The sequence below is a fragment of the Rhinolophus hipposideros genome (genome assembly GCF_964194185.1).
Source record: "Rhinolophus hipposideros genome assembly, chromosome: 18".
Taxonomy (NCBI): Eukaryota; Metazoa; Chordata; class Mammalia; order Chiroptera; family Rhinolophidae; genus Rhinolophus; species Rhinolophus hipposideros.
In genome coordinates this window covers 35309929-35454107 of record NC_138064.1, presented here as the reverse complement: position 1 = coordinate 35454107, position 144179 = coordinate 35309929, and the positions used below count along the sequence as shown (strand labels likewise).

The following is a 144179-nucleotide window of genomic DNA, read 5'->3' as shown; positions in this document are numbered from 1 at the left end:
AAAAAGAAGAGTTGATTCTGTAGTAGCAAGGGGTCCCATGGTGGAATCAAGTGATGCCCCCACTGAGTATTTCTTATGTCCAAGCATACCTGGAGAGCCAGCAGAAAGACCATATGAGAGAACCTCTATACAAAGATGCTGGTGGTCAGGATATATATGAGGTTGCTTTGGTACTAATAGCCTCCAGTGTAAAACTGAGCTGTAACAAGTTTACCCTGAACCTTCAGACAGGCTTCAAAATGAGGAAGGCATTAAATCCAATGAAGGAAGAAATCAAAGTTCCCAAGCTTGGCATGAACACAAAGACCAGAGTTAGAGATGAGAATGGGGTACAGAATTCTAGTTGTTCACCAAACTTTGCTGTCTTTCTTTTAAAATAAATTTTATTTTTTAAATAAATAGGTTTTATAAGTTATTTTTGCTTTCCCATATTCCACAGTAATAGACCTTAAGAGCTGGCCATTTCACTAGACACTACATTTCCTTGTCTGCCATGCCATATAAGTAAATTATCATCAATGGAATGTAAGAGGCAGTGATTGCAATTTCTGCCTCAATTCTTACAAGAAAAGAAGTTTCTTTAGATGTGTACTCTTTCCCTCTTCTGCAAGCTAGATAATGGATGTGCTTATGCCATGCTTCAATCATGATGCCAAGGACAGTGCCCTAGGAGACAACAGAGCAACAAGATGAAAGGAGCTTGGGTCCCTGAATGACTTCATGGAGCAGAATGACCCCACCAACTTGAAATGCTCACTGCAGGACTATTACATGAGCATGAAACTATTTTCCTTAAACACCCTATTTTGATCCTCTTTGTTATAGTAACTTAGCCAGTACTCTAATTGATATCAAGGGAAAACTGAATACATTATAGAATGGTTTTTGTAAACTATTACTCTGTTGAATCCCCCAATCTGGTGTAGCCTGGGGAAATTTTGGCTGCTTATATGAGGTCAGAGAAGCAGTGCAGTACAGTAGAAAGAGAGCGGCAGTCAAATAGACTTTGGCTGAAGTCCCCACTTGAACTCTAAAAACTACAATTGTGATCAAGTTACTTAAACTTTCTAAGCTTCAGTTCACCTATGCATATAAACAAAGGATAGTAACTATATGGCAGGGGTATTGAGAGAATTAAACATAGTCCCAGAAATGAGTGGGCATTTCATAAATGATAGTATCCTTCCTTTCATCCTTTCTTCTGTAAGTTCAAATCTAGGAATTGGTAAGCGTGGTTCTTTATGCCAAGGACTTTATGAGGAAGAGTCCATTACTAAAAATTTTAAATCCAGCTCTACCAGTCAGCCTTCTTGGACTATCTACTGAACCAGCTCCCCCTATCCAACACTCTCCAGTTCTCTATCCCCTACAATCCAAATCACCTAAGGCCTATAGTTGCTGTGACAATAGCAATCCTGGACCTACATGTTTCTGGAGGAACAAAAAGAAGGATACAGACTAAGAAAGGTTGTGGGGGATAGTCTTTTCCAAGATATGACCACTGCCTGATCCACGAGCGGGACCCAAAAGAAGGAGATTGCTTCCCCCACCTTCCCTTTGGAAACTGTCTAATCCTAAATGATGTTTGTTCTGACATAAACCAGTACTCCTCCCTTGCCTTCTGTGCTGATACCTGGAACAGGCCATTGTCCTGACCTGGTCAAATATGTAATCTTCCATATCTGGAAACATTCACGTAATAGAATCTGTGACTATCTCCACCCTCTTTATACTATTTAATTCTTTGCCACCTGAAAGCAGTGTGGGGATCCATTTGTCTTGCACCTGCTGAAGACACACTTCTAATGTAAGTTTCCCTTAATAAACTCTATTACTTACCAGACTGGAGTGGCCAGACTCTTCAGTCTTTCCCTGCCTTCTACTTATGGAGGTAGATTTTCAGTCTCAGGGCCTTCCTCTGGTTCTGTGGGTACAAAGAGAGGTGGGTAAGAGAACGTTCTCTATAAAACAAATAACCAAAGGATGTATACTCCCTGTTCAGGTACATGATGTCCAGACATTCATGGGTTCCATATTTATGTGCCCTTACAATTTTACTGAGATGTAGGGCTAAAATCACATTCCACAAACATTTACAATGAGATTGTTCTATCTATTTCTAAGTTACAAGAGATACAAAGATAAAAATGGCAAGATCTCTGCTCTATGAAAGTTCACAATTTAATGAGGGTAACAGAAACACATATAAAAATCTCCAATACAGGCAGACTCTCAAAAGTGCTATAATACCAAACAAGCTAGGATGTGGGCTAAGCTACTATAACAAAGAGGACCAAAACAGAGTGGTCTAAAGAAGAGAGTTTATTTTATTATCATGTATTGTTTGATACGGAAATGTGGGGAGAGGAGAAATTGCCTAGTTTAAGTAATATCATCAAAGTGGTGAAATCTGTCACCTTGGCCCCAATGCTTCTTTGTTTTCCTAAGGTACAACCCTTTTACGGCCTCCCAGTATATGCCTTCAAAATCCTGATATTTCACTCCCAATGCCAGAATATACTTTCATAAAAGTACTGACATACTCATTCATAGCAGGATGTAAATAACTGGTAAGACTTAATATGGTAACACTTCCAGGGCCTTTAGCCTTTTGATAGATCACAACAGATTTAAAGACAATAGAATATATTTTGTCATGTAATTTTGAGTATCATTAAGCAGTATTTGGGCAGAGATGGATCTGTGAACTTCAAAATAAACCATCTATTCTTAAAAAACCCCTAGAACAGATGTTGACTGTCAACTGTGTCGGTGAATGAGCAATAAAGGGTTTGGGTTGGGAAAAATATATGGAAGAATTTTTAAAACCTCTAATCTCAAGGGTAAACTTTCTGTCTACCCCCAACCACTTTCATACACAGACATTGGGGAGGAACTGACGACATACTTTGAGCATTATGCTACCGGTAGATCTCGAACTATTGAAAAGAATTTATCATATGAGGCTAATACAACCAGAACAGTAGGCCAGTAGAATTCTAACATGTCTGCACTAAAACAATCATTTTGACAAAATATTTCTCCATGAACTTTAAGTAATTTTTGCCTCATCTTAAGTCTGACCATTCTTACACAGGAAAAGATAGACTTGAAAATACTATTGATCATTATTGAATTACTGTGCCCTTAGGAGTTAGTTTGATTTCCAAAAGAGAAAAACTAAATACGGTTCTTGTCATCCTCTTACAATTTACTATCTATTGCTTATTGTGACTGCCTTTAATAGTATGATCATTTTAATTTTATCTCTCAAGCCATTGTCCTCCATTTACTTCCTTAATAGCAATCCCATCAAATTCTAAGATTAGGTTGCTCTTTGGTCAGGTAAAAGTACTCATGGATTCTAAATTATTACATTCTCCCCATGACATGTTAATGTGAAATGACTAGTTTAGTATTTGACCCCAAATACCATTAAACAACTGTTTTGTTAATATGCCCTCTTTCTATAGTTTATTACAAAATATTTTGAATAATCCAAATTTGTCTATAACTCACATTTGAATTCCTATTTTAAAATCCTCTAGCTCTTACAAGTCATACCCAAACTAGCAGTCTGCTTTTTAATATTTATAATAGGATAACATTGTTTTCCACAAGTCATACTTGTTTGTGTTATAGAGGTTGACTCAGAACATTTTCAGATGGTTTAGCTTTGTATTTCTCAAAAAAACAAAAACACAACAAACAAAACAAAAACCTTCTTTACCTCATACCCAAATCAAAGGTCACTTGTATGCAAAAATTGCATAAATTTCATCTGTAATATTAACTCATGAAAACTCAGTGAAAGTTCTTTAATACTATTTTTAATCCAATTTTGTGGTGTCTTTATAACATCGACAAACTAATTAGTAAACAACCTCACATTTTCAATCATTTTACTTTGAAACATAATATATTTATTCACCACAATAAAATATTGACCAAGAAAAAGCTTTCAGAAGAAGTGCAGAAATAAAATTGGTGTTCTAATTATAAAACAAAAATATTTTAAGCTTGATTTTAAATGTTTTAATTAGAAGGGGAAAAGCAGTTTTAAGTAGTTTGCTATAATTAGCCAATTTATATTAATATAACTTCCTTGCTCTCTTCATATGCAAAATAGATTTTGAAAAAGAAAATGTTCTAGCAAATCTTAAAGAATAAAAGCATATTTCTTTGTTTGACCATTTAAGACCGATGATCATTTTAAAAATGCAACAATGCTTAGACACATTTAACTATTTGCCTTAATTCTTTGTAGTCTGTGTTATGAACACACAGAGTGAGATTTTTTAAACGCTTTTTGAAATGATTATTTTATAGTTTCACTAGAAATAAAAGTGTAAGTTTCCATTTCTACCACAAGGCGTCAGTCAGTCCATTGTAATTTATTCTCCAAAGGATTTTAACATTACTCCATGGAAAGTCAATGACTACAAAAAAATACATGCTAAAACATGAACAGTCCCAGGAGCCCTAGCTCTGAATAAAGGACAATCACGGGAAATGAGGTTGAGCGTTTATTTTCGTTTGCTTTTACTAATAAGACTAGTTCTAAGAATGTTGTACACCAAATCCCCAGATGTTGCAACTCAGGTCTCCAACACCCTGAGGCTGGTTCCAACTCAGAGGAGTAAATTCCCTGTTCACATTGTCTCTTTATCCACAGCCCTCATATTTTAAAAACAACCTAAAACGTTTAGCGGCAGAAACTTTGGTTTAGGTGGGAGTGCTTGATTAAGTTAAGATATGGGCAGTTGGCTTTAATATCTGAGGCAAGGAAGGGAAGGAGTCAACGTGGGTTTTAAGAGCTTATTCAGGTAGATGGTAGATACTGTATGTGTGGTTTAGGGTATAAGGTTTGGACAATTTATAGGGGGAAGTCACTCTCAGAGACTCAGATTTGGATTCCTCAGCTGTAAATAACAGCCGCTTTACAAGTGAAGTTTAAAATGAGCTAGTTAAGCTTTAAAATAGTCCATCTGAACGTGTGATCTAAGAGTGTTTCAGCATCACTTGGGAACTTGTTGGAAACGCGGAATCCCAGGCTCCATTCCAGATCTACTGATTCTGGAAATTGAGGAGGGCCCAAAAGGGTGTTTTAATCAGCCCTACAGGTGATACACGTTCAAGTTTGAGAACCACTGCTCTAAAGAATTGCACAAAAGTTCATTACTTACGAGATTAAAGAAAGGCGAGGAGTCGGGGGTGGGGAGCGTAGCCGACCTCAGGCGGAGGGCATGCCTATTTGGTGGGGTGGGGGGGGGAACAGGAGCAACACAGGGGAAATCTTCAATTCGGGGACTGGAACCTGCGAGCACAGCCCACCCGAGGCAGGAGCGGTGCAGACGCCACGCACCCACAGGTGGCGCTAAACCAGCAATTGACAAGGAGGCGGAGTCTGCCGCGGGACTGCCTGCTCCGCGCTCCCTAGGCTCCCGCGCCGCGTGGGGTTGGCACTTCCAGGCGACTGCTGCGGCCGCGACTTACGGTCAGGTCACGCCGGGAAACAGGTGAGTCCCTTAAATTGTTCCTGTTCGCCGCTTGCTCCCCGCCTCCGGGTGTTCCTGCGAGTCCGGCGCCGGCTCCCAGCCTCGGGTGGGCTGTAAGTGGGTTGCCAGCCGGCGCGGGACCCGGGCGAGCGCCGCTCAATAAGCCCCTTCTGCGCGACTCCAGGGAGCGCTGCCTCGCAGCCCGGCCCTCCGCAGAGCACAGCGCTCCGTTGTGGCCGGTCCAGGGGCTGGGAGCCAGAGACTCACAAGGAGGCCTTTTCGCTGGGGGCTCAGGGGATACGATGGGTTATTAAGTTTGTCCTTAGATTGGGTTCTGATGGCAAGTGTGCCAACTTGGCAAAATCCCCACGAGTTTGCCTCGCATTGATGAATGACTGGTACATAGTACTTAAAATCGCGCAACTTGTCTTCAGGTTTCCTAGTAACAGGAAGTTTTCATTTTAAGCCAGTGGAACATTAGTCCTACTCTTTCAGGATCTGGGTTGGGGTTTAAGTTCCCTCCAAATAGTCAACCAAGGCTTTATTATTTGTATATATCATGAGTCAAATCCGTTGGAAGGGGTTTGTAGACTTAAAATTTAGAACACCTCCAAATTTCTTACTCTGTTCTTTTTGTAAAAAAGAACATCCTGACACATAATAAAAGGTCATTCATCTAGCACAGAATATTAAGCACAGGGAAGAAGCAATGCTTAAAAAAAAACAGCCCAGTGAAGAAAAACATTTCCCCTTCACATAGTTAAATGTGGGAACGCAAGTGTGCACTTGAAACTGTGGAAGATTTGGATATGCACTGCAACCCACAATGTATCCCAGACACTGAATTCCTTCATTTTCTAAACTCTTCAACATAAACATGAGTCAGTTGGTCTGTGTCAATATTTAGCAGGAACATCAGGTCAGCTGTCCTGGTACAACAAAATGTAACAGTCACATCAGAAATAGGCTTTGCTTTTTAATGGGAGTGAAAGAGAACTCTGGGTGAGATTTTGGAGTTCCTAATATCTAAACACGGTGCTGTTGCCTGTATTTTTTTCATGAGAAGATATTACTGTAGAATTTAAATTACATATTTGGTTCATGTCTGATGGAAACCAACATATTTTATTTGACTGACATTTTATTTTCTTGGTTTCTGGGCACAAAGTTGACTGCAGGCCACACAATCAACAAATTCTCTGGGTTGCCTGGGTTTTCCCTCCTGACCATGCAGACAAATGGCCGGGTACCTCTCCAGGCCCACTCTGGCTTTTCACCCCGATTCTGTACAAAGTGGCCCTCAATCAGCAAACACTGCCAACTTGCTAGATGCCCCAGGACCAGGTCTAGAAGAAATCCCTCACCCTTCCCATGCTACATCTGTCTATGAAACTTTGTCTTCCTTTAGGATTGCACTACTGTGCAGTTGGTTGTTGAAATGTCTGCCTTCTCTCCTAGACTTTGAGGTGTTTGAGAGCAGAGGCTCCTTCTCATTTAACTTTGTATCCCCACTGCCCTGGCATTGTTCTTCACAATACTATTAGTGAGGTAACATTGAGTAAGTTTAGATTTGTGTGTTAACATCCTTGGAATCTTGCAATTCACAGAGTTAAAACATCTGCTAAATAGTGTGAATTATTTCTTGTTTGATTACAGTCGATAAAATTTCTATTCCTAGACACATTCACCCCCAAAATTACCCTATAATGTTGGGTAAATCACCAAATGATTTGGAATACTTCTTAAGGAAAAATATCGTAAGTTCCTCCAGAGCAGGTCCAAAGTCTCATTTCTCTTTTTCTGCTCAGTGCCTATCATAGAGTTGAGTTCATAAATACTTGATGATTGGCATATGCTTTACTCAGAATATTTCAAATGCCAATGATATAAACCCAACTCAAACTAACTTAAGTGAAAAAGGGACTGTATTGGCTTGTGTAATTGAAAAAGTCAGGATCTGGTGTCAGGGAATCTAAATACTTAAAATATGCCACCCTGACTCTTTCATGTCTTTCCCTGTTTCTTGCTTGTGCTTCTGTGTGTAGGCTTTCTTCTGTTCTATTGAAGACATCTCCTTCCTTACAGCATATAAAAGAAAGCATGGCAGGCTTCTTTTATCCCACTTAAAATGTTCAAATCGTGTCCTCTTTATGTTCCACTTCCATATATAAACATCAGAGAAGGACTCTAATTGGGTCAACCAGGGTTGTATGCCATCTCTAAGCCAATCAATGTGACAGAGGGAATAGAGAACTGTGAGTAGCCAAGACTGAGTCATATGCCCACTTCTATGGCCAAAGGAGGGTATTTCTCCAAATGGAGGAACTGTTTTATAACATAAAAAAGTGGGGAAAGAATGTGGGCATACTAAAACAACAAATATCTCCAGCATGAATATGTGAAATTTAGAAATAGAGAATATATGGAAAATGATCTCAGAGCATTTCAACAAAAGCAAATATTAGCATTATGTAAAGATGACTCTTCTTTATTCCTTTGTGAAGATCAAACCTTTAAAAGTTGGAGAATGTTTTAAGTATTTTAAACTACTCCTGGAAAAAACTTTCCACTTAATGAAGTATTACAAGTGCTCTAAAATTCAGAAATACTTGGAATGTTTTCTCTCAAATTGTTGTATATCTAATCGCTTTTCTCATTGAATTTCATCAAATTGGTGTTAATAGTCCTCTGGAAGTAAATGTAGAACTAATAAAAACAATGAATAATATTGTGACATTATATGTTTCCCATCCCTAAAAAAAAAAAAAAAATGTTATACCAAGCCTGAATGAGGATCTGTGAAGGGTGTTAAGGAAAACATTCTTTTATTGGGTTTGACAAAATTGATTTCCACAGAGTTAACCTGGAAAGTGGGCATGTCAGTGATTGAACACAACTCCGTAACCCCACTGGAAATATAATAACAATTTATGTCTTACCAATAAAAACCAGCCTGTTACTCTGATAGGAAAATGACACTCTAAAAATACCACCTTACATTTGTGCCCTATCATGGTTCATCTTACCTAGAGTGTCTATTCTGTGCATTGTCTAAAACTCAGAATACATTTACCCATAAAATCATTAATTATTATTTCAAATTCCAGTGTCAACCTCAAAAGTCTATTAAGCACAACTTCCTGAGTTATAATCTTGTATCCGCTAACTTGCAACCTCCACTGATAACATTGTTACTCTCAGAAAAATACATTCCTAATTATATTTACCTTTGAGGGGAGTTGGCTTTCCTCTAAATGAGCACCTGGAGCTAAATTCCTCTAAAATAAAAGGCCATGTCCAGCCCTTTGAGTTCCATATAGACACCTAGGTCATACAATGTACCAATAGTTGGAAAAGAAAAGCTGTTATTATTGACACAAGGGCCCTGGTTTGAGATTCTTGCAGATTATAATGTTAGGTTAAATGTGTAAGTCAGTCACTATTTGTATTTTAATTATACTTTATCTGCCAGTCTAATCTTTATATAAGTAAATTTTTTCATATTGCCCTGTCAAACCTTGTTTATATCATAAATAGCATAGATGTGAGGATAATCATTTTTATTTTCATAGGTGGCTGAAGCCATACTTTTTATAGAATTAATGGAAAGTAGACTAAACATCACAAACCAAGAAGAACTTTGGAAAATGAAGCCTAGCAGAAATCTAGAAGAAGATGATTGCTTGGTAAAATAATAATTAATTAAAACCTAAAAACATAATTTAAATGCTGTTCTATATCTCCTAGTGTTGTAAAAGTGATTTTTGCCCTGATCTGTTGAAATCATCACTCTGATTGCTGTCACTGATACTGTGATGGGTGAAAGGCAAAATCATAAGGAGAGACATTGTACCTTGACTGAATGTCACAGACTTAGCTGAATAGCCTGAATTAAGTCCTTGAAAATCCTGGTTCTTGATTTATCTATAAAGTGAGAGAGTTGGACCTGATCATCTCCAAAGCCCTTCCCATTCTATCTAACATTCTATGCGTCTGTTTTAAGAACCGTCAATGCCCATATAACAGCAGTTTTATAAGCATTCATTTTTTTTTAATAGGCACCATGGCAACTAACCAAGAGATCATCGAGTTAATTGATGATTCACTGTTTAAGTGAACAAATTCAATTTTGGGATAAGAATCACTGGTCCCATTTTTGCCCCACCTCAAGATTAAATGTGTCTCACTATATTATTTAACTGAAAAAGTGATGGAAATTTTTGGTTTCAAACTATTTTCACCTTTCTAAATGATCTCAACTGCAATTGTAACAGAAATTATTTGTTGTATCTTAATAAGAACAATGATTAAGGTATTACAGGTACATACTCTATAAAACAGGTATGCATAAAATAAAATAATTTTTATTTTTTAAGTGAACTGTTTTACTTGCTGTTATATGATTGTTCACCCTTAACCAGAAAATTGACCTCAGTTGATTGTAGATTGTTTTAATACGAAGAAATGACTGACACTGTATCATGCTCTACTCCCTTCCAAATGGAATAATTGGGAAAAGCACTGGATGTAACAGTGATCTATTACTGAAAGTAAAAGTCAAATGATGAAAGATCATTTTTAAACACCAAAAATTATAGAGAACTATGTGAAGTAAGGTTACTCTGCATAAAATGAGGAGAGGAACAAGACAATCACCAACATGTCGAGCATTAAAATGTTATGATTCTACATATAGAGCTATAAGAAATATATATTGGATGAGAAAGTACATTTATTCATGAAGTAACACAATATGAAACATTGTGATTTAATGTCTCATTTTGCGGTTTTTTGGTTTTTGTTTTGTAATTTTGCTGCTATGTCAGTCAGCTGGAGAAATGACAAAATATTCAGTTCAACCTTCTTTTGAATTGTTGACTACTACCTAGAATTGCAACTGGGTAAAGAAATATAACTTTCTCAGGAAATAGATCACCCCTATGGGATTTAGCTACTTATATAACTTTTGTACTTCTATTGGACTGCCCATCAGTATTTACACAAATGAGATATTTTAGAAATATAAAATCAAAGTACAAGACTACATGACAGAAATTACTTATTTTTATCTAATAGTAACAACTAAATTATTCCTGATCCTTTGCACTTAATGAAGAGTTCACTCTTCACTTCTTTGCGGAGTGTTACCCAGTAGCCAATAAAAATATTGAAAAACAAACACAATTGTTTACATGTTTTACTGTTTTTACCAGATGACTGGAATTTCTTTTTAAGTTTTTCAGTTTTAGTTTCCCAGTTGCATTATTTCATCCTTTTATGCCTTCAAGATAGACTGATAATGGCCTGAGCTTTAGTGGAGTAGCTGAAGGCTGTGTTTCTTTTGTCTTAAAGAAAACTAAATGACAGAAATGAATGAACAACCACAGCGTAGCTAAGTGCACCTTTCATTAGTGCTACATAGACATGCCATCTCTTCAGCTAACCAGTACCCAAAAGCAAGGTTCTGACTGTCCTTTTTTACTGATAAGCACAATGAGCAACAAGTACTTAATTAAAGAAATCCCATTGTTTTCATTTTAAGGTGTTTATTTTCTTTCCTTTGTAGAATAAGGACTCAGGAGAGACCAGCATGTTGAAAAGACCTGGGGTTTTACATTGGCACCAAGCAACCCATTCCGATCCGTTTGATTGCCCCCAAGAGCTTCAGCACCAACAGGAACTCTTTCCAAAGTGGCGCTTGCCAATTAAAATTGCTGCTGTCGTATCATCTCTGACTTTTCTTTACACTTTTCTGAGGGAAGTAATTCACCCTTTTGTAACTTCCCATCAACAGTATTTTTATAGAATTCCAATCTTGGTCATCAACAAAGTCTTGCCAATGGTTTCCATCACTCTTTTGGCACTGGTTTATTTGCCAGGTGTGATAGCAGCAATTGTACAGCTTCGAAATGGAACCAAGTATAAGAAATTTCCACATTGGTTGGATAGGTGGATGTTAACAAGGAAGCAATTTGGGCTTCTCAGTTTCTTTTTTGCTGTACTGCATGCAATTTATAGTTTATCCTATCCAATGAGGAGATCCTACAGATACAAGTTGCTAAACTGGGCATATCAACAGGTAGGACTGACAATATCACTAAACTAAAAAAAAAAATCACCTGTCAGATTAACTCTTTGTCATTTTAATATCAATATCCCAAACCCCTGTGAAAACCCTGTGTTGAGAAAGTAATCTGCATTTTTAAAAAATTTTTATTATTACTCTTCATTGGGGCTTCGTTGTGTGGTTTTACATTGAGGAATTTATTTTAAGCTGAAAACAGTAAACTACAGCTTTAATAACATAAGTATTTTGTTCATGGTTAGGGCCATGTATCAATTTTTGACCACCCTCACAAGATTACTTTTTAATGTTAATTTTTCTTATTTTCTGCATATTTACCATATGTGCATGCACATTACAATTCTAACCATCAAATAAGTATTGTATAAATAAAACAGATTATATCAATGTTGCATTCAAGGAAAACAATAACTCCCATGTTATTTCTTTAGAGGAGTGCAAAAACAAAGTCATAATTTGGTGGAGTCCCTTAGTTATCAGACCCTTTATAGTAGCCAGAGTGAATGCAGAAGGAGGTTCATATGCAGGAAACAAGAGTTCTTCATGTTGTTTTCTTTCCTCTTTTCACCCACTGGTAGGTCCAACAGAATAGAGAAGATGCCTGGATTGAGCATGATGTTTGGAGAATGGAAATTTACGTGTCTCTGGGAATTGTCGCACTTGCAATACTGGCTCTGTTGGCTGTGACATCTATTCCATCTGTGAGCGACTCTTTGACATGGAGAGAATTTAATTATATTCAGGTAAATGAGATATAAAATAACTCTGTTCCCTCAGGTAAATCTTTTTGTGCTTATAATATCGTCAAATATATTATAGTTCTTATAACTATATTATAATAACTATATATAATATATAGATATTATAATTTTGTGCTTATAATATCATCAAATATATTGACTATACCTCATAAAAATTAACGAATGGTTTTCCAATAGCAAAGACTGTATACTTGTTCCAATTAATAATGTGCTCTCCTATCATTTTTCCTATTGCTGCTAAGTAAAAGTGTTTTCTAGATATAAATAAATGGCATTGCTCAAAGAAAAATATTTTTTCTAACGTTTGAGACTTGTTAGACAATTTGCTGTCCATCTAATAACTATAAATGTGATATTTTAGAAATTCAATATTCATGGTTTGTTAGTGCCCAAAAAATAAAAATATTTTTGCCCTGATTTTATTCATGTCTTAAATTACAGAGCTTTTTACTATCCATAAAAAAAAAATCACCTCTTCTTGAAATATGGTATTTTATCCTACAAAGGCATTCTAATACCTAATGTTAAAGGCTCCTTTTTTCAAATTACATTTTATGTAGCTTACTCACTTGAAGTTTCTCAATATTCTTGGAATTCAAAACTACTCAGATTTACTGAGGTTAATCTGTTAGTGGTAGATTGCATACTAAAAAGAGCTATGTACCAGAATTCCTAAGGGTATCTATGTTGGACAAGATTCAAGGGACTAAATTTAATTAAGTCATAAACACTGCCAAGATTTTTAAAATTACATAGCTTTAGCTTTTATCAGAATAAAAACTAAAGCTATAGAAATTCTCACAAAATCAGACATTTCCCACTATCCTTTGTACATGTTCATACCTATACTCCTACAGACACTTGATCCGGATATCTGATTAGGCTGAAAAGTATGTCTCCATTTGAATTATTCTATTGTGGCTTAGAGATGGTGCTGTATTTTCCAAGTGCAGTATTTGCTTATTTTGTAAGTTAAGCCTGATAGCCATTGGAGTTCTCTGTTCCTCATTAAATAACTTTCTTCTTATATTGCTCTGCCTGTTACACATGTCCTGAACACCACTTTTCAGATTTAAGTAGGAATTCAAGCACTGCATCTTGTCAACTGAGCCCATTCCACTATGTACATAACACCTAGCCCATCATAAATATACAGTACGTATTTGGTAAAATTACTCTTCAACCAGTCACATGTGTTCTTCAATTAATAACCTAGACATTTTTCATTTACCATCCAAGAATTGATGTACTTTGGAGATTTATATCTGAAAACATGAATTTAAATATTTGATGATGTTCATTGGGGCTTAAGAGTACTTACTGCTGAGTATTTGTGAGTTGGAATCGTTCTGGCAGGCTAATGACCATTTCCAGTAAAATGAATAGAAGTCAGAAGTTATCCAGAAGAGCTATTGTCAGGATGCCATGAAATTACTCAGATGAGCAACTGTTTGTAAGCATCTTTATCTGGATAATGCCGTGTATCCCAATGCAAGCTGAAATTTTTCTTCACATCTTCATACCTCTGTGTTTAGTTCAAACATTAAAATGATTGTTGGTATTTTTCTACTTTATCAGAATGTTTGTTTTTTAACATAGGCCAAGCTCATTCACTTTAGTATTCGTACACTAAAATCAGGGTCAATCACTTTCATTGCCATCACAATTAATAAAGGTCACTGAAGTTGAATTGATTTTTGCACTAATCTTCAGTCAACCCGCAAATATTTATTGAGCACCTAAAATGCACAAATCATTGTGTTCATTCTGTAAGGATCCTGTGAAAAATAAGACTGAGTTCCTTATTTTTAGATATCTCTTGATAGGCAGAATTAAGGCAAATGCACAAGAGACAAAGCACCATAAAATAAATGTCATAGAGAAATGAACAGTCTGGAGAAAGCTACTGATTAGCTGAGATTGAAAGGAGAATGGTTGTGAATTTTCTCAACTTAAATAGCCTGGAGACAAAGGCATTAACCAAAAGTAGGGGCGAGGGAGGGATATATAAAAAGAATGGAAAGACATGAGTGGACATAGTTGGAAAATGTAATAGGAAAGCAATTAGAGATGAATGAAAGAATTTCCAAGGAACAGAACAGATCTAGATGAGGTAGGATGGAATAAACTCATATTGAACCAATCTTCACCAAAATACTTGTGTTTTTTTTCTTTTGCAGAGCAAGCTAGGAATTGTTACCCTTCTACTGGGCACAATACATGCATTGATTTTTGCCTGGAATAAGTGGGTAGACATAAAACAATTTGTGTGGTGTACACCTCCAACTTTTATGATAGCTGTTTTCCTTCCGATTGCTGTCCTGATATGTAAAGCCATACTATTCCTGCCATGTTTGAGGAAGAAGATACTGAAGATTAGACATGGTTGGGAAGATGTCACCAAAATTAATAAAACTGAGATATCTTCCCAGTTGTAGAATTACTGTTTACAATGCTTTTGTTCAGTTTTCATATATTTTATGATAAACATTTCAAATTTGTACTTGTTTAATAAAATGATCACTGAGCATCTTAATGTATGTCTTTGTTTCTGAGTGATGAGTTTGAAATATGTGTATTTCCTTGCAGATTTTATTCAAAGCAAGAAACAAAATAATCTTTAGCACATTCTCTCTGTTCAGTAAAGCTGAATAATCACATCTGATTTGTCAGACAACCTAGCATTATAAATAATAAACAGCCTTGAAATACTAGTAGTTGCTCCTCATTAACAGATATCATGAGCCATGAAAAAAATATATGAATCTACCACACAAGTATGTCTGGTGTTTATGATTGTTGTTAAAGAACTTTCATTTTTCTGTAACTGGATGTTACTCAAGGAACACCTATCTCAAAAACATAGATTGTGTCTACACAAGTAAAGCAACAGGATAATATCAGATACACATCCAGGCAAAATAAAACTCAGACTTTCCAAGAGAAAAAGTCAATTTACTCATCTTCACCTGAATTATGTACAACTCAGTTAAATTTAATATATTGTCAAAAGCAGACCACAAACCAGTTCCCCAAAGAACAAACTATACATCTACTATCAGGACTCTTCTAACCCTACATCAGAGGTTTTTCATAATTAGCAAAACTAGAAACGTTTTATACGGGTAAATCATCTATTATGACTAAAAACAGTAGAGTGAATGCTAATGGTACAAATTAGGAAAAACAATTAGTATATTCATTGAGTGGAGTCCAGTTTTTTCTTTTTGGTTTTGTTATAAAGGATAATTATTCATTATTACATAGGGGCCAAGAAGCCTCTGGAATATAAATTAGAGTTCTGTGCACTATTGAGGTTCAGGCATACAGAGTCATGTCTGCAGGTAGTGAAGAAATGAGTTGAAATTAGCACAATTGGAAACAGAATAGACCACAGTGACCTTGAGAAATAATTCACCCTAAGACAAAAATGAATCTAGGGCTCTAGAAAACCAGATGCAGCAATGGGGCTGACTATGGGACTGATTAACTAAGCATGACACATATACCATGATCAACCAGCTCTAATATGCAGCAGTCAAATACCTGCATTGAAACGTGGCAAAGAGCCTCTCCAGTACTGAAACAGAGAGCTCAAGTTTCAACCTTCCTGGTACCAAGCTATCATAGAGGCTGCAGCTTGGGAACAGGGTTCCAGCCTGAAGTGATAAGAGAAAGCAAACTTACAAGGGTCTTAGAAGTAAAATGTAAAACATCTTCATTCGATTTGTAGTGACAGGCTGTTGAAAACAAAATCATTCATTCTTTGTATCCTTTCTGACTTTTGTACAATGCTTGGGGTAATATTTTTATAAGCAGAAGAAAACAAAAGTCTTAAATAGAACAAATATATTCTGGTATAAGTTTGGATTTTCTTTTACTCATTCAACCAACATTTATAGAGCACCTCCTGTGTACCAGGCCCAGTGCTAGACAAGATATAGCAAGATAAAAATGACCTAGTCCCTACTCACAGTCTCAGAGAAGACAATTTTCATCAATGGATTCTAGGCTTACTGATATCACTGAGAGAAAAAAGTTCAGTTTAGAGGAGAAAAATCAGGAAGATGTGAAGTTGATCCAGAAATAGAGAAACTATTTGAGCTGGGTGTTAAAGTATAAGTAGGAGTCTTTCAGAGAGAATGGGAAGACAGGTAGCATAATGAGCATCTTGGAGGTATAAAATTATGGGATGAAATGTGTTGGAAGTACTAAAGTCCTGGAATAGAGAATGGGAAGGAAATACCAGATTAGGTGGGGACACGGGCCAGATAGATTAATAAGATCATTCATTGTATGACATGAAACTAAATTTGGACTTTGTCCTTCAGGGAGTTGGGGAGCCCCTGAAAATACTTTAAACAAGACCTTAATATGATCTGGTTGGCATTTTAGAAAGATCTATCTATAAATTATCCAAGAGATGGATTTGATGGTAGTGGCCAAAGGGTAAAAGCAAGTTGGAAAGCTGGAACAATACCTAAGAAGATAATAGCAATATACCCAGACAGACAGTAAGTTCTTAAATGGAGGTCTTTACAGAGGGGGTGGATAAAAGAGTAGCGCTAATGAAATATGATAGAAGGCAGAATTTCCAGGAATTCATGATCATCAGAATACGAGGAGTGAAGGAAAGGAAGGCATTTAGGATGGGGCTTCTAGGATTCCATTACTTAGATGATTTGAAGAATGATGCCATTACAGAGGATTGGGGAATTCTACAGGAGAAGCAGATTTTTTAACCAATACAAAAACAGAGTGTGTGTTCTGTACATTGCATGCTGTTTACAATCATCAGTTGCTAAGGGATACAGTGTGTTTTTTAGTTTCAGCATACACAAATGTAACTCACTGTGAAAAACATACAGTTTGTGGCAGTGGGAAGAAAAAGGAAAGTATGTGTTTACAGAACTTCTGAGACAATTAACAGTTGTGGAGAACAGTCACACAGGGTCCCGCTGGAGCACGAAGAACAGCACCTAAAAAAGCTGCTGGCCAGGAATCCCATGCCTTCCTTCTCCAAACAAAGCTGCCTTTCCTGCTCAAAATGAAGCCTGCCTGGGGTTTATTTTCTTTATTTGCGCTATAGGGATCTTATAATCTTTGGTTTAAAACTGTTAAAATTATATTTTTTTAATATTTTAACGAGTTACATGTAATGTTTTTTTAAGACAATGAAAAGTCTATGACTCTATTGTCTATGCTGTACTCCAGATCCCGTGACTATATATATACATATGTATTAAATTATAGTGCTTATGAGATAGTTTTTCATAACAATTGTTGTATTGTCTTAGAAAGGAGCAAAAGACAAAACTTTGTTTCTATAAAAAAAAAAACTTATGCTTCTGATCTAATTTTCAGACCATAGGCCACATGTATGAGAACACCTACAAGAAATTATGGCCTATTGAGCATGAGATCTGTAAAATTAAACATACAAATTAATAACAAAAATATGTAATTTTCATTGGTAACATTAAGTCTGGAATTGTCTTCCAAGAAAATGAACAAGATGTAGTAGCTCCTTTCTCTAAAACTAGTCTTCAAAGTAAAAGTGTTTGTTAGAATTCCAGTATGGGTTTAATGTTAAGTTTTACTCAGTTAATTAGAAACTCTCTTTCTTCATGCCATTTTTTTCACTTATTTTCAAGAGGCCCTTTGAAGAAGTAATAAATTATTTGTTCTCTTATTTGTTGAATACAATCCTATGATTGAATAAATTAATAAATCACTGACTTGTGACCGTTACACAGGACCTGAGGCTAAAGTTCAGTACCTTCTTTTCAGCCAATTCTACTTCTTCAGTTGGTCAGACCTCACATTAATTGCTAGTGAGTACGTGACATTCCCAGAATTATTAATGGATGTCCATTTTAACTGTGCCAAGAACAAGTTGCCGGTTCATGCAGCTATGATCGAACTGACGAGATCACATGAGCTTGTTAATCCCTTGCCCAGAGGCATGGCCCCACTGAAACGAGTCTCATTCAGCAAAATGTCCGTATAAACAGCATTGAAGGGAGAGAAAAACGAAAAGGAACATAGATGCCAAAATTGTAATGAAGGTGACGAAGCTATTGATCTTCTTAGGACCCATAAGAAGGACTCTTGCACATCGACTGGACGAAGAAGTGACTGACGACAAGATCTGAGTCGGAGAACCACGAAACTAAGCTTGGGAGTTATGATGACCATTTGATAATGATTGACATGTGTCTCAACACATGACCTGGGAAATTATTTGAGACCTACCCTCATCTTGCAGTTGTTCTATCACCAAATATAAATATTAATGGATTTACACAGTGGAATTATACAGTGTAAGAGCTGGAAGAGTAAGCTCTATATTCATTGTTAAAATATGGCCTTTTTTTTTTACAGAAATAAGTGAAATTTATTTATTTATTTATTTATTTATTTATTTATTTATTTATTTAGATTTTATTGGGGAAAGGGAACAGGACTTTATTGGGGAACAGAGTGTACTTCCAGGACTTTTTTTTTCCAAGTCAAGTTGTTGTCCTTTCAATCTTAGTTGTGGAGGGCGCAGCTCAGCTCCAGGTCAAGTTGCTGTTACTACTTGCAGGGGGCACAGCCCACCATCCCTTGCAGGAGTCAAGGAATCGAACTGGCAACCTTGTGGTTGAGAGCCCACTGGCCCATGTGGGAATAGAACCGGCAGCCTTCAGAGTTAGGAGCACGGAGCTCCAATCGCCTGAGCCACTGGGCCGGCCAAAATATGGCCTTTTTGAGTGAAATCCCTAACAAAAGTCCAGCATATAATAGGTTAAGAGTTAAAGCAGGCTAGCGGGACCGGGAGCTGTGCCTTGTTGTTAGGTCTTCCATCCTGCTCACAAGCCCCTGTGACAAATTGCTTTCCATGTGCACAGTTTGAAAACCCCTCCTCATTTATACAGATGAGGAAACCGATCTTTATTTGCAAGGCACAGAAACCCACTCAAAGTTATTCATGGGGGAGATATTGATAACATAAAGTGGGACACTGAATAATATAGGTAAGGTGAATGACTTATCCTCCCAGGCCCTAGAGCTGGAATCTCACAAGACAGAATCTTAATGTGTCTACGTGTTCTATCTCTGCAGAAAGATGGAATGGTGCTGTGAAGTTCAAAGTGGGCTCTTCCCTATTTTCTCAAATTTGGCAACTAGGCCCATAGCTGAGATTCAAAATTGTTAACTAGTCCTCATTGTAATTTCAGAGAACAATCAGCTGCAGGGTCAGAGTTTGCTGAGAGCTGTTTTTCAACAGAACCAGCACTACAACCACTCATCCTCACCACTAATACCTATATAAGCGGACAAAGGGACGAATGAAGGTCTCCGTTAGTCTGGAAGTGTAGCATTTATGAAGAGAAACTACGCTCACGTCTTAGCTCACTTCACCTGAGCACAAATTCAACTCTTCACATACTCTACATCCTCACCGAAGAAGATGGACTTGGCTGGAAAAAACATACGTCCTCCACACCGACTAGCCTCACTTTAAATTGATGATTGCAAATGTTAAGTGAACATAACACTGACTAATCTTTGCATATTTTCATAATAAATTTGTTGTTCCTCTTATTAAAACTGCTATATTACATCTGCCCTCTGGGCAAACCAATAATAACCTCTCCTACACTCAACTGGTAAATTTTTCTTAAGAAACAAATGTAGTCGGAAGAGAACTATCTCCTCTTAGCAACAAATCTACCAATGTACATGCATCTGGTACCCTTATCCTCTGCTTACTGTAACAACAAAAAAGAAAATTGTCTCCATCTCTAAGATCAACTCTTCTGTTTCAGCACTGAATCCCATTCCTTTTCTACTCAAAGAGCTTTGCTCTTATATTGTGTACATCTTTCTTCTGTCATTAGTTTACCCCTCTCTGCTGTATTATGCCCATTAGTACACAAATATTTAAAAAATTAAATAGTTTGAACTAATGCCCCCTTCTAGTTATTGGCCCATTTCTCTGCAAACCTTTAAAACAAAGTTCCTCAAAAGATTTTCTTACTTTCATGTCAATTTATCTACTCAGCTTTCTTTTGGTTAGTATTTGCATGGCATGTATTTTACCATTCTATTACTTCCATCCTTTCTGTTTCCCTGTATTTTTAGATGTGTCTTTTGAGAGCAATACATAGTTGCTTTTTTAAAAAATTCCATTTGGCAATCTGTGCTTTTAATGACAGCATTTAGGCATATACATTAAATGTAATTATTGACATATTTGGACTTCATTCTACCATCTTACTCTTTGCTTCCTATTTTCTCACCAGTTCCATGTTTATTATTTCTTTATTATATTGCTTCTTTCAAATCGATTATGTACTATTCTAGTTTTCCTCTCTATAACAGTTACAGATGTTTCACTACTTTTAGAAGTTACTCTAGCAGTTACATCATCATTGACTGAGCAAAGTCTAATATTAATTGGTACTTTTACCTCCTCTTATACAATGTAAGAAACTTAGACCCTTGTAACTTCATTAACTTCCTCTTAACATTATTGTTGTGTATTTTAAAAGGCGAAAGAAAGATTTATACAATCTGAAAAGAAACCAGAGTATGTGTATTTTAATTCTATATATATTAGACCCAACAGGAATTATAACTACTGTTACCATGTTTCCCCAAAAATAAGACCTAGCTGGACAATCAGCTCTAATGCGTCTTTTGGAGCAAAAATTAATATAGTAAAATAAGACTGGGTCTATATAATATAATATAATACAATATTATACAATATAATACAGTATAATACAATATAATATAATACCAGGTCTTATATTAATATTTGCTCCAAAAGACGAATTAGAGCTGATTGTCCAGCTAGGTCTTATTTTTGGAGAAATATGGTATATACAATCATTTAGATTCATACACATTTACCTTTTTCATTACTCTTTATTTTTTCCTGCATCTCCTAGATTCTATCTGGTTTCATTTTCCCACTACCTGAAAAAAAAAAAAAATCTTTAGTTTCCGTTTGAGTGCATAATGCATGCCTGTTGGAAAAAAATGTTTTCACAACTTTTTGGTCTAAAAGTGTCTTTATTTCATCTTCATTATGGAAGGATATTTAGATGCTTAGTAATCTAGGTCAGTAGTTATTTTCTTTCAGAACTTTGTAAAAAGTTCCATTGTTTCTGTTGAAAACAGAGAAATCTCATTCTAACTCTTGTTTTTTGAGGTTCCTATGGTTACTTCATAATATTTTTTCTTTTTGTCTTCATTTTCAGTACTTTTGCTATAATTGGCAAAGTGTGGTTTTCCTTTTAGTTACCTTAGTTGGAGTTTTTAGTGCTTCTTGAATTTGTGTTTTAGTATTTATCAACCATTTTATCTCTTCTCTGCTTCTTCCAGGGCTCTAATTACTCATGGTAGATATTCTCACTGTATCTCCTCTTCTATAATCTTCTCTTTGTATTTTTCATTCCTTTTTTCCTATCTATACTTCCTCTGATAGTCACATTTATCTATACCCTAGTTTACTAATTCTCTCTTCAGCTGTGTCTAATCAGTTATTAAATCAATTCACTGAGTTTTTCATTTCAGTTATCAGGTAAATTCAGTTTTAGAATTTCAGTTTGGTTCATTTTCACAGCTTCCTATTTTCTGTCAAATTTTCTTTATCTTCTTGAGCAGAATAAGAATCTTAAAGACAAGTCCATTACCTGATGCTCTTATGAGTCTGTTTCTATCATCAGAGTTGTTTTTTTCCCTTGGTTTTTGCTCATGTTATTTTGTCTCCTAATATGACTCATTGTTTTATTGAATGGTAGACACTGTATATTAAGACACTGTAGACATAATTTGAAGCCTAAAATGATGTTATCTTACTCCTGCCAGGTATGTTATACCTGGCAGATGTTTTCTTGTAGCAGGTATAATAGGGGCCCTGGCAATGTGAGGTTTCCTTAATTAAATTTTATGAATTGAGTTTATTTGAAACTAGATTTCAGTCCATGCCAGATTGGAACTACATCTGGTTTACATTTATTTCTAAGAGTTAGTTTTTTGGGGATTCCAACTCTAAGACTGGTGGAGGATGATTACCTTGCTCACCCCCTAGATATACTCTGGATTACAAACTTTTCCTATTAATCTTTTGAGAGTGTTAAAAGTTCTGTTCAGTTTCTCAACATCTCAGTTACCTCTTCTCCCAAAGAAAAAGTAGAGCTCGGTTCTGGGATTACCTCTCTAGGTTTCTTTCGTCTTCCAAAACGTATTATTCTTCACTATTTTGTTAGTTGTCCAATATCTTTAGGCAGAGAAGTTTTATATTTAGTCTTGCTGTTCTAGTTGTTCTCAGGATTGAAACATATAACTTAGGCAAGCATTACCAGAAGTAGAAACCCCTAGAGAGAGTTGACTATGTTCACATCTCTATACCCTATTCTTCCACTTTCTCTCTTCTATTCTGAATAGTTTTACCCCTCACTATTCCACTGCATTCGCTCTTGTCAAGATCACCAACTGATCAAGTTTCAGTACTCATCTTACTTGCTCACCCAGTAACATTTGACAAGTTTGATTACTCTCTTTCTTGAAGTATTTTCTTCCTTGACTGCTAAGAAACCAAACTCTCCTGCATGCCTTCTCTATTTCTTTTGCTGGCTCCTCTTCCTTTCCCATCATCTCAGTGTCAGTAAGGTTAATTTCTTGGTCCCCTTCTCTTGTCTATCTACACCCATAATATAGGTGATCTCCTTGAGACTTATAGCCTTAAATATAAAACATCAGAAGTATGTTGATGTGTCCTAAATTTATATTTTACCTCTAGTGTTGACCTTTCACCTGATTTCTACTTTATTACATTTAACCACCTTCTTGATGACTTCATTTGAATGTCTAAAAAGCATCTCAAACATAAAATTCTCAAGGTAAAATCTTAATTTCTTTCCCATCTCCACCTAGTTGCTCAAGATACTCAGGAGTCATCTTTAATATTGTTCTATACCTCACACATCATATCCAATTTATCAGCAAATTCTACTGCCTCCACCACCAGAATATGTTCTGTATCCAACTGTGTCTCATCACTAATGTCATCTTGGGCCAAGACACCACAGTCCTTCTCTTAGAATTCTTGAAAACCCCCAGCTGGTCTCTCTGCTTCCACTCTCATCCTCATCCAAACACTCTGTGGGAAATACTCTCACTCCCACAGAGTATTTTCCACTCAGCCACCAATGTGATGCTTCAAAATGTAAATGATATCATATCTCTCCTCTGCACAAAAACCTCCAATGTCTTCCCATAAAGTTTAAAATAAAATGCAAACTCTGTGTCATGGGCTATAAATCTCTAAAACATCTGCACCCTGCTCACTTTTCTAAACTCAACTTCTGCTACTCTTTATTTCACTCAAACTACTCCCATCACATTGGTCTCCTTGCTTTTTCTCAAACACAAACTCATTCCCCCCTTAGGGCTTTCGTACTTGCTGTTTCCTCTGCCTGGATGTTCTACCTTTCTCACGATCAGCTTTTTTATGTCATATCTATATTGAGATGTGGTCTCTTCAGACTGACCTTCCCTGATCATCCTGCTAAAATAGTTCTCTTCCTGTACCACGCTCTCTTTTTCCTTGGCTTTATGTATGTAGTTCTTATTACTATCCAATACTTCATCCTGTATCAATATGCTTGTGTTTGTCTGGCTGTCTTGTTTCCCTACTCATGAGAACAGGGATTTGTTTCATGACAATATTCTCATGACCTAGAACAGAGCCTGACCTAGAAGTGCACTACATACTTATTGAATAAATGAACAAACAAACAAGTGAATAAGGAACACAGATATAGTATCAATAAGTGGTGGAGACAGTGGGGCTTAATTTAGATGAGTGGTTCTCAAAGTATGGCCCACAGAGCACTAGCGTCAGCATCACTTGGGAGTTCATTAAAAATGAAAATTCTGGGACCCCTATCCCAGACCTATTGAATCAGAGACTGGAGGTGAGGACAGCAATCAATGTGTTAGCAAGCCTTGTTAGAGATTCTGATGCATGACAATTTTAAGAACCACTCATGTCAGGGATAGGTCAAACCCGGCCCACTGCCTACTTTTTAAGTAAAGTTTTATTGAAACACTGCCACATCCATCCATTTACATATTGTCTGTGGCTGCTTTTGCACTAAAACAACAGTGTCGGATAGCTGCAACAGAGAACGTATAGCCCACAAAGCCTATAATATTTACTACCTGGTCCTCGCAGAAAAAACTTGATGACGCCTAGTTTAGATCAACACTTTATACCATATAATTATGGCAGAGTAACACACACATCTATTTTCTTCCCACCAAATGCCACTGAAACTAAAGAAAAGCTATCACTAAAGAAGGATCCATAACAGACTAAAACCCAAGAAAAGGTGGCATTGGTGGACCAGAAAACTTGAGGAATTTTCAGTACACAAAAAGTATTTGGGGCAGCAGGGGAAGCAGATGTGATTAGATCAACAGAGAAACAAGTAGGAGAAACTGCAACACAAGATCCAAATAAAAGCTGTTGTAAACGTTCTTAAGAAAACCCTGGATGAGTTTTATGCCAGAAGCTAACAAAACCAAATCAGTCCTGGAGAAATACTTGGATGAGTCATTAAAGGATCAGAAGATCTGGCCAGTAGCCTTTTCACCCAAAGATCTGAACAGCTGCCTGCTGATTTCAATTATAAACAAAGCTAAAAAATCTTTGGGAAAGGCTCCAGTGACAACTTAGGACACAAAGAAAAGGGCACCCTGACTCCAGCATTTGCCATCAGCATAAAATGTCATGTACAGGTCTCTAAAGTGAGAGTTCTAGAGTCGAAGACTCCCAGAACAGCTTCTGGGACTTGAGAAGTAAGACATTGTACGAAGTAAAGATAGGAAGCCCACTTTTAATCAGTGGACAAGCTACTTACTCACTGCGATAAGTTAAATTGTATCCCCAAAACAGTTACTTTGAAGTCCTAACCCCTGGTACCACGGAACGTGACCTTATTTGGAAATAGGTCATTGCTGATATAATTCGCTAAGATGGAGTATAGTGGGCCCTAATCCAATATGACCGGTGTCTTTATAAGAAGAGGAGAGAGACATAGAGAAGAAAACACCATGTGAAGACACAGACACACACAGACACCGAAGGAGGTTGACCAAGTGAAGCCAGAGGCAGAAGTGGGAGTTATGCTGCCATCAGCCAAACAATGTCTGGGACTACCAGAAGCTGGAAGAAGCAAAAAAAGAACCCTACCCTAAGGACTTCAGAGATTATGTGGCCTGGCCAACACCTTGATTTTGAACATTTCGCCTCCAGAACTGTGAGGGAATAAATTTCTGTTGTTCATAGCCACCCAGTTTGGCGTACTTTGCGAGTGCAGCCCTAGGAAACCAACACACCAACTCTCTGAATCACACATTCCACTGTGCTTCTCCTTTGTCACCAGGAAAACATGCATTCACAGATAAGTAAACAGGGATTCTCATTTGGTCGTGGAAATAGACCTCACCAACAATAAGAACAGACAAGTATCACCAAATGTTTGAGGAAAATTTACACCGTTAGAGAGGATCAAATGATTCAAATAACAAAACAACTAAAACCTACAGAAAATTGACGGAGGCAACAGAAGAAGACTTTAAAATAAGTATACTAATATATTTGGAGAGATTTGAGAAGATAGTATATTCGTTAGCAAAAATATGACTGCTATATAAAAAAAAGAAACAATTGGAGTTCTTGGGACTTAAATTATTACTGCCAAAATTTTTTAAAAACTATGCTGCATAAAGCAATATTGTATACTTATTAAGTTAGGGGAAAAGCATGCATAGAAGACAACAAAATATCTTTAGCATACCAGAATAAATGCAGATTTAAGAATCTTAAATAGAAACATCTTAAATATCAAACATCTCAAACAGAAATAGTGATGAGGAAAATTGGAAATGACAATCAGGGATGAAGTTTTAGAAAATAAATGAGCGAGACAAGACCCTAACATGGACAAATGATAGCATGCTATGAACTAAGATGTTATATTAATAATTAAGTCAATTCTTTACACTCAGGATTCAAAAAGAAAAAATTTTTAATATTCATTGAGGAATTGAGTTCCAGAATAGATACAGTTGAAGATTAACTTATAGAACCGAGAGACTGAAGTGAGGAATTCTCCCAGAATGCAGTACAAAAGAAACATTTGTAAAATGGAAATGTTAAAGAAAAGTTAAGAGACATGGAAAAGAGATCCAGATGATTTCAAATACCTCTCATGTAAGTTTCAGAGGGATGGAATGGAAGCAATAAAATGAGAGACTAAATAATAAAAGAAAATTTCCTGGAGCTAGAGAAAGACACTAGACTTCAGATCAAAGCTCTCCTTAAGATGAATTAGGGGTTGGGAGAGGACGGGAATCCACCCTTATACTATTTTGGTGAAATTTCAGGTCACCAAAGATAAGGAGAAAAATCCCAAAGCGTTCCATAGAGAAAAAAAAAAGACTACATACTTTAGAAAAAGGTATTTATTAATAGATTCCAAGTAATTGAGGAGAGAGTGGGTGGTTAAGCACATTCCTAAAATTTGGCTGTAGAAGAAAGCTAGGCAGTATATGGTAATGCTAGAAGGGATGTCATTAATAATGAGCTAAGGATACTAGAATTATCACTTTCCTCATACAGCTTCATGTTCTGACAGGAATGGGGCAATTATAACTCTGATCCCCGCTATAAATGAACTGGAGCCAATATGTTAATGTACCTTCGCTCAAGTTTTCATGTATAATCATTCTAACATTTAACACTCATAAGAAGCAGAATTTATAAGATCACATCCTAATGTCTACATATCCATAATCCAAAATAAAATTTTTGTAAACTCTAATTATGTAGCATAAATTTGTATCACAAATTCCTTACAAAGTCCCATTTTTACAGATGGCACTGAAGCCAAGAAAACTGCTCTGGAGTCACACACTTGTAGGTGGCAGAACGAGCTCATGGCTTTGCATTGTGTCATGCTAAGAGCTTAGCCCTAATCCTTCTACATTCTTGGTTTTGGTCTCTTTTGTGACAAAGGGTGTGTATTTGTGCCTTTCAAAGGGTTGGTGAAGAGTCTAGAGACACAAAACAGGGCAAATCTCCCTGTCCTTTGCAGAAATCCTCAGTCCTGCCTTAACAAGCTCACCAGTCAGAGGCAGTAAATCTGAAGTTGCTTCAGGTTACAAGAAGGGTCCACAGTGTAATGATGCTGGGAAAACAGTCACTAGAAAACCCCTGTCCGGGCATTGTTCAATGACTATTCATAAATCCTTTGTGGCACAATCCTTCCTTCCATTGAAAGGCATGAACTGTCTGACACCACCATTAGTCACCACCAGGACTTCCTGATGAATCTCGGTTCTGGGATACCTGGATCTTGTGAATAAAATTTACGCAATAACTCTAGCAACAGTTTCTCGTCCAAAGCAACTTCAGAGTAATCATTAAGATCTCATGGACTAGTCAGGATAGTGATTGATGTATGCTTTCATATTAAGAAATATCTGTTTCTTCCTTTAAAAATTTTGTTTTTTAATCTACCAAAAACATTTAATGTGAAATTTATTGACTATTATTTTAAAAACTTGAAATTCAAATACAAAATAGCCTATTAATGCCTAAGTTTTTAATACCTATTAGAGTTTCCTAAATCTACATTACATAGGCTATAGAATAACATATTGTCTTTATCTATACAAGACAAATCTAGTCTTTCTGAATTTTTAAGGTTAATTGTTTTACTATCAACCAGTTATTTACCCTCTTTTCTTATTTCTATTAGTCAATCGCAAACCACATTTCCCTCTTCATAACAGTCCTTTGAAAAATATTTTTGTTCTTTCCAGAGAATCAGAGAATCACTAACTAATTCTTAAGAGGTCAGTGAAAACCAGAATTATTTTAGGTTTTCATTACATTTGTGCAATATCACTAGTGGAAAAAGAATGCCTTTCCAGACCACTTACTGGAATGAAAATATGAGTGGGAAATACACCAAACCTGTATAGTTAAACATTCTCCTTGGCAACCAAATGCTTAATTTTCAACATATAATTTTAAACTAGGGCAATCTGATTTGCAACATGAAAAGTGGTATTTTATTATTAAATTACACTGGTATAGTGCACAAGTTATATCAAAAGAAATAGCAAAATATTTTTAAAACAATCTTGTACAATGAGTGCTCAGGAATCTATTCCCTTTTTTTTCTATAGAGAAAAGAACACTTTGTCTTCTGAGAACTAAGCTAAATTTGTTCCATAAAAACTGGTAAGATTTATTTCTCACTTCGAAGGGGATAAAGGAAGAAGAATGCACATTGTCTTGAAGAAAATCAAGAATACTGCCAAATCCTGACTCCCGCTTTGGCATTCTGCCTTTATCCTGAAAGATAATATCTTCTATATTATAACAGCTTATCGTAAGATGAACTATCAACAAAAGGAAGGAGGTTGGAGTTAGGGACAGAGGAAAAAACAGCATCATGAAAGGAAAATTATGAAACCAATTGACACGATACTCTCTTGGTTTGCATATACTTATGCAAACAGAATTAAAAAGTCAAATAACCCCCTTAGCCAGATGCAGTGTAGTTAGAAAGGGCTGACTGGGAATTCCCCTGTTGTCATCAAACAATTGGTGAGTGAATATTGCATCAGCTTGGTCTTCTTGACATTCTCAGATGATAAGAAAACCTTAATAAGTTAAGGCTATTATTTCCAGTGATAAAAATCTCTGCTGTGTGGTTTTAGAAAAATCACTAAAATTAAAAACGTTTTTGCTAATCCTTTCATACTTGCCAAAATAAATGTTTTCAAAGAAAGGCTCTAATTTTTCATTAAAATATTCAACTGGATGTGGGGAAAGTAAATAGCAAATCTCTAGGGCAGTCATCTACCAAATCATGCAAGCAGATGAGATTTTTCCAGACTGGAAAGAAAAAGTACTCAATGAATCTAAGATGTGGGGTGAAGGGAAAGGAGAAAGAGGCAGGAATCTGATGGACCTGTTTTCTTTACGTTGCCCCCACTTCCTTGTTTGCTGGGTTGCACAAATCCTATCGAATATCAAGATTTGGCTTCTTATAAATGAAACTTAATAAAGAAGGGTGTTAACTTTTTCAAGCCCATAAATGCCTTTTAAATGTTCATACAATTTTACAACAATTTGATGAAAAAGCATTAAAAAACATAACTTCTATAATTGTGTTATTAGAAATGTTTTTAACTATTACCAAAGAAATTTAGTGATGCTGGATAGAAAATACTTAGGATTTACTATTTAAGTTTATGAGCTAAAAGGAAATCTTAGCAACTGACTAGTCTAACTTTCTCATTCCACATTTCTGTTTTATTTTCTAAAAAAAAAAAATAAAAAAAAACAAAGAAACTAAAAAACCCAGCATTTTGTTTGCTTCAGGATTATGTTAAAGAAAAAGAGAAATGTTTTTCAGAAACAAAGACTAGATGATAACTTTTTTAAAAAGAACAGAAAATTAAGGAAAAATGAAATTTAAGTGTATAGCACACTATAGGAAAAATATATTTACAGGGCGTAAAATCATTTCTAATGAAAACAAAGACATGGAGTTTGACAATTTGCTAAGATATCTTTTGGTTTTCTGTTTTTCTGAGTATTTTGTGATATGGCCAGTATTACATAGCATAGAAGTAAAAGTTTTATATAGCATAGAAGTAAAAGTTTTACATAGCACAAGTAAAAGTGGAATTAAAGTAATTTGCAAAGTTGAGAGATGGGTGTGATCACAAGTTTCCTGATCCTGGTTCCAGCCTGTCTACTAAATTGGGTATGGTCCAACAAGATTATAATCCACCTGAGGTAACAAGTAAGAAACAAAAAGAAAACTGCTCACAGATCTATGGGAGGAGAAATTATGGTTATTGCCTCCATTTACTTTTAGTGTCCCTTCTTTCGAGTGTGAGTTTGTGTGTGCACACATAACAACTAGCAGAAATCAAATCACTTACTTGGAAGTGATTTGAAATGCTGTATTATTATAATAAACCCAGTCTCCAGCATCCTCAATAAAGAATCATACAGTGACAGAAAACTCACTTGTTTGGGAGACACTCTACTTCATTTCTGTAAGTACCAGCCATTGTTCCTAATACTGCTAACCATAGTCTCAACCTAAAAATAAATTCCTTATCTTTGCCGATTCATCTCCCTTAACAACAAAATCTCCCTTCCCAACATTGTTACATCTGTTAATGATATAACAGTTTGGTCATACCAAAAAATTGTCCTCACTTACATCTAAACATTCAATCAGTTACCAAGTCTTACTGATCCCATTTTGGAAACTTTAGCTTCAATCCCTACCTAGTTTCACATCATCATTTAAAAGATACCATCCATTCTGCTGTATACTACTTACTCATCATATAGACCAATCCTAATACAATATGAAAGGAGATTTTAAACAGGCATGAATATCAAGAGGGAACATAGAGGACCATTTTGGAGGCTGCCTACCATACAATGTGACAGAAGACATGACCACTGACAATATTAGGATCCTTGAAGAAGAGGGTATCTTTCCTGAGATCTATCAGGAGAAGTTCTAGAGATAACACTAATTGGTTTAGTTTAGATCATGGGCCCATGTATGAACCAATAATTATGACCAGACAAATAAATGCCTTGAGTTGAGCAGACTGTTTGCCTAGCTGTGACTTTTCAGGGGAAATCGTGCCATCTCTAGCTGAACCACTGAATCAGAAAGGAGAGAATGCTGAACAGAAAAATTACATATGTCCTCTGTTCTATCTCACACTTCAACTGTGTTATTAGTCTTCTAAATATCCTTATATTACCCCATCTCTTTGCTTTCCTTTCAAATGGCACATAGCTAACAGATTAATCTTCTTACAATTCAACTTGGCTCAAGATTTTTCTTTTATCGAAATCTTGCCCAAATAATGCCTCATTGCTTATGAAATAAGTACTTAATCCATTGACCTGGCATTCTCACTCTCTCACAATCTGACCCCAAACTCTTTTTCTAGTCTAATCTACAATTTAACACCTCTCCTCCCCAAATAGCTTTGACTCCATAACCTGGTTCACATTGTTTGCATTCTTTCATCGCCAAGAGTGCCTTTTTCTCTCTTCTTCCCTTATTCAAAGTCCACCCATTCTTCAAGTACAACTTACTTCTGTTGCCTTCCCAGCCGAAAGGAACTGTTCTCTCCTTCTCTTTCATAATATTTTTTTGTGTCATTCTTGACAAATATGATGTACTGCTTTATTCTATAATGAATTCATATTTCAATTAATAACACATATTATCTATCTGTATCTACCTATCCAGATTGCAAACTTCTTAAAGGTAAGGATTATGGCTTTTTATCCCAACTAAGGCTTAGTTTGCAATTAATAAAAATTGTTCATTTGACTTTTATTGTACACCTCTGGATAATTTATAGATATAAATGTCCTTAATCCAGTTTAGCAATTCTACTTTCTGATTGATTACACATGAAGGGAAATTGCCAAGTTTCCGTTGACTCTTTAGTCACTATACAATGACACTCATATATATTTTTTTAAATTTCTTCCACACAATAGCTTAAACCAAAGTTTTAAGCTACACCAGAGGAAGGGGTGTTCACTAATTAGAAAGGCAGTTCAGGTCTAAAAAGATGTGTACTTTCTACTACATATCTTCAGAAAATAAATTGTGACTTTCCAAAATTAATTGAATTACTGAAGCAAAACAACCTGGATAGTTTTGACCAACAGTTAAATACTACTACTACTCCAAGCTAGCTATTTACAGTGTTAGTTTTACCACACATTGCTTTATCACTTTTAAATGAGCCTGTTTGGACCAAAGTACAGTCAATGCAAATTGCTTCTAAGAATCCATTTCTGAAAGAATTTGGCTATTTATATCTTTGGCCAGAATTACTTGAGTTTTGGCTTGCAGTATCTATTTTGGTTTCCTTGTAGAAACATGTACTCATAGTAACGTGCCTGCGAAGATATCTTGCCAAAAGGAAACTTACATGACTTCATCATGAAAGGACCAGAGCTCACCCAGGTAGGCTTGGCATATACTCTAAATGAAATGAACCTACCCATCATTACATCCTTGCCAAGCATCTACTAAGACACTATTCTAGGTATTGTGGATAAACACTGTGGTAGGTATTGCAGATATACATAATCCAAAGGTTACTTAGAAAGATTAGCAATACAAAAAAGCATGCATGCTCTATATCAGTAATAAAGAGGACAAGAGAAAGGTTTTATAAATGAAATAAATTTAACCAGTGGGTCACGTAGTAGAGGTGGGTTCTTTAGTAGGATCCCACCAAGAAAGAGGACTGCAAATGACATATTCTAAGCCAATAGGATATAAAAAGAGAGCTTACACAGGGACATGGAAAGTAAAAGAAGCTATGTAAATTGGAACTGCAGTAGAAAAGTTTTAATAGTCTGTGTTTTATCCTATAGACAATGGAGATTTTTGGAAGTTTAAGAGTACCTGCAAAATAATATTTTAATATCAAAATGAGAAATAATTAAATCATTAAAATAATTTTTAAATAAAAATGTAGACAATTAAAAATGGCATCATTTTTAATAAAAATCACAGACAGGTTAGAAAGGAATCAACAAAGTTCAATGTCAGCATTTGAAGTAGGAAATATAGAATTCAAATATCATAGTGGTTGGACCATAAAAAGGAACAATATTATATAACTGAAATAACTCAGCACTTTCATTCACATTTAGTGTTTTTTTCTGATTATAAAACAATCCATATTCATTTTTTAGCAATATTTCTTAGAAATTTCAAATATGTAAAATATAACTGGAAACTTGGTAAGATTGAAAATTAGAAGTAAACATTTAAAAGCTGCTGTGATATTAAAGGGATATTAAAAATCTTTGCTCTAAAATTCAAACACTTTATTTTTAGTGAGGACTTCATTCAAAACCGACTTACAGATACTTTTGACATACTTATATCAAACTTTTAACTAGTTTATATCACTTTAGATGCAACAACTTAGAAGAGTGTTACTGCTAGGTGCTGGCATGTTAATAGCATCAGAAAGTTACAGCTCATGCTGAGGGTAAAGACAGAGAAGAAGAGGAAGAAGAAAAGAAGAAGGAGAAGGAGAAAGAGAAGGAGGAAGAGGAGAAAAAGAAAGAGAAAAAGAAGGAGAAAAAGGAGGAAAAGGAGAAGGAGAAGAAGGAAAAAGAGAAGGAAGAAAAGGAGGAGGAGGAGGAGGAGGAGAGATCCAAGATGGTGGAGTAGAAAACTGCTGTGCTTGCCTCTTCCTCTGAATACATCAAAATTACAAATAAACTATAGAACAATCAACCTGGAGAACCACCTGAAGTCTAGGTGAGCAAAAGTTTTATAACTAAGGATGTAAAGAAGAAGCCATGTGGAGACACACAGCAGCCCACAAGCTGTGGATGTGGTCAAAGCCCACAGCCAGTTAGCCTGAGGGTCAGTACCACCCACTGACATGCCAACAGCAATCAAGGATCAACTATAACAGAATAGCACACACAACCCACACAAGGGGCACTCCTGGAGCACCTGGCTCAGGCGAACAGGGAGACTGTGCTACTGGGCCCCATAGGACCACTACTACATAAGGCCACCAGGCACGACTGGGAGACATAGCAGCACTATCTAATACATAGGCAGCCAAATGTAGGGGAAAAATGAGAGGCAGCCAAAATGAGGAAAAAAAGAAATACATCCCAAATGAAAGAACAGAAGAAAACTCCAGAAAAAGAACTGAACAAAATGGAGGCAAGCAACCTACCAGAGACAGAGTTCAAAACAGTTGATTATAAGGATGCTCAAGGAACTGAGGAAGAATTTCAAGAAAGAGATAGCAAGCATACAAAAAGGCATAGAAACCATAAAAAATAACTAGTCAGAAGTGAAGAATACAATACTGAAATGAAGAATGCACTAGAGGGAGTCACCAGCAGACTAGATGAAGCACAGGATTGAATCAGCAATTTGGAAGACAAGGCAGGAAAAAACAATCAGAACAGTGAAGAAAAAAAGAATCCAAGAAAAATGAGGATAGTTTAAGAGACTTCTGGACAACATCAAGTATAACAACATTCACATCATAGGGGTACCAGAAGAAGAAGAGAAAAAGCAAGGGATAGAGAACCTATTTGAAGAAATAATGACTGAAAATTTTTCTAACCTGGCAAAGGAAATAGACATATAAGCCCAGGAAGTGCAGAGAGTCCCAAACAAGATGAACCCAAACAGGCCCACACCAAGACACATCATAATTACAATGCCAAAGGTTAAAAACAAAAAGAGAATTCTAAAGACAGCAAGAGAAAAGCAGTTAGTTACCTACAAGGGAGATCCCATGAAACTGTCAGCTGATTTCTCAACAGAAACTTTGTAGGCCAGAAAGGATTGGCAACAAATATTCAAAGTGACGGAAAGCAAGGATCTACAACCAAGACTATCTTACAACAAGGCTATCATTTAAAATCCAAGGATAGATAAAGAGCTTCCCAGACAAGAAGAAGCTAAAGGAGTTCACCACCAAACCAGAATTACAAGGAAGTTATAGAGATTTCTTTAAGATGAAAAAAAATTATCAAAAATATGAATAATAAAATGTCAATAACTACATATCTCTCAACAATAGTTTCACTGGAAATGGATTAAATGCTCTGATCAAAAACAGAGGGTGGCTGAGTAGACAAGAAAACAAAACCCGTACGTATGCTACCTACATGAAACTCACTACAGATTGAAAGACACACACAGACTGAAAGTCAAGGGATGGAAAAAGACATTGCATGAAAATGGAAATGGGAAAAAAATCTGAAGTAGCAATACTTATACCAGACATAATAGACTCAAACCAAAGACTATAACAAGAAACAAAGAAGGACCTAGTAATCCCACTACTGAGTATTTATCTGAAGATACCCAAAACACTACTCCAAGGGGATGTGTGCATCCGTACATTCATTGCAGCATTATTTACAATATCCAAGATGTGGAGGCAATCTGGGTGTCCATTGATGGATGAATGGACATAGAGGAGATGGTACATATATAGAGTGGAATATTACTTGGCCAAGGAAGGGAATGGGTTCTTGCCATATGAGGTGACATGGATGGACCTGGAGGGTATTGTGTGGAGTGGAGTATGTCAGGCAGAGAAAGACAAATGCAATGTAATTTCACTTATATGTGGACTCTAAAGAATAAAATAAACAAACAAACAAAACAGAAACCCACTCATAGATACAAAGAACATTTTGATGGTTGCCAGATGGGAGAAGTGTTGAGGGGGTGGATGAAAAAGGGGAAGGGATTAAGAAGTACAAATTGATAGTTACAAAACAGTCATGCGCATGTAAAGTAAAGCATAGGGAATACAGTCAATGATATGGTAAAAACTATCTGTAGTGCCCAGGGGGACACTATAGATGGGGGATCATTTCTTAAATGATGTATATGTCTAACCACTATGCTATTCACTTGAAATTAATATAAAATAATTTTGAATGTCATCTGTAGTAGACAATTTTTTTAAAAAGTGGAAAAGGTGAAGGGTAATAAGAGGTCCAAATTTCCAGGTATAAAACAAACAAATTTTGGAGATGTAATATACAGCATAAAGAATATAGTCAATAATATTGTTATAGCATAGTACGGTCTCAGATGGTTACTGGATTTATGGTGATCACTTCTTTAGGTATATAAATGTTGAACAGCTATGGTGTACACCTGAAAAAATGATATAATGTTGTATGTTAGCATATTTTTTAATAAAAATCTTGAAAAAAGGAAAGAAATAAAACATGGACCTTCTGAACTAAATGACATAATTCTGGAAATACGGCTTCAAAAATTAATGATGCTTATAAAATGGGTAAGTTTACTGCTGTAAAATAATCTAGGTATTAAGATAATAAGGCCCAGTATATAAATTGAATATTGGAAAGTATGGGAATTGCTTTATTATATAATTGCATAATAAAAATAAGAACAGGAAAAATGTCCTTGGCATTTATAAAATGGTCGACATTTTACTTTTTGCCTTGACAAAGATTCACTGCAAATTTTAAATAGGTAAAATCTTTGGTGATTTGCTTAAAGGTGGAAATACTTGATTGCTAACAATTAATGAACAGGAAAAGAATAAAGAGATTATATAGAATGCCTATAGATGGTATCTTTCTCAGTGTCTCTGTTTATTAAACAGCTTTATTTTCTCTTTATTAAAGTGTTCATTAAATACTTTTGCCCATTTATTGAAGCCTAAACTTTTGTTTCTCTTCTGAATTTGTGTGACCTATTTGAAATATTTAAGACATAAATACTTTGTTAAATTTAAAGCAAACATTTTCCTTTACTATGTTTTTAAAATACATACGGAACTTTACATTTTATTTAGTCAAAATATAAATCTTTATCTTTGGGATTGCTTCCATCTGCTCAAACTTAGAAAGTCCTTCCCCACTAGAAATCTGACAATTATTCATTTCTGCTTTTTCTAATTTTCTTTATCAGGTGACTTTTATGTTTTAACACATTGACCTAAATAGAACTTATTTTGATGTATTGTATGGAATTCAGTATTTAAAACACTTTGGGGCAGACAGGTGGCTCAGTAGGTTAGAATGCGAGCTCGGGCCAGCGGGGCTGCTGGTTCAATTTCCACATGGGCCAGTGAACTGCGCCCTCCGCAACTAGAATGAAGTCAATGAGCCGCCACTGGGCTCCCCCGGGTGGCCAGATGGCTCAGTTGGTTGGAGCGCCCCTGTCAACCACAAGGCTGCCAGTTTGACTCCCCCAAAGGATGGTGGGCTGTGCCCCCTGCAACTAACAACGGCAACTGGACCTGGAGCTGAGCTGTGCCCTCCACAACTAAGATTGAAAGGACAACATCTTGACTTGAAAAAAGCCCCGGAAGTACATACTGTTCCCCAATAAAGTCCCTTCCCCAATAAAATCTTTAAAAAAGTAAAATTAAATTAAATTAAATTAAATTAAAAAGCACTTTGTTAGTAATAAGCACTGTGATCAATTCCTATAACTTTTGTAAAAAATAAATGGCACTCTCTTTCAGAGATATTTGGATTTGGAGTCATAAAATGTTAACATTTTAAAGAACATTTTAATTTTACTTAATAGATTAAAGGCTCTGAGGATTTCTAAGTAAAGACATTTACTTAACCTATTTCCAATAAATTCCCAAATTTATTTTGAGCACTGAAGCTTTGTGAGCAATGCTTATTAAATGAACTAAGTTAAATATAATTTTAAAAAATAATAAAATAGAGATTAAAATAGACTCCTGTTTAATATCTTTTCCATTCCTAATCCTCTCTGATCCCTTTACAGTCATAAGGGTGAAACATTTATGTTTATTGAAATAGCAGTTGGGTTTTGTTTCTGAAAGCTGGTTTCATTTGTCGAGTATTAACAACAGGATTTGTAATGTTGGAGATGTGTTAATTTTTCACAGAAACTACATCTTAGACCAGGCATCAAACAGATGATGAAATGATATGAAATTATGAAATAGAGATTGATCAATTGCATATCTTCATTGGAGAAATGTGTATTCAAATCCTTTGACCATTTTATAATTAGGTTGTCTTTTTATTTTTTAGTTGTAAGAGTTCCCTTATTAAGGTTTGACAGGGTGATACTGGTAGGCACCAATGCAATGATAAGTGGGCTTTGAAATTACATAGTTGTACTGAGTTTTAAGGTAGTCATCCATAAAATCCATAATCAAATCTGTTTATACTGAAGATTTTAAGATAATTTTTAAATATACATTTTAAATGTTTGATAGTGAACTGATATCAGAAATATTTCCTTCACTTATTACCCCAAAGAGTAATTTGTTCAAAGAAGTTAAGGCAATTTTAGTTATAGTACAAGAATCAGAAAATGTATTTTCCTAAAGTTTAGGATTAAGAAAACTATTCTATACCAAATTTATGATATATATATATATATATGTACATATATATATATATATATGTATATATCCATTAAGAATTATACACATCTGGGCCATGGTAATATATGAAAATATGTTCATGAAAAAATGTTAACTACAAAATATTTGTTTCATACAGATGTATGTTCATATACTTTCATAGATTTATAAATGTTTCTGTTATTTTGTCCAGACAAAAATCTATAAAAATATATTTATTCTTATATATTAAAATACATGAGTGTATTTATAAGTATTTCTATACCATGTTTTCCTTCAGACAAAACTTATTTCAAACAGATTATATGTATATTTATAAATGTATTAAAATATATGAATGTATGTTGACAAATAAATGAGGTCATGTTAATGAAATTTTATGTTTATTGGATTCTTTGGTTTTAAAAAAGCAGTGTTTTACAAAAATGGTTCTATTTTATTAACATGCATTACTCACCAAGTTTCAGTGCTCAAAACAAATTTGGGGTTATTTGGAATAAGTTAAATAAATGTCTTTACTGTAGAAATTCTCAGAGCCTTTAATGTATTAATATGCATTGTGAATCTCTAAAAAATATCTCTAAAATAATCTCTATTATTTATCTCAAAGTCTATTTTCATATGACTTACACTTATTTTACTTGTGTACACAAATTTGTGTAAATCTTATTTGTGTTTGTTTCCTAGTATATCTTCCCAACCAAATGATACATTCTATCAGAATAGGTAAGTGTATCTGGGTTCTCCACCATTGTTCCTAATGCCCCAGGCGGAGCTCAATCAATATTTTATAGTGTATGAATTACTGGAGGAGAATCTGGAGGGACTAGTGCTTGAAGTTACATACTTTGGGAACTACCACTCTCAACTTATTCAATTGTAGAATAATTTCAAAGAAGAAATTGTGTTAACACCTCTAGGCCACAAGAGATCCATTTAATAAACTATTGCTGCACTTCAGTGGAATCAATTACTACTTCATGGAACTGAGGAGATTTCTCAGAGAGCACGTCATGACCTGGAAAAAACTTGCGAAATCATTTTTACACTCTGAAACTCCAAGCAAAAAAACAATAGTAAAAATTGAAGTTAGCATTAGACGAGCTGAAAGAAATTGTGCTTTGCATCAATACCAACAATTTTTTGGAACACATTTCATTACGAGATTTTCTACCAAGTATATTTTCTTATTTTAATAATTAAAGTATGATTAAGCAGATATTCTGTCTGGAAATTGCAAATTATTGACTCATTGATTTTCTTTTAGGATAAGTAATTTCACATATTACTACTATTTTATTTTTTTTGGATAGTCAGAGTCAATGTTAAGGCAACTTTTAAAAATATTTAAAATATGTGGTGTTCCTACATGTTTTATACATAATTTACAGTTCTAGGATAGTTAGAAAATGGTATACCTTGTAATAACCCTTTGTGAAATTTATAATATATAATACTATTATCTTTTTAAAACTACACATTTTCATTAACTGCTAAGATTCATGAATGCCCTCCAACTGTCCTTCAAAAGTGGTAGGTAAAAAATGCTAATTGCATTATTTGAGAATCATGTTAAAATGAAATAATAAAAATTGATATAAAAAACATTATTTCTTCCCCGTTACCACATGGGAAGAATTTTATCAGCTGCCAATGCTCCATACCCTAACACGCCACTAAAAGCTTAGCTTATGCCTAAACTTTAAACCTTAATAATATTTGGCGGTGGAGGAGGGACCACATGTCAAGTCAAACAAAGGATGTATTTCCAAAGCAGTATTTGCAAAGTCCATCCGTGTATGGACTTCAGAGGGGAAAGGGCAGTGTTCAATGATCGATCCAAGACCCCCTTCTCGGTTTTTCCCCTGGTTAATAAACCACCGGGAGAGATAACTTTTAAACTTAATTTGCTGAAATGGGAATTCACTAACGTATGCGAAAAATTCCGCGAATTTGAGAAATTTCAGTAAATTGATTTTATATCTGAGAATAAAGATATCTTGCTTCTTCTACTGACACTTTCTACACAAGAGATAAAAGATACCTATTTGGTAATCTGCAGGGAGAAATTTCACAGGATTCCTAGCCAAAGGTGCCCTTTCAGCTCAGAGATTCCCTGAACACTCAAGGCCACCGTGGCCCCAGCGACTTGAAGAGGTCTTCCCAGGAACACAGGTCCCCTAACTCCAGGCTTAACCCTCTTTTCCCCAACACCAAAGTTCGCGTGGCACCAGGTAGAGTGAAGGTCAAAGTCAACAGACCGATCTCCAATCTGCCCGTTTTGAGGGTCCCCCTATCCGAGTGAATTTGAAAATGTGGTTCGCGAAAGGACATTTCTAAACATTTTATTCCAAAAACAGTCCTGCCAAAAGATGGTTTGAGTGAGTGGAGGTGAGAGACAGATCACGTACAGGAGAAACAGCGCAGTTTCTTGGAGACTTGACAGGAACTGAGAGTGGGGAAAAGGGAATGGGGGTGGGGGTGGGGCTAATAAAAAGCAATCGAGAGAGGAAAGGCGACCACAGGCACAAAAGTAGTGAGTACAAAAGTGGGCTTGATTTTTCTAGAGCTGTTTCTAAAGCAATCCTCGGGGAGCCCTGCAGGCGGGCTCCGGCGAGGGGCAGGTACTCAGCTGCTCCCAGTTTTTTTTTTTGGGGGGGGGCGCTCAAAACTGGAAACCTGGAGCCGCGCAGGCGGGACTGCTGGCTGCTCTGCCCGCCCCCCGGGGCTCTCGGCGCCCTCCCGGACTCTTCCCCACGCCTCGCCCTCCCCCTACGAACTCCGCGACTCCTCCCCGCGCTGCACCGCGCTCCCGCCGCCCGCCTGGCCCTCCAGGCGGCGCGTCACCGCGAGGCCGGCCTCCGCGCGCCTCCCGCCCTCCGCCTCCTCTCCAGCTCTGCGCGACCCAGCCTGGGGAGGCGGAGGAGCAGCCGGAGCGCGACCGCCGCGGCAGCCACCCTGCATCCGCGGAGCCGAGGCGCAGTCCCTAGGCCCTGGAGCCCGGGCGGGCCCCTGGGGAGTTGACGCCGCTCCCGGGGGGCTGCCAGGCTGGCCTCTGCCCGGTGTGGAGGGCGCGGAGGTGAGTGGGTCAGAAAAGGACGCGAGACGAGGTGTCGCGGCGTAGTGGAGGGTCAAGATGCAGGCGGCGCCACGCGCTAGGCACGTATCCTCCTGGGATTCCGCGCCCTCTGAGCGCGTCCGCCCTGAGCTGGCGGGGTTCCCGCTCCCCTGGCACCTTGAGGTGGGGAGTGGGTGGGAACGGTGGGGATAGGTGTCTCTTCCACCGATTCCGTCCTCTCCTCCCCCCTACCCCCCACCCCCCGGTCTTCCTAGAGCTCCCAGATAGTCCTGAGATTGGGCCCCCTGGAGAGTAGAGGCCAGGAAGGACATCGTCCCAGGGAGGATGTGCCCCAGAAGGAAAGGTTATTTCCCTGGTCTACCAGCCACTTTTAGGCTTGGTGCAGCCTAAAAGTGCACCTGATTGAAGATCAGACAGCACTGGGACAGGGAAGTATTTCTAGTAGTCATTTTGTTTATTACCCAGTTATGTGACCGTGATGTGTTTGGGCCATTACGTGTGAGAAGTAATTGACCTCGTCTTTGAATGTCCTAAATTACCTTTGAATCCTGTCTTCAGCCTGAGCCAAAACTTGTTGAAAATTATGCCCTAAAAATCTTGCTCTTAAAATAGGGCAGAGAGATAAAGAGAATTTTTGTCGAGAGATTTCCATTTATTATCTTCCCCACTTTTTGGAGAAGAATTGGTGTCAGTTTTTACTCCTCAGGCAGTTCATTTTTTAGGTGGAAAAACTTATTACAGGCCATGGCTAATTATCTCTCACAACTATGGATGAAATTGGGAGAAATAGAATTTGAGCTCCCCCACCCTCATGGCTTTGATTTGATTATAGTCCAATTAACAGCCCCATTACTGGGCACCTTTTTAGTTCTCTTTCCAAACCACTTTCCCCATCCCACCCCATACACACTTTTTCCACCTTTATTATTTCTTCATTGTGTCGGTTGCCTCCGTTTTGTTTTGTTTTTTTCTCTAAGGCTACATATATTTTTTACTCTGTCTCTACTTCTGTTTTTTTCATAGCTTAAACGCTGTTTACAAAAGAAAAATACTCATCCTAGACATTTTGCAGAGCATTTAGAAAACAGTTTGCAGTTTCTTTCTCTTAGCTAGTCAGTCTTTTTTTTTTGGGGGGGGGGGAATGAAACCATATCAGTAATAGTCAACTGAGCTAATTGTGCAGAAATGAAAAGAAAAGCTGTATCGAAGTCACTTTTTATTGTACTGGTAACAGGGAAAATGTACTTGTAGTGAATGAGCATAATTACATTTTAATATTGAAAAATCACAGATGAAGGCAAACAAATATTTAAAGAAAGGATCATAAATGAGTTAGAAAGGTGAGAAAGAAAGCACACCAAAAGTTTGAAAGACTAAGACTGCAGGACATAATCGGGACTTGAGGAAATGCATTTATTCTGAGCTCAGTCAGTAACCATGACATTGACAGAACTGTGACATTGACATACCACTTATCCCCTTTGGGTCCATATGTCTTGATCAGCAGAAAGAGGGGTCTCACCTAGAGGCCTCTTAGATCTCTCTTGGTCCTGACATTTTTAGATGCATTCAACAACACAGAATATTTATTGCATTCTTATTTCCGACGTGGAGGCAGTGATGGACGAGACAAACCTGGTTCTGCCCTCAAGGAGCTTTTTGTCTGGTGGAAGAAATAGTAATGAGTAAAGAAACAATTACATAAGATAATTACAAAGGAAACTTAACAAGGCCTGAAAGGAAAACAGAACAAAACTGGGGTAAATCATTCTACTGATTCACTACGTGTGCAAAATTCCCAAGATGGGAAAGAGATTGGCCTTTTCTAAAGGGTGCTGTGGCTGGATCGTAGGGAGTAACAGTCGTATAGGATGAGACTGGAGAGTTGTGCAAGGGCTACCGAGTTCAATGAGGGCTTTGAGGGAGTCGAACTGGCAACCTTGGGGTTGAGGGCCCACATTCCAACTAACTGAGCCATCTGGCCACCGCCCCCCCCACTCCCTGGGAGCTCATTGACTTCATGCTGGTTGTGGAGGGCGCAGCTCGCTGGCCCATGTGGGAATCGAACCAGCAGCCCAGTTGCCCAGAGCTCTTCCTCTAACTAACTGAGTCACCCGACCGTCCCAGCCATTGAGTTTTAACGAGGGGAGAGACATCATCTGATTTGTGTTAGCTCATCTTTGAGATGATCTTAGCTGCTGTGTGGAGAATGATTTGAAAAGAGGCAAAGGAGACGGTAGAGGGAAAATGTTTGCAGAGTTTAGGTGAGAGATGATAGAGACTTGGATTAAGCTGGTGTCAGTGGAGAGGGATTTAAGAACTATTTTGGAGAACAGGAGTTGGTGTTGGATTTTATGCCAAGGGGAAGGGAAAGCAAGGACTAAAGAATGAATCCCAGATTTTTGACTTGAGCAGCTGGTGGGTAATGGTACCATTTACTGAGATGAGAAAACCTGGATGAATGGGAACAGGTCTGGGTGGAAAAAAAAAAAAAAAGTGTTCTGTTTTGAACCTGTTAAGTTTGAGATGTCTCTGAGGAGATCATAATTACCGCCCGTTGGGAAAAGAAAGGGGATGGTCTCCAGGATAGAAGTGGACACACTGTTTGATGGGTGAAGCTGGTGATCATGAATTTAAGGTGACACTAATGAGCTCAGTTGTCTGATTTTCTTTGGCAGCCTTCATCAACTTGGATACAGAAAATGGATACCCAGGTATCCTTTCTTTCAGGCCTAGAGTTTTGTCAAGTGGATGTGATAGAGAGCAAGAAAGCTGTTCTGGTTCGCTCAGACTGCTGGAATAGAATACCATAAACTGGGTGCCTTAAATCACAAACATTTCTTTCTCACAGTTCTGGAGGCTGGAAGTTAAACATCAAGGCACTGGCAGATTCGGTGTCTTAGGGGGGCCCACTTTCTGGTTCATAGACGGCCATCTTCTTGCTGTGTCCTCACATGGCAGAAGGGGGAGAGAGCTCTCCAAGACCTATTTTATAAAGCCACTAATCCCATTCATCAGGTTTCTACCCTCAATGACCTAATCTCCCAAAGTCCACAACTCCTAATACTTTCACATTGGGAGTAGTTCAACATATGAACTGGGAGCCAGGGATGGGGGGAGGTGAGGGGTGGGGACACAAACATTTAATCCACAAGAAGAGTCAATCTTTTTAAACAAGTGATGATAAATATAATACATACTATGGAATCCAGGATGGATAAAGCGAAACCAGTAGGAGATCAATGGAGAGTGAGAAAATAGTGAGTTCAATGAATCAGATTTCTTCTGTCTAGAATTATCAGTGTGAATAGTTGACTAAGATTATTAGAAGGCTAGGAGATAGTGTTTGGAGATATCAGAAAGTGAGTGACAGGTGGAGTGGAGGCAAAGATTCATGGACTTTGATGAGTAAGTGAAGGAAATAAGAGGCCGTGAGGTTGAACGGTTCATCCACTTGAATGGTGTAGTGCTGGAGAAGCATGACAACAGTTGGGGTAGTGAGGAAAACTAGATATGCATTGTGGGGCCCAAGTCACCAGTGATAAAGAATAAACTAAAAGTCAGTAGATGACAGCAGTGAGTATGGGAAAAGGGTATTATGAGGTGCCATGAACCTCCAAGGAACTGGGTGTTGGTAGGAAAGACAAAAAAAGTTTCCGATGTGGCCTTGCAAAGTCAAAACTCCACCTACCCCATCTCATGGCCATGGAGGATTACATTTTCTTGATAACATATGTAAATCAGCAGGTTTTGAATGTCATCAAGATCTCTGAGGATAGCCCATTCAGGGTTACTATCATCCATTAATTAATTCCCTAGATGTTTATATGTGAAATAAATTAGGTTCTATTTTTATAAATTTACATAGGATGGCAGCTGCCGTTCAGCCAGAGGAATGTCAAAAAAAAACCCTTCTAAGCTGAAAATCTTAGGAGGCTATATAGCTGAATGTAATAAAATTATCATATCTTGATAATATACTTCAAGTATTAAACGCATACAGCAAGTCAAATGTCCATTGAAGAAAACTGTGACCTTGATAGTTCGAGGAGCCCATGTGCTACTTAAATCACACTTTTTTTTTTATTAGTTTCAGGTGTACAAGACAAGGTAATACTTAGACATTCATCATTTATATCCCTCACACTGTGAACTCCCCTCCTCCCCTCATCCACTATCCCTCCGACCTCACACTGAACCATCACACTTAAATCACACTTTTAGATTGAGCTCATAAAGTTGAAGTGTCACAGTGTTAAATATAAGATAGTGATATTACCATTATCATATAACTTTAAGACTTGGAAACAAAAGAATTTTATTGAAAGGACTGCAGGAGTCAAGTACAACCTCTTTGTTTTCCATTTAACAAAGGAAATGCACTCAAAAAACAAGTTGATTTCAGAAGCCTCGGCCTGTCCTTTAATCTCAACACCACATAAACAAAACTTTCTATCAGTGCCATAGTCGTCTCAATTATTTCGTCTGTATGACCCATAAATAACATCAAATCAAAAAGTAGAGGGACTCTAGGACCTTGCTAATCAAAGTGTGGCCCATGGACCGTGACAACAGGCATCACCTGGGAGCTTGGGGGAAATGCAGAATCTTGAGCTTCACTCCATCCAAACCTAGAGATTCACAATGTGCATTTTAACAAGATTCCTTGGTGATGATATTCACACTGCAGCTTGATAGGCACTATTCTAGAACAAGTCAGCCCTCTTAGAAACTCTCATCTGCTCATGTCAGGAAAACCTATGCCTGGAGAACTGAGGAGAGGAGCCCTTTGTCAGACAGAAGAAAGAGAGATAAGCCCTGGAATATTCTGAATTTCGAATCTTATGGAAACAACAGGAAGAAAGTATGCTGTGTGTTGGGATGACACATTTTAAGGAATGACACTGCCCTTCCAGAAAACTAAGAGAGGAAATTGCAAAATAGTGAGTGGACCTTCTGATACACTTCCTGCCCGAGTGGGAAAGGGGAAAGGACTGCATGCAAATCCTTCAGCTTCCTGTGTTCAAGGGCAACTGTTATTCTCTCACTAGTGTTGTTTTTCATTATTACAAACAACACTGTAAACATGAGCATAACTGAGGATCAAAAAGCCACATCTGGAATCTCCAAATACCAAAATAAGCATTAGGTTGAATCCTGAATCTCTTAGTAGAGGTGTTTTCAATCTTGGCTGCATATTAAGACATCAGATGATCTCTGAAAAGAAATCTTGATGCCTAGGTTGAACCCCAGACCATTACATAAAAATCTGGGTGGTGGGGTGGTGATTAGGTATCAGTTGATTTTACAGTCCAGTGTGCAGTTGGAGTTGAAAACCACTGTTTTAGTAGTTGTTCCCCCTTGTGGGAAGAGGCAGCTCCAAGACTTCAATTCTGCCTCTCTGCTTAGCCAAATGGTGGGACCCTCTATTCTTCTCATAGCATCAAGCAGAGTCAGCAAACCTCGGGTCACACTCTGCTCTGTGTATGAAAGCCAGTGGGGCTTTCAGAACATTGAGGGAGGCAGAATTTTTTTTTTTTAAAGAAGCATTTACTCTTGTCCAATTTTATTAATATTTGCGTAATAACAGGTACTGCTGATGGAAATGTTCTAAAATTGGATTGTGGTGATGGTTGCTTAACTAAATTTACTGAAAATTATTAATTTATACACTTAAAGTGGGTAAATTTTATGATGTGTAAATTACACCTCGATAAAGCTTTTTTTAGTTGCTGTGTATACTTTAACATTCATGACTATCATACTGATTAGATAGCCAGGAAGCCAGTGCTTGTTTTGTATCCTTGGAGTGTCAGCACCTAGCCAAATGCCTGGTGGATGGGGCTCAACAAGATATTGAAGAGGCGAATGGTTAGGGGTGGATGGATGGATGGATGGATGGATGGATGGATGGATGGATGGATGGATGACTATCATTATGATCTGGGGCTGTGGGCTGATTTCTAAATTGATTTTAATCACCAGAGATCCCTAAAATTCATAGCACCCAGGGGGCATTGGTGCCATTTATAATCTGTTTTATGGTATTGCACTGAAATCAGGGAAATGGGTTTGCATAGAAGCTAGAATGTCAGGCCTTTCAGGGAAGATTATTTATTTATAAGTAAGTTATGCAACACAGGAAAAGTTATATTTGCTAACCAATAAACATAGGTATCCTTATCTCAAAGTAACAGTTGCAGCTAGGTTATCAGATGGGGAAATTATTTCAGCCATGCTATGACCCTCTACTGCTATGTCTTCCTTTTAGACATACCTGTTGGTCATCATGTTAACTTGCATTGTTATGAAAGCCCAGGTATGCACAAGGCACATGGCTACACTGGTGAGGTGGATGGAGGACGCATATAGCATTCTCCTCTGTCCGATACATAGAAGAAAAATGGGTGGGGAGCTATTGGGGGATTGTTGCTTTAATATATTGATGAGGATTCTAAAATTTTGTTATCTGAAGTCCTTCCTTGGGAAATGAATTTTTGAAATTGAATTTGTAAACTAACCTAAATTTAATCAGAAAGCTTTTTTTGTCGAAAATCTTTCTGACATGAATTAAATTCTTTCCTGCGCTAGTATTGTAAAGTAATAAATATATGATGTTTTATTTTGGTGACTTAAGGTCTAGAAATGTCATAAAATCATACCCATATGAACATATATATTGACTACATACTGAGCCTAGGAAATATCATAGAAATGACTGCTTATTTTAAATTTGTCTTATTAAAATTCTGGTTGCAGAGTCTGGGAGGCTTAGAGTTAGTGAAGCTTTAGCTATAAGGCTATTATATTTCTTTTCTGAACATTCTTTGGTTGGTTCTATAAAACATGAACACCAAAAGACACTCATATCTGAGTATGAACTATTAATAAATCATTTACAATTGCAATATAAACAGAATTTCAAAGAATAAATCTACATAGTTTTAATAAAATTACTATTTCATAATTTTTGGAAAAGGATTTCAAATGCGGAGGCGTACCAATTACCCAAGAGTTTCAGCTAAAGGAAAGAATTTAATCATTTAACTTAAGTGGATTTTAATATTCAAACAAACAGCGAATAGTAGTTGGACTGCATTACATTAGGGCAGTTATTCTCAAACTTTCACACACATCAAGATCACCTAAGGGTTCTTAAAATACGGATTGCTGGGCTCCATCCCAGGATTTCTGATTTAGGAGGTCTGGGCTAGGGCCTGAAAACTGACATGTCTAACGTGTTCCCAGGGGATGCTGCGGCTGTTGGTACAGGGACCACACCTGGATCACGGCCACTTCGGAAATCACAGTCTGATTTGTCAAATAGAATGGTAGCCTTGCTTCTGGAGTTTTCTAAAGGACTTAGAAACGTCTTCCAAAAAATAAAAACCTGAAGGAAAAAATATCCACCTCTTCCCTCAAAGAAATTCTGTATTGTCACAGGTATAAATTTGTTTATTTAAATACCAAGAGAAATTAGGTTATCTTTGTGCAACCCAGAGGTCATGACGTAAAAATCACCACTCACAGAAAATTAGATTGGGATATTTGATATTTCATCTCCAGAATGTATTCACCTGAGTATTCAGCAGACATCACCAGCTGTAGGGAGCTTTTCTGCCCTCTCTAGAAAGGAGCACTTCCATATAGAAAGCTTCCTAATGTCTGCTAAGTCTGTGCTCCTCAAGCTTATAGGTTTTACAGTAAAATAAAAAGGAGGGAGGGGATCTTTATAGGACTGCCAACTCAAACAACTATTATCACTGTCCTTTTATGAAGAAAGGACACTTGCACCCAAAAATGTAGGAAAGACATGTTCTCAGAGTGAAGGACAATCCTTTAAGTTGAATAGGTTTATGAAAAACTCTCTACTGTTTCAATGTACTTAATATTTTTTTTAAATTGAAGTATAATTGACTTACAATATTGTATTAGTTTTAGGTGTACAATTTCATGATTCAATATTGATATACATTATGAAACGATCACCACAATAAGTCTAGTTACCTTCTGTCACCATACAAAGTTATTGCAGTATTATCGACTTTTGATTCTCTATGCTGTTCATTACATCCCTATGGCTTATTTATTTTGTAATTGGAAGTTTTTTACACCTTAATCCCCTTCACCTTGTCCCTCTGGCAACCACCATTTGTTCTCTACATTCATCAGTCTGTTTCTGTTTTGTTTTTTAGATTCCCCATGTAAGTGAAATCATACAGTATTGTCTTTCTGTCTGACTTATTTCACTTAGCATAATACCCTCCATGTCCATCCATGTTGTTGCAGATGGCAAGATTTCATTCTTTTTTATGGCTGAGTAATTCCATTCTATATATGTACCACATCTTTTTTATCCATTCATCTATCGATGAACACTTAGGTTGTTTCCATATCTTGGCTATTGTAAATAATGTTATAATGAACATAGGAGTGCATACCCGTATGTCTTTTCGAGTTAATATTTTTGTTTTCTTCGGATAAATACCCAAAAGTGGAATAACTGCATCATACGGTAGTTCTGTTTTTACTTTTTTGAAGAACCTCCATACTATTTTCCATAGTGGCTGCACCAGTTTACATTCCCACCAACAGTGAACAAGGGATTCCTTTCCTCCACATCCTTGACAACACATGTATGTTGATTTATTGATGAGAGCCATTCTGACAGGAGTGAGGCGGTATCTTATTGTTGTTCTCCTGCATTTCCCTGGTGATTAATGATGTTGAACAATTTTTGCTATGCCTTTTGGCCATCTGTATGATTTCTTTGGGAAAATACCTATTTAGGTCATAGGCCCATTTTTTAATCAGATTTTTAAACATATTTAGTTGTTCCACATGCTTTTTCATTGCTGTAGACCAGTGATAACTTTATATTTTGAAACCAGTAAGCTAAGTTCAGTGAAAACCAAACTTAACTTTGAGTCCTTATAGTTTTAAGCCAGAATGAACCTGTAGTGCTCTATCATCAACCTGGCTTGAAAACGTTCTGTGTAATTCAGAGATTATTTTGTAGATACAATTTTATATATATGAATGACTTGAGGTAAGGGAACACCATGTGGTATTTATTCTCCCCGGTTTTCTAGAGTGTGCTCTAGAAAACATGATACAATCTAGTTCTTAATTATATGCTGATGTGAGGTTTTTTCTGCTTTCTATTCTAAGTACATCTTGTCTCTTCCTAACTAGAGTGTAAATTCCTTGAGTATAAGCACCATGCTTCTTTGTCCTTTATCTCTAACGTGCAAAGCACACACTGGCCTTGATAAATTCGTGCTGGGTCACAGCAGGGTATATCTGTCCTTAGATTATAGTTGCTTCATTCTTTGTCAGTGGAAATTTACAATGTAAGGTGTTTAGTATTCTTTTTTTAAAATACTAGGTAAACCTCCTTCAGGTATTGACATTATTCATTTGTATAACCTGTTTCTTTATGGATATCACAAGTGTTAACTTCAGCTCAGCTGTTAAGTGATCAAGTGATCCAAACAGTAGTTTAGCAAATTATAAATTGATTGATGAGCTTTTGCTCTGGTGTCTCAGCACCAGATAGTTAGCCATAGCTTGTGGGGATGGGTTACTCTTAGGTCTGTATATGGATAAGTTCCACAAGATACCAAAACATCTAAGCCCTTTCTTCTTCCCTCCCTCTATAAGCAAACACACCTTCAGGGGGTCAGCAGAGTTCCCAGAAGACAAATGAGTTGTTATCCAGGGTTTCCCAAGAGTTACCTAGCAACCATTCATGTTTTATTTTGCGCTATTAATAAATTTAGATCTTTGGTTGGTTTTTATCTAAAAATTGGAATTATTTCAATATTTTATCTGTTTTGTAGCTGGAATTCCTAAGCATATAGCTTTGGATTTACCTAAAATTTTCCTAAGCTGAGATTCATATGGTAACTACCCTGTTTCCCCGAAAATAAGACCTAGCTGGACAATAAGCTCTAATGCGTCTTTTGGAGCAAAAATTAATATAGGACCGGGTATTATATTATATTACATAAGACCCGGTCTTATAGTAAAATAAGACCGGGTCTTATATTAATTTTTGCTCCAAACGATGCATTAGAGCTGTTTGTCTGGCTAGGTCTTATTTTCAGGGGAAACACAGTATTTAAAGTTAGTATTGCTTTTAGAGAATATAGTTATGGCTGACATTTAGAGATGTAAACAGTTTTAAGATTCCCCGTATAATGTTTGAACTTCAGTTTTAGAATGAGCAGAGGTGGGAAGACTCACATTTGAATCCTGGTTGAGTCACTACAAACGGCATTGTCTTAAGCAAATTGCTAAATTTCCCCTGAGCCTGTTTTCCCGTCTTTAAGATGGGAATAAGATATATTCCACAGCCATTTGAGAATTAAATAAGATAATATTATATATGAAAGCATTGTGACCTGTGATGTAGCAACACGCGCATCGTAGTAGTACATGCTTTCAACAATACACAAATAAGCCATCAAATCCTTTAAAGGTGTTTTTTTTTTCCCTCTGTCTTATGGATGCTTTTACATTCCTTAAAACTATAATGAAGAGCCTCAATTATTAGGCCCACTTTTATTTGTAGCCACAGTCACAATGTTGAAGGGTTCAGTTAGAACCTGCCATTAGAAATATAATGTGAATAAGGCCCAAACTTGTTAGAACAGTCACCTATAAATATGTATACAATACATGGTGTAACGAGGGGCCCATAGGTGACGTTACTAGATCCCAATGTATTTTTGCCAGTTCACATTCTGATTTACTGAAGGGATTTGAACTTGCTTTGTAAAATAAGCAGATAACTGTTATTGTTTTGCTTTTGTTTCATTTTTAGTTTGAAAAGGCCTCACCATCATGATTTCTTAGATTTAAAGATTTTTTGCAATTCCTATTTTTTGGGAGATGCTGCAGTCTCTACTCAGAGGAACTTGAGACTGAGCTGCAGGACACTTGGGTTCCTGTGTGTGCGTGTAGTAACCCTTCCACCCTTAGAAAACATAAATTATTAGGGGTAAGCGATCAGTTCACCTTGAATTGTCGTCAAAGGAAATGAGCAATTTAATTGCTTCTGGTTACTTTAACTGCTCCTGAACCGCAAGATAGCCCACGATTTCTCCAAAAGGATGTTGATGGTTTGGTACTACCCTGGTGCCTCTGAACCCCTCCTGGCCTTCTGGGTACCTGGAACCAATCAAGGGAAAGCAGATAATTACCACCCATTCTATCTTGAAAAATGTGAAATGAAGCATGCGTAATAGATTCAAAAATAGTTTTCTCCTTCCCCAGGATCTGAGTCAGGCATTACAATCACTAGATAATGCTTAGGCTCAGTGACACGGCCAAAGAAGGCGAATATACTAATATAAGCGCAACTGTTACCCTTCTCCCTTCCCCCTCCCATACCGAAAGAAAAAGCGCTTTCTTAAATTCCTTACATGCACCCAGATGATACATGCCTTAGCTAGACTGCCTGGATTCTAATCCTGGCTCCCTCGCTTTCTCTCTTTTGACCTTGGACAAACTAATTAATCTTCAAAATGGACAGTATCAGCACCAATCTCACAGGGGGTTGTGGGGATTCAATCAGTTCATATAAAAAGCACAAACAAAGCTGGCACAAGAATGTGCTACCATGCGCATTAGGTAATATTTAATTGTCTTTCTTCAGATTAATTTACTGATTTTTTTTGGAGTCATTGAATATGATCCATTTCTAGGGTAAAAAAATGAATTTTCCTGGCTATGGCAGTTTCAACTTTCATTTAGTAAAATCCCTAAAAACATGTTTTTGAAACATTCTAACTGTTCCTGTAAAATCCATTAAATCCTCTGAAGTGTTCCACATCTGGTGTTAGTATAAAAGAAGTTGTGCAGCAGCGAGGGAATGGGAGAGTGTTTTTCATTCAGACCCGATAGTGACACAGATTCATGGCACTTAGACTGGTATTCTTGAGGAAGTTATTACGAACATTTCAGACATTAGTCACTTAAATAGAATTTGAAAGATTTTTCCAGAAAGAATAACTGCCTCATATTCTATTCCACCAATGAATAGGAGCAGAAGAAAAAGATTTCATAAGTATTGTGTCATTTAAGGCCGTAGAACACCTTACTAACACCCTTTTCCCAAGGGAAACTGTCTTTCTCAGTGACAAGTTATAGGATGTAGGGTGAATGATGGAAGCCAATGATATTTAATTTTATCCTTTGCTATATTTTGATGGCTATTTTTCTGGTGATATTAAGTGCCAGGGTTCATTTATTTTTAGTAGTTGATTTATCTTACTCTCATTTAATAATAAAGTCACGCGCTAGAGGATAGTTTGTAGACTCCACCCTCAGGTGACTCTAGATAGTTTGGATGTAAGCAGTTCTTTGTGGTTTTTCTCTTGTCCTGCATGCTATCCCGTCCTATCACAGTCGTTTTTATCTCTAGCAGCATTTCCAATTTGCTGCCTCTGATCTGCTGAGAACCTGGGTAATCAGACTTTTTAGAACTGTGTTTTTTTAAAAGTTCTCAGTGAAAACATCAGTTTCTTTGTTTTGTGCTCTAATGCCTTGCTGCTCAAAGAGGGGTCCGCAGAACAACAGTGTCACCTTATTAGAAATGCAGAATCTTGCGCCTCACTCCAGAACTACTGAATCAGAATCTACGTTTTAACAAGATTCTCGGTGATTCGTGTGCACATTAAAATATGAGAAGCCCCACTTTCACACATCAACTTTGTAACAGTTCATTTTTCTATTTCGAGATTCTGTTTTAGCTTACAGAGTGTGTCTGGCTGTGTTCTAGGTTACATAGCTTGTCAAAATATTTTACCTCTAGGGGTGGCCAGATGGCTTAGTTGGTTAGGGCGCAAGCTCTGAACAACATGGTTGCTGGTTTGATTCCCACGTGGGATGGTGGGCTGGGCTGAACTCCCTGCAATTAAGATTGAAAATGGCAACTGGACTTGGAGCTGAACTGTGCCCTCCACAACTAGATTGAAGGACAACGACTTGGAGCTGAGGGGTACTGGAGAAACACACTGTTCCCAATATTCACCAATAAAAAAATTTTTTTTTTTTTTAATTTTACCTCTAAAAACAAGGGACATTGTTGTAATGTCCCGAAGTGTATCAGTGTTTGAAAATAGGTAACAGATGAACCTTTTGTTTTCTCTTCCCTAGGATTTCCCTGGTGATCTTGGAAGAGTCCACATCATGGCATCCATCTCTATGTTGGGGAGCCCTAAGAGCCTTAGCGAAACTTTTTTGCCTAATGGCATAAATGGTATCAAAGATGCAAGGAAGGTCACTGTCGGTGTCATCGGGAGTGGGGATTTTGCCAAATCTCTGACCATTCGACTTATTAGATGTGGCTATCATGTGGTCATAGGAAGTCGAAATCCTAAGTTTGCTTCCGAATTTTTTCCTCATGTGGTGGATGTCACTCATCATGAAGACGCACTGACGAAAACAAATATAATTTTTATTGCTATACATAGAGAACACTACACCTCCCTCTGGGACCTGAGACATCTGCTGGTGGGTAAAGTCCTGATTGATGTGAGCAATAACATGAGGATAAACCAATACCCAGAGTCCAATGCTGAATATCTGGCTTCCTTATTCCCGGATTCCCTGATTGTCAAAGGATTTAATGTTGTCTCAGCTTGGGCACTTCAGTTAGGACCTAAGGATGCCAGCCGGCAGGTGTGTATTTTTAAACTTTATTCTTATTTATTTGGTATTTTGTATGTAAGTAAACAAATATTATACAGTTAAAAACCAAATTCTTACAAACACACATCCACAATGATTATCATTCTGAAAAGTATGTGTGAGCACTTGTAAGTTAAGGGCACTGTTTTCTATTCTCAAAATAATGTGGAAAGCTGAGAAAACAAGTTGGACTCTCCTGCCATAAGCAGCTAATTCAAGAAAAGGCCAGGTTGGCTGATGAATAATGGGACGCGGGCCACTGTGCCTCTCCTTGCTTCCTCAGTAATAGAAACAATAATAGAAGCAAATGTGTCTTTTTTCTTTCCCTCTTTCCCTCCCAACCTTTCTTCCCTGTTTTTCATCTTCCCTCTTCCTTTCTTGCAGCTATTTGTATTCTATCTCTTTATGAAATACTGTGTAGTCTGACCCTCAAAAAGAATGCTTTTGAAGTACCTTTTTATTTTACATAGATGATTCATAGAATTTAAAATAGTCCAGTTTGTTTTACCTTAAGTGTAGGTTTTAATCTGTGTGGGGAGGGTAGAGGCAGATCGGATTTCTTAGGTTCTCTTTTAGTTTAAAGATTCTGTTTAGTTCAACGTGAGAATAAAGCAGATGGGGAGCTCCATCAAAGGCTTTGTGAAATGAGAACTTTTATAGGTAAACATCCAGAATAGTGCACGTTAAAAATCTTTTAAAAGTGTGGTTATGCATTATAATTAAGCATGAGGATAAAATACTTTTGTTATTTTTATCCATAAAGAAAGTTGATTAGATGCCTTAGAAAACAAATTGAAGCATTGTATCATTGTATGTAGCATATCAGAATAATAATAACCATTCACTTTCATGTCATTAATTTGGAAGACTAGTAAAAGAATATGTACTTTCCAAATTTCCTAGAGGCTATTTCTGATTTTTTTTTTATTTCTTTTGCATATCCTCTAAAGTTTAGTGATGGATATAGACCAAATAAATTCTGGATAAATCTGAATTTAATCCTTTGCCTATATCTGTGATAATTTTAATTGTTTAATAACAACAACAAATTCGTGGAACAGTAATTAAATTCAAAGTGAGCTACAGAAATAGCTGCATTTGTATCCCATAGTCTTCACGTCCTTATTATGAATGTTTGGTTTCTCCTTTTAGGTTTATTATAAAATTTTATTTATTATTTATAGGGTTTTTCCCCAATGAATAAAAGAGTTTACTTCACCATTGTTACAACTATAATAAATTAATTTAGAACACTTTTCCTTATTTCTTTGGTATGTAGGTATTCTTCTCCACTCCATTTTAAAAGTTCATGAACATTTGTAAATAGTATAAACTTTGTCATTCTTCTGGCTAATAGTAGGTAAAATTAATAATCCAGAGAGCTTTACATTGTCAGCATAATGTAAATAGGTTTAGCATGCAAATATTTTCAGTGTGGTCTGTTCCAGAGCCCTTATATAAACATCTTTTGGGATATATTTAGGAATTTGTTTTCCTCAAATACCTCTCAAAGACTTTATAGCAATATTTTTCTAGCCCAAAGTGAGATGTCCTACTCATAAGTAATAGTGGCTTACTCCAGCAACGAATTTGGTGCTCAATAAATATTTGTTGAATTCTCAACTGCAGTACTATATCTAAGGTTTTGGTAGCTTGAAAGCCCACCCTCACCGCCACCTATCAGGTCATTAGAGTTCCTACAGAGCTAACACCTTAGTCTTAGAAAATGGCCGTTGATTTACTTTTTTAATTAACCAAGCCTTATAATACTATTCTGACCAATGAAATAATGTACTTGTACTTTCAGCGATATTTGGTAAATTGGTTTCCTAGCCAAAGATAAATTTTATAAATAGTACAGCATTATGACATCATTTAGAGGTTTTAATTGCAAATTCATTCATCCAGAGTCCATGCCCACCTTCTCTCCTGCTGAATATCCGTAAAGGGCAGTGCTTGCAATCACTCTACTAGGCAGAATCACTGCAGTCCCAGAACTAAATGCTGTTCGGGACAGCCTGGATGACCAGCCGCACCCTGTTCCCTGAGGGAGAGAGAGAGCTGGAGTGCGGAGAGGTACGGTCTGCAGCTCAGACTCCTCCGAGCCCCCCAGTGAAGGGAACACCTGAAATTGCAAGTACCACTGAACCAGAAACCTGTGGCCTAGAAACCTTTCTCTCCTCCTGCCTCCCTTCCACTGAGGACGTCCTGACCTCAGGTTCTAGTAGAGTCTTCTGCATTTTATTTTCATGTCATCACAGGTAGCAAGAGCTTCGTTTTCTATGCCACTATTTTAATCTATTAATAAATTACGTAATACATGCTTTATCTCTTTAACTTTTTGCGTCACTCAAGGTTGCCACAAGTGATGCTCCACAGATTAAGTGGAGTGTGGGATAATTACCATTTTATAAACAACAATAATAATGATGCGTCTTTTGTTTTTGCTACAGGTTTATATCTGCAGCAACAATATTCAAGCTCGACAACAGGTTGTTGAACTTGCCCGGCAGTTGAATTTCATTCCCGTTGACTTGGGATCATTGTCATCAGCCAGGGAGATCGAAAATTTACCCCTGCGACTGTTTACTCTCTGGAGAGGGCCAGTGGTAGTAGCCATAAGCCTGGCCATGTTTTTCTTCCTTTATTCCTTTGTCAGAGACGTGATACATCCCTATGCTAGAAACCAGCAGAGTGACTTTTACAAGATTCCTATTGAGATTGTGAATAAAACCCTGCCCATAGTTGCCATTACTTTGTTGTCCCTAGTATACCTGGCAGGTCTCCTGGCAGCTGCTTATCAACTGTATTACGGCACCAAGTATAGGAGATTTCCACCTTGGCTGGAGACATGGTTACAGTGCAGAAAACAGCTTGGATTACTCAGTTTTTTCTTCGCTTCGGTGCACGTTGCCTACAGCCTCTGCTTACCAATGAGAAGGTCAGAGAGATACTTGTTTCTCAACATGGCTTATCAGCAGGTATGGAACGTGCTTGTTATTTATCTGATGCTTAATGTAATTTGTAAAACATAAGATTAAAAACAATACAATTTTACATACCTCATAATAGAAATTTTGGTATATTTGGGCAGGGAAAGTATTTTTTAAACAATGTTTGGGCATAAGAATCATGTGGCTAATTCAAAATCATGTAGGTTTGCAAAACGTGCAACCATCCCTTTCTTTGCAGAATAAAAGTAGAGAAATAAAGTGTTGGGTTTTTTTTCTTAAATGTTACAATTGCAATGATTGCATTCAGTACTGAACATGTCACTATTTTAATGTTTTGTAAATGGCTGTGTTCCACAAAAATGTTAAGGCAATTCTTAGTAAATGTATACAATACAATTAGAACCAATGAAAATATAAAACAGAATAAGAAGTCAAGATGAGAAGACGTACACTTTTTTTGTTATCAGAAAGCAGTAAAGATACTAGTTCCTCAAGTGAAGGGTTTCTAGCACTTAGCTCAAGAAAATCTCAAGGAAAGCTTCATGAAAGGAGCTTGATGATGGAGTAGGCTACGATTTCCTCAATAATTCCAATTCAGCAAATGTGACTTGAATGTTGTCATTGAAGCTCTTTGATGTAGCATTTTTTTTTTTTATGAAAGCCGAGGACATTGCACCAAAACAAATGTGAAAAGGCTTTTTTCTTTTTATAAGGAACTAAGGCATCATGGTCCAAGCATATAGCATCTAGTACTTATGCCTGTTTCCACAATTTCAACCTAAAATAATCTGACAAGAAAAAAATGAACACATTAATGTTTTTAAGCCATTCTTTCCCCAAAAATACCACTTCTCTTAACTGAATGCTAAGGCTTTGCTATCTGCTCGACCAGCTTTCGCCCCCCTTCAAGTCATTTGCTCAGAAATTACCTCCTCAATGAGGTCTGCATTGGACACCATTTTGCATTCTGCTACCTACTTCCTACTCTACCCTGGTACTCCCAGGCCCTCCTGCATACTCTGCTCTTTCTCTTTTGTCAATAGCAATCTACCACCTTCTAACATCCTTTATGTTTTCCTTGTTTATTATAGTTACTGTTGTCTGCCTTCTCTCATCAGAATGTAATGTTGAACAAACTCAAAAAGAGTCTGGAGACTTTGCTAGAAATAGATGACAGAGATTGATTCAAGGGCCTTGGAGTCTGCAAACTGGGAACACAGCTAGACAAAAAGCCAGAAGTGTTCCAAGGAAGAAAGAAAAGTTCAAAGTTCTTACAGTAAAAAGTACAATCTTGAGAATAATCAGTCCTGCGTTCTTAGTCCTAGGATTAATCCAGGAAGGTTATTAGTCAGATGTCAGGCAGTCAGGATGCTGGATACCAGGTGGACTGGAAGATGGGTGCCAGGAAGTCTGGTCAGGGCCCAGGGGTCTCCATAATGGGTATCAGGCAGATGTATACATGAGTCCTTCAGAGGGTAACAAGGTGGCCTGGATAAGTGAAGCCTTCAGGGGATAATTAGAGGGTTACCTGGAGGTCCCGTTGTATATCCAGACGTTGACACAGCGCTGGAAAGTTCAAAGAAGTTTTAAGTTCCCAGGCTAGTTAGAACAAGAATGGAGTCTTTCCTCATGCCTCAACCTTCATAATGTTAACAACTTTGGCGGCTTGGTTAAAATGACTCCATTTTATACATTCCCTATTTTCATTCTTTCCTCAGTAAGTTTAAGAGAGGAAGGATCTTTGTCCATTTTGTTCACTGATATATGCCTAATGCCTAGAACTGTGCCTGGCACATAGTAGACACTTAGAAAACATTTTTGTGGAATGAAGGAATGAACTGGGAGGGCAGGTAGATCCAGGTTGTAACTTCTGGGTATACCGAGGTATGGTTGTATAAACATCACACAAGATAGGAAGAGCCTTTTTCCACAGAGGAACTCTCTGGCTTTTTTCCGCATGTTGGTATAATTGCTCCAGGGACCTAATGGCTAAGAACTAGCTTATCTTTGTTTTAACTTCAGGTATGTTTGGTTAACTGGAACTGGACAAAGTTAAGCTGGTGTGAAATTAGAATCTGTTTAGCATGAATACTTATTTAAATCAAAGCTTTAGCCCAAGAGTCTAACCCTTGGTCGACACTCTGATTATATTATGTACATCTGAAAGTAGTCCTTATGCAGAATACCTCCTGTCCAGCATTAATCAAGCCTGACTTGATTATACATGAATTATCAGTGTGAAGGAACGATACTTGGTAAAGTACTGTATAGGAATGAGGCAGTTGGACAGTTGGAAAAGCATATTAAATAATGAGACAATTCAAGTGGATAAATATTTGCACTCAGTAGGGCTTTATCCTCAGGGAAACCTCAGGTTTCTGGGGAAAAGAAGGTAAGAAGAAAGAGAGGAAGATACAGAAGTAGTTTAGAAATTCCCTTCCTAGATGCTAAGTTGAATGAAGGCCAGAATGCACCCAAAATATTCAACAAAGTTTAAACCAACTTGTAAAAGTACCTCAAAATTAAGTCTAACTGCCAGTACTTTTTTTGTGTCACCCTGGAACCAACTACTCTTCATTTCATGGTCTTAGGACTCCAGAGTCTCTGTAACCGTGATCTATTACAAATGTGATGACAGGTCTACCCACTTTTCTCGTATGTAGGCAAGGAAGGAGAGAATCTTAGTCCTCTTTTTAATTCTCCCTTCTCTTTCCCCCACACCTGAAACAATGCCATCCAGTAGTAGGTTCTCCGTAACTGTTTGTTAAATTGAATTAACACAACTTAAATATGTCCATGTGTGGTGTATTCTTCTGCCAAGCGTGAACTCTGTGCTGAATTACTTAATGTTCTACCAAATAAAAGAAATTTGCATTTGCTCTGTTAGGTTCATGCAAATATTGAAAACTCTTGGAATGAAGAAGAAGTTTGGAGAATTGAAATGTATATCTCCTTCGGCATAATGAGCCTTGGCTTACTTTCCCTACTGGCTGTGACGTCCATCCCTTCAGTGAGCAATGCTTTAAACTGGAGGGAATTCAGTTTCATTCAGGTATGTGGGATTTGGTTTGGTGAAGGAGTGGGCTGCATAGAGGTTAAGTGTGAAGGTTTTCATTTTAAATGTGCTTCTTATTAAAAGGAGTGCCTTTGGGGGGGTGCATTTATGTATCTAGCTTGGAGAACACATATCCTTGGAGGCTAGCTTAGGACCATTCTGGTTTAATAAGTGAAAGACCAGTATAGGATTCTACTGGAAGGCTTTGATAGCATTGCCTGCCTTCCTTGCTATGGGGAAACGTTATTTTTAAAAGAAAAAAAATGAAAGTGGGGATAAGTGAGTTTAGATCAAGGTTAATGCCAAAAGTCACTGTATTATTAGCCAAATGAATGAAGAATTATTTTGTAGTTTGAGTCATCTTTATCTGTCCAGAAAAACTCATTAATTTGAATTCAAGTGGAGAGAAGGTCATTCTGAATATTTTAAAAGAAAGAACACAAGCAGTGGAAAACTAGGTAACTAGATTAATGGACTATGACAAGCAACCAGCCTTATGAATCTTGTTAGCATATAAGTTATATACATATGTGTATACTTGTCTATAAAAGGGTTTCAAAACACCATTGTTCTTTAATAAGTTAAATATTCACCACCAGTAATCATTATTTAATAAATTTGCACATGTAAAAAATATACAACTCAAACTTAGACCCTATCTATATTATCACAAAATCAGTATTAGTTGTACCCAAGTGGTTTACAGCACAATGTGCGAACAGTTGTTTTTGGTGGCACACCAAATTTGGGAGGTTTTGTCGGTATGCTTGAGCTTTTTGTTTTTAAGTCATCTAAAAATCTCATTCAGATTAAGGGTAGATCCCTTGTTGAAATTCATTTTTCCTTTTTGAAGGAAAGAAAACATGAATACTTTCCCAACTACTAGTTTGATCACATCTGAAAAGAAATAGAAGGCCCTCTGATAAAAGTGATAGATGGTGCAAATTATCATTATAAATTTAGATGAGTATTTGCAAGCAACAATTTTCTGCTAGAGATTTGATCTATTCCCAGTGAGGTTAGACGTTATATCATTATATGGATGTAATACGACATTTTATGTAAAAGACCTTTTCTCAAAGTAAGCAATCGAACATAATAACTTAGGGAACCCAGAGTGCTGACCTATCAGATTGTGACCTATAATTGCTTAACTGAAGTGCTCTTGATAACCTCATTTAATATAATGAATAAAGCCACATGTTTGAAATATTTATATTACATATTAATATATAAGATTTTATATATATATCTTCAACTAGTATGTAAGTGTGTATGTATACATTTAAGAGAATGTTCCTCAGCATTTAATTTTACTATATTTATGTATGTATACATATATATGTATGTACATATGTATATACACACACACTTTTTTTTAGTATGCACAGCTGGCAGAAATGTAGATAACCTTTATAAAGAAGCTTAGCAGTTTTTATTAACACACTTAAGGAAAAGCCAGATGTTTCAATCAGCAATCTCACAATTAGAAATCAGTTCTAAGGAAATAAAATAAAATGTAGAAAAGAGTTAAAGTGACATTATGTATAGTGGAGGAAAACTGGAAACAGAGTAAATGATCAACAAAAAAGAACAGTTAAATAAATTGTAGCACATCCAGTCAATGGACTATTACACAGCATTAAAGTCATGTTTTCACATTTAATGACACGAAGGGAAAAGTTCTTGATATACTATGTGTCAATTAAATAATTAGAATATTAAACAATATGCAGTATGGCCTAATTTGTGTAAAACAAAGTGTGCATATAAATATATAAATATATATATACATGTGAAAATATTTAAATTGTTTAATTCAGTAGAGAACAAAGAGTAGTTCGGTAAGTTAAGATAAAATCATTTTATCAAAACATAAGCATGGTATAACTCGATGGGTTAATTTATGAGTTTGAATAATTTGTTTCTTATTCTTTCTTTTTCCTTCCTCTCCTGCCCCAAGTCTACCCTTGGCTATGTCGCTCTGCTCATAAGCACTTTCCATGTTTTAATTTATGGATGGAAACGAGCTTTTGAAGAAGAGTATTACAGGTTTTATACACCACCAAACTTCGTTCTTGCTCTTGTTTTGCCCTCAATTGTAATTCTGGGTAAGAGCATTTTACTTCTGCCATGCATAAGCCGAAAGCTAAAGAGAATTAAAAAAGGCTGGGAAAAGAGCCAATTTCTAGAAGAAGGTGTTGGAGGAGCAGTTCCGCACCTCTCACCAGAGAGGGTTACAGTGATGTGATGGATGGGAAGTGGTGCTTGCTGACGCCATATCAAGGTCTTACTCATGCCATTAGCTTTGACCTCCGCTGTGTTCAGTTGCCAGTGCATTGTAAGATTGCTGTGGGCTGAACCCTGTTCACTGTGATCTCAGCCAAATTACTGGTAGCGTTTTCTTCCACTTATTTTTCACAAATGTCCTATTTTGCCAATATGAGTTTTTGTAGTTAACTTATTGTTGAAATTTAGATATGGTTGGTTTTGTTTTGCACAACTGTAATACTATTGTTATTTTAACAAATTACATTCCACAATCAGGCAAAAATATTTATAGTTAATAATGTAGATACAGTATGATGTTGAGAAAATTTTGCAAACCAGGAGAATTTTAAGTGTTAATATAATTCAATAGATAACATTTTTTTTTCCGAAGCTTAAGTAAGGTTTTTCATTGTTATCCAGCATAAGAAACAGAAATGCATAATTGTACATTAGTTTTAAGAAGGGACACATGACATTAGCATCTAGCTAACTGTGCATGGTAACGTTCCTATATTTTTCTCCTAAGATAGGATTTGAAGAATGTTAATTAATTGTAAAAACCAATGTGATTATGTGAACAAACACAAATTAAAAAGACAAACTGAACCCGACATTGTATTTAAAATGCGTGGAGACAGGAAATACATACTGATAATGTGTACCTCATGAAAGATTTCCTTCGTTCTCTTATTACAGAGCAGTCCCATTTGCACATTAATATATTGTCAATATATTGTCAAGGAGAAGCCAGTAACACCTGGCCTCTGACATTGATTTTTCTGATACAGTACCAATCCCGGGAATCTCATAATGGTTTCTGGTCAGAGGGAAAGTGTTACATTTACACACAGGTAGTTGTTTGTCAACTGATCTTTATTGTTGCACCTTAGCCAGTCACCACTCTCTATGGTATGGGATTTTATAGAAGTTCATTGAGGGAGTATAACATGCCAGGTACTGTTCTCAACGCTTTACTTATATTATCCCATTTAATACTTAAAACAACTCCGTGACGGAGGTAGCAATTATCCTCCTTTTACATGTGAGAAAAACTGAAGGATAGAAAAGTTAGGTAATTTGCCCAAGCTCATGGAGTTCCTAAGTGGCAGAGCCAGCATTCAAGTCCGGGCAGTCACATTTCAGAGGCTGTGGTTTTAACCACTAGTCTGTATGGCCCCTGCCCCATCCCCCGCATTACATTCAGGATGCCAATCTAGAAGCTTCCTCTTTTGTATAAAGGCATTGACATTCTTTAGAGTGAGTTGTGGGTACCAAAAGATGTATGAAAATATTACAATCATATATTTATTATTCCTTGTGGGATAATCCACACTTATCCTGGGGGAGAGGGGATCTTACGTGGGACATGACCCTGGAGACCCCCCAGGCACGGCTCTCTGTGCAGTAAGGGACTCCAGCAGAGAGAGGACCATAGCGGTTTTAATGAATGGCTGAGGTCCTGCAGAATCTTAAAAAGTCCCTGTAGAGTTGGTCATCAACTTTTCTCTTCTTGAGAAGTCCTTATGCGTGCTCAACCATTCATTAGGGAGCAATTTGCAAGCAGGATGGATATTAGAGTAAGTGGTTCATTATAAATCCACTCTAGAGATATAATCACACAAAGTATTCATAAAATGTGTCAGTGCTGACATTCCACATTAAAATTGCATTTTATTCAAACTTTGGTTAGAATGCCCTACATTTTTTTTTCCATTTGCTCTTTTCTTGTTAAAATAAAATTTTTTAAAAAATGCAGATAAGATACAGTGATACGCATTCCTCTTCCTGAAATTATAACAATTCTAAACTTTATCACAATACCATTGAGGTATACTGAATCCAGCTGCCAAAAGAACAAGGACTTTTTCTTAATGGAGGCTACGTTTCCCACCAATGGCTCTCACTACCTTGGTGTTATGTCACTTTGGTAAGTCACACATGATTCTCTGCAGTTCTTTTCTTGGTGGATTTTAATATCTGCTATTTTTTAATTGCTCTAGCTCTCCATTTTCTTTAATTATATTCTTCCCCTCTTGATAATCACTTAGTTTTTAGTAGAAATTCAGTTGAGTGATAACTTTTAAAGGTAAACACCTATAAACTATTGTAGTGGACTAGTGAAATCAACAGCATATTTTCAATACTTTCTTATTCCTTAAGTTTCACTGTCTTAAGACCATAGATTCACCATTTAATGTAAAAATACAATGAAATATTTCTAAGTTAGATCACTATTGAAGTATGTTGTTTCAGGTATGTATAAAATAGCCAATAAGTAAAATTATCGCTATGACAGATAAATGGGGCCTTTGAAAATACGAGAAAAGTGTTATGAAAATGTATATAAGGTGTAACTGTTGTTTCAAATGATATCTCCTTTTCTCCTTTACACAGATGAAATTAATTTTGAAGTTTTAGAATAAATATAATATATTCATTATAATTCTAAATGTTTGTCTTTCTAAAAAATGCAAAAATATTGACTTTTAATTGCTTTATTTATTTGAGTTTTAATTGCTTTACTTTACTATTTCCTACCTCATTATTTTTCTTCATCACTTTTATTCATAATCATTTTCTTTTAAGTCATTACTCTGGCCTCAGAAGTAGAATTGAATTGTTTTTGCTAGATGTGAGAAAGTGGAGGGGATTTTAAAGTAACATGGATTTGTTTCCTAATCTGTATTTTGAGAAGTGCCCCTGGGAATATTATAAGAATGTAGAAAATATACCCAGTCTTAAACCTATGCAAAAAAAAAAAAAGTAATTTTTTTCCTGAGAAGAAAATAATCGTGGATTGAATCATGCTACTTAGCTTTTTTGTGTGCAGATTTCTTGTCTCCTTTATTAATAATTTTTAAAATCATGTTTAAATATAAATGTATTCATGCTAACATATATTTTTCAAAGCATGTATGGAAATTTAGCCAAGATTGCCTACATTTAGAGATTTTTATTTAAATTCTAAAATATTTTAAAGTATGAATAAATTATATTTATAAGTATTTATCGGAGATGATTATTTTGTACTACATAAAGGATTGGCTAATGAACTCCAGTGTTAAACTACCTGATTATTTTCTCATAAATTGGCATAATCCTGACTTGATTAAGTAATTTTACTTTCAAAATTAATTTGGTAATAGTAACATGAGGTACATTCATAGTCAAATTATGAAAATTATTTGTGTAAAAGGGCTTCAAGAATATATCATATTCAATTTTTGTGTTGTTTATCTCTTATGTAATATGTTTCTTTTAAATTGCTTTTTACCATTAAACTATTTCATAATAAATTCTATATGGAGTTCCCCCCAAAAATGTGAAATTGTTTGTGAAATTAAGGTTTCTTAGGTGATATTTTAAATAAAGTACCATAAATGTAATTCATTATTTTTTGATGAAGAACCTGTATCAGTCTATAAAATCTGTTTTGAAATCAGTATTTACTCAGCCTAAAATGTTGTGTGGAACTTATTTTGTAAATTCACGACTTAAAGCAGTGTTATACATCGTAAAACATACACCTGTCCGGTTTTAAGATTAGTATTTGTGATGTGTCATCAAGAAAAGGAGATGTATTATCTGCAATTGTTCATCTGACAGTAAGTCACTAAAATAAATTCCGGTATGTATTCAGTATGTGTAATTGCTCAAAATGGAATTGTAATCATTTTGGTGGAAACACAGTCTGTTCTTACCTTTCAATAGTGGATTTTACAGGAATGAATAGGTTCTTCAATTTTTTTAATGCAAAGAAATTATAAAGTGGTCATATTCAGAAATCATCTCCATATGATACCAAAAACTTTTAGTTCAGCCTAACACGTGTACAGACTGAGATCTTCAGCTTTCCAAATCATTGGAGCTCCATCGTGAAGTCATCCAAAATTAGGGCAGACTATATGGATACATCCAGCGGCCAGATAGGCTAAATTCAATCACCAAACCAGGTGCTTTTGTCTGATTTCCAAAATGCCAACTTCTAGGAAGTATTCTCTAAAAATTTTCTTTAATGGTCTTTCATAGCTTTTTAGATATCCAACCTGAACAGGGACTGTTCTTTGAAAGCTGCTGCCCATCCAATTCCTCAGTTGCCCTTGCAGTTAGGTGTTCCCATGTGACTGAGTGTTGGCCAGTGAGATGTAGGGGGAACAAATGAGTGACTCCTGGAAGTCTCTTCAAAGGAAAGCAGCATGTGTTCTTTGTCTTATTCTTCCATCTTGCTGCTCAAGTATGGATATGACAGGAGCCCTAAGGATCAAGGCCACACCCAAGGAAAGCATGTCAGAGACTAAAAAGATCTTGACTCCTTCACTACTTGGACTGCCTTTTCCTGTATTTAAGCCATTGTAAATTTGGGTTTCTTTATGTGAAGTCAAAAATCAATCCATTCTGGCCTTTAGTTGTTGTTGTTGTTTTGTTTTTTGTTGTCACGATACCGTTTAACATTGTTTGAATGAAGTAGACTGCAATAATTCTTACCTTTAAACGTTTTTAAAGGATATTCTGCAATTCACATTAGAATTAATTTTCCATTGTTAATTTATCATATTCATTTTCTTGCCTTGATCGTTGATTAGATATTTTGTATCTGCTTAGAAAATACTGTCTTCTTTATAACTGTGTAATAAATATTTGTGAAAACTCTGTAATAGCCAAAATATCGCTATCAAATTACTTGCCATGTTTTTATATCATTCTCATAGATCTGCCTTATAAACACGTAAATAAAAATACCATTTAATGTGTTTTACCTTCTTTTTGAAATGTTGTATACAAGCGGATTTTTCTTCCTTACTGAATAATAATTCCAATATTTAATGGAGGCTATCTAATATTTTTCTGTTTCTTTTTAGAAGCATCCAAAAAGCAATATACATAATAGTTTTGGGGCTTGGGTTGGGGAGGAGTTTAGTTTGTTTGTTTTTGCCAAAGTAGTTATTTAGAAAAATATCCAATTCTCATGGAGTTGGTATTCTTAAAATTATTTCATTTCACTAGCATTCATTAAGTTTCTTTAACGGAGAACTCAACACAATATTCCAGCTATATTCTGTAAGCTTCCTGATAGCAGGAACTCTTTCTAATTCACTACTATACTCTCAGAGCCTACTGCAGTATGGTCGGACAGATACTAACAAGATATTATAATGAATGTTAATTCATTTTTATAGCAAATTATGTTATCTCCCACATCCATTTGACCACGCCTGCCATCCTCCTGCCCACACCCCTCCCCATCACTGCCTCCGTCTCCACCTTGCCTCATGGCCAATAACCTGGAGCCGCCCTGGAGTCACTGCTGCACTGCCACCACCACTACCCCTGCCACACTGCTGTATTGAGGAGGAGAACTAACCTTGATGCCTATGCAGTATCTGGCTTCCCCGGACGCTGCCTGGTAATGCATGGGTGTTAATGTCCTTAGAGTAGAGTTGCCAGGTAAAATACAGGACAAACACCCAGTTAAATTTGAATTGCAGATGAGTAACTTTTTAGTGTAATTCCGTTACTAATATTGCATAGGATTGGCTATTTATTTATTTATTTATTTATTTATTTATGTATTTATGTATTTGCTAAATGTGGCAACCCTACTTAAGTGGGGAACTTTGACCAAAGAGATGCAGCAGAGGTGGATAAATTCTGCCTTTCCCCCAGATGGGCTGTTCCAAAGCGCAAGAATTCAGTGCAATAAGGCTTCCATGAAAATATTCTAAAAGACAGAGGAATTCACTGCACTTATTCCAGTGCAATAGCCAGCTCAGTGACACCTATGTTTGTGCTTCCTCCTCCACTGCCTGCCTCACTTTCATCTTTTTCTAACTTCTGCTTCCTGGAGATGATGCCCCCCTCCCTCCATTAAAGTGGCAGCAGGTGAGTGTTTGTTGTTGTTTGTTTGTGGCAGTCTTCAGGGAACCTAGGCTAGCACAGTAGTTTGGGTAGTGGATTCTTCAAATGGAAAATGAAACGTGAAATAAATGACGATTTTGACAAAATCCAGATTGGTTGGGAGCCCTGGAAGTGAATACATCTCCCAGGGACAGATTCACATTGATCAAATGTACAGATAGATTCTTAAATCAGAATAATAATGTATCACTACTGTGAGAAATATCAATATTCTGTAGGCAAGAATATCAGTATTGCCTTGACTAAGCATATTCTATGCTTGAATCTGTTCTAAGAATTCAAATTATAACTCAAGGGATGTTGGAATCTGTTATGGGCTGAATTGTATCCCCCTAAAATTCACAGGTTGACCCCCAGTATCTCTCTGACTGACTATATTTGGAGATAGGCCTTAATTACCTCTTTAAGGTAATTAAGGTAAAATGAGGCCATATGGGTCATGGGTAAAATGAGGTCATAATCCAATATGGCTGGCATTCTTATAAGAAAAGGAGATTAAGATATAGAGGGAAGACAAAAGGAGACGAGAGGCATCTACAAGCCAAGGAGAAAAGCTTCAGAATGAAGCCAATCTTGGACACCTTGATCTTGGATTTGTAACCTCCAGGCTGTGAGGAAATAAAATACCACCCAGTCTGTGGTATTTGTTCTGGCAGCACCAGCAAACTAATACAGGGTCCGGGGAATTAGAACCAGTCAAATTAGTTATAGAACTGGAATAATTAATGTCATTGGAAAAAACTTGTCTGGTTAATCCTGCTCCACAATAAAGACAGTTCTATCCTGGAGGTACTTCACTATAACCTCCCAACATGTAAACACAGTAAATCGTTATTAGTTCTAAAAGCTTGAGAACATTTTCATTTCACGGAACTATTCCCATGTCATGGAACTGAAGCTCTGGTTAGGTAAAAAGACACTCTTTATAAATTCATTTTATTTATTACCATTTATTTAGTTTATCCACTAAACATGAGTACCTCCTCCAGCTTCCTGATTAAAAATCACTTGCATTTTGGATTAGTAGTACACTTTGTATTAGAATGGTTGACTTCAGGGATGGCTGTTATTTTGCTTTGTTTTCAGTTCCATGTAGTTATTACTCCCAAATTTGCATTAGTGATTCTCTCAGAAAGAAGTAATTTTGTTCCTTTTTTAGGCGTTGTTTCTGTAACAATCAACCTGAAATAATTTTTAAAACACTAAGGTAGATTAAAGTCCAGCTTTATATGTATTTCTTCTGTTACATAATTCCCCTAAAGCTAACCTACTAAGACTATACTTTAATAACATTTCGTAAGTTCTGTAAAAATTCTGTTTAAAATTAATTACTCTGACTCAGAAAGGAATAACCTTTGCTTGAACATTTAGAATCTCGGCATGAGTTTAGAGACTACCAAATTTGTATGTAATCTAAAATACTTATTAGAAATGTTCCTAATTCATGGTAATGAATAATTATAATTTTACTAAACATTGCTAATTAGGCAAGTGTGTAAAGTATCAGGAAAAAAATCAGAAGGACAATATTTCTTAATATTACATTTATTTATGTTAAAAACATTTAATTTTGTTACTTTAAAAATTTTAAAAACTTAGTTAATCTTTAAGTTTACAGCTGCTTTTTTAAAAGAAATTGCAATTTGTAACTTAACAACTTAAGTTAGCAATTTGTAACTTAATGATAAATTCTGCAGACTTGCTATCAGATTGAAGCATTTTTGTTTTCTATGTATAATTCATTTCTCATGCATTACTATGAATTTAACTTTTTGTTGAAATAATTTACCATTTCAATAGTTGCTCATTTTCCCCTTATATCTTCCTATGATTGAGTCTCATAAAAATGTGTCCTGTGCTCTTAACTTACAGCCTTCAAAAAATCTATATTAAGAAGGATACATGATTAATGTTTAAACCTAAATCCTACCTATTTTAAACAGGAAAAAAGTCAAGGGTTTTTAAGTGCTAGAAAGGGGGAGTTCACGGGAGTTTTGCTAATTAAGCATTGGAAATTGGTACTCTGGATATAGGGCGGAATTAATGGATAAGTCTGTATACACATTGGTTAAAATAAAATAAAAATCCTATTGTTCATTCAGGAAGGTGTCTTCAGTAAAGTCAAGTGAGGAGAGTCTGACTTTCCAGTCACTGAGGTTTATGAAACCTTATCAGCTTCAACCTGTTGTGCTGAAACACAATAGTCAGTTCATATCTCCTAGGCAAACTGTTTTAAGTGGAAAATTTTCCTTTGCAATCCCTCCTATTTGGTTTTCCTCATCTTGAGATGCCAGGATACGCAGAAAAGATGATCAAATCATCCAGTTGTCAGCTCTCCACCACCATCTTGGTTTCGGGTGCCAGACTCACAGGATTCCATTGTCTTTATCCAAGGGGTTTCAGTTTCGTTTTGATGAGGTGTACTCACAATTATGGTATGTGCAACAGCAATTAAGGTCATGTTAATAATACACTTGACATACTCTTTGCTCTCTCCCTGGGTCATTGTAACCTGAGACCTACTGAACCCAACGCTAGGTGTAAGGCCTGAGAGGCCATCTAGAAATACCAATGGATAACTGTAAATAAAAAAGAAAAAGAAAAAAGAATGCTGCAGCCCAAGCAAGGGAGTTTCAAGAAGGGAAGAGTAGTCAACAGCGTAAAATACTACAGACAAGTACAGCAAGGATAAGGACAGGAAAGCGTCTGCAGGCTGCCCTGGGTCAGAGCAGTTTCAGAGGACTGAGAATGAGGAAAGTGGAAGAATGAATTGAAGTTAGGAAATAGAGACTGGAAATGCTCCAGTGCTCTTTCAAAGAAGCTTGGTTTCTTTGGCTATGATTTACATTAAATGCTGCCAGGCCATATCTAGTTTTTCCATTTCTTTTCATTTGAAGAACCAAGACTGGTGTCATTCAGTGTTTGGACTGGTTACAGAATCTTAGAAATCACTGATCAACTTGCTTATTCTACAAACAAGGAGAGAAACCCTGAGAAGCGAAGTGAAATTTATTTTCATGGAGGTTGTTATGTGTAATTTTTTAGTCTATAAATTTTATAGAAGATATAAGAACTCACATTTAAATCTTGAATTTCTGGAGGTTAAAACAAAGATGAAAAAGTTAAACCTTTAGGTTAAACCTAAAGGATTCTTAAATAAGGATTCTTAAATAACTTTTCACAGCCATGGTGTTTGGAGTGATTGAGTTATACTGATGATTATCACGAACAGCTTTCCATTCAAGTCTTCACCCTTCTTGTATTATGACTCAGGACACAGTGAATAGATAACACAACGATAATAAAGATAATGATAAACTTGACCATTTATATAGGTTGCTTATTATGTGTCAAGCACCACCGTACAAAAGTATCATCTTATTGGATCCTCTCACGGCAATCCTATTTCACAGATGACAAAAGGGGGGACGGGGAGAGGGCTTCCAGGGCTTAACTTGCTTTAGATTCAAGGATTTGATTCCACAGCCTTCTAACATTGTGTAAAATGCCTTGTTTGTTTACTTAACCAGTAGGGCCACTCAAGTACAGAAGAGGTAGTAGACTGGGAAATGCAGATGGCAGTGGTCACTTCTCTGGGGTGTGACTGCTCCGCTTCCAACACTATCCGTCGGTCATCCATCACTCAAACATGCTACAAACCTCACCCCTCCACCCACTCACGTCCGTTTTAAGAAGGCCCCGCACAACCTACCGAAACAGACATACATGGCGCTGAGGTCACATTGCCCTGGTCACGTACCGAGGTCTTCCCTCGCCTCCTAAGCGGCGGAAGCCGACCCGGCCACCCCACGCGTGGAGCTGCAGATGAGTGTTGGGGGTAGTTTGCATCCCGGGGCATCCAGAGGAGGCGGCGCTTTCGCCGCCTGCGGCCCCGCCCCTAGCAACGGCCTGGCTTGTGTTAGCAACCGGCGGGCAGGCGGCGGCGGATCGCAGCGCGTGGGCTGCGGCGGCGCGCCGAGAGTGGGGTCCGGGTGGCCGAGGCCACGGCAGGACCTCCGGGGCCTTTCTTTGACTCTCGCGGCTCCCAGGGGGGCCTTCCCTTTTCCGTGGCAGAGCTTCTCGGGGTCGCGCAGCTGCGGACACTGTAGGACCCAGGACCCCCAGCCCTCACTCGGCCGCCGCAGTCATGTCTGCACAGGAGGCGACCGCCCCGGCCCAGGACCCTGGCGGCAGGCCTAAGTCCAGCAGCCCGCGACAAATCCCGGTGGTCAGGGTGGTGACGGAGGACGAGGACGCTCAGGTAGGGGCAGGTGGATGTGCTTTGGAGGGTGTGGAGGGCGGGGGTAGGTTGAGATCAGGCCAGGGGCCGCAAGGGCCGAAATGGCCCGCGTGGAAACACCCGGAGCCCGCGGGCCCGGGGTCTCAGCCCAACGCCGATCCCTCCGAGGCCTGCGCCGCCTGCAGGCAGCGCCGCCTGTCGTCAGCCCACCTGTCTGGGGATTTGGGCCGCGAGTCCTCCCAGAGCGTCCTACCAAACCTACGCCGCTGGCGGGGCTTTTGCTGCTCGTCTCCGAAAAGCGTGACTACGCGGGGCCTGGGGACGGAGACGCTCTTCGCGCAAACAGGACTTGGACCCCTTTATTTGCACTGTGCTTTTGTATGTTAGATCCCTTTTGTCAAGGGATGTTCTCGACAGAGGCAGAAATCTGTCGGGTGTTGAAATTGGCTTTTCAAACCTGGACCGGGAGGGAAGGGGAAAATGCTGTGAAGATGAGAAATTAAGGATCGTCTTTTTTTTTTATATGACATCCGAAGCTGATTGTGGAGAGGGTCAGAGAGAACTGGCAGAGAAGAGAGTTGGTTTCTTGTGTTGTGCTCGTATTTGGTTTTCAGTTTACTTTTGTTATGAATACAAAATTGATTCTTTCGAGTTGGTCTGTGGAAAAAATTTCCCTTCGGAACCCTCGCTTGGATTTCCATTTGTGGCGGGGTGTTTAGAAGCTCCAAGTCGTTTGTTTCATGTTAGGGTCCCATGGCTCCTCCTTTGAGAGCCACGATCAAGCCCTAAAACGTGAATTCTATGGAGGAATCCAGCCCTGCCTCCTCGCACTAATGGCGTGGGGCCGCTATGGGAATTCCCGTGGAGACTTCACAAGTCTCAGGCTGCGTCAGGAACCCTGTCTTCTGGGTCCACGTCCTGGAACCTTGGACAGTTCCTTGGGAGTGGCTAGTTAGTTGGCTGGGGACCTCTTCTACAGCGGGAAGAGGGTTGAGCTCTCTGAGGATGGTCAGACACTTACAGTATCTGCGGAGCAACAGCACTTTTGCTTGAGGAGAAGCAGGGGGAATTGACCTAAACAGTTTTGTGGAAATATTCCAGCCCGGGTTGGGAGAAGAAGAGCTTTGAGGAACAGCAGCCCTCCACTCACAAGGCTGGCTGCAAAGGTCGCAAGACTTCCGCTGTTCTCCCAGGAACCGGGCAAATCTGGGAAGCAGGTGAATTTTGTATCTTATGGCTCTCATTCATTCTTCCTTTACTTGGTGCAAAAAAAAAAAAAAAGGTAGGCGTGGCAAGGGTATGCCAAGATGGGTGAGGCAAGCAAGCATGGGTTTAAAAAAAAAAAAAAAGAAACAGAAAAAAGACGAAATACTTTTAATAGGCCATGGCCAAAATGGTCCACAACATACCAAGTAAAGCAAAAGAAGTATACCTGTTTATATGTGCATTTTCTTCTTTCCCTTTTTCCTTTCATGCTTTTTTTCCTTTTCTTTCATTGCCACCTCTCCTTCCATGACCTAGGATTCTCTCCCAGGAAGAAATCAATTTGTATTCATTAAAGTTCCTACCTTGTTAATAATGACAAGAGAAAAATTCTGAGATATCCTGCATTCAATCCCATCAGGCCTGGGTAGTGAGAGAAAAAGGCAAGAGTAGTTAACCAGTTAGTAACTGAGGGCCAATTAACAAAAAAAAAAAAAATGTGTATTGGAGCTATGAATCCACCTCTGGGTGTCTTATTAGCTGACCGCTGGACCCACCGCTTCCTGCATATGCTCATGAACTTTCACAATTGTTGCTACCAATCAAATGTAGTAAATATTTCATAGAGATTGTGCACTTCTTATAGAACTGCCCCTACTTCATTCTTTCCCTGCTCCCCTTATCTGTACCCAATGTAAATTCTTTCAAAACAAGTTACATTTTTCTTCCACAAAACATAATGTCTAAAAGCTCTCCTCAACTCCAGGATGGTGGACAGGTTTGTCTTTCCTACCTAGCCCTGCTGCTGCTGGTTTAAATAGCATACCCCAGGACCTGGTCCTTCGTTTTCTTTTTTTTTTTTTTCTTTTTTTTTTTTTGGCTAGCTTATGGCTCAATAAATCCTTTCTTTTAGAAAGACTTTAAGTTGTGAAAGATTTTTTGTTTGTTTATCTACTTCAGGAGTATTGATATTTTATAAAGTATTAAAGAAAAAGGCAGTATCTACTAAAAGAAATGTAATAGAATAAAAACTTTAGAGCCGGGAGAAAGGATCACAGCCTTGCTGGGTTTTATTTGTTATTGATTTTACAAATGAGGACCTTGAGGCCTTGAGAAGTTAACTTAGCCTTATTCAGTTTCATTACTCAGAGCAGGGTCTAGTCCTCCTTGCTATCATTAAAATGGTAACTTTTAAAACCCCTACTGCCTCAAGCCAGTAGAGGAAAGACTGGTGGAACCCTAAATGTTTTCAGTCCTTTCAAACCATTCCACATTTGCAATCTCTTCCTCTGCCTACACTTGAGACACAGTATATATCCTAGCCACTAAAAGTGAGTGTGGATTCTACCTCAATTCTTTAAGCCAGCTCCATCATAGGTTTGAAACCACAAACTGTTTACCTTCATCTATCTTCTATGTATGTTAATGTTGTTCCTGTCATTCTAAAGACTCAGAAACCCTTTAGAGCAGTGCTTCTCAAATTGTAATGTGCATTTGTAGCACCTGAGGATTTTATTAAAATGCAGTTTCCAATTTTGTAGGTCTGTGGTAGAACCCTGGACTCTGCTTTTCTAACAGGATTCCAAGTGATGCCACTGTGACTGGATAGAGGACCCCACTTCCCACTCTGAGTAGCAATGCTAGTGTATTATGGCTACAGCGTGGTGTGAAGAGTGTTACAGAGTTTCACAACAACTAACTCCTGGAAAGTTGCAGGAGGTATTTTAATACGATTCAGATTATAAAACAAAATAAGCAATAACAATAAAAAAAAATTCCAGCTCTCCCCTCACCAGGTCAGATGAGTTGGTAAAAAACCAAGGGGTACCAAATGGGGCTCTACGAGAACTACTTGCTGTCCTTTCTTGTCACCACAGTGTCTCAGTCAGTCCCGGATTAATCTTTCCTCCTCCTAGTCAGGCCTTTGGTTTGCTCCTTTTCCTTTTCCCAATCTATTTTCCATAAATACCACGTTGTCATCTTCCTTTCTCCCTGAGTCCCACCCCTCTTTCTTTCGGGATTCCGCAGAATCTCCTTATTGCTTACTTCACCTAATACGTATGTATAATTACACTGGCCAAATCATTTAACCTGTCTAGTCCAGTTCCCTTTTCTATTATCAAACAAAAAAAACCATTCAGGGCCGAGAGCTTTTCTAAAAGAAAGGGCTTATTGAACCATATGCTCGCGAGCAAAGGACCAGGTCCTGGGGCAGGAAATGTAAACCACCGCTCATGACGGCAGGGAGTCCACCATCCCGGAGTGGATGGACTATTTTGTACATCGAGTAGGGCGGTGAAAGACGTAAGTTGTGTTGAAAGAATTTACATTGATAAAGGGGGTGGGAGAAGGTGAAGCAGGGCTAGTTCTGGGATAGGTGCATAGTCCGTAAGGGAGAAGTGTTTATTCCTTTGGATTGGTTGTGGGTAACAGTCCGGGAAGTTCATGAGCAAGCAAAGTAAGCAAGAAGGGAGGCCCCTGGTGGTCAGTGGCACCAGATTGTTCTCTTTACATAATCATGGAAACAGCCACCCGGAAGTTAGTTCAGAGTCCCAGCATCCATCCAGAAATGTAAGCAGTCTTGTTGGTTTTGCCCTGCAGTTGTTAGCTAATTAACATCTCTTTTCCTTCCACACTCTGGCCTGCTGCAATTAATTTAGGACATCGCAGACTTTTCTCCTCGTCACTGTAAAACCAGCCTGTCCTAGATGAGTGTTCTCCAAACCTGAGTGACCATCACACTCATCTCAGCTTTTTAAAAACACTGTACAGTACATACTACAGATCTACTGAATGGAGATGGAGCCTGGGACTCTTGAAAAACTCACTGAAGTGATTTTTAGCCTCAGAACCACTGTACAAATGATATCCAAGGTCTCTGCCATCCCTAAAATGCCTCAGCCCCACTTCTGTGTTCTGTTTTCAAGGTTTTCCAGTGCATAATCTGTACATTATCTGTTATGTATTCTGGGCCTAGTGCCAGCTTCATGAAGACAGAAATTTGTCTGTTGTTTTTAATGCAGTTCCCCCCATTTCCCCCACTATTCCTACCAGCAGCATCCAGCACAATACTTGGTACACAGAAGGTAAAGGAGTCCCTTTCCCTCTCTTCTGAATTTAAATCTTACCCCCTTCAAGTCCTGCCTCTGTAGCATACAGTACTCTCCCAATAGGAAGCACTCCCATTTATTTTCATCCTCACAGATCTTCTCTCATAAATGGGTATAGTCCTAGGTCTGAGTCACACAATTTTTCACCCAGTTATCACTTGTTTTATGTTGGTCACTGTTTCATTTATCTAAGTTTTGTCTCTCTCACTAGAATCAGGGTTCCTTAAGTGTAATATACTTTAATACTTACTAGTCATTCTCTCCTGGACTCTGAGCTCGGAGTGGAAATTTAAGTCCTCATAGTAGCTTGCAAAGCCTTCTGTGTTCCAGTCACACTGGCCTCCTAGCCTCTCCTCATCCATGCCAGGTGTACACCTGCCTTTGCACTTTGCCTTTGCACTTGCTGGGCCCGTTGTCTGAATGTTTTCCTCTTGCTATTCATGGCTTGTTGCCTTAGCTCCTTCGAGACTTGCTGAAATGTTACCCTCTCTGTGAGTCCTTTGCTGACTCGACCATCCTAACACTTTTCCTTTTCTCCAGATCATTACCATCTTGTGGTATGCTAGATAATTTACTGATTTTATCTCTCTCAAAGCATATGAATTCTTTCTGACAGCAGATTTTATGTGTTTTATTCAATATCATATCTTTAGTACCTAAAACAATGTCTAACACACTGTAAGCTCTTAATAAATATTTGCAGGAAAAAATATGGAATTGTGATTAGTTCATTTGCATAGGCATCATGGCTGAGCTTCCTTGCCCAAATTTGCCCTCCCTCTGAGAGCCTCCACAATCTGCTAGTTGATGTCATATCCCGCCACTGTCTGTAATATTGCCATGGACTGTGTCCTTAAAATTGTCTACCCCTGTTTTGGAGAAATTGCTAGAAATAACCTTTGTGGTCAATTGAGGAGTCAGGCAGAGAACTAAAATGCAAAGAACCGACATTCGTGCATCAGGCAGACCTGCTAGCCCATTTACTAGTTATGTGACTTTAACAAGTTAGGTCTCAGGGCCCCATTTTCATCAACAGATATAATAATGATACCTTTATATGGCAGATTTGAGGATTAGCTAAGATCTAAAGTGCCAGGCACATAAAAGGACCATAGTAAATGTTACCGTAGTTCCTTTCCCTATAACAAAATATCAAATGAGTAAGATTTCTCCCCTTTGAAAGCTCCCTTGGTAAAGTGGGAAAATAAGTTCATGCTATAACTTGAACTTGGAGGTATAATTTACTTCATAGCAGTTTATTAAACTTTTGATCTTAAAAAGGTTTTGTTAAATATTTTTACAATTTCTCTATCAACATCTTATGATAATAACAGCAATTATTTTGATATTTATATGTGTATGTTTTCTTTTGCTTTTACACTCTGCTTGTGTGATTTCATTACCCAAACTTTACCAGATATTTATCCTATGATTTAGACATCTCTGCCTCAAATTTAACTCATCGCCAACCTCAACACAAGCCTCTTCCTCCAGAATTCCCTGCCTCAGCCAGTGATGATGCCACCACTTGTATAATTCCTCCAGCCCAGGAGTCATCTTCACCTTTCTCTTCTCTTTCCCACCAAATCAAATCACTCATTAGGTGATTTGATTCTACCTCCTAGATGGTTTTCATTCCATCCGCTGTTGTCTAGCCCAGTTACCACTACCTTAATATCGGGGCCTCAAATTGCAGACTGCTCTCCTACCTCCAGTTCAGTCTCTACTCAGGAGACAAAATTATCTTTCTATTGTTACATTCCTCTGGCTAAAACCTGTGGCGATAAACGAAGACCACCCTAAATAGGAACCAACAGGCTATTTATTCAGAACTTGCTATAAAATGAGCGTTAGCCAGCATTACTTGCATTTGACAGAGACTCCAGGGCAGGCAGGCAGAGCTTTCCAGTGAAAAAAGCGAAGGAGTCTGGTGTGCTTTGGTTGGATGTGGTTGCCATGGGGAAGCTGGAGGTGAGCTAGCTAGGAACAGGGCATCCTGTGTCACGCATTTGGGAAGTATATTTGGCTTTTTCTGGGTCCCAAGTGGCAAATGGGGCAAAATTAGGGAGTCTGGCAATCGTTGACCTAGTCCTAATGTTTCTGAACCAACTGCTGCAGAAGATGTGGTTTGACTCTCTAGGTTGGTTGCTGCAGAGGTTGTAGGCTAGAGTTCTAGTGCCATATATAGTCTGGCTATTGTCTGTTTATATATCCAGTCTCTCAAACCATCCAATAGCTTATGAAGAACCTCAGCATAGCATACAAAGCCTTCTGAAAAATGGAGTTAATAATGGCACCTACATTATAGAATTTAATTAGTAGGTATGTGTAAAACAATTCCAACTGCACCTAGAAATAGACATTGTCTAGTAAGTTGTAGCTATCACCATCATTGTTATTATCAGTATTGTTATTCGTGATTTGACCTCTACTTGCCCTCAGCAGCAGCATCTGTAGCCACAATCCCCTGCACTCTCCTCTCCCAACATACCCGGTCACTCACAGATCCTCCAGATGCTATGTTTTCTCTGGCCACCAGGCCTTCACACGTGCTACTCCCTCTGCCTCCATATCTCAAACCTTCAGTTCATCTCACAAATCCTACTCACTCTCGCTTCTGGCTGCAGATTACTTCTTCTGGAAGCTGTTCCAGATTCCCTCCCCTGCTCCCCATGCCATTCTGTGTCCTTCCACCTCTTAGCATTCATGGAGCATTTTGTAGTGTGTCATCCGTATTACCTGCATCCCATGCTAGACTGACAGCTATTTGAGGTCAGGGCAAGATGTTTCCCACACCTAGCACAGTTTGTAAAACACAGAAGCTGTGTTATAAATATCTGTGAAAAGAGGTAAGGGCTAAGGGAGAGAAAAATCTTTAAAATATAATATATGCCAAGCAAGTAATATACAAAGTAACATGAAGAGATAATACAAGATAAATCTAACAGGAATCTATGCTTTAATCTTTACTACTCTCTGTTTCTTATAAGAGTTATGCCTGCTCATTGGGGGAGAAAAATCTGATAATACATATAGATATTAAAAAGAAAATCCTGCACTGACTCTTCATATCCTTTCCAACCCTCAAAGCCAATATGGCATAAAATCAGAAAATAAAAACTCACTATATGTATTTCTTCAAGAACACAGGAAGAAAAAAGAAAGAACTACTAAGATAGTGGCTGATGGCACTATTAAATACCCAAATCTTAAAAGGCAAAATTCTATTTACAATTTTTTTGGTCACAATAAATTTAATAATGTAAACAATTTAACAGTAAAATATAATAACTTTTAATGGTAACCATAGTATCAGATATAGTTAAATATTTACTACATCCTTTTTGATTGTTAATTTTTAAAGTAAAAATCATTTTGAATAAATAAACTCATTCCAGTACATGTTTTGCAAAGTCAAAGTTAAAATGCTTAACTGAAAATTGTTTTTGCAAGTCTTTTTAAGGTCAGAATACACGAGTTTGTAATTGTGAAAGGGAAGGAAATTCTAGATTTAACAGTCAATGGAATAATGACTATGTAAAAATAGGGAAATGTATGTATCATAGATTTAAAGATCAAAAAATACAATGGTGTTAACGCTAAGTGAAATTATATAAAGCATTTATACATGTAAATAGAACCAGAAAATAATACATAAAAATATATAAAACTAGAAAATAATATGTAAAAATATAAATAGGTGTATTTAGATGATAGGAATAAGTAGGATTTTTCTCCCTTTTATAGCATCATTACATCATCTTTCCAAACAGTTATTTTAAAGTAGAAGTAAGCACGAAAGCAGGCCCCCAAGGAGGAAGGAAGGAAACAAAGGAGATTAGGATAGCTTAACTCATATAATAGGAGAAAGCAATTTTGATATAACATTTGAATTAAAAAGAAAATGCCGTGCAACAAAGCATTAATCCCCAAGATAAATATAGCCAGAAACGCATTTAGAATTTAAAGATTTCTGTATCACCATAAATACTTAAACTTTGGATGATAGTACCACCTATTTCCTTCCCCACCATGCCAGGTGCAGTGTTTGGTGCTGCGGGTGCCAGAAAACAAAAGCCTTTGCCCTCAAGTGAACTTTGAGGCAGGGTGTGGTGGGGAATAAACACGCACATAAACCATTTTAGAACAATGTGATGCGAGTTGCGATGGATATGCACTTAGGGTGCTATGGAGCATGGAGGGGGGACATTTGTTCTGTCCTTTTTCATCCCTTGGGGAGATGACTCCTGAGCTATATCTTGAAGGACTGACCTGTGGGGGTTAACCAAGGAGAAGAATAGAATTGTAACAACATAAATGGAAATAAAGGAGGGAATGAGAGGCATTTGGTGGAGATTCATTGAATGATTCAGACGAGTTACGTTCAGATTTGAGTTTTATTACTCTGACCGTAGGATAGAAGACGACACTGCAAGGCACAAGAGTAGAGCCAGGGGGAACAGCAGGAAATCTTTGCAACTGAGTGAGAGATGAGAACTGAATGGGCTCAAAAAACACTAAAGATATAAAATCTGTAGAACTTGGAGTTTCCTGTTTGCTAATATGGATGACTGTAAGAGTGCTGGTACCAACTGAAAGAGGGGATACCTAATTCAGGAAGGCAATTTCCTACCTGTAGTTTAGCTGCTAGTTTTATGTGTATCTGCATAGGCAAATTCAGTGTAGTGTGTATACGCGTGAGATATAGAATATAATGAGATAAGTTTATTTTCCAAACCATGGAACTGCTGTTGTTATTCCAGATGTTCTCTTGGGCCTTTTGGGACTAGTGAAATTTAAAGACATTAGGATTATAAGATAATACTAGAATTTAAGAAGTTTTTTTTAACTCCAAAATTTATTTACACCTGTAACGTCTCATCTGCTTTTTATTCTCCCCCATCTTTTTTGTCATAATATTTTTAAAGTTACCAAGGGATGATATAAAAATAGTGTGTTTGATGTGATTTCTTGATTCTCATAATATAGAATACTAAGAGTTGTTTGTTTTTTAGGGTTCTTTAAAGCCCATGGACCTAAATCGTGTCATCAGACTCCTTGAAGAGACTGATAAAGTAAGCTTTGAGAGAAAATTTCTCTGCTCTATCACTTATAAACCGTGATTTCCCTGAAAGGTAACATGTATTTCCCCAAATATAAATCTCATTTCTCTCCTGTTGTTGAAAATATTTCAAATAGTATATGTCTTATATTCAAGGACTGTTTAAATTTAGTATGAATGTATTTAACCTGGTAGGGAGGCTGGAGGAGGAGAACAGATTAGGTTTCGTGGGGTGGATAAACCGATTGTGGAAGTAAAAAGAAGAAATCATAAGAGCAGAAAAAGACTCATCTAGCTTCTGTATTTGCTTGTTACCAAGTAGGATGTGGGGAACAAGGTAGAAAAAAATGTTTCATGATGTACTACTTAAATTTTTATGATATGGAATCAAAATATATATATATACACACTCATACATATTCAGAGGTAATTTATTTTGAGAAAAATCTTAGAATGTAATGGAAATAAAATTATTTTAGATACAAACCTCAAAATTGAGATTTCAGGCATTGGGAAAAGGTTAACAAATGCATATGCATACCTGCTCACACACCACACTCTCCTGACATTACCCAAGAATTGACTGAATGACTAAAAGCCAGCATATACTATAAAATTACTACAGGAGGAAGATGGCATATTTTTATTAAGTGGAAAATGGGCTGACCGTGGTAGAGCTAATCAGAATAGAACAATGTCCTGTGATTAGTAAGCACAAAAATTTAGTCATTGTTTTAACATTTTTCAGTCTCTACATTTTTACACAGAAAGAAGAAAAACCAATAAAAATAATGACTCTATAGGAATAATTTACCTTTTACTGACTATGTTTGTTGTGAAAGTTATTTTTTGTTGTGAATATATCTGCATTTTTTAAAAAAGAAAACCCAACTACGTATAACTCCTACTAGTTGTTAAATAAGGATAGGCAAAAAAAGAAAAAATAAGTGTGTGGGGGGATGAAAGTATAGAAAAAGTCACACACAGCTTCTTACAGGCAATTTAAGATTAAAAAGACAGACGTGATTCAGTCATGAAAACACATCACTGTAGAGGTTAATCTTGTTTTAATTGGCTGAAGATGTTTGGCTTATGCCTGTACTCTGGGCATATTTTAAAGGTTAAAATACAATTTCTGGAATCAGATTGCCAAATGTGACTCCTGATACCACCACTTGTTATCTGTGATTTTAGACAGATTAGTGTTTCAGCTTGAGTTTCCTATTCTGGAAAAGAAGAATAATAGTACCTTCCTAATATGGCTGTTTTGAAGATTGATAGGTGTGTATAGTGCCTAAATGGTACATGGCATAGAAAAATACTCAACATACTTTGGGTATTCTTAACATTATTTCTGGAAACAAATACTGCTCTTATATTAACCTAGTTTTAATTCTCAATTTCTTAATCAAAATTAAATGGTAGCTTATTCTTACCTTCACTGTTTCAGGAAACGTTTTATAAACCTTACACTATAACACAGTAATTTAAGCATTTCTTAATAATTTTGATGTGCCTACTTTCTTTTTATAGTAGAAATTTTAAAATCTCAACAGTTTTAATAGCACCAAAGAACTAAAATAGATCATTTATTTTAGGGTGACTTAGAAGACAAACAACTTAAATCTGTCAAGAAACTGATGCAATATTACCAGAATGGACTTGTATCCTTTTTATCTACATACATATATATATATATATACAAATTATGAAATTTGTTTATGTCCCAATTGGGTTTTTTGAATAGATGAAATAAAAGGTGCTTTTACCGGAAGATCTAGAGATGGTACATTTTGTTTTCATACTAGTTTTAAATGAAATAAAATCTTAACCTATTTAAACCTTAAAAACAAGAAAATGAACCTGAGTAATGTTAATAAAGTAATGCAGAAAAGTAAGATAGGTTTGGATTGCTCATTCCAAACCAGTTAATGTTTCATGTTGGGTGGGTGGGGATGAAGGATATAATTGAGCCATTAAGTTAATTTTTTTCAATGTGTTATTACTCATAGCCAATAAGTTATTGATCAGCTGAATCTGTGGCATAGTAGTTGGTAGTCAAATTCTAAACAGTAGGAGAAGTTAAGAGAGGAGAAAAAAATATTTTAAATAACAGTTTACTAAGACAAAAAGTGAATAATGTTCCTTAAAAAAATATGGTTCTAAGTTTTCCTCTTTAGACTTCAAAATTATTATAATTAAAATAATGTCAACCCCATTTAACAAAATGGTAATTCTATAGACTTTCTTGGCAGATGTGCTATAAAGAATATGTTAATAAAAAGATTAATCTTAATTTTCTTTCTTAACTAAAAATATTAAAGCCCCTAAGGGATTTAGCACAGATATTTAAAATTCTGAATCTGTGTGCAGGAAAAATTGAGCACCAACCCCATTTTATAGAATCTGTATATAATATCCTAAAAGTATGTAGGTAAGTTGTTTTTCTTTAACTTTATTTTACATTGGCTTGCAGTATTTTTAATGTTTTATTTTGTATTGCAAAGATATTATGCATTATGGTGTAGCAAAATGGTACAGCACTCAACAAAACACTTGATCACTTGATTCTAGCAGTTGGTGTTGTGAAGGTCATAAATTTTGTAGTCTGGGATTGTAGCCACGAGAGATTAAACTGTAAGTATATTAAAATGTGTTCTCATAATAAGTTGCTGTCACGTGAACGACAAATGTGAGATGAAACCAAGAAATTGTCATATTTTTAGAGAATCCTTGATATAGCCTTATTACTTTCAGGCCAGTTTCTTTCTCTATCTTTAGAAAATTTAACTTAAAGATATATTAGGGTCTGTGTCATGTTTTATTTGATTTTCCAAATATGAATATGAATTAAGAATGTCAAATTATTTTTGATATATATGTTTTAATGTTAATTCAAGGTCAGAATTTAAAAAGTAGTATGTCCCACCCTCTGTACTATTGTTTCTCCAACCGTTTGGGGGAACTAGGAATATCTTTTGCTTCCTTGCTGCCACATAGTGGCTAATCAAGATATATATTAATAATCTGTTTTTAGTTTTCAGTATAATATAGTAGAAGAAATTTCTTAAAGCAGGAATAAACTTTTCTGACAATTTAACCTAATAAACCTTTCTACCAATTTAGCTTTTTAATTAGTGTTTTTCTTTTAATAGGTAAATATTAGCAAGACTGTAAGTTTTAACTCTGCCATCTAGATTTAGCAGCAATAATATTTAAAATTTTGTAACTACTTTAATTTTTTTGACATCTGAACAAAATAGTCAAAAATAATTTATTGAATGCCTTTACCATGCCTTACTTTTTTATAGTGACCATGAAAAATAAAGAAATTATTGTTCAGGTGCTTTCAAGGAAATTTAATGTACTAATTGGAAGTTGTTGTTATTATACTGATGTGAGATTATGTATGTTAAAGCATTTTCAAATTTGAGGCTGTGCAAGTCGTAGGACCCCAGGTTCATAAGCATTGCTATGAACATCAATGCTCCCACAGAGCTCCACCAAAAACTGGTTCTGTTTGAAAGCTGTGATTAAATGTTTCACTGCAGAATATGACAGATCTTTTCAATACTCTTCACTTTCCTTTGTATTTCATAATTATTCATATTATTATATTTCTTTTTTTTTTCTACTCTCTTAATTTCTGTTTTCGTCTTGCGTTTCTCCAGACTTCACCTTCACTTGATTCTCTTTTCAAGACATTTTTGGGAGATAAAAGCATTGAAAATTTAAAAAAAGAATAAAGCCTTACTTTTTTGGCCTTTGACTAGTATGCTTTTCTCACTGCATCAGAAATAAAATGCCTTTTTTTCGGTAACCTTTTTTGGTAGAAAATTCTTCTGATGCTTTATCGTTTAGGTTGTTTAGTAGAAAACAAAAAAGTTTAAGGACAAATAGAACTAGTTTTAGAGTTCTTCAGATTAGAGGTTTAACAATGCGCTGAATAACAAGTGATAAGTTATTTGTTTCAAATGATAAATCCTAACAACACTAGAAACAAACCTCTGTAGCATTTATAAAATTGTCCTTTTCATAGCTTGCCCTTGAAATATCTTAAATATATATATACATATATACATCCACAAGTGAGATAGTTCTAAATGCCATTTTTCAACCACTTGGTTAATTTTTCTTGAAAAACATTAATTAAAAGTCCTATAATAGGATATACTTTTAAATAAGTAATACAAGAGGTTCAAATTTTGAACTCAAGAAATACCAAAATAGTTTATGTTTTGTATTTAAGAAATAACTTTTATCTCTCCTTTGACATTTAAACTAATGACCTAGGTTCGAGTGCCTTGTCTTTTATGATTTATAAATAAAGTATTTTCAAATCACTTTGGTTATAGTGGCTGTGAAATGCAATTATAATACAATTAATGTTTGTTAACTTGGATTCTTTAGTGTATATCTGTATAACAAAAAGTATATCTGTTATTTTTGTGGACAGTAACTGATCCAGTTAATAAGGAAATGTCACTGACCTTTAAGAACAAATAGACCATTGAACTATTAACTAGAGTTTCAAAAACTTCAGAAAAAGGCCTTGAACAGCTTTTAAATTATGGTAAACCTAGATCTGTGATTTGTATCAGATTATCTAATGTTGTACTAATTTTGGTAAAAGTTAGCTATAATCCCTTATTATTTTGCCCTCAGAGAGAAAGAGAATCAATTTTTAAGTTTTTTATTTATGCTGTATTCCAAGATGGCCTTCTTAACCCTTGCCTTTTATGTCCTTCTCTCTTCATTTTTATTCACTTTATTTTCTTTTTGGTCAGTTAAAGACACAAAAATTTTTTTGCTAGTTACCAATTCCTAGGGCTAAAGTATAGCATATTATTCTCATTTTATTCGTTAGAAAGGATATTTCCCCCTACTTTGCAAATGATGCTTCAATTAAGGACTTCATTAAACATAACTCATACATTCTTCATTCTTATCGAAGCTTGCCGTTTTTGAAAAAAAAGGTATCGGATGAAATAACATATGCTGAAGATACTGCTAACTCAATCGCACTTCTGGGTAAGTTACGATTTCCTTAAGATAGAGGAGTAACAAGCACTACCGACAAGAAAGAAATATCTCTTTCACTAAGTTTCATTAGGAGTTCACTAGGAGTCCTCCAAATCTAGGCTCTTTTCTTGTTTTCTGGCTGGGAATTAATCATAGTGTGCTTGGTGATAATTTCTGTATTGTTTTCCACTCGGGTGTTTCGTGATACCAACACGATTCTGTGTTTCTTAAGTATAAAGACTGGCAGATACTTTCGTATGCTTATTTGTCTTGATGTTATTCAGTTTGTGTTATTTAGACGTATTTGACCCTTTCAGTAATCACAAAATGTTTTCAACTTTGAACTCTAATAATTGCCAGAATCATTGAGAACCGGTGTTCAATAAATACATCTAAAATTTAAAATAAAATCATAAAATGGCAGAACATTAAGAACTTTAGCATAATATACAGAAAGATGAACGTGCCTATGTTTTGTATTCAAAAATATGAGGAAACAAAAAACAGCAGGTGTTTGTATTTCAGTTATTGCTTAATTTTCTAGAGAAAGAAAATAATAATTTTCTAGAGAATGAGATCATACACTAGTGCCTTGAATCTGCCCTTGAGACAAGACGGCATGTTCCCAAAACAATCCTACATTAAATTTCTACTTATTAATTTGGTTTTTCGTTCATATATGAGAAATAAAAGATACACAATTGGCCTGACAAATAAAAAATAAGTATTTACGGAATACTTATGTTCCCAGCATTATATACCATACTGAAAGATGTTAGAGACTCACCTGGAATAAGTAAAAAACACTCTTCATTTTTAACATAGACACTAATGCTTTTATATCTAAATAAGTTTCTCAACAGTTCTAAACTATAGATTCTTTGGGGAAAATTTGTGGCCTACAGTAGGTAAAGGTGTCGAGGAAATTAGAATAAATATGGGGAGTTAGGCAAGGTGACCTTAAGAAGCAGGCAGGCTAAAATAAAGGACTTTCAAAATATTTCAAAAACGAATGGGACACCGAATTCTGTGAATCTCTGTCATCGGTGGAAATTTACAAAGGGAAGCCAACCCAAAAGAGGACATGGTAGTATTGACAGATTAAAAGCGTAGGTTTGGTTGGTAACATTTTAAAAATTCCTCTGTTGCTCCTGTTATTTTAAAATGTTGCGTCTGAGAGTGTTGGCAGACATTTGTATGATAAATACACAGCCTGCTTCTTCCTGTGTCAGTCTGCTCTTTGCCAAATGACTGCCTGCCTACAGAACATGTTACTGTCTCACTTGAGGCCGGTGTGAACGCTCAGTTTCAAATGAACTCCCTTCGCTGATTACTGACTGCAAATACTGCTGCTCTGTCCCTAATTTTTTCATTGCTGGAAACATGAGCTTAAACTAAAATAACCTATAGGTAGTACACAGACTATTTATTCTTTATTAATAACTTCCAATTTCTACTAGGTACTAATAAATTATATTACTTATTTTTCTAAATGATAGATATTTCTGACTCCAGAGCAGGATTCCAGAAATGTGTGAGTGAAGAAGTTGGCACTCTGCTCTGATTATAAAACAGGACACTGAGAACTAAAAGGCTGGAGAAGCAGATGAGAAACCTTACGATTTCCTATAAACTTGAATGTTTGGTTAGTTTTGTTGGAAAAGTTTAGTTGTTACTGTTGCTTAAATTTTTTCAAAACATGATTTTTCAACTTCAGAGGAATGCCCCCAAAAATTAAAATTGAGAAAATAACCTTGAACCTGCCCTTTTTTGTAGTGGTGTCTTTTGCAGATAGATTCTTCTCAAATAAGGATGAGGCTTTCCTATGTGCTCCCTCCTCTGTCCACCTTCATCCACGTTCACTGCTCACCCCCAGAGATGAATGTTGTGTAAGCCCTAATGCAAAACTTGAGTCTTCAGGGAATACCTGATTCCTCCCTTTTCCCTCTGAGAATCCAACCAGATCTGAGTCAATCCTAAAGGTAACACTACTGACTCCACTTGTCCTCGGTCACCCAGAGGGAATGGATTAGTTCTAGAATTTCACGGATCATTTTCAGATTCCTTTGAGGATCATACTTGTAGCACTTCACCAGAGCAAAAGCAATCCAGTTGGAAATATTGCCTGAAGCCAGTTCAGAAGTCGTTGAGAAATGACTGAAAAGGAACCCTCTCTATCCTCCATCCCCACCCAGAGAACTTGAACATAAAAATATTACCTGTAGGATAAAAACTGCCAAGAAATGCACTGTTTTCCAGTTCATCAGCAAAATGAAGAGCAGAGCTCACTTGGACCTTCTCCAAGCAAAGGATGCTTTATTACAGGCAACAAATTACATTCTCTGGTTAGGAAGGAAAATGCTGCCCACCCACATCTCGCCAAAATAGTAATAATAGCTTATTATTAATTGCCAGACGCTGTTCTCTGTCCTTTTCTCATAGTAACTCATTTAATCCTTATAGCAATCTTAAATGCAGTAACTTGTTATACTTGCTTTATAGACGAGGTAACTAAGACACAAGTTTATGCAGATAGTAAGTGACAGAGCCAGGATTTAATATTAGACAGTCTGGTTCTAGCATGTATACTTTTAATCACTATTCTTTTCTAACACTTTATGCTTAAATTTGCAAATAAATTTCTGACAGTGTTATTAAATAGTATTCCTTTGTCTTTCTGGCAGGTGACTTAATGAAAATACCAAGTTCTGAACTGAGGATACAAATTTGTAAGTGTATTGTTGACTTTTACCATGCAGAACCACCAAAGAAGCATATTACAGGTGAAGATTTTAATGGTCTTTCAGTAATAACTTAAGTCTTTATAAAACAGTCTATTCTGTCTTATTTGTCTTTGAACTTGGGAAGACAGAGTGGGATCATAAATGCAACATAACAAAAGCAGGTTTTTTGATGATTTTCTTTTTTGTAGTTTCAAGTTCTTTGGTCATTTTTAGACAAAAAATTTTACATGTTTTAATTTTAGATTTGTATGACTTTTTATTCTCATGCTAAATATTTATGATTTAATTTTAAAGTCATGCCCAAGTTAGTTTAATTATAATTATCATTAGTTAATGTTATTTCATAGTGTTGATAATATTATTTATTATTTTCTAACATTTTATAATTATTTATAATATCTGTACCACCCAATTAAATGTTACATTCCTAATAATAACAACATTCTCTATCATATTTTGGAATCAGTTCTGCATGATACAGCTAAGGCATCTTAATATATAATGATAAAAATGAATCACACTGAAATGGGTGACAAGGCAGAGGGCACTTGTACTGTGAAGGATATAAAGTCATTTAGGACATACTTCCTACCGTCATAGTTTCTATAATTTATAATCTAAGAAGAGAGAGACAACATAAATAATATTTTTAAGTTATATGTTCCTTAACATAGATGGTAATAAAACACTGTGGTAGAAAAGAAAAATTACTTATGCATTAGGGAAAAATAGGGAGACATCTGAAGTAAAGAAAATCAGTGAGACTATTAAATGTCAAACTTAAACTATCGATGAGTTATACGGGTGGAAGTGTTGGTAGATAGGAGACATTAGATACTAATAGCAGAGGCTGGTGATGCAGGTTTGGAATTCCTCCAAACAGATGAAAATTGAGGCCATCAGAATGGTTGAGTTTACCAGAAAAGCCAAGGGATCAAGAGGGACATAGAAAGTGCCCATATTGAGGTTTGGGAAAAAATGATCCAAAGAAATTGGCAGTGAAGGGAGAGTCTAAGAGGAGAAAGAAAACCTAAAGATTGCAATGTCTTGTGTGCCATGAATGAAATGTTTGATGAAGGAAGACGTGATCTCAACAGCAAATACTGCAGAGGCCTCTATAATTGCAGAATGAAAAGGCCAAGTTAATGTGGTATCTGGAAAGTTGTGGTTAACCTTTGGCAGATTATTGCCATAAAATGGTGAGGGCAGATGCAGGATTGAAGAATGAGAGGATTGTGGGAGTGGAGGCAGTGGGAACAAGGGAATAGAGGCAGTAAATGCAGACTTGTATTTTAAAATCAAATGGTGAAGAAAAAGAAGAAAGATGGAGAACAGTTCAACTGGTAGCAAGATCAAAGAAAGATATTTAGGTTTTGTTTTTAATTTTTTTTTAGAATAGGGAAAAAATGATGTGTGTAAGTAGAGGAAAGAGAAGCTAATAAGTGGGAAATGGGAGGGTGAAATTCCCAAAGAATGCATGACAAGATGGAATTAAGAGTGCAAGCTTAGGGTTAACCTTGGTAAGCTACAGGCACCCTTCTTTAAGACAGAAAGAGAGACAAATATGTATGAGATATGACAGAGGAGTGAAGGGGCAGAGAAGTGAGCTTGACCTGAATTGTATCAGTCTCTCACAAACTATCACACAGTTGGTTTCAGATGGGTGTGGCTGGACATCTGGGACCTCAGCTGAAAAGTCCTCAGTAGAGCAATTGTAAGAGACATAGCCCTGGAGATAGGAATCAAGTCCATAAGACTTAATATTACTCTATCCTTCCACAGAAATGTAAACTCAACAGGAAAAGATACAGTAAATTTAAGTAGGCATTTTGGGCCATCCCTATGATAGACTATAATGCAAACAAAAATCATGTTTTGGGGAAATGTTTTACAGAATGGGAAAAAGCTTACAATAAAATGTTTAGTGACTCCAGTAGAGTGTAAAACTCTGCATGTATGTAGTGTCTTGTTAAAGTTCTATGCATACATTAAAATATCAGTAAGAAATACACAAAAATGTTAATATTGTTATATCTGGATGATGAAATTACAGGCAATTTTCGTTTTCCTCCTTATACTTTTTAAATGCCTAAAGTGAGTAGCTGGAGCATACCATAGAGAACCCATCACAGGAAGGGATAGGGCCTTATCCAGAGCCAGAGCTCAGATTCAGAAAGATAAGACAAACTGACTGACATCCCAGAACTATGACAATGTTAAATAATCTAGTTAGTCTCAAAAGTCAAGAAGTCAGGGAGTCATATAATAGGTGAGATCACTGAAAGAAAATGGCTGCATCTTAGGTGAGCAAGTACCCTCTGATGTTCATTTAATCTCTCTTGTTAAATGTCGTTGGATAGGTGCCTTTCAACTGTATCAAAAGGAGAGATCGTGTTTCTCATAAAAGCTAGGAGAGATGGAAATTCTTATAAGACATGTCACCAAGAATCAAACGTCCCTAAAATGCCTTGATATTCACTAGCATTTGTCAGAACAGCACTACATTTTTACCTCTTAACTTCATTCCAACATCACATTCCCTTGGAAGCACTGAAGTAACCTGTAGATTTGAATAGTGAAAACATTCAGTATTTGTAATCGTGCCATTTTCCTTTATGGAAAGGCATAGCTACTGACAAATAAGAAACATTGTTCCTTTTTAGAATTTAAGATGTGCCCCCAAATTTGTAGACCTATTTCAAATGCTACACCAGGGAATCAGCAAACTATACACCCCAGGCCAAAATCAGCCCGCTGTCAATAAAGTTGTATTGGAACACAGCCATGCCCATTTATTTTTATATTGTTTACACCTGCTTTCATGCTATGGTCACAGAGCTGAGTATGTGAAATGGAAACCTTATCACCTGCTAGATCTAAAATACTACCTGGCCTTTTATAGAAAAAGATCCCTGTGCCAAACCATTCAAAAATGTCATGCACTGGTAAAAAGTTTCGTTGCTGTTGTTTAATAATAAATTGCTCATTCCTTTGTTGTAATGTACATGACTTACTGTGTGAGATAACTATACATATGTATCAACTAATTGTTGTTAGGTTACCAGCCGGCCAGCTCATCCTATAAGATTCAAATGGCTGAAGTCGGAGGATTGGCAACAAGTATGGTCCAGTCACTGGCCTGGCTTGAAAATCAACTTGTTGAGAAACTTTGGGTACTTAAAGCTCTACAACATCTCTCCACTTCTGGTTAGTATATTCTTAACTTGGAATACTTTATTCTCAGCTACGTTTGTTTCTATCTAATGATGTCAAGACTGTGCAACATGACACATAATTTTTCAATTTATTTGCAGAAGTGAACTGTACTTTAATGATGAAAGCACAAGCAGCCAGTGGCCTCTGTGCTCACCTCACTGATCCAGATCCCTCTGGACAGCTTCTGTTTCGTTCATCAGAAATACTTTGGAACCTATTGGAAAAATCTTCCAAACAAGAAATCATACAACAGCTTAGTAGCTTGGAATGTGTGCTGTAAGTGTATGTGATTAGATAGGAATATTTTTTAACCTTGAAGTGATCATCAGTGATATAACTAACAGGTTTGTTTGAATTCGTGTGCAGTTAGGCTTTTGATTCATGTAATGGCTCAGTTTCAGGACATCTTTTTGGTGCCATGGAATAAAGGCATCTGCAAAACAACAAGCCATTTTTTCATAGGTGGAAGGCTTTTAAAGTAGCTTGTTAACAAGGCTAAAGTATGTTTTTGAATATGTGTAAAGTAAAATTAGACATTTCGAAGAACGATTTCCTTTGTTCCTTCAGTAAATCAATTTTTTGAATACTTATTGTCTTCTAGGTACTGCAACAAACATTAGAAATAACATGAGTCAGGCTTTAGTTACTTTTTCATTTACTCATCAAGGAATTCTTATCTGCTCAAGTTCAGTACCCGACCATAGAAAGACAATTGAAAACAATACAGATATGATCTTTGCTCTCATGAAACTTGCATTACGGTAGGAGAGATGGACAAGTAAGTAGGCAACAAAAAGGGAGCGTACTAAAGGTCACAAAAGAGACTATCGCAAGGCGTTACATGTTTTCCAGAAGAAGGTGAATCAGTACATTTTTGCTTGCAAGTGACTGAACACCTAACGCAACTGATTTAAGCCATAGAGGAAATTTATGGGCCAATGTAACTACCTTGTTAAGAATAAAACTGGTTTCATGTATTCAAGGCTCAGCAAATATCAGGACTGGGCCCTTTTCATCCTTCCTTACTGTCTTCTACTGTGTTGGTTTTCTTCACAAGGTCCACATGGTGAGACCTAGGAAGTCTGAGTTCACAACCTCACAACCCCAAATCAAGCAGAGAAAACTTGCTCTTCTGCAAGTGCAAAGAAAATTCTTCAAATGGAGTCCCCGTTGCCCCTGGGCATTCTGCTGTTGGCCATATGCCCATTCCAGAGTGGATTACTTGTGACAGAAAGAAGGACGGCTCTGGCAAAAAGGAAGGGAAGGCAGTTCACAAGACCAAAAGTGGGAAAAGAGTGAAGCCTGCGTAAAAATAAGGGTGCTGTTATCACAAGGACAAGTGGGTCCTAGGAAGTACAGCGGCATTGTACAGGGAAACTGACCCAGACTTGGAGAGTTAACAAATGCTTCCTGATGAACCCTAATCTGGCACCTGAATGATAAGTAGGAACTGGCAACACAGAAGAGTTTTGCATGTGGACAGCATCCTAGACGGGGGAACAGAAGTGAAAACAGAATTCAGCAAAATCAAAAAACTGTAAGAATTTCACTGTGGTGCGAGCAGAGAGTACAGGGTAGAATAGTGAGAGATGAAGCTAACAATGTCAGCAGGAACTGTAAGTACCATGAAAGGCCTGATAAGCCTTGGTAAGATAGTAGGACTTTATCCTAAGAAAGAACAACAAAAAGCCTTTAAGTAGTTTTAGAAAGGAAAATGATGTGATCAAGTCTTTATTTTAGAGCATTTTGACCATCATGCATGGATTGGGCCAATGGCTTCTTACTACCTGGACAGTCTCACGACAGTGAGTTAGAGGCAGATTTGGAAATACAGGAAAGATGAGAAATACTTTGAAATGAATAGTATAATATAAAATGGAAAATTTTGTTGACAGATACCTAAGTAGTGTCCTATAAAAAAATGTGGTTCTAAAAATACGGTTTTCCTTTCTAGGGCTTTGAAGGAAGTATTTAAAAATCTGTTTATGAGAGGCTTTAGTCATTACGATCGTCAGCTTAGAAATGATATATTAGTGATCACTACAATTATAGCTCAAAACCCTGAAGCACCCATGATTGTAAGTATGTAAATGAGTAAATGGTATTAATTTTAATTGGGGGAGTGGTAAGAGTGGGGGGAGGGAGAACGAGACTGTGTTGTAATATGTACTTTGTTGTAACATTCAGTTATGTTGTAATGTCATGATGGTCAACCGGTCTCCTCACCCTGCCAATTCTTCTTTCCATCTCCTTTGGAAACTTGAGGCCCTCCTCATAGTTTATGATTTACCCACATACTTACCATTTATGATGCATTTCTTTCCTTCCTGATGACATGAGTTTCTATCTGATGATCATTTCTCTTTCACCTGACGTACTTCCTTTACCATTTCTTGTGATGCAGATAGGCTGGCTGCTGGTAACAGATTCCCCTCGTTCCTTTTATCTGAAAAGATCTTTAATTCATTTTAATTCTTAGAAACCTGTGTTCACAGAATATAGAATTCTAGGTTGCAGTTTTTCTCTTTTAGCACTTTAAAGATATTGCTCCACTGTCCTTTGGCCTCCATTGTTTCTGATAAGAAGTATTTGTTGTTTCAAATTGTTCTCCTGTGTAAAATGTATCATTTTGTTTTCTGACGGTTTTCAAAGATTTTTCACTCTGTTTTGGGTTTTTAGCAGTTTTACTATGATGTTCCAAGACGTGATTTTCTTTGTATTTGTCCTGCTTGAAGTTCCTAGAACTTCCTGAATATGTAAATTTAGGTCTTTTACTAAATTTGGAGAATTTTTAGTCACATTCTTCAAGTATGTTTTTTCAGCCCGATTCTCTCCTTTTGGAACTCCGATTACATGTGTGTTCAACTTTCTGATATTGTCTCACAAGTTTGTGAGGCTCTATTCACTTTTTTCAATCTTTTCTCTCTCTGTTCTTCAGATTGGATAATTTGTGTTGGTCGATATATTTAAATTCACTGACTTTTCTCCTGTCATCTTCATTTGCTATTAATCCCATCTAATACATTTTTATTTCAGATGTTATATTTTTTAGTTTTAGAATTTCCTTTTGGAAATAGTTTTTTTATAGTTTCTATTTCTCTGCTGAGAGTCTCTGTCTTTCCATTCCTTATGAGCATCTTGACGGTGAATTCTGGTGTATTCCTCTGAAAAGTATTTATTTTTTTCATATCAATAGGCATGTAGCTTGGCTAGCCTCATCCCTATGGTGGATGGCAGCTCAAATCTCGGTTCGATTCTTTTAGCCTTACGTGGGATGCTTGACTATTCCTTTCCCTACTGTGGTTCAGGCATCAGCCAGAGACTTGGGAAGTTTATACACAGAAATTGAGGTTCCCTTTCTCTGGCCCCCCTCCTTTATGGGATTTCTCCCTTCATTTTCCAGTAGCGGTGGTTGCCCCATGATTGCCTCTGTCCTCTGGTTCCTCAAGCCACTAAGATTACAGGTTTACCCTGAGTTTTAGCATCCCCATGGGGTGCAGGCTAGAGCCTGGCCTCACTCTAAAAGCCATTTTAAGAAAAAAGGAAACTCATGCGGTGCCATTTCCCTCCTCAAAGGCCTGACTCCCCTCCAGTACCTGCTTGGTTTTGGTCGCAGACAGGTGTTTTTATATTTTGTTCAGAATTTGTCATTGTTACCTGCAGGAAGATTTCTATAATAATAGGAGCACTGCGCCATATCAGAAGCTTAGCTACCCCATATTTTAGAATGTAAAAATCATTGAATGATTGACATCCCAAAGTAGGGATCTTTGGCAATAATATTCACACGTAAGCCACATACTTTCTAAGTTGCACTTAAAGGAAATTTGGCAGTGAAGGCCACAACCCCATGTTAATGGACGCCGAGTGATCCTAACATAAGAGAACACTCAGGAAGCATACGAGGTCTGACAATTAAGTGTGCAAACTTGTTGCAATGATGTTGCTAACCTTTTTTGATATCAGAGGGATTATTCATTATGACTTTGTACCAACTGTACAAACAGTTAACCAAGTTCACTATATGGAAGTGAAAAAGTTAGACGAAAACAACCTGAACTTTTCACCAACAAATCATGGCTCTTGCATCACGACAATGCACCAGCTCACACAGCACTGTCTGTGAGGGAATTTTTAGCCAGTAAACAAATCACTGTATTGGAACACCCTCCCTACTCACTTGATCTGGCCCCCAATGACTTCTTTCTTTACACAAAGATAAAGCAAGTATTGAAAGAAAGACATTTTGATGACTTTCAGGACAGCAAGGGTAATACGACGACAGCTCTGATAGCCATTCCAGAAAGAGTTCCAAAATTGCTCTGAAGGGTGGCTTAGGTGCTGGCATCGGTGCATAGCTTCCCAAGGGGAGTACTTTGAAGTGACCGTAGTGACATTCAGCAGAGAAGTACCATGTTTTCCCGAAAATAAGACCTAACCAGAAAATAAGCCCTAGCATGATTTTTCAGGATGACATCCCCTGAACATAAGCCCTAATGTGTCTTTTGGAGCAAAAATTAATATAAGACCCAGTCTTATTTTCAGGGAAACATGGTATGTAGTGCTTTTTCTAGGATGAGTTCAGGAACTTAACTGTCATTCCTCATCCTGTGCAAATGGGGAAACAATCCTAGTAGCTTCCTTGTCAAGGCTGCAATGTGTAGGTGGACCTGTAAGTTTCTCTGGAAGCCCTGGTAGGTCAGTAAGTTCTCATTGGCATCCTTGCAAACATTCAAGTGAATACCATGAATGTGTCAAAGAAATAACATCCTCATTTGAAAAAAAAACACGCAAAAAACGTTTTGATCCTAAAGTAGAAGGTATATAAAGCTGCAAGCTCAAAAGCCCAGAGTTTGCCCCTATCAGCTCTCCCTAATGTACAAAGTCCAATTAGGACACCTCTGTCAGGAATGAGTTCTGTCATGCTGAAATATTTGCAGTTCTGGTCATTCTTCAGGGCTTTTCATATTAAGTAGGAACTGTTTCGTCATTGCTTGACCAAACCGTTGACATCCTGAGAGTGGTTGGGGTTGGGGTGGGGAGCGTGGTTGTTTAAGAAGAAAAGCTGTTGAAAATAACTATTTTCTTCCCTTATTTGTTGTTTGAAGGTATAAATAATGAATTACATACATAACTTGTACTCAATACAGTTTGCATTCTTAACCAAATTTTAAACAGCATCTTGTTCTTGAATAATGTAAAATATTTCTTAGAACCTACACAAATAAGTTTAATATTTAATAAATTACAAATTTATCTGGCTCTATGCTTTTATTTTCTTGCTTTTATCCCTTCCTATTATTAGTGCTTTGTTAATCAAAGAAATGACAAGGGAAATCTGATAGTCATATATTAGGTAAATATGGGCATCTGTAACTTAATTTCCATTAATTAATTTATCCTTCTGTTTGTTTTGTGTGTGTATATTAGGAATGTGGCTTTACCAGGGATTTGATACTATTTGCAACCTTTAATGAAGGTAAAATCATAAAATTTTCAACCTATAATTATCTCGATGAGTCTTAATACATCATATTAGCTTTTATTTCACTCTTTCTTTTTTTTTTTGTCCCCTTACAGTTAAAAGTCAAAATCCTTTGGTAAAAGGTCTTAAGCTTTCTAATTCCTATGAAGATTTTGAGTTGAAGAAGTTGCTATTCAATATAATTGTGATCTTATGTAAAGATTTACCTACTGTACAGGTAAAGAGTAATCAAAACAAAAATTAAAATCAATTCACTTTGTAGTATAACTTGTTAAAAGTCATGACTGTAAATCATTTACCATAGAAAGTAACAAACTCTCGTTGACCAGAATTTTACCGTTTTCAAAATTTCCTTTGCTTATCTGTAAACAGTGAACTTACCTAAATTTAAACCATAAACCAAAGAAAAGCAGGAGAATCCATGAGATTTATTTACATATTTAAATCTTCTCAGTAACAGAACATAAAATGAAAGAAGATCCATATAGGCCCATCCCGCCAGTCTATCTCTGACCATAGAATCAAGTGTTGATTCTGCTGGAGGAATAAATGCTAACCTCTGTGCCGCCAATCTCAAACCCTTATGAACCTGCTTTTTCTCCATTTATCTTAATACTTTATATCCTATATAACAGCATGATGCAATTTGAAAAACAGTAGACCAAAATTTCACTTCTGTCTTATCACCTACTAGCTCTGTGGCCTTGGCAAAATTACCTAAACTTTCTGAGGCGCAGTTCTTCCTAACGTAAAAGGAGGGTTGTAATACTTCTGCCCTGCTCACAGGGCTATTGTGAGATTCAGATGCAGGCTTTGTAAACTATAAAGTGATAGAAAAAATGTCCTACTAACAGTTTCATTAGTTTAGTTATTTGCTGCATTCAGTGAAATTTCGTTTTAGTCCTAAAACACTTTCAGGCTCCAAGGGGTTACCATGAAAAATAACTGGGAATTCATTTAATCAATATTATTAATGATAACATAAAGGTGGCATAACATAGTGGTTAAGGCTTTAGTTAGGGTAGGCTGGTTAGTTTCTCTAAATCCCAGGTAGCTCAACTTCAAAATGGGTATAATACCTACTTCATGGAATTATTATGAGAATTAAAAGAGCTCAGAATTTTCTTGGTAATGCCACTTTGAGGAATCTATAATTTAAAAATGCTCAGAAAAAGAAAAATTGCCTTTACAGTTATAACTATTATTTATATCAAAAATAAATACTCTATACAACCTCAATGTATTTTCTGGAATGCCAAATAGAAAATATTCAGTAAAATACTGGTTTCTTGTTATAGTAGAATATTATATAACTATTAACATGACACACATAAAGATAATAAATAACTTTTACCCTATAGTTTACCAGTTTAAATTGAAACAGAATTAAATGGCACAAACACTATGGTAAGCTTCTTAAAGCTTCCACTGCAAGCAGTGGAATCAACTAATTGTTTTGTGTTAAATATATTAGTGGCCCGGTCATAGTAGTGGTAATGAACACATGTACTGTTATTTGCAGTTTACAGAGTTTTTCAAAAATGTTATCCACTTCCTATTTACCGTAATGCTAGAACTACTTGTCATTCTTGTTTTCTCAGTCTTAAATCTTGTGTTCTTTTCATGTGGACTAGTAGAAACCCGAGAAAAAAATCATAGATATTATTGTGAATAAGTCTTTATAAAATAATGCCAAATAAAAAGAAAATTGAATAGAATTTAGCACATAGTGTGTTACTATCTTGTGAACCACAAGTATGCATCAATCAGCATTGGCTACAGTATTAATAACTGATTGTCACATAATAGCTATGAATTCTTTGTTTTATTTTTATTGAAATCATGAATTTAATATAATTTTAAAATTCTAGGCATGTAGTTAAATATGACTTGTGCTCTTACTGGCATTCATTGGACAGAATATTTGTATGAATTCTGTTGTGTGTGCTTAAAAATTAGCCATAGTCATTACTTCAGACAAAATTGATTTTTATAGTACACATTTGAGTCTGTGAAATGTTTCCTTTAAAAAAAAAAAAAGGAGAGAAAAGAGAAATACCAGCAGTTTATTTGCCCCAAATTTTCTATTCCTGTGGTTTTATGATAAGGAGGAATTAAACTACATCTATAAGCAGCATAGATTAAAAAAATTTAATGCTTACTTTATATTATTTATTGTCAGCTACAGAGTACATATCACAGAAAAGGGGGATCATAGCCAAGTGTTGTTATTATTAAGTTGTTTTTATCTTTTTTGGGTGTTCAACATAGGTTGGGATCTTTATGAAGGAAATATTTTGAAATGATCAATAAAATATCAAATTGAAAATGTTTTATCTTATTTTCTTAGATTTTTAACAAAATACTGCTTGCCCTTTCTCATAGCTACTAATTGATGGCAAAGTTGTTTTGGCTTTGTTTACCTACATTAAAAAGCCTGAGAAACACAAAATAATTGAATGGTCCACAGCACAGTATGAAGAATTACAACTGCATGCAATTGCCACTTTGTCATCAGTGGCTCCTTTATTAATAGAAGAGTATATGTTGTGCCAGGGAAATGCTCGAATCCTGGCATTTCTAAAATGGTGTGAGAGCGAAGGTGAGTGGTCTTTCAAGATTCCTGTCAAAATTCTAATCTAATATATGGGGAAGGAGATTTGACTTTGGGTGGTGAGCACACAATGCAATATGTATAGATGATGTATTGTAGAATTATACACTTGAAATCTATATAATTTTATTAACCAATGTCATCCCAATAAATTTAATAAAAAATTCAAACTACATATTTTAATTGAATTTTCAATATATGCATAGAAAAAGATTTAAAAAATTAAAACAAAGAAAAACATAAATCTGTCTTCCTGTGATTTTGATGTCATTTACATATTTTAAGAAAAAAAAGATCTGAGATTTCATTTAAAATCAGACAGTAAATGTCATAACTATAGCTGAGGCACACCTCTCAGTAAAAAGAAAAAAATGATACATACAATCTGCCATAAGGTTTTGTATAATTAGGCCTATCCAACAATTATACTAAGCCCTGGCAATATTTTAATTATTCATTCAACAAATATTTGTTGAATGTGCCATAGGTACCAGATACTGGTTTAGCAGCTAAAGATACATTTATGTTCAAAATAAATAAAATCTACCTTCATGGAGCTTAAAATCCATATCTCACGTCAGAAGTAATGATGCCACATGTAGTCTACCAAATTAGCAGAGTCCCAATTTGTTGAATATTTTATTTCAATTCTCATAATTCTTAGAAAAGAAATAAGAAATACATCTTTTTTAAAAAAAACAAAGAAGATATTGCATTCTTTTCTGATAGTATTTTGCTCTAGAAATAATTTTATATTGTGCATTTTCATTCGACCAGGAATATCACTCATGTATCCATGAAAGAGAAAAAAATGATAGCTTATTTTTTTTATGCTCTAATTTCTAATATGCTGAGTTACTAAATTTAGTCTTGTTAAATTACTACACACTAAATAAAGCAATTCTTCTATCCTTTATATCATTCATGTTTACAGAAGATTGTATCATTATCGTACTATTTATGTTTACCGAAGACTGTAAGCAAAAGACAAAAGGCTGCCTAATAAGAGGAAGACTGATAGCTAACAGTTATTGAGTACCTACTATGTGGTAGGTCTTAACCACCTTATAAGTATTAACTCATTTAGTCCACACAACAGATCAAGGAGTTATAGGTACTATTATCAGGGATAGTTATAGGTACTATTATTATCAGATGGGTAGAAATCAATAAGAGAAATTAAAAAACTTGGTCCCTGCCACACAATAAGTGGCAGAGCCAGGATTTAATGCAGGCAGTCTAGCTCCCGGACCCACATTTTTAACCAATACACAATACTCAGACAGTATTTTGAACTTTTTTTTTTTTAAGCTTTAAACATAGAGCTACTTCTAAAACAACCTTATAAAGAAAATAGGAGGACTTGCCTTGCTATTTTTCAAGACCTACTACCATGAAGCTATAGTAATTAAAACTGTGTGGTACGAGGCCAGGAATAGACCAATGAAATGGAAATATGGGAGTCTGGCCTTATCAGAGATGACATTGCCAGTCAACGAGGGAAGGATGGTGCTGGGGCAGTTGGCCCTCCAGGGGAAAAAATAAAATTAAATCCTTTCACCTTGTTAAAAAAAAAATCAATTACAAAATGAATTAAAGCCTTAAATATGGAAAGTTAAATTGTAAAATTATTAGAAGAAAACATGGGAAAATATTTTTATGATAACAGTGTAAGAAAAGATCTTTAAAAATCAGAAGAGCTTAAACTATAAGCTATACAGGAGAAGATTGATGCATTTAACTACTGTAAAACAGAAATGTCTCTATGACGAAATCTGAATAAAATGTAAATCTACAAATTGAGAGAAGATATTTACTACCCGTGACTGATAAAGGATTAGAATCCAGGTTCATAACTCCTACATATCAAAAAGGAAATAACTCTGTAGAGAAGTAAACAGAGAGACTGACAAGTGACAGAGAAAAATCTCAGTTTTCCAAAAGGCTAATAGATTTTCAACCGCACTGGTAATCAGAAATGCAAATTAAGATAACAATGAACTACCATTTCACATTAACAGATTGGGAAGACTCTATTAGTCTTACGCATTATATCCATATAACCACTTTGGGAAACAATTTGGCAACTTCAGTAAAATTCAATATGGGTATAACCTATACGATTCACATGGCAAAACTCTTTTCAGTGGGAATGAGAAGACATAAACCAGAATGTTCATTGTAGCAGTTTGTACTAGTGAATGGAAAAACTCTGATTTATTTCTAAGACGAATGCCAGAAACAATTAAAATGAACAATCTAGATCTCCTGTTGACAATGTGAATGATTTGGAAAACAATGTTGAGTAACAGAAGCAAGTTACAAAAGATACATACAATATGATGCATTTGCAGAATACTTAAAAGCATGTTTCCTATTCTGGAAATAAAAGGAGGAAGGGGAAGGAATAATATTTCTCTAAAAAAAAACTTATAGATAAACATAAGATGTCTGACATATATTCAGTTTTATCATTTGAAATGTTTTAAATTTCTTGATGAAAGTAAATTATTACTGTTTCTTTACAGATTCCTTCTTTATTCACGGTAACAGTTTTCATGGTACAGGCGGCCGGGGCAACAAGCTGGCCCATATGCGTTACACCTTAAGGCTCCTGAGAGCCATGGTCTCCCTTGAGGACGAGAATGTAAACACAGACCTTTGTGAAAGGAGAACAATTCAGCAACTGATAGGTAAACATAGCATGTCTGGTACTGACGAAAGTAAACTATTTATAAGTTAGAAGTTTTGTTTGAAATGTTTTCTACAAATTTATTTTGTTTTTATAGCTGAGACACTCCTAAATGCTTTCTTGATTTTTGGTTCATATTGTTGCTAGAAATCAGTTTCTTTATTCAGGTACTATTTCTTTAGGGCTATTTTTATCTTTTTTTTTTTTAATGGGTTATTGTTTGTTTCATTCTTCTAATAATAAGATCACCACTTTCTGGCCAAGCCTTTTGGAGTCATTTTAAAAGAGGATATGTGGGGACAAAGCCCCAAAAAACAGTTTCCAGGCTCTCGGCCTCACATAGAAAGGTGCTGGCTCGGGTAGTAAATGGCCATCAACTGTGACCGGATGGTCGTCAGCTGTGGCTGGTTGGCCATCAGCTGTAGACATTAAGCCATTGGTCACTGATATTACTGCCGCGGCTACGGAGGGGAGCCGAGGAGAGTGAAGGAGGAGACTGAAGGAGAGTAAGGAGAGTCGAGGAGAGTTGGTCGGTTGGCAGCAAAGCGGACAGCAGGTCGCACGTCGTGTAAACCCAGCCTCCAGTGAGACCATAGTGGTATGACTCCCCTACCTATGGCTCCGTGGGTGTTCCTTTTTGGCCTCACCATGTCCTGCGTTCTTATGTGGGGAGCGGGAGCAGAGACCCCGCAGGCCGCCCCGCCGGACGCCCTGCACGACAGGATAATATTACATTTATCAGTGCATCTGATATACCAGAACACCGATACACTGGTGCATACAGAAATGTACACTGGAGCTTCTTTTCTAATATGAAATATCAGGATATCCTTGATTTTCAACTTAGAATCAACTATGCTAAGTTGCTGTATCCCCCTCACATCACATGTGAGGTCAGTGTAAAATTCAGGAACCCTACACAAAAGATTTTTACCTTTTGTTAAGTAAAAAATAAATAGTCCTCCAGCCCTAACCTTTTCTGACTTTGAAAAGTAAGAGCTATTTCAGTCATATTCATATTCAGTGTTTGCCTCATGAGTAAGTGACATAATTTGCTGGATGTCAATTAATTACAAATGCCTCCTCAGAAACTCGTCTGCCTATTAAATTGAAGTGCCTACTCTTTTCTCATTAGTGGAATGGAGTGGCGCTCTCTAATAATAATACTAGTAAGCAAAATAAGGATATCGAAAAGGGAGCTAGGCAGAAATATTCACTTCCTTGATGAGTTTGCTTAGGCTGACCAAACCTGGAAGTAGATTTTCTCACTTCTGTGCACATTCCATGGTACAGAATCAGTCCTAAGACCCTTAGCTTATCTGGATGGAGTCAGGAAATACAGTTCCCATACGTCCGAGAAGTCTTAACCTTACCTGGGTGGGAAGTGGGGCAGGGAAATGGGAAAACAAATAGCAAGGGTTCTTTTCTTAGGACCTTCTCCCTTAAACTTGAAGGAAACTGATCTTTATCATATGAGTTCTTATTGAATCTAACAGAGGGCTCCGCAGTAGGAATGTGCTTCTCGTGCGGGGCGTCCTGCGAGGTCTCTGCTCCCGCTCCCCACATAAGAACCATGTTCCATCAGTAAAGCACCTAACGAGTCACCGAATAAACACCATAGAAACGAAAAGATTTGGGAAGTTTTCAAGGTGAGGCAATCTGAACAGGAACCTTTACTGAGTAGGAGTGTAAGGCTACTCTCAAGAGGGGGGATAAAGGGACAGCCTGGACAGAGACATGGTGCTAAAATATACACGATGATGTGTTCAGAGCTAGCTTAAGTGGAGTCAGAGTTTCATGAAGACAGATAGTATGAGATAAGGTAAATTATCTGTCCAGTTAGGGGCCAACCCAGAAAGAGTTTTGAGTAGCAGATAATAGTTTTAACTCCATTGTCTTTAGGTATGGAGAACCACTCGTAGTTTTGATCAGGGAAGTTAGGTGTATAATGCTATTTTAGAAAAAGGAATCTGGAAAAAATATATCGGATGATTTAGAATAGAACAAAGAGAAGGTAAAGGGAGGGAGTTAATTAAAGGATAGTGAATTATAAAGAAACTAATTCAATGTTAACATAACATGGGAAAGTGATGTGCCTGTACCCAGGTAGAAAGGAGAATGAGATCATCTAGAAAGGAGAAGCAGACATGTGGGCAGCCAGCTGGGTTTCCTATAAGGTGTTCCTGATAAAGGCACGGAGGTCCCTCCGTCCATGGCCTGCCCCTGCACTGGGTCTCTAGCATGCTCAGCTGGCCTCCCTGGGTCTGATCCCCCACCTGTATTTCATCCTCACAGAACCAATAATCATCCCTTCAGGGCCACCCGTGGTGATAGCCTTTGATTTCCACGGTCCTTCTATTTTGGAAAATAGCTCCACACCTGCTAATGCCAGTGACCTCTTTAACAAAGGAAAATGACTTTTGTTCTTCATTTAAAGCCTAAAGGAAAATTCCTTTATGAGGCAAAATTTTATTGTAAATATCATTCCATCAGTGTAAGTGGCTGTTTTCATGTCTTTTTAAATTTTGATTAGAAGCAAGGGACAGATTTTAAAGGACATGGGAATACTGCTACCTAAAATTGTTGAGGACACTTTCATATAGACATAAGGAGAGGATGCAGAAAGAAGTCACAATAACAGAAAACATACCTATGGAGGTCTTCCACCTTGGATCAAAATTGACCCAATTAGCCATGAGGAGAAGAGATGAGGCAAGCTATGATCAGGCATTGTGGTCATATATTTACAAAGGCACTCATTTCTGCCTCATGAAGTTACATATTTTTAAACGGTTTTGTTTACTGAGGAAAGTACCAGGTTGTTAGGGCCTCTTAATGACACAACGTTAATTCTGTAGTAGAACTTCTGCATAGATGGGGCTACTGATTTATTGAGAGCTCAAAGAATCCATCTATCATCATCTGTCTGCAGCTTCTAGGCAACTATGCAATGAAAATAGACCCTTTTAAAATTGTTTCTCTAGCTGAAGTTTTTTAAGAAAGGATTTCAAAACAGTAATTGATCAAAATAAAAATATAGTATCTAATAAATTTACATTTTTTAAATTTTTTTATACCAGGAATCTTTAAAAATACAATAAGCAAGTCTAATGACAAGGAAGAGGCCATTGTTTTGGAAATTCAATCTGATATATTACTTATTTCATCTGGTCTTTGTGAACATAATATTCCTAGGAAGGTATGTATGCCTGTGAATCAAAGTTTTGTTTAGAGCTTTCAATCACCTAACACTTCGAACATTTTCTTAGTACTTGTCCATAAATGTTGATGTTCTTTAATCCTGTGAATATTTAATTTAATATTATTTTATAATTAGAGTATAATTACATAAAGTATATAGATCTTAAATAGGTTTTGGTGAATATATACACTCATTTCACCAATACCCCAATTAAAATATAGAATATTGTTAACTCTCTATAAAATGCTTTCATGCCCCTTACTAACCATTTCCCCACTCGCCTCCAGGAAACTACTGTTCTGATTTTTATCCCCACAAATTAGTTTTGACTATTTAACTTTATATTAGCTGAATCATAGTAGTTACTCTTTCATATCTGGTTCCTGTCATCTAGCATCATATTTCTGAAGCATGTCTATATTGTTGCATATATCAGTAGTTTATTCCTTTTTATTGGTAAATAGTATTTCATGTGAATATACCAAAATTTGCTTCTCCATTGCCCTATTAATAAACATTTGGGACTATTATGTATAAAGCATCAGTGAACATTGTTGTACTAGTCCTTTTGTGGACATAATGCTTTCATGTCTCTTGGGTAAATACCTAGAAATTGGTGGATCATAAAGTAGGTGTATGTGTTTGAGAAATGGGCAAACAGTTCTCCCAAGTGAGCTGTACCATTATGAATGCTGTTTTGGGTTTGAATTTGGTTCATACCTAAAACTAAAAGTTAAAAAAAAAAGAGCTAATTCCCTTTGATCTTTCTTAACTCCATAGCAAACTCTGAGTCTCAGAAATTGATAACTTAAATAGCAAGAGACAGAATTGGAAAGGTAAAACTAACAAATTATGAAAGTTTCAATAGAGGGTATTTAGGGAAAGTTAACAGGAACAATAAATGCATACTTAGCTCCAAGCTTTGCTGCAACTTCTCAAGCTTATAGTCTACCACTCTGCCTGTGCTCTTCTGGAAAAATACGGTCTTGCTTACTGGGAACCAGAACTGAACAACAAGGCAATGAGAAAGGTAATTAGCAAGGGACAAATATTAACTGGTAATAACTTCACATAAATTACTAAACTTTTAACTACCATTTCTATATTTATTTCTATTTGGAGAGCATTAGAATATCCTCCATGATAGAATTTTAACCTCGTAAATGAATTGTTTTTATCTAGTATTCATCTGACATGATGATTAACTACCGTGGAATGGTTTGTTTTTCTAAGAGAGAGAAAGGGAAGAACAAAACATATAAAGTTACACTAAGCTGGTCTATTGATTGATCCTTTCTCTTAAAATAATTAGCTTTACAATAGTTTGTCTTAAATTTCTGAGAACAAATGAATACAAGTTTGGGGGGAAATATTGTATTAAAAGGATTATTTTCCTACTACTGTTGTACTTTTCTGGTAGAAAAAGTTTTAGGGAACAGGATGAAATGGGAAAGAAAATGATTATTTATTTCTAGAAATAATTTTAAATAAATCTCTTAGGAAATTTTTGGAACTGAAGGCGTGGATATAATTCTTCATGTAATGAAAACAGACCCCAAGAAGTTTCAGAGTGGATTAGGCTATAATGTACTTCTTTTTAGTACATTGGACAGCATTTGGTGAGTATTACTGTACCCCACTTAGATAGAATCACAGTATGAGGAAATTACCTCTAGAGCTATGTATGCCAATTGTCTTCCCTCAAAATCACAGCAGGAAGAAAACTCTCTCGATATCTTTTTCTTTTCAATAGTCCAGAAATGATACTTACAAATGTCTTTTGAAACGTAATCTTGTCCATCACTCAAATATAGAAATCATTCTTGTATCTAAACTTCAATTCTTGTTTTTGTGATTTGAACCCATTCCATTTTGACCTGGTCTGAGAAAACACTAGCATCTATTATTACTCATACAGTATTCTTTTTATACTTGCAGACTGTTGAATTTCTTATTCATCTTTTCTTCAAGGAGTTGAAATCCAATATTGGTTAGGAAATGCCTAACCAATATTGTTTCCCAAACTTTATAGCATTCCTAAGGGCAAAAAATACTGCTTTAATATTAATTTATGAAATTTTGTCTTGGAGAAAACTACTTGTTTCATGTATCATTCACACTTAATACATTTCTTTAGTTCTAGTTGGGTGAAAGTCACATTGCAACACATTTGTTAAAAAACTGCTGATCACTACAGATCACATGGACCTAACAGATATGCACAGAACATTCCACCCAATAACAGCATACATATTCTTTTCAAGTGCTGTGATACTGTGATTTATAAGAAATATAGGGGGGTGCCAAAAAATGTATACACATTTTAAGTGATGTTATCTATGTATTACTTTTTGAAGTTGAATTGAATTACAGTAGCAATGTGTAGTATGACATTCATTCAAAAGATGAATGAAATGAAATCAAATGAATGCTAGTGTCACCATGCGACAGGCAGGACACACAAAGAAAATGATAGAAGCACAGTTGCATTCGAAGAGCAGAAGACCACCAAGACATGAGAGCTTATCTCAATGAGAATTTGCCAGGACAATGGATAAGACAAAGAGGTGGGGTTGAGTTACCCTCACATTCTCCTGACTCAACACCCCTTGATTTCTACCGACGGGGGACCTTAAAGGATGTGGTATACTGTAGAAAACCGGCTACACTGGCCGTACTTGGGGAAGAAATTGAAATAGCATGCACAGCAATACAAGTGGACACTTTGGTCAACATTGCTCAAGCAATAATTCGCTGTAATAAGAAGTATCTGGATATTGATAGTAACCATTTGAGCACCTCTTATAATTGCAGAAGTCAAACATGACTTGTTACATATTTTGTTATCAGTATATATTATTACAATTTTAACACAGTTTTTTCCTTTCTTAAAATGTGTATACATTTTTTGGCGCCCTCTGTATATTTGGCCCATTCCTAGTACAGAGTTCCTAAAACTCTTGTAATTTCCTAGTCAATAAGAACAATCAGAACATCTTTTTTTATATTTCGTCTTTTATTCTCAGTCCCTATAATAGCTCCAGAGTAATAAATATTAGTGTCTTTTGTTATTCATAATAAGTCCCTTTCAACCACATCTGAGTTTATGTTAATACAGTGATTTTTGGAAAGCCCTTAAATAACTACAGAATAGGGGGCTGGTTGCCAAGGGAACCAACCAGATGATTGATTAGAGAGTTAAAACTTCACCCCTACCCTCAACCTCCAGGGAGGTGAGAGAGACCAAACATTGAGTTTCGTCATCAACAGCTAATGAGTTAATCAATCATGCCTATATAATGAAGTCTCCATAAAAATCCTAAACTATGAAATTGGGAGAGCTTCCAGGTTGATGAACACATGGAGGTTCTGGGAGAGGGCATGGGCGTTCCATGCCCCTTCTCCCATATTTTGCATCTCTTCCATCTGGCTGTTCCCAGGTTGTATGCTTTTATAACAAACCAGTAATTTAATAAATACTGTTTTTCTTCATTCAGTGAACCTCTCTAACAAATTTTTCATCCCGAGGAGGGGTAGAACATCTGATTAATAGCTGGTTGGTCCAAAGCTCAGATGACAACTTAGACTGGTGTCTAAGATGGGGACAGGGAGGCAGTGCAGTCTTGTGGGACGGAGTCGTCAACCTGTTAGATCTGTTTCTAATTCCAGGTAGACAGTATCGGAATTGAATTCAATTGTAGGACACACAGTTAGTCTGCAAAGAATTGGAGAATTGGTGTAGGGTAAAAAAACAATACGTTTGGTGGCCAAAAGTGAAGTATTGAGAGGAGACAGATTTTCTTCTTTTTTTACAAGCACATATGCAATATTCTCAAGATAGATCACATGCAAAGTCACAAAACAAGTCTTAAATTTAAGAAGACAGAGATCATTCGGAATGTCTTTTCTGACCACAATGGAATAAAATTAGAAACCAATAACAAAAGGAAATCAGGAAAACTCATCAATGAATGGAAACTAAAAAACAAACTCTTGAAACAACCACTGGGTCAAAGACAAAAACAAAAGAGAAATTAAAAAATTTCTCAAGACAAACTAAAATGAAAACGCAACATACCGAAACTTATGTAATACAGCAAAAGCAATACTAAAAGAGAAGCTTACATTGATAAATGCCTACAATAAAAAAAGAAGACTCAAACAACCTAACTTTACTCCTCAAGGAACTAGAAAACAAAGAACAAACCAAGCCCAAATTAGGAGAAGAAAGGAAATAATAAAGATTATAGAGCAGGCAAACGAAATAGATAATAGAAAAAAACATAATAAAACTAAGAGTTGTATTTTTAAAAAGATAACAAAATTGACAGACCTTTAGCTAGACTCAGAAAAAAAGGGAGAAGACTCAAATAAAATAATAAATGAAAGAGAAGACTTCATAACAAATACCACAAAAAAGGTGACTAAGGATAGTATTATAAATAACTACATGCCAACAAATTGGACAATAATAGAAGAAATGGATAAAGTCCTAGAAACAGACAACCTACCAAGACTAAATCAAGAAGGAATCGAAAGCCTAAATAGACCAAGGAGATTAAATTAGCAATCAAAACCTCCCAACAAAAAAAGTCCAGGACCAGATAGCTTTACAGGTAAATTTTACCAAATATGTAAATAATACTAATCCTTCTTAAACTTCCAAATTCATTTCATGAGAAACAGCATCACTGTTATACTAAAGCCAGGCAAAGACACCATACGCAAAGAAAACTACAGACCCTGATGAACATGGATGCAAAAATTCTTTAGAAAATATTAGCAAACTAAATTCAGTATCACATTAAAAGGACCACACACCATGACCAAGTGGGTTTTATCCCTGGGATCCAAGAATGGTTCCATCTATGCAAGTCAGTCAGTGTGCTTGAATGAAATAAATATCACATCATCATCTCAATAGATGCAGAAAAAGCATTAGAAAAAAATCAGCATTCTTTTATGATAAAAACTCTCAACAAAATTAGGTAGAGAAGGAATTTACTTTGACAAGTAAAGGCCATATATGAAAACCCTACAGCTAACATCACACTCAGTGATGAAAAGCTAAAAGCTTTTCCTGTAAGATCAGAAACAAAGCAGGGCTGCCCACACTCACCCTTTTTATTCAGCATATTATAAGTCCTAGCATAAAAAACATCCAAATCAGAAGGAAGAAGTAAAATTATCTGTTTGCAGAAGACATGATCTTATATGTAGAAAATCCTAAACACTCTTCCAAAAATGCTGTGAGAACTAATAAATGAACTCCTTAAAGTTGCTGGTTACAAAATCAACATGCAAAAATCAGTTGCATTTTCACACATTAATAATGAACTATCTGTAAAAGAAATTAAGAAAACAATCACATTTGCAACGACACCAAAAAGAATAAAATACTTAGGAATAAAAACATAGCCAAAAAGGTAAAAGACTTACACACTGAAAACTATAAAACACTGATGAAAGGAAAAAAGCAGACACAAATAAATGGAAAAACTTCCTGTATTCATGGATTGGAAAAATTAATATTGTTTAAATTTCCATACTACCCAAAGTTATCAATGGCTTCAATGCAGTCCCTATTAAACTCCTCAGCTATTTTTTATAGAAATAGAAAATACAATCCTAAAATTCATATGGAACCACTAATCTTCAGAGAAATGCAAATCAAAACTACAACATGCTATCACTTCACACCTGGTGGGATGATTATTATCAGAAAAAGACAAGATACAAGTGTTGGCGAGGTTGTGGTGAGAAGGGAACCCTTGTACACTTGGTGGGAATGGAAAATGGTGCAGCCACTATGGAAAACCAATTTGGAGGTTCCTCAAAGAATTAAAAATAGAACTACCATATGACCAGAAGTCTCACTACTGGGTATTTACCCCAAATGATTGAAATCAGGATCTTGAAGTATTAGCTGCACTATGTTCATAGCAGCATTCTTCACAATAGCCAAGATATGGAAACAACCCAAATGTCCATCAGCAGATGAATGGATAAAGAAAATGTAATGTCTATATATGCAATGGAATATTACTCAGACTTCAAAAAGAAGGAAATACTACCATTTGAAATAACACATGGACCTGGAAGACATTATGCTAAGTAAAACAAGTCATTCACAGAAGGGTATCCCTTTTACATGATTTATCTAAAATAGTCAAAATTATAGAAGTAGACAATGGTATGTAGATAGTAAAGTGATAGGGTGAGGTGGTATGAAGAGTTGTTCAATGGGTATAATGTTACAATTGTTAGTAAATTCCAGAGATTTGTTAGACAACATAGTGCTTGTGGAACAGTACAACAGTGCTTATAGTTGACAGTAAGGTATTGTGTACTTAACAATTTGTTAAGTGGGTGAATCTCATGTTAAGTGTTCTTACTATAAAAACAAACAAAAAAACACCAAGGACACAGGGAAACTTTTAGAGGTGTTATTTTTATTACCTGGATTGTGGTGATAGTAACATAAGTATATACATATGTCCAAACTCACCTAATTGTCTATATTAATTAAAATATGCAGATTTTTGTGTTCCAATTATATCTAAATAAGTTGAGAGTGTGGAAACTCTGATGAATGCTACTTCCCATAAGATCAAGTAACTAGTTTTACCCATTGCAAATTCACTATATCGAGAGCTGGAATACTCTGCTCTCATACAGATGGGTACACATACATAGGCAATGGGGCTAATCAATTATCTAATTTGTTTGTTCGTTCATTTGTTTTTTACTGTAGAGACAAGAAGGATATAGTGATAACATGAAAACCTGATCTTAAGTTTCAATAACCATTTCTTATTGACCAAAGCACTGCATTAAGCATAGTAAAAAATCCAGAGCTGAGTATTATTAGTACTACCCTTCCTATCTACCAATATATTGAGATTCAGAGGTTACTGCAGAAAATATCTTGAGGTTTTGTTCCTTCTTTATTTAACACATCACAGTTATACTAAAATTAAAATTAATAGATGATGGTTTTATTTATCTGTGTCTTTTATTATAATACAACTTCAAATCCTTTTGGATAAGAGATAAGGTAGAAATAACAAATAAGTAATAAGTTCAGTGTTTAATTGGTTATACCAGGCATTTGTTCTTTTTCCTCTTCTCAGGAACTTAAACTGAGGTAAGTTCTAGTATCTAGTTTATGTTGATATAATAAAACAAGTTAGGAAGTATTCTTTCTTTTATAGTCTATAGAAAGAGTGTGTGTAAGATCATTGTTATATCTTTCTTAAATAATTAGTGGAATTCATCAATTAAGTTGTCTGTGCCTAATTTACTTTGTAGAAAGATTCTGAAATAATAGATTTTATTTCTTTAATATATATACATGTCTGTTAAGATTTTCTGTTTCTTCTTGTGTAGGTTCTGATAAAATGCATTTTTCTAAGAATTTATTTATCTTGCCTAAATTTTCAAATTTACTGTCATGTAGCTGTTTGTAATATCTTCTGAGTATCTTCAATGTCTTTAGGATACAAAGTGGTGCCTTTTTTTTTTTTCTTTCCTGGTATTAGTCATTGAGTCTTTCTCTATTTTTTTCCTTGATGGGGATGGGTTTCACCAGGAATTCATATTATTGGTTTTTCCAAAGAATCAATTTTTGTGCTTTGGTGATCCTATTTTTTTTTTTTTATATTTCATTACTGTCTATGTTCTTTTTCTTTGATTCAATTTTACCTTTTCTGTTTTTTGAGATGGATGACAGGATCATAGGTTTCAACCTTTCTTCTGCTCTAATAGATCCATCTAAAGCTGTAAATCCTCCACTAATCATGGTTTTAGCTTCAACCCACAAGTTTCAATATGTTCTATTTTTATTATCATTAAGTTCAAATTATTTTCAAATTTTCATTGTGATTTTCTTTTTGACCTTTGAGAGATTTAGAGGTATATTGTTTAATTTCTGAACAAATGAGAGTGTTCTATTTTTTCTTTTATTGTAATTGTTATGAATGAAAGAGGTAAAAGGCAGCCCATGATACGCATCAGAGAGTATTACTTCAAAAGTGGGAACAAAATAAGCACCATTCATACCCAGAGGTGGTAAAACCTGGGACCACGTGAGTGGTAGGAGCCAAGCTCATGGCCGTTATGCACCTCACCCCACCCAACACTACTACACACAACCATCACAAACCAGGCAGCAGAAACAAGTATCTTTTTTTTTCAAGAGGAAGCGATGTTAAATAAGTACCAAAATTATTACTGAACCATAGATAAATAAGTAATAATCACGTTAAATAGGAAAGGGACACAAGAAATTGATCCCAGCAGGCTTACAATGCCTGGAGAAATAGAGGAGATCAGCCTCTGTTACTATTTTCCACCACTACCACCACCAGCAACTTCAATCCCTCCCTCCTTGTGAGCTGCACAGGCCTAAGCAGCAGGCGTTTCAGCAAATAATCTCAACAGCAAAGATAAGAAGTAATTAAAAATCATCAAATGTTTGAGACACATACCAACACTGAGATAAACCTTGAAGAAACAGTTACTAGAGTAACCAGGGGAGACCTTTAAGAATAATTAATGTCATGAAAGCAAAGGAGAATATTGCATCTACAAAAAAGAATTAGGCGGTTATAAAAAAAATTAACTGATATTGGTTTGAAATAGTTGAACTTAAACTACACTGGCAAAGTCTCCTTAAAGTTCAATTTTTTAAGTAAAAAAAAATTACTTGATTTAAGGGAATGAAAAATTCTTTGAAAAAAATTTTGATAGGAATAAACTCACAAATTGAGTTTAACAACAAATCTTTAAATGCATAACTTCATTTTTATTTAAGGTGCTGCATTTTGGGATGTTATCCCTTGGAGGATTACTTTCTTGAAAAAGAAGGCATTTTTCTCCTTTTGGATTTATTGGCAGTAAGTATGATTATAATGACTGTAAAACAAAAAATAAATGTCTATATTAACCCTTTCCAAACGGAGTACCACAGAACATTATTCTGTGATAAAAATGTACCCTCAAATCATTCAAATGTTTGTTTTTATCAAAATCCCTATAGGAGATTTGTAATATGCATTGGCATATTAAAAGTTCTGAAAATTCCTCCAGTGAAGAAACCAGTTTATATAGGTCAGTGTTCCCAAACACATGACAGTAGAGAATTTTTATGGGTTTTTTTCCCCACCAACCTTCAAAGAAACATTTTGTGAAGTGCGAGACTATATCAAAACCCTTCATCATTTATTAATAACTTCTTACTTCTTCTGTTAGTATTAAAAGTTAAGGGCCACATTAGACAAACAAGTAAAGATCAACATTACTTAAGAATCACATAGTTTACAGTAAATGTGAAGAGCGAGTGTGTCATGGACCGTTTTACAGGATGAGCAGGATTGAGCATACATAGGAAGCCTTCCAGGAAACACACTTGCCATCTTGCAGCTGTGAAACATGGCAAAGACCCTCATGTATCCTCAAAATAACCCCTTACTGACTGTCCTCAGTCCCAAGTGAGTCCATAGTCAAGATGATATGGGAGAAAAAGTATAATTTTATTTCAATAAAACTTTGGAAGGTATTCTCGGAGAGCTCTAGCTATGTCACTGGTTGCTACCATTCTTGATTTTATTAACGGAATAACCTACTTTGGTTTAGCAAAAGTGCTAAAGTTACTTGTGTCCTTTGATCTTTCTGAAAGAAAATTAGTTGACACTGGAGAGAAGAGAGCAGACTCATTACATATAAAACACTGCAAACAAAAAAAATAAGTAAATAATAATAGCTACAATAATGAAAATAATCCAGCTTGATAAACAGAAATGGGTCATAACCAGAAACCCTTGCAAAGTTCTGAAATTCAACTTAATACAGAAGGCTGTATATGTAGCTTTCCTAATATCCTGAATGATGAACAGCTCTCCATGTTTCTCCGACAAGAGCACAAGTATGCCCAGAGGCACATGGTGATGTGTGTGGGGTTCTCAAAAGCCACAAAATTAATTTGGTACAACTTCCTGGAATCTTGCTTTTACTTAAAGATTTGGAAGTAAGGAGTTAAACTTGTACATATTAAGTACTTAAATTTAAGTTAATGTTTAAGATTATACAGGTGAATTCAAAGACATTTCTCACTGTATTCACTCTCCTTCATCATTAGAGTTTCTTTTCTGGAAAGGCATGAAGACTGGGGTACGCGAAGCCGGATAGTATAGTGAGCAGAGGCAGGAATCAGTCTGAAAGGCCTCCAGAACTTGTTAGCCATCTAATTTGGACAAGTTATTGAACATCTCTGTTATCAACTTCTTCAAAACCGAGATAACAGTGTCTACCTCATGCATTATTGCGAGGATTAGATGAGTGATTATGTATGTGCGTTCGCACATGTGTACATGCATATATATATATACACACACACACACACACACACACACTTACATGCATTAGTTAGAAGAATTCCAGACACATATTTTTGCTATGTAAGTGTTTTCTATTATTATGAGTACAATTATTAGATTGTGCTTAATGTAGATTGAACCAATCAAGTTAATTATAAGTTATAAGCATTCTTTAATGAAGTTTTTATACCAACTTGAACTTTGGACATTTGCCTCTTTTGAAAGTGAAGTATAAAAACAGAAAACTCACTTGATTGAGAGTTCTGCTTACTAGAATCTACTAAAGTATTTATTGAGTGTGCAATGATAATAATTGCTAATAGTGATTAAATATTGAGAGCTTCCTATCTAACAGGAAGTCACATATTAACACATCATAATAACTCTCTAAAGCAGGTAATATTATTATCTTTCATTTAATAAAAAAAGGAAGCTGATAATGTTTGTAATTCGGACAACAGGTTTCCTGTTTCCTTTGCGATATTCTATTAGCTGTATACTATAAGAGTTAATCAACAAAAAATATTTCCAATAGAAGCCTTCACTGTGTGGAGGAAATTGCTCTGGATAGACTTCTCTCTACTATTTTGGTTTTCTGAAAACTAGTTGGAGCAAAACAAAGGAAATAGGCTTGATAATTTTTATTAAATTCTTAAATATTCTTATGGGTGCTGATTTTCCAAATACAAAAATTACAACTCGTTTTGATTTATTTTGATATATGACTGCCATTTGAAATTACCATCAGTTATTCTCTTAGTAACAATGAGTTTATAGGTAGTATGAGTCTTTACAAACCTTAATAAAGCATGTAAGTTGGAAAGACCCTATAATTACAGTGACCTATGCATAGTACAGTTGATGTTGCTCCACTTAAAATGAACATCTTTAGTGATTTTTGCAATCTCTCTTTTTCCTAGTCAACCAAATCAGTTACATTTTTGGTCATGACATATGTTTATGACTACATCAGAATTATATTGGATCTTTTTATTCTTTTTAACTCCTAATGTTTGAAAATGTATTCATTAAAATGAGTATCTATTTTAGCAGGAGATTATCATAAATCATACTTAATTAAAGTTTGAATTTTATGTCAATCATGTAGAAGAAACATTGATTAATACAAATGTTTCTCCTTTTTTTTAAGGTGATAGTTCTTTATATATATTACAACTTTTTTTCTTTTTCTGTTTCCTTGTAAAAGTTGAACCAAAAGAAATTCTGTAATCTAATACTTGGAATAATGGTTGAATTTTGTGATAATCCCAAAACTACGGCTCATGTCAATGCTTGGCGAGGAAAGAAGGACCAGACAGCTGCTAGTCTTTTAATAAAATTGTGGAGAAAGGAAGAAAAGGAATTAGGAGTAAAACGTGATAAACATGGGAAGATAATTGGTGAGTTTATAATTGTTAGTAGAAGCACTTAAATACGTATTTTTAAAAAGAGATCTTTAAAAGATCCTAGGAAAATATGAAGACTTTCACCCATTTGTTTAAAGTTCTTTTCACAGGGTTTGCAGGTCTTGCTATCTCAATTTTGTATGATTAGAAGAAAACTGAGTAAATTAGCAGATTCATATTTTTATAGAAAATTTCAGGAAATGGTATTTGATTATATTCTTTTTGAACATTTTTCATTTTTCAAGTACAGTTAACATACAGTATTATATTAGTTTCAGGTGTACAACATAGTGCTTAGACATTTAAATAACTTACGATCACCCTGATAAACATAGTATCCATCTGAGACCATACATAGTTATTACAATATTATTAACTATATTCCCCCATAACTATTTTGTAATTACCAATTTGTAGTTCTTAATCTCTTTCCCCTTTTCAACCATCCTCCCAAACGCCTTTGATCTGGCAACCGTCAAAATGTTCTCTGTATCTGTGAGTTTGTTTATGTTTTGTTCATTTATTTTGTTTTTTTAGATTCCACATATAAGTGAAATCATATGGTATTTGTTTTTCTCTATCTGATTTACTCCACTTAGCACAATGCTCTCTAGGTCCATCCATGCTGTTGCGGGTGGCAAGATTTCTTTCCTTTTTATGGCTGAGTGATATTCCACTGCATACATGTATAACTTACTTATCCATTCATCTAGTGATAGACACTTAGGTTGCTTCCATATCTTGGCTATTGTACATAATGGCTGCAGTGAACATATGGATGCATATGTCTTCATGAATTAGCGGTTTTGGTTTCTTCGGATAAATACCCAGAAGTGGAATTATTGGGTCTATATTTATTCTTGTAGTCGTTTTAAAGTCTATTTTGTCTGGTACAAGTATTTCTACCCCAGCTTTTTTTTTTTTTTTCCATTTTCATGAATTACATTTTTTTCAACCTGAAGTGAGTCTCTTGTAGGCAGCATATATAAGAGTCTTGTTTTCTTATCCATTCAGCCAACCTATGTCTTTGGAGTAGAGCATTTAATCCATTTACATTTAAAGTAATTGTTGAATACCAGAGGGTAAGGGAGGAGGAAGGTGGTAGATGAGGATAAAGGGGATCCAATATATGGTGATGGAAAGAGAACTGACTCTCGTGGTGAACACCCATTGTGATATATAGATTATGTATTACAGAATTGTGCACCTGAAACCTATGTAACTTTACTAACAATTGTCACCCCAATAAACTTTAATTAAAGTTTGAAAAAAAATAAAGTAATTGTTGATTACTTTAACAATAGATATGTATTTATAGATATTTTATTATTCATATTTTTCATCTTTTTTTCTTATTATTTAAAAATTCCTTTAACATTTCTTGTAACACTAGTTTGGTGGTGATGAACTCCTTTAGCTTTTTCTTGTCTAGGAGGCCCTTTATCTTTTCTTTTCTAAATAATAGCTTTTATGGGTAGAGTAATCTTGGTTGTAAGACCTTGCTTTTTATCACTTTGAACATTTTGTGCCATTCCCTCTGTTCTGCAAAGTTTCTGTTGAAAAATCAGCTGACAGTCTTATGGGAATTCCCTTGTAGGTAACTAATTGCTTTTCTAATTGCTGCTTTTAAGATTCTTTGTCTTTCACCTTTGACATTTTAATTATGATGTGTCTTGGTGTGGGCCTCTTTGGGTCCATGTTGTTTAGGACTCTGTGCTTCTTGGGCTTGTATGTCTGTTGCCTTCACGAGGTTAGGGAGGTTTTCTATCATTATTTTTTCAGATAGGTTTTCAATTCCTTGCTTTCTCTTCTCCTTCTGTTACACCTATGATGTGAATGTTGATATGCTTGATGTCGTTTCAGAGGCCCCTTAAACTATCCTTTTTTTTTTTTTTTTTTTTTTTTACTGTTCTATTTGGGTGTTTTCTGCTACCTTATGTTCTAAATTGCTAATTTGATCCTTTGCTTCATCTGATCTACTGTTCATTCCTTCTAATGTATTCTTCATTTCAGTTATTGTATTCTTCACTTCTGACTGGTTCTTTTTTTGTTTTCTCTCTACCCATTTTTTCTCTGTCTCTTTGTTGAAGTTCTCATTGAGATCACTGAGCATCCTTCTAACTAGTGTTTTGCACTCTGCACCTGGTAGATTGCTTGTCTCCACTTTGTTTAGCGCTTTTTCTGGAGTCTGTCCTATTCTTTCATTTGGGTCAAGTTTCTTGGTCTCGTCATTTTATCGACCTCCCTGTGTTTGTTTCTATGTATTAGGTATGCTTGCTATATCTCTTGGTCTTGGTAGAGTAGCCTTATGTAGTAGGTGTCCTGTGGGGCCCAATGGTGTAGTCTCCCTGGTCACCTGAGCTGGGTGTTCCATGAATGTCCTTTTTGTGGGTTGTGTGTGCCCTCCTGTTGTAGTTGAAACTTGATTGCTATTGGTACATCAGTGGGAGGGAATGACCCTCAGGTGGATTGGTTGTGAGGACTGGCCATGACTTTAGTGGAAGAGCTGTTGTGCAGGGGCTAACTCTACAGAGCAGGATTCACTTTAGCAGGGCTCTGGTGCCTACTCAGAGTACCCGTTGGGTGTATCATTTGTAGAAGTGGTTGGCTAGTGATCTGAAGCTGGCCACTGGGTGTGTTTGTTCTGAAGCCTTTTGGGAGGTACTTTGCTATAGACCAAGGTTAGCTGCTGCCTGTGTCCTGCCCAGGGCCATTTGGTATGAGCTACAAAGTGATCTGCAGATGGTTGCCACTTTTGCTGGGCCTGGGAGAGGCTAAGTTGCAAACTGAGGCCAGCTAGTGCTTGTGCCAGGCTCGGGGCTATTTAGCAAGAGGTATGGGACATGCTGAGGCCAGATGCTACTTTTGGGGGGTTTGACCAAGGTAAGCCATTTGTATGGGAAAGCAACTGGAAGCAGTTTAGGTGGGCCCGCAAGTTGGATGCAGTGGGGTCTCAGGAAATCACTAGGGCACAGTGAATGGATGAACCAGGTTGATAGAGACTCAGATATGGTGGCTGCCTGGATGTACAGACTGGGAGAGGGAGGGTTTAACAAAGGAACAATGACTTCTGTCTGGGAGAAAGCCACGCCTCCAGCCCTCACTCTGAAGCCAGTCAATTCAGTTCCTCCTTCTGTGTCCCTGGTGCCTTTTGAGCTGCTGCCCCAGCGCTGAAGCTCAGAGCAAGTCAGCCTGTCAATGAGTAAGTCTCTGCTTGGGCCCTTTAAGAGGAATGCCGGGGACTCCAGCCTCACTCAGGCACAATCAGCACTGGTTTTCACAACCAGAATTTATGGGGACTTGTCTCCCCAGCACTGGAGCCCTGGGCTGGGGAACCTGATGTGGGGCTGGGATCCCTCGCTCCTCAGGTACCTCAGCACCCAAGATATCCCTCCTGATTTTTAACACCCCACATGAGTGTGGGACCAGCCCGTTCCGTGTCCACCACTTTACCAGTCTTGCAGTGGCTTCTTCTGTATGTCCTTAGTTGTGGGACTTCTATTAGCTAGACTTCAGGTGATTTTCAGTGATGGTTGTTCTGTAATTAGTTATAATTTTGATGTGGTCATGGGAGGAGGCGAGTACAGTGTTTTCCTACTTTGCCATCTTAACCAGAAGCCTTTGGTTGTATTCTTTAATTTGAAAAAAAACTATCAGTATTTCCCAAAAGTTACCTGCTTTTACAAATAGATTCAGTAATATTTCATTTACCAATAAAATTTGGTATGTAAATAGAGTGCTTGAAAACACTCTTGAAAAAGCTATGGTATTTTATAATTTAATTTTTATATGAAAGAAATAACCTTTCTAAATAAAAATAAATCAAACGTTTCATGAATTTCAATTACTAGAATCTAAATTAATGAAGTTTACAATATCAGAATCTATAGTTCATTTATTCTACAATGTTACATTACATTTTATAGACCTCTTAAGATTCTTATTATGGTTCATCTGAACTGTTAGTATTACCTATTTTTAAATGAAAATACTTGCCCTTTAACTTCTGATGATTTCTGTCTTTTGATTTTTTTATTTCTGAGTTTTGATCTATAACATCATGAAATAGTTTTTATATTTATAGTTTAATATATAGAAACCAGAAGCAAAGGAGATTACATCATTGTTAAACTTACATTGTTCAATTTCTGGATTTCAAAAATAGAAAAGTTACATAGGAGTTTCACTTTTTAAAAAGTAATTATGTGAAATTTTCATATTTTACATAAGCGATAAAAATAAAAGCTATAAGTTTTGCCACAGAATGGGGATGAAATCAGAGATTACTTATGTTTTCAAAAGAGTAACTAACCATCTACAAGGCACTATTTTACTGTTATGTATTTTATGATGTCTAGTCTAAAATCTCAAAATTATATATTAATTTACTACAGTTTTTATCTGTCCTTTCTGTTTTCATGATATCTAATGATTAGATACAAAGAAACCTCTATTTACTAATTTTCAAGAAGAGCAAAACATCATTCCACAGCCTGCTAACTGCCCAACTATTGCAGTTATGGATGTTGCTGAGAACATTAGAGCAAAAATTTATGCTGTGTTGGGCAAACTAGGTAAGAAGCTATTCGTCAGATTCATAAGAGCTTCTCTGTTTTGCTAAGTATGTGAGCTGATTTTACTTTGGAATCCATTTTTCAAACATGATGAACAAAAGTCCGTCTATACAGATAAATGCAGGTTCCATTGTTAACCCAGTGCCCAGGCCACACTCCTGATCAATTAAAGCAGGGTGTGTGGGGCTCAGACCTCACTATTTTTCAAGTCTCCCATGGCAATTCCATGTGTGCAGCCAGGATTAAAGGCAGTTACTTTGGATGACTGGGCTTAAATACTAGAATTCTGCATTGCCTGAGTTGGTTTAAATCCTTGCTTCTTGTTAAGGAAAAGTCCTCACCGTTCAGGTTCTGAAAGTACAATGTCATGGTCTCACCACAGCACAGAAGTATTCCTCTTTAATAACAAGATAAGGATAACCTGGCAGAGGTTTGTTAGTAGGAAGAAGTCAGAAGGCAGAAGTAGCTTTTTCATAAATCAAAATGAAATCCAAGGGAAATGGTTGCATTTATTTTTATGATAGATGTCTGCATTTTGGAATCACTTGTCCTGTTGAAGTAATTATCTCTTTGTAACCTTTGTTTAGATTTTGAAAATTTACCTGGACTATCCGCTGAAGATTTTGTCACCCTCTGTATCATACATAGATATCTTGATTTTAAAGTGAGTACCTTCTTAAGCTTGTGATTAAAATCTAGTATGGCAAAAAGCCAGTTGGGAAATAAAAGATCTCTTCATAGTTGTGAGCAATTGCTCACTTACTGTGTAGCTTTTACTTTCCATCTGATACTATTCAAAAAACATACACTCGATTGTGTATTTTCCATGGGATAAGATTTCATCCAACTATTAGTTTATAAAAGAAGATGGTTGTTACTGACATAGAGCTATTCAGAAGCCTAACATAATGTTTAAAATATAATTTCTTCTCGTTATCAATAATTAGGAGCTAGAATTAAATTAATTATTGCTTATTAAAATAAATTATTACGACGTATTTTATTATCACTTTATATAATGATCAACAATCAATTATAAGATGTTAGGTTGCTCACGTTGCTGGTTATATTTTTCTTAAATAAATGTGTTTGAAGTTTCAGGAAAGTCTTTTCAAGTAAACATTTTCTTCTACTAATATTAGTATACTATGTATTCGAATGTTGTAAATGAATAAACGTCTATTTTCAAATAAAAACAAGACTAAGTTTTATCCCTCTCCTGAATATATAAATTTTTCTCAAAATGTAAACATACTCAAGCACGTTAATTTCCAGACAACCCAGAATATGCGATGGAGCTATTGGCATGATTGGAACTATGGGAGTTAAGAACTTGAGATTCAATTATTGCCTTAGCTAGAAGGGGAGGGGCAGGGCCCTGTTTCTCAGGGTGGCTGGGTTCTAGAGTCCCAGGAATTCCCACGTTCATTGTCATGTAAATTGAGCTTGACCTAGCCTTCAATGCAGAGCTTTAAGAAGGAAAGCATCAGTAGTTCAGGAGGATGAGAGGAAAGCAGCACTTTCTGCAGCTGTTAAAACAGACTGACTATAAAAACCACAGGGCAGTGATGATGGCAGTGAACTAGACTTAAGTAATAGAGCCTCATCCATGAACACCTTATCATTGAAAAACATTTGTTAAATTACCTCTGAATACTCAAATGTAACTAGTGCTCCAAATCATTCCCAATGCACTTAACCTATTCTTTAGGAGTAAGTTCGGAAAAGCTGATCAGTGTTAACTTCAGAACAATCCAAATAAAGTATTAGCTAAAACTGAGTCGTTTATTTTTGGTTAATTTCACTTTTTTTAAACTTAAACTTTGTCATAACAGATTGGAGAAATATGGAATGAAATATATGAAGAAATAAAATTAGAATACTTAAGACCAGTCACTACAGATAAACGTATTTTGGAAGCTATTACAACAGCATCAGAAAATATTGGGAAGATGGTTGCCTCTCTGCAAAGCGAGATAATTGAAAGCCAAGCACGCCAAGATGTGCAAAATGAACAAAAAGTATATGCAAAAGTAAGCCACAGATACCACTGAGGCACAAGATGATAATTTCATTGTATAAACTAGTTGAAGTTATCCATAGGATATACTTGTCTTACTTGTGGATGTTTTAGCACTTAAGTTATTTTGTAGTTTTATAGTTACTTCCAGTGTCTTTGTACAGTTTTTAAAGACACCATGGAGTTAAGAGCTTGATATTTGATTGCTACATTCAACGCTGTTTTGTGGCATTATATAATAATTTTATTTTATAATATAATTATATTATATTAATTATATTAATTATAATTGATTATTAATTAATTATATTATATACTAATATACTTATTAGTATATAATAATTTTACTTCTACAGGCCTACCTTTTAAAAGGTAAACATTGAGACACTCTCATTTTTCAAAATGTCAAACTGAGTTCCAAACATTGTGGGCTATTTAAATGTATACATTTTGCAAATTCTGACAATCAGCATGTCTCTGTGACTATCACTATAACCTCGCTAATAAAGTCGGCCTCATCCCTAACTGTGATAAGGCCTCACTGGTGTGCCAGCCAGGAGCATATCGATAAGCTCCATCCTCACCTCAGGGCGAAAACACGTACTATGAGCGTTTTGTAAATCTAGGATAAACTGGTCTCTGACTTTAGCTATTCAGAAAACACCTGTCAGGAAAACATAAGCCATTTTCCTAAAGCTTTACACAGGTGGAAAACTGACATGTCAGAAGCTTTTGGTCAAATAGGTTAAGTGACTATTTAAATTCACTTGTCCACAGACACAAAGATAATGTAGATTCCCCATTTATGCTTGCTGGTCCTTTATGACTATAGTGAAATATTTAAAGCCCTTTCCGGTGATTTCCAAAGTGTGTTCTATTGCCTGCTCTTTTCACATTTTTAAATGTGAAATATCTTCAGCCTAGTGGAACTCTGTCTGTATCCACCTATGAATTCTGCTCCAATTTAGGCACCTCCTTGCTTGAAACTTTTGTTTGCTAAGAGTTTTTATTGCATGGATGCTGCCATTTAAAGCGTTTATTTGCTCTCAGGTGGGGTAGCCCTGTTGGAAGTTTAGCTGCCTCCTGAGTTCTGTTAGGAGGCAGAATGTCTGCTGTGTGGACTAGCTATTGTCAATTTGTTGGTTATTGTTGATTTGGTATGGCTCTGACCCCACTTGTTTTTTTAGCAGCTGTTTAATAATACTCTTAGGTTCATGATTTAAATCCAACAGTATATTTTACACCAACCAAAGGCATGAGTATCCTCTGACTATATATGTATATTTAGTGGCTCCCCTGTTGAGTATAGTTTTCGCAGTTTGTTAGTTACCTCCCTAGACAGCATACCATAAAAACGCAGCACTCTCAAAAGAAAAATAAAAGTAAAAAATGCTTGCCTTGCTGCAGTCATAAATTAGAAGTAGTTTTACAAATATGATCTTGTTTAAACTATTTTCAGTGGCAGCAGGAATCTCTTTATGTTGCCATGAATTTGCTATTGGGTCACTTATATGTTTTGTTCTGGATTGTTATCCGTCTTCACAAGTGATAATCATGGAAAACAATCAGTCTTGCTGAGAATGATTATTGGTATTTTTATATTTCTATAAACAACAGTTTTACATTACATTTCATGGAAAGTAGTTCAAAGCTTAGACACATAATAAGGGAAGGATTTCTTTTTCTGTATTAATACTTTTGCCTTTTAAGTATTCTTAAGTTCATAAAGTTCATAAAGTTCATAAGTTGTTGAACTTTATGATTCCTCTAATCCTTCTGCTAGTCAGCCTTGAATTTTGCCTTGGCAAAAACTAGGTCTTCCTTCAAAGTAGGGGCTTTCATGCCCATTGGTATCTTTTCATAGAAACTAGAACTCTTAATTACATTTCTCATTTCAGATCCAAGCCTCCCACAAGCAAAGAGAATTGGCTAATAAGTCATGGGAAAATTTCTTGGCTAGAACATCAAATGCTAAAACTTTAAAGGTAGGATTTTTTTTAAATATTGAGATATCCACAACAAATAGCCAACTTTGACAGACTTCTTCAGAAATAAACATTCATTCGTCTTTTTCTGTTGAACTTTCTGTAGAATACTAATATTATTAGATCTTTATATGCACTGTAGAATGATAATTGAAACCATGAATTTTCACAATTACAGAAGACGCTACTCTGAGTTTTACTTGGTTTATTATTGGGAAGCAAAGGAGGTCTTTCTGGTTTGTATAAAGGAAATGAGAGCTAGCTAGCCTTCATATTCATTGATCTGTTCTATAAGAAGCAGAGAGGACAGAGAAAACAATTGTACATATTATTCTCTCTCCCACAGATGTTTCCCCTCCAGGAACACCAAAAGAAACATTTTATTAAAGTTTCAATGTGAATTTGGGATAAACAACCCTTCAGAAAATGTGATAAGCTGCTTCAGCTAGAATCTAGAAACTAAGGAGTTTATAATGCTAATTGTTCACTTTGAATATATGAGAAGCGCCACGATTTCCAAAATCTCATTACTTTTTTCCAATTTTTCCATTAATACTTTGAATACACTATTATGTAACATTATATTAATAATTCTTCCTCTAAATAGGATATTGTTAAATGTTAGTCCACGAAAGTAGTGGAATCATTTTAAGATAGCAAAACCAAAGCTAAGAACACACTTGTTCAAAGTACCATGTCTCTCTCTTCTCATGGAAAGTTCTTCACAACTTTATTTACAAAATATTCTCATAACTACCTGTATTTAAAAGGAACAGTGAATGAAAATCATCCCCTTCCGTGCAGGTCATTGGTTACCTTGACTTTCACCTGTTCTGGTGGCTCAAATACTGAGTTTGAATATAACTGCAACAAATTATGTAATTTATATTATTCTGAGTGCTTGAAACATTTAAGTGCACTGAATTAGTATTTAATGTATGCAAAATATTTTGAAAACATGCATCATCACCTGATGTAAATTCAGTAGCTTATTCAATTAAGTATTAAAAATTGAACCTGATTTCCTTAGGACCTGCTTTATTCCTGCTTTATTCATCTATGACCATTACCTCTAGAAATCTCCGTGATGTTTTCACGTGACTGGTATCTTCTGCAATATACAAAAGATATAACTTGCTAATAATAACTATATTCGTAGCCTAAATGAGTAAATGAAGAATCCAGTGCTAATAAATAGTCAAATAATAAGCTAAACACAATTAAATGTAACTTGAATGCTTCATTGTAAGTACCACAGTTAATGCTTTAATAGAAATATTATTTTCTAATTTAAAAATCTTCAGAAAGCAAAAAGACTTCAGGACAAAGCTATAGAATCCTCTAGATACAATGGGCGACCACCAAATGCAATATTTCACCAGACAACTATTAAAGGCCTAAACACAACGGTAAGGTATTTTTTCTTCATAGCTTTTCTTAGCAGATACTGAATTTAGCCCTCAAAATGTTCTTTCCATGGGGTTTTGTTTCATATTTTTTATTTTCGCTGTCCAAATTTCACATAGTTAAGGTATATTGATCTCCAAGGTGCCTCCACCGTCACCCAGTGCTGGTTTGGTCTAGACCCAGCCTTCCAGGATGCCCAAGAAACCGCCACAAACACTGGTCAGAATATATTTCTACATCTCTTTGGCAGAAGATGTGCAGTGCCTCCTTTGGCTGGCAGATAGATCTATGCCACATTCCCGTGTCCTGGTGTCCTCTTCTAGACGTAATTTGGCCCTGACTGCGAAGCTGAGAAGCAGTAGAAGGAGAATCCAAACCCATTTGCCTGGCTCCAAAGCCCTTAGGCTTCCATTATGCCATGCTGCCTCCTAGTTACTTATATGTACATTTTGTGACTTTTCCAAAGGAAGCGGCAAGATGAATGGGTTTTTCTCTTATTGAAAATTGTTGTAAGTGGACTCTTAGATATTTGCCTTTTGTTTTTTTAGGTGCCCTCTGGTCAGGTAGTAACACTGGAAAGCACTCCTGCCCGTTTAACAGGAGGACCTCTGGCTGAGACAGACATTGCCCTTAAAAAACTGCCTATTCGAGGAGGAGCCTTACAAAGGGTGAAAGCAGTAAAAACTGCAGATGAGCCAAAGAAGAGTGTTCCTAAATAAAATGCTCTAGAGACTTTTTGAGATAAATTCTGCTTATAGTTTTTTTTTAGTTAAATAAATTATTATATACAAAGATAAAGCAAATATTTTAGAATAAAATACTATAAAAATAAAAGCAACCACATATAATTTATTGAAAATATCAACATGTAGCATCAGGAAAGCATATATTTCTTTGAAAAGATTACTAATTCTCTCAACTGAAATTATAAAACATATTGTATCTGTTAAGACCATTTTGATTGCATAGGAACTACTCCAACTGATTTAACCCCTCCCCCTAAAAAAACTTATAGTCTCTGTAGCTATCAATCTGGGAATAATTAAGACTACCAACATTGTTGGATCTAGGGACTGAAACTCTGTGAGTAGGATCTTCTTCCCTAGCAGCTACTGGATCAAATTCTGGGCGATATCCAGTAGAAAGGAGTGCGAGCCTGTCTCTAAGCAGTCCTGTAACTGCCTCTGCGTCTTGGGATCCCTGACTCGCTGCAGGCCCATTCCTGAGCCATTCACCATGACGTTGGCCAGAGCTGAGTACTGCCTACTTGTGGAACCAGAAGCAGGCCAGCACCATCCACGGCATATGGATGGACAGTTATCATGAGTCTATGTAAATACTGGTCAGCAAAAACATTAGCAACAAATACATTGGTCAATGCAAAATAAGTTATCTCTGTGATAGAAAGCAAATGTTAGTCATGAATTAAACAATGAAAAATTAAAAATACAGATGGTTTTATTTTAATATATAAATATGCAAAGCAAACTATGCTACTTCTCTTCTTTAATGGGGAAAGGAAAGGGAGAGTGGGGAAGTGTTTTCCCTTCTTTCGTAGTGGAGGTATCTGGCCAAAGAATAGGAGGTCGATGCCTTAATGCTGGATGTGGAGTAGTGTCTGTTCCCTGTATGCCCTGATGAGGTTTCCATAGCCTGTCTCCGTCCTCATCAATCTTCTCCTCCACCCGGGAAACCAAAAGTTGAGTTCATGTCCAGAGCTGGGAGAGAAAAGAAATTGTGTTCTTAGACAGAAAAATATACCGGAATTTGTCTAGATTCTAGGCCCGTAGGGCACACTCAGCCATGTACTGCTAAATGTATAACAACTAGCTCTTCAAGAGGAAAAAGCCCTGATTTGTAGTGTTTGACACTTTGCCCTCCACTATGACCAATTCCAAGCTCCCAGCATGATCCTACTGAATGCAGAGTTGGGAAGACATGCATAGAATCCACTTTCATTATCAGGTAAAAGAGGGTCCATCCTCCCATTAGGCCCACCTTCTACTTCCTTCTTCCTTCTTCTCCTCCTCCAACTCACATTCCGCCAGGAATTTTCCATTATCCTTGTCTGAGGATAGTAACACCTGCAGTGGAGGGAGAAATTGCTGCTGTTGTTGTTGTTAATGTTGTTCTTATTAGAATGAGTTGTCAGTTCACCTTTGGCCAGTGGCCTCTCACCCTGGCCCAGCTGCCCATTCAATTCTTTATGGAGTATGATCCGCAGGAGTAGATCACATGCATCAGCTTATTAGTGAGCTTTGTCCTGTCCTGCATCCCTTTCTCGATTACCACCACCCATAATGAGATCGAGCTATGAGAAGGCATAATTTGTTCCTCTTCTTCACAGGAAGTCCTGAGCACAAAGATTCCGTGTAGAGAGAAATTACTGAGAGACTAGAATGGATGTGGGTAGAAACACGGAATGATGAGATGCCCATACAAAAAGCACCAGATACACTTCAGGTACATCTCAGATACAGAATCAAGATGAAGGATCAATGGCTAACAGCAATGAGTCATTGCCCCATTTTCTAGGCTACACGCTCCTTTCTCAATCTCTAAGCTCCCTGAGGACAAGGTGAAAAACCACATTTCATTCATTATTGTAACCAGTTCCTCAGTAAATTAGATATTGAATAAGTGAGGGTGGCCTCAGCTCCTGGCAGCTTTTCCCTTGAGCCCTGCAAAGGCAGACTTTTCCTGAGCTCAAAGGAAAGATTCAGCCAACAAAATACAGGTAATGCTAAACCCAGACATGTTCAAATGTATTTACCTCAGAACAGTGATCAACTTCCTTTAAAATGATGAGGCATAAATGCTATGACATTGTTAAAGCATATGTAGAAATAGAATCGATATCAGGTGGTCGAATATCAGTTTTTGTATGTAATATTATACAACTTGACAGCTCCAGAATGATTAGGAATGACTTTGATCAAAACACTCTTTTGATGTCTGTGGACCTTCCTCCTACCATGTAGATCTTGTCCATCAGGAAGAGGAAAGTAAAACAGGGCAGGTTATTATTACCAACCAGCCATCTAACAGCTGAAGAAATGTAGATGGGCGGAGGGTAGTAACGTTGCTTAATCCAGACCCTTGCACTTGGGTAGACAGATGGCACCTAAATTTGCGTATTACAGTTCCAGCCACGCAGCAGAAAGTGAGTGAATAGGTCCACTTGTCTGACTCACTAACTCTAATGGTTTCCCTGTCTTTCCTCACATCCTGTGCTCCCTCCCACAGCACTCCTGAGCCCTAGGGGATATAGTGGCTAGACTAAAAGGTCAGGCAATTAAGTTTGCAAACCAGTCCTAGGAAAAGTGCTACATACCTCATTGCTGATTATCACTACAGTCACATTCGAAGTACTCCCCTTGGGAAGCTAGGCATCGATGCCAGTGCCTAGTGCACCCTTCAAAGCAATTTAATTGTCAGACCTTGTATCCAGCCTGACGAAAGGTGGACAGTATATTTCCTTCCATGAGTCAACTGAGACAAAATTTCAAGCTCTCAAACTGAAACTTGCTAATAAACTAAATGAAAAGAAAGTCAAAAGAATCAAAATGATGGAGTTGACTGAGCACAGATGCAAGTGGCTTCAGCACTCTTCAGTATTGACATCTTTACCACATGAGGGAGCTCATTCCATGGTTAAATTCTTGTCAGCCAGTGATTGCCTATATGGGATGAAAACCAATGAATAATTAGGTGAATAACTTTGGTTCATCTGGTTCTCAGTCTGCCTTCTGGAACAGGAGCTAACACTTTGTATCACCTTGGAGAAATGGCTGATTCTAGGGATGGGGCAGAAATACACAAGATGCATCTGGAGCGTCCTACAAAGCTCCCAATGGCCAAAGCTGGAACAATTTGAGCAACAAAATAAACTGTAGTCTTGGATTACAACCCAAAGTGTAAATAAGTGTCCAAAAGTCCATACAATATGAATAAATGATGAAAGAACAGGAAGAGAAGGAGGGAGGGGAGACAAATCTCCCATACAAAAAATTCCAGATAATTTTTGTAGGTATTCCCTCCTCAAGGTGTTGGAACATAACTCCTCATTCCATTAAGTGTTGGTTGTGCTTAATGACTCACTTCCAAAGAATACAGAATAGAGAAGGGGAAGTATTCCAGCAGAGAAACCTGGCAAACACTACCTTAGCCAAGGTTAAACATCACCAGTGCTAAGTTACGTTGATAGAGTGTACCCTTGATAAAAAGTGTTGAGAATAGTATTTTACCTCTGTAGTCTTCATCCAAAAAACCTATAACCCCAGCCAAACCACAAAATAAACATCAGGAAACAAAAATTGAGGGACATTCTGTGATATACCTGACCAATACTCAAAATTATCAAGGTCATCAAAAACATCTTAGAGCTAAGGGGACATGACAACTCAATGTAACTTGGTGTCCTGGATGGGATCCTGGAACAGAAAAGGACTATGCTTTAAAAAAAAGCTGAAAGTAAAAAAAATAAAAATAGAGACATTTTATAGGAAGAGCAGAAGAACTTTAGACATAGATACTCAATTATTGTCCATTGTTTGGCCTTACGAAGAAATATTTTGGGAACAATATTAGATGTTTTGCTGCCTGTTTTTCCTCAACCTTAAGCTCTCTGGAAAATAATTGGTTTTGAGTTAAGCAATATGAGATCAGCATAAACCTAAAGCTGTAAAACTGATTGAATCTTTTCCATAATTGAGTCAAGAATTAGTGGGGTTTTCGTTTTGTTTTTAATGATATTTTGACTGATCTAGTCAAATGATTTTGAACATGGCAAAAGAGCATACATATTGCCGTGTCCAGCGCAGACAGGAGGGCTAGGCCTGAGGGGGAAGGGTGGGAGATTAAGAAAAACACAGAGACAGGAAAGTTGGGATCAGGAGGTCCACTGTCCATGGATGGCAGAGCAGTGGCGCAGTTTTTATTTTTCACACGGTTTTTATACTGTCTGGAACAATTGTCTGTTTAAGCAAGTATTAGTAGAACTTTCTGTTATGTGTATTTGCAAGCTCGTATGTCTGAGGCTGTGATTGTGGTATCTTGTCCTTTCTGGGGGAGGACACTGAGGTGAGACGTCCCTTGGAATGAACTCGCAGGCTGCAAGGACCTTGTCAGCTTACATCCTGCTCTCCACACATAACATTCCCCACTCAACCCCATTTTGGCCAACATTTCTGTTTTCTTGAACTTGTGTTTTAATATCATAAAACCGTTTTTGAGTGAGTTATATTTCTTACTTCACCTTTGTCCTACTGAAATGACAGCTCTGTGAGTCAAAAATTGTATCTCAATTATTCAACATTGTATCCCCAAGCTCAATGAATTTTTATTGAATAAATGAATGAATGAATGAAAATATATTTTAGCAGCATTTGAGATCTTGCTTCCTCACACATCATCAGTTTGGCTCAAATAAACTCTTTTAAAACTTCCCAAAAAAGGAAAATATTTTTTTCTATATACAAATTACATGATTTGAGCCAAAAAAGGGGGGCAGGGGGTAATTTTAACAGAACATGATACCTAAGGACCATCAAAAAGGCTTCAGAATAACTGCTTTAAAACCAGAATGCCATTTTTGGCAAATGTCCTTATTTTTAATTTGTAATAATCTGATGTAGCATGTAAATTCAATTAGGAGAACTAGGGAATCATTTGTAATTAACCTATTTTGGACAGCTAATAATTCATTATATTAACACTAAAAAGTTCATATCGATGCAACAAAACTTTTATGACAACTATGATTGGTGACAACTGTTGGACAATTTTTTAGATAAAATTATGTGGTCTGGCTTTATGGCATTGAATTTTTGAGCTTCAATCATTTGCCCACAGATTATAAAAGAGAGCTGTTTTCTGAGAAAAATGATGACCCTGTGGGTCAACCTGCAGGAAATGAATTAGGCGTCTTGGGTATCTGTCTGGTCATTTTAATAAGAAAAAATAAGCCCTCCAACCAGTTTATTTTCTGAGCTTAGAGATCCATCATTAATTGGCAAGATAAAATATTTTCAACCTAGGAATTTATTAGACGTATAACCTCATTTATCTGCAACCAATTATTATATAAAACTCGGTTATATGAAGTAATGTTTGTAAAAGATACCTGAAAGCTATGCAGTCTATTATCCTTTAATATTGGAGATTCTTAACCTCGGGTTCTTGGACTCCCCTGAAATTATACACAAAATGATGTGTATATAATACAACACCTTGTAAAGGATCTATAGCTTCATCAGAATTTCAAAGGGGTCCATACTCAAAGAATATAAGCCCCCACCCCGTTAATTCAAAGTTTATCCTTGAATCAAGTCAAATCATCAGACAGTTGCATACGTTTTCAGTATTTTTTTTTTCTGTTTTTAAAATTGTTTACATTTGATTGAGTTTGGGTGTGCTGGCATCAGCCTGCATTGAAGGGAATATGTCATTGTCAGGATAGTTGAAAACAGAGCTGTACATCATGGTAGACATTATGAAACCCTAAAGGACCGATATCTATTGGCTGTTAGTCCTAGGAAAACATGGGCTTCTCCCAAACATGTTTGGTTTTTCTTACTAGCATTGTGAGTCTTGAAACTGCTCATGACTCCCTCTTCACCCTGAGAAGCAGAAAACTCAGACCAAATTTACAACTACCCCTTATCAAAGATAGAGGTTTTTATGACATGCATTTTAAACTATTAATGTAAACTAAAACTGCATATTATTAATTTATTGTCTTTATTTCGCATCATCCCAATTTCCTCATCTACTTCATCTTACCTTATTGTTTGATATATTTATTTAAAGCTTCATATTCTTTTTTAGAATAAGATGTGAGCTATAAAAAGGAAATATAAAAAACTGAGCTAACACCTAAAGACAAAAATTCTATCAAACTGTACTTTACTAAAATGAAGTTTCTTATTACCTTTCTGTTTGTTACTCCTTTTTAAAAATGAAGACAATAAAAATGAGAACATAAGAAATGTAGTCCCTAATGCATAGAAAAATATTTTAATATATAGGATGGCTCAATGATGAAATGCACATATCAGAAGCCACACAGTACACTACATCAAGATTAAATATAACTTTTTAGAACAATACTGGCATTAGTTTTGGTACAGTTTTCAAGTCAGCATTATGTATAAGATACCTTATAAAATTGGTGACAATTTTATACCACTGACTGTTGTATTAAAAAATATGTTGCATTTTAAATGGTGTTTTCTTTAAAATAAAGATGCTTAAAAGATGCCTTTTAAATAAATAACTATTAGCAAATTACCTGAAAAGACAGGAATGATCATTCAATAGTCATAAGGCAATTCACATCAACAAAAATACAACTTTCGTCAATTAAGAATTAAAGAATTAACAATTTTGATAAATACTACAGGAAATATTTGATCTCATAAATGCCAACAGAGTTAAACTTGAAGGTTGGTGTCATGTTGCTTAAGATTTGCTTAAGATATGTTCTCTTAAGTGTAAAACTCACATTTTGTAAAATCCAGTCCTATAAAGTTACAGAGGAGAAATTGTTCATATTTATTTTAATATGTCTCTTAATATTCCCTCCTATTAAACAACCCTATTGAAAAAATTAATTTCAAAAGCCTAAATACATATCCAATGTTTAAAAATTTCTTCAACAAATATGATATAAATAATTACAGTGTTAAATGGCTTTCTTATGAACTATTCATGGGAAAAAGTAAGATAATTTTAATGATTTACCAAAATGTACTATATTCCAAGATCACATAGAATTAAGAGTTTGTACATCAGAGCTCCCGTGGTTTCTAAATAACATGAACTCAGTAACAACAACAACCAAAGCCAATCATATTAGGAAAAAATATGACAAGTTTGCTAGCTTGTTGGATAAACTTGAAAAATCAAGAGGACGAAATACTGAATTTTTAAGAAAACTAAACTGCTATTCTCTTGAGTACACATTTAAATTACTTCCTGTTATCCTCTGTGGAAAATTATATTTGGAAAGCACCACCTGTCTTCTGCCCATTCCATGAGATTTTGAAAGCAAGCAGTCTACATACATGTCCCAGAAATCCTGAGCTATGCTTACAAAGACTTTATAATGTCTAGGCCACTGGGATTTTTGCAAGAACAACATGAAATTCCAGAAAGCATCCACATTGTGTGCTATCTTCAGTTCCTTGAGATCTATCAGTGTCAAAGAGCAAGCGTTCCAGCACTGGAGATCCATGTCTTCTGTAATCCCTGGGCTGACGCTGGCAAGCACTCCCTTTTGAAATTCAAAATCTGCATTAATCAGTTTGATCAGCATCATGCACCCCAGTGGTAGACAGAACCATCTTCTGGCAAAGCCCATATTCTTTTCTATACAGAAAAAAAAAAAAATGAGGGGATATATTTTTAACTTAAAAAGAAAATGATTCAATTACTCAATGATCTGTTTAAACCTAAAAAATTATAAATAATATGAATTTGTTTATGATCCAGCCAATTTTGCCTACTGTGTTGGTTTATCTCTAAGTTGCTGACTCTCAGACCTTCCTTTGAAAGGATATTACAATTGCAACTTGTTTGCCAATATTCTAATAAAGTCTTCAGCAGCCACTGAAATCCAACACATGTTTATGAGCATGCAATAGATTCATTTCATCATAAACCTTTAGAGCTGGAAGAAACCTTAAAAAGCATGTGCTCCAACCTTCTCCCTTTACAGGCTGGAAAAATTCTCAGTGATTTGGCTCAGCGTGTTTTCAGAGCTCCTATCACCCTAGCCAAGACTCTTACCACAACACATTGCAATTAAGTGGATCAAAATGCAGCCCATTATATGTGTAACCAGGAGACAAAGTTTTTCGGTTTGGGTTTTTTTTTTGTTTTTTGTTTTTTTTTTTTTTGAGATGTTACCAGTCTATTAACCCAAGTGATGCTGGAGCTCAAGCACCGTTTTAAGTTTCCAAGTTACTGATACTTTCAGTTATAGTCATTGAAAAATTTTGTTAAGCTTTACCGTATAGTAGGTCCCTGGTTTCTCTTAGGTTGTTCAGGAGCCGGAAGGAGAAGATTAACACGAAGAGGCGCGAAGACAATAAAGGTGATATCGGCTAATATGAATGACATGGTGCAAGGCCAATGACATTCAGCAAAATCTTGGATTTTCTAATGGCTCTTTACACAGGTTTCCCTTTTCCTGCCCCCTCAGTAAATCGGCCTAAAGCACGGAGGTGGAAGACAAGGAATAAAACTGTCTTTGAATTGCCACAGAGCTCCTATTTAAGGCTTGACCACCTGGGTAGGGGAGTGGGGTGGTGCAGACAGATCCAGTAGACGGGACTCACTTACCTCCTTCCCCGTACACTGACTGCCACCGGCCACCTTCCCCCAAAAGTTAGGATAGACAAATCAAAAAAACTAACTTAAACTTAGGTTATTCAGGTCGTTTCATACCGTCGAGAATTACGCACATTTTCCAAACTGACAGCGGCCACTTTATGGAGATCTAAAAGGGAGGGGCTGGGTAGGACGGGAGAATAGTTTTCCCCGTAACTTTGAGCTGACGTTCCCCAACCAATGCCCTCTTCCCGGGTCGCGTCACCTGGATACAGAAGAGGAAGCCGCGTGGGAATGGAGTGCCTTTCGCAGGTGGCGCGTCCTGGAGCTTGTCCCGCGCGCGCTGCGCTCTCTCGGGGACCGCCGGCTGCTCCTGTCGGGGAGGGACGAGAGGTCTCAGGAGGGCTCGGACCACCACCGGTCCTCCCAGCCCAACCGAACTCCCGAGGGGCAGGCGAACGGCGGGAAGCAGCGCTCAGCCACCGCTGCGAGCGCACCTGAGCTCCGCCAGCCCGAGGGGCTCTGCTGCTCCGCGCTCTGCGCTGGAGGCGCGCGATTCCCGGGCGCAGCGCTGTGGATTCCGCGGCGGCCGCGGGGGCTCTGGCTCAGCCCCGAAGCCCGCACCGCGCTCCTTTTCTTGTGACAAGGTGAGGGGGCAGAGAGTGGGTGGCCGCGCTCCCGAGTCCCCGCCCTCACCCCTCCCGAGACCCGCAGGCAATCACGTCCCGCACCCCGGCCTCTGCCACTGCGCCCGCCTCTCCTGTCCGCCTGGGGGGAAAGGGGAGCTTGAAATGACGGTGGCTCAGGGACTTACTCTCTCTATCCCTTCTTGATTCTTCCTCTCTCTCCTTGAGAAGATCCATCACAGCAATAGTCTGTCTACATAACCAAACTATCTGCTCCCTCTACCCACCCAGCCTCCACACCTTGCTGTTCTATCCAGAGAAAAACTTTCAAATCGTGGTCAGTTGTCTGAGTTCTTGACATATTTTGGATATTATACCTTTATTGGAGGTATCGTTTGCAAATATCTTCTCTCATTCAGTTGGTGGTGTTTTTGATTTGTTGATTGATTCTTTAAGATGATTTTAATAAAAATAATGCATGATTTGGAAAACATATTTGCTTAGTTAGGATAGGATTTGTTTTGGATATAATGGTAAATTAGATGGGTTGGTTAACTAGACCAACTGTTAGGTCAAAACTTCAACATGAATTTATTATAGTGATTTATTTATAAATGTGTTCTGTGCTTTTGAGTTTCACCGCTGCACTTTTTTGCTACAATGAGATACTACCTCATACCTGTTAGAATGGCTACCATCAATAAGACAAGAAATAAGAAGCGTTCAAGAAGATGTGAAGGGAACCCTTGTACACTAGCGGTGAGAATTTAAATTGGTACAACCACTATGGAAAACAGTATGGAGGTTCCTCAAAAAATGAAGAATAGAGCTATCACGTGACCCAGCAATCCCTTTTCTGGGTATCTAGCCACAAAATTTGAAAACACTTATTCATAAAGATATATGCACCTCTATGTTCATTGCAGCATTATTCACAATAGCTAAGACATGGAAACAATCTAAGTGTCCTTGACTGGATAAAGAAGATATGGCACATCTTCCATTCATATACAGTGGAATACTACTCAGCCATAAAAAATGATGAAATATTGCCATTTGTGACAACATGGATGGATCTTGAGACTATCAGGCTAAGTGAAATAAGTCAGATGGAAAAAAACAAGAACCAGACCTCATCTCTGAGTTATATCATAAACATTCTCCCTTTCTCTCTGTCACTTTAGGTCCTGACCTCATTTCAAAGACCCTTCCACTTAATGAAGCCTTACTTCTGTAATTAGGAGTTCATTTTCACTACATTACTTGGCACCTTTTTGTATTTGTACTTGGCATGTACTACTGCACATGTCGTTTTTTCCATGAGAACATGTGATCTTCCCTATTAGTTTACAAAAATACTATCTTTATGTCATGTTTTTCTAGTGACTGCCATATTATAAAATGGACACTAAATAAATAGTTTTAGCTGATTTCTCCTTCATATCCATGATATTCCCTCCACTTGGGAACTTTTGTCAGCTTTCCACAGGCTCTCAGAACTCCAGTGTTTGCTGTGAAGATTTCCTGGTTTAGTCAGATCATTGCCCTATTCATTTGCCCACATGCTTCCTACCTTCCAATCACTTAGTTGCAGTTCTGTCATACTTTTGTTTATGCCATTTTTCCTTTATACAGCATATTTCTCAAGGAAATACTGCCGTCATCACACCCCGCAGGATTCAGAAGAGCATTTCACACACAGCAGGACCATGTTGACTGACTAATGCTGAATATCTACAAAAAGAATACTTTTTCAATTCAGTGACTTTCTGACTCGTTATAATGAAAGACATTAATTTAAAGCATCCACCATTGCAACTGCCTCTAGTAAACCTTAATAACAATCTATTTATCAAAGTGTGATTCAATGACCTTGGGGAGAAACAGAGCAGGAAATGAAGTCAAAATAAATAAGTACCCTGCAGAGAAAACAACCACTCCTTGACTGCTGAATAATTGAAGGGAAAGAAGGCATTTTCTTTTTTTTTTTTTTCAGGAACACAAAATGAACAAAATACTGTCTCTGAAACAGGAGAAAAAGAAAAACTTCACGAAAGAAGGTGAAAAAAATTATTAATCCTTACTGTGGGGACAGAGCCCCAGAAAGCAGTTTCCAGGCTCTTGGCCTCATGTGGAGAGGTGCTGGCTCAGATAGTGGATGGCCGTCAGCTGTGGCTGGTTGGCCATCAGCTGTAGACATTAAGCCATTGGTCACTGATATAACTGCCTTGGCTATGGAGGGGAGCCGAGGAGAGTGAAGGAGGAGACTGAAGGAGAGTAAGGAGAGTCGAGGACAGTTGGTCGGTTGGCAGCAAAGAGGACAGCAGGTCGCACGTCGTGTAAACCCAGCCTCCAGTGAGACCATAGTGGTATGACTTCCCTACCTATGGCTCCGTGGGTGTTCCTTTTTGGCCTCACCATGTCCTGCGTTCTTATGTGGGGAGCGGGAGCAGAGACCCCACCGGACACCCTGCACGACAAATGGCGCAGCGAGCAGGATCCACCGCACGACACTTACTCATGCCAAAAAGGACCATTAGTACAAAATATTTTGTTGTCACTTTTTAAAAAAAACAAGAAATAAAAGTTTATCTTAGGTTTCGTTTATATTTATCTTTAGTTAGCCAAAACATAGAAAGTGTATAAACATCATGTATTCCAGGATCTTCATTATACTAACTCTTTCATTATTTTTTTTTAGTGGTTTCTTTAAGGATCACAATAGATGTCCTTAACTTTTCGTAGGCTGTTTAGGGTTAATATTGACTCAATTCATGTAAAATGTAGAAATCTTGCAACGTATGAATCCATTTACTCACTTTCCCATCCTTTTTGCTGTAGCTATCAAATGCATTATATCTACACACATTATAAACGCATAGTACAATGTATATTATACATTATAAATATTCCTCAGTCTGAAGAACTTATTTCGTATTTCTTATAGTGCACATCCCCTGTCAACATTTTTTTTTTTTGCTTTATCTGCAAATGTATTTTATTTCACCTTCATTCTTGGAAGATGATTTTCACTGAATGTAGAATTCTGAGTTGATGTGGTTTTGTCTGGAATTTCCATTAGTTTCTTTTTTATAGTTTCTATTTCTCTGCTAGTTTTCCTGTATTTCATTTACGATATACATATTTTCTTTTGGTTATACTAATTGCTTTAAATCTTTGTCTGATAATTCCAACATCTGACTCATCTCCAGGTTAATTTCTATTTGTCTTTTTTCTCAAAAATGAATGATATTTTCATGTATCTTGGTTTATTAAGTAATTTTAGGTTGTATCCTTGACATTGTAAATTTATTTTACAAAGATCGTGGATCCTGTAATACTCTCCCAAACGATGTGAGGTTTTTTTTCTTTAGTTGGTTGTTTCAGTTTAGCATGCAATTAACTTCGCTGGAGTGTTTTTTGGTCAGCAGCTCAAATATCAGATTAATTCTTTTAGCCTTGGCTTAGCTGTCCCCCAGAATCTGCTTACTTTTGGTTGTTCTCCCAGGCCTTCAGGTATTTGTTCTTTGTCTTTCATTTAGAATTTATCCTTGTCTGACAAGAGCAACTCATGCCAGAGCTCCTTTATGGCTCTCATTTTGTGGGTTATGAAAATTGAATATAAGAAGGTGTTTTCTTGTTAATGAGGAATTTATTGGAATTGGAATTTGCCACCATGAGAGTTGAGTTGTCGCAGTAAGATAGAAGTTATTGGGCAATTTCCTTAACCATAATAAATGTCACTAGTTTGAATTAAGTAGAGTGACACCTATCAGTGTTAATTAAAATTCTATATTATGAAATATTGTAAAAGAAATGTTATGTTATAACTTTTTAAGGACATTGCTAGAAAACAGCTGAAAATAGAAGTTCCTAAAAGATATATTTTACTGAGTATCTAAAAACTGTTTGAAATTAGCATACACATACTCAAACAGACAATCTAATATGAATTTATTTCAAAAGCTAAAATAATATATACAAAAACAAACAATTACTTTACTGGAAGATAGAATTTAGGGTGTTTTTATTTTGTTTGTAATATTTTGAACCTGTATTGTTTTGCAATAAGAAAAAGAGTGATTTAAAAATAAAATAAATCCTCGAAATATTTCGTTCACATTAAAGCATTTAAAAATTTTATCTGTGCTTTTCTCATAGATTATGCATTTAATGCTCCATCCAAATCACTAGAAAATTTAAGTTATTATAAGTTATGATGAAACTATTACTAACATAAAAGCAAATATCTGAAATATTTGCAATTAACTTTCTTGTAAATTTGTGTCCTATACCATAAAATCTATAAACAGTGAACGGATTATAATGCTTAATTTTTAAAGAAAAAAATGTTATGTATAAGAAAAATATTCAGTATAATGTTGAAGTAAGTAGATGTTTTGAAAACAAAGATCTGCATTAATAATCTTTTAAACTCTAGTTGTACTCAGAAGTTAGCAATAATTTCTAGATTTTGGAGAAAACTTTAGGCCTTACTT

At 36.5% G+C, this 144179-nt stretch overlaps 4 protein-coding genes across 8 annotated transcripts; 3 read left to right on the top strand and 1 right to left on the bottom strand.

The window, feature by feature from the left end:
* Positions 1 to 5442: 5442 nt before the first annotated feature.
* STEAP1 (STEAP family member 1) lies at positions 5443 to 14890 on the top strand. The gene is made up of 5 exons (XM_081080099.1): positions 5443 to 5519; positions 9071 to 9184; positions 11065 to 11577; positions 12162 to 12326; positions 14525 to 14890. The coding sequence occupies exons 2-5, from the start codon at positions 9101 to 9103 to the stop codon at positions 14780 to 14782; spliced, it is 1020 nt and encodes a 339-aa protein (XP_080936225.1). The 5' UTR covers positions 5443 to 5519; positions 9071 to 9100; the 3' UTR covers positions 14783 to 14890.
* Positions 14891 to 41246: 26356 nt separating this feature from the next.
* Positions 41247 to 66197, top strand: STEAP2 (STEAP2 metalloreductase). Its single transcript, XM_081080242.1, has 5 exons — positions 41247 to 41469; positions 54634 to 55158; positions 57621 to 58148; positions 61009 to 61173; positions 63140 to 66197. The coding sequence occupies exons 2-5, from the start codon at positions 54667 to 54669 to the stop codon at positions 63425 to 63427; spliced, it is 1473 nt and encodes a 490-aa protein (XP_080936368.1). The 5' UTR covers positions 41247 to 41469; positions 54634 to 54666; the 3' UTR covers positions 63428 to 66197.
* A 7097-nt stretch (positions 66198 to 73294) lies between these two features.
* CFAP69 (cilia and flagella associated protein 69) lies at positions 73295 to 138983 on the top strand. 5 transcript variants are annotated; one of them, XM_081079199.1, is made up of 24 exons: positions 73295 to 73624; positions 74705 to 74820; positions 82932 to 82991; positions 84577 to 84642; positions 85303 to 85412; positions 87933 to 88009; positions 90685 to 90783; positions 93802 to 93951; positions 94059 to 94236; positions 95915 to 96038; positions 99391 to 99439; positions 99541 to 99662; positions 101831 to 102047; positions 104588 to 104752; positions 107832 to 107950; positions 109454 to 109572; positions 116769 to 116850; positions 119537 to 119729; positions 124172 to 124309; positions 124897 to 124973; positions 126145 to 126342; positions 128228 to 128314; positions 129619 to 129723; positions 130270 to 131211. In XM_081079199.1, exons 3-24 carry the CDS (start codon positions 82947 to 82949, stop codon positions 130438 to 130440), a joined length of 2691 nt encoding a protein of 896 aa, XP_080935325.1. In that variant the 5' UTR covers positions 73295 to 73624; positions 74705 to 74820; positions 82932 to 82946; the 3' UTR covers positions 130441 to 131211. The 5 variants fall into 5 exon arrangements, with proteins under 5 accessions (XP_080935325.1, XP_080935324.1, XP_080935326.1 ...); XM_081079202.1 differs by lacking the exon at positions 130270 to 131211 and adding an exon at positions 138763 to 138983 and having other exon boundaries at positions 73324 to 73624; XM_081079198.1 differs by lacking the exon at positions 74705 to 74820.
* On the bottom strand, positions 137667 to 138083 carry FAM237B (family with sequence similarity 237 member B; the record flags this gene model as incomplete). The annotated part of the gene is made up of 1 exon (XM_081079648.1): positions 137667 to 138083. One exon carries the CDS (start codon positions 138081 to 138083, stop codon positions 137667 to 137669), a length of 417 nt encoding a protein of 138 aa, XP_080935774.1.
* Positions 138984 to 144179: the final 5196 nt, after the last annotated feature.

Coding starts and splice junctions, on each gene's coding strand:
- STEAP1 (XM_081080099.1), top strand. CDS start 9,101: ATGGAAAGTAGACTAAACATCACAAACCAAGAAGAACTTTGGAAAATG. Junction 9,185..11,064: donor TAGAAGAAGATGATTGCTTG/GTAAAATAATAA, acceptor TTTCCTTTGTAG/AATAAGGACTCAGGAGAGAC. Junction 12,327..14,524: donor GAGAATTTAATTATATTCAG/GTAAATGAGATA, acceptor TTTCTTTTGCAG/AGCAAGCTAGGAATTGTTAC.
- STEAP2 (XM_081080242.1), top strand. CDS start 54,667: ATGGCATCCATCTCTATGTTGGGGAGCCCTAAGAGCCTTAGCGAAACT. Junction 55,159..57,620: donor CTAAGGATGCCAGCCGGCAG/GTGTGTATTTTT, acceptor TTTTTGCTACAG/GTTTATATCTGCAGCAACAA. Junction 61,174..63,139: donor GGGAATTCAGTTTCATTCAG/GTATGTGGGATT, acceptor TCCTGCCCCAAG/TCTACCCTTGGCTATGTCGC.
- CFAP69 (XM_081079198.1), top strand. CDS start 73,511: ATGTCTGCACAGGAGGCGACCGCCCCGGCCCAGGACCCTGGCGGCAGG. Junction 84,643..85,302: donor AATATTACCAGAATGGACTT/GTATCCTTTTTA, acceptor AAAATATTAAAG/CCCCTAAGGGATTTAGCACA. Junction 107,951..109,453: donor AACATAATATTCCTAGGAAG/GTATGTATGCCT, acceptor TAAATCTCTTAG/GAAATTTTTGGAACTGAAGG.